The sequence below is a fragment of the Uloborus diversus genome, chromosome 1, assembly GCF_026930045.1.
Source record: "Uloborus diversus isolate 005 chromosome 1, Udiv.v.3.1, whole genome shotgun sequence".
In the NCBI taxonomy this organism is placed as follows: Eukaryota; Metazoa; Arthropoda; class Arachnida; order Araneae; family Uloboridae; genus Uloborus; species Uloborus diversus.
Window position 1 is genome coordinate 146032554 of NC_072731.1, and position 144179 is coordinate 146176732.

Here is a 144179-nt window from a genome sequence, read left to right on the forward strand (position 1 = left end):
TTTTTTAATTTCTTTTATTCGTACTATACATTCTTTTTTTTTTTAACGAGAGTTAATTTTTTCAGTCGGAAATATGAATGTGATGCTTCGAGCTCTTTTTATACAGTCAGACTTTTACTGTTGTCTTTAATGTTAACAGTCAGATAGTGAGAAAAATATACTAGAATGAGTCAGTGCTGGATTCTCTTTGTGTTTATTCAGAGTTGGGCTAAAATTTGGAAAATATTTTTGAAGCTTTCTTTTTTAAAGGTTGTTTAGAAATTATTTTCTGTATCTGGTAACTATTTTGGAGACTATAATTCATATTAAAGGCAACAAAAGCAACTAATATTAGTAGCGGAACTCAGGGATAGCACTGCCCCGCCCCTTCAGAAAATTTTGAAATTTTACAGTGGAAATGTTGGTTTTTAGTTGATTTCAGAGTGATTTTATTATACTGTTTACTGGAATGATGTGCAAGGACTTTACATCGTTTTGATGAAGTACATCACAATAGCCATATTTTTTGACTTTATTAGTCATGGTTGTTTCAAAGAAACAGAAAATTGTAATGCTATACCAATAAATACCTAATTGCAGAATATAAAATTATCATATAATACAGTACTGAAAAATAATTAAAGGAATGTTTTTTATTTGATTTATGCAATTATTTATCGTCTTTCTTTTTTTAATGGAGAAATACTTCTTTTTAAATCGTGTAGCACAATTTCTCTCGCACTGGCGATGTGTGGTGGACCAGGGTCACACAATAAGCTGCCTATTATTGTATTTTTGGGTTTGCTTTCAAGTAAATTAACTTGCATTTAGCTGTAGAAAAATATAAGTTGTTTTACAAAATTCCTGAAGAGAAATATATATTTTCTCCTGATAAATATATATTTCATTTAGATTTTCTTTGAAAATCCAACCAAAATTGTTGGGGGTGTGGCGCACCCCCTGGCACCTCCGTAAATTTGCCTATGACATTAAGGAATATTTTAGTTATTTAAAAAGAACATAAAACACACAAAGAATATTTGAATAAAATCAATTTTGGTTGTTAAAGAAGTTAAACTTAAGCCAAAGCCAGAACGGTAGAAAACATTATTTAACTCCCTGGTTTAGAAATCAAGAACGGAACGTAATATCACGATTCGCTTATTAATTTTTCTTTGATGGAATCAATAATTAGCATTTAAAAAAAATTGCATCCCCACCTAGATGTCATTTCGATCCAGAAAGCTAAATAATAGATTTCTTTTCCAGCTTATAAAAATTTCAAAGCGAAAGAGATTCACATGGAAGTTTCTCGGCAGTATCATTATATTAATGGCTTTCAGTATCTAAATGGTATCTCAACTCCATCATAGTTTTAAAAACGAACCAGCAACTGCTTTGAATTTCGCAAAGAAATAGTTTCTGAAGTCTTCAATCACGGGACGTGGGATTGTCCCCGCCCCGATCGTCCCCCGCTAAGAAAGACGAAAGAAATTAAACACGCGACTAAGGACAGTTGACACGACAGAACAAGTTGGGAATTTCACCCCTCTGTATCTTAGCCCCATGAAGACCCCAACCCCCCCCCACGGAGTTGACTTTTGGTATACTCCATCTCTTGTGACCCCTAACGAAGTATACCAAAATAAAATCCCCAGGGCCATCAGGGGGAGGAGGAATTTAAGTTAGAAAATCGCTATTCAAAAACCTTTTCGTGTTCTTAGTTATAGAGTGATGTTATATAGCCTATAGCCTTCCTCACTGAATGGACAGGAAAAAAAGAATACTTCAATTCGAACCAGTAGTTCCCAAGATTAGAGCGTTCAAACAAATACACTCTACTGCTTTATATTGTTAGTATAGATAGATTATGCTTAGTTATCTGAACGGAGACAAAACTTTAAAAAAAAAAGAAAGAACACCCTTCCATTAAGGTTTTGCAGCAGCAAGGGGAGTTTCCGAAAAATTAATTTTTAGACCGTAGGTCTGTTTTTCGTCATTAGTCGGCCCGGTAAGCTTTAATATGAGGGGGGAATTTCCTCAAGAAAGAAGAAAGATCTCGCATACCGACAGAAAAATAATCCACAGAAATAATATCTAAGGTAAGATATTGAAGAAAAGTGTTTTTATTTTTGAAAATGTATACTTTTTTTTTTTTTTGCTATCGCAGGCTGCTTGAACTGTTATGGCTTAAATGGCAGCACGTGTTTATTATTACATTTAACTGCACGGTTAAATACAAAATCGGATGAACTAAGTTCGCTTTTTAAACGTAGCTTTTCGAATGAAGTAAAAATGTGACTGGCCATTTGTTTTTTCTGAAAGAGAGAAAAAAATAATATTTTACCCATCGAGTTGTTTGTAATTTTAATGTTTTGCTTCGTATTCTAACAAATATTCATAGGTTAACTAAATGAAAAGCGTAATTTCAATTTGGGCTAGTAATTATTTTATTTGTACAAAGGGTCAAAAACTGTCATCAGAAGAATGTACATTTCAGTATACGATTTTTTTTCCTGAGCAAAAATTATTCTATTGTAGTCTGAAATCTTAAACCTGATACTTATATTTTCGATTATATTATGCTTTAGTTTTCTGATCGGAGCCCTAAGTTTCAGAAACAGAAGAGAAAAGAAAATCCTTACAATTAAGAAACAATTTAGCTACAGGTTGCATCAAGTTTTCGTAACAGCAAGGAGCATTCCCATCTCATTTACTTTATTGCCTGACTTGTGTTATTTATTGTATTTTAAGTTTTCATGTAATGCGTGATTAGTCTGATTTTTCGATGCAGGTAGTGAGGGCTGGGCCGGAACACTCATTCTTCTGGTTACCAGTCGAACGCTCTGCCGATCGAGCCATTGAGCTCTGTCAGTCACAGCACAAGTTAAACTTATAAAATTAACCGGAAACCTTAATCCGGTGCTTTAAAACAGGTTTTTTTTAACAAAAAAAAGCAGATTTTTTTTTTTTAAGAACGTGGGTGTATTTTTCGTCATTAACCTGCGCGATAAGCTTTAAAATGAGTGGTCAATCAACGAAATCGATCAAGAAATAAGGGAGATCTCGCGTTGGAACAAAAAACAAGCTTCAGAAATAATGTATAAGGATTATTGGTTAATTTGTAAGAAAAATATGACAATGATACGTATATATATATATATATATATATATATATATATATATATATATATATATATATATATATATATATATATATATATATATATATATATTGTTTTTTTACAAATCATTTTTAGCAACGTTTATGGTTTTCTCCGAAAAGTGCCCTCGAGATTTGCCTCATGGCTGACTCGAACCTACGCCAACTTGATCGCGATGCGGTACGCGATGCCCGCGTCTTCAGGTCGAGCCACCATGGCATCGGCATATTCTGCGTTCCTAGCATTCTATATTATAATTAAATTTACCCCGTTACGCGCGTTATCTCACAAATCGGTTTACCCTCCCACAAGAAATTAGCACTTCAAAAAAAAGGTGTGTGTATTCATGTGCTTAAAAATAACACCAGTGAGATCGTGATCGACGTATGTATAGCCACCCCTGTACTAGAGTCTCCCAGTCTCTTCGGAGAGATTAAAATTTTGTCGCCTAACATCACAGCTGTGAAAGTTGTTTCTTTGCAAGAACAGTGTCAATGCAAGAAAAACGCCATGCCTTTGCTTCGCTACTTCCCTTCCATATGTTGCAATATTTTGACTTAGACTATAACGCAAAGCTCAAAAAGTTAATGAACTTAATTTGGGATCACAAAGCTTTTGACAGTGGTGAACTATGACCTTTCTCAGCATCTAGATTACTTCACGTTCTTTACTTAAAAATATGATCTGGGATCCACACTACTTCCTTTTACGTCAGGGATTCTCAAACTTTTTCGATTCGCGGCACTCTTTGATGGTTCAGAATTTTCTCACGGCACCCTAGTCCATCTCTATTATATAAACAACTAACAAGAATAAGTCTTTATTTTCAGGGGGTTTTACGGACACCTGCGCACAGTTCATGCAGCATATGCAGCACAGAATCATATTCTCCTACCAAATACTCCGGTGTTCAGTTCATGCAGTATATGCAGCACAGAATCATATCCTCCTACCAAATATTCCAGTGTTCGGTGTTATATTATAAGGAACAGTGTTAATAAGGCGAACCTTGATCCTATAGTAGTACTACAATCTACTTTTCTAGGTTATCAAACCTCGGGGAAAAAAATGACGGCACACAACGACATTTTACTTTTTGAATTCGTCAACTACATAATTTAGGTTTCAAGAACAATATGCAACTTTTTTTTATTCTAGTTAAACTTCAGGGAACCGTGTAAAAACAAACCTTATCTCAAAATAAGATCAGTGGTTTTGACATCACTCTTCAACAATAACTTTTGATACACTGTTACATTGTTGCCTGGTAGTTAAAAATGACTTTTTGATAACGCTTTATCTTCAGTTAGACGTTTTAATGACGATGGAAGAGGAACCTAGTGAATTTTTGTTATATTGTGTTTAAAAAAAGAGGATTCCCTTACTGGTCAACCGGGCATTATTTCGCGCACTCACCTTACATATATATATATATATATATATATATATATATTGATACTATACCACGGAAAATTCGCGGCACCCCTCACTTTTTCCTACGGCACCTAGTTTCAGAACCCCTGTTTTACGTAATCGATATTTTTAATTACTGGAAATAATAGGTGTTCGTACTCACAGATGCTCATTGGAAGTAATACTTCTCAAATGCATATACGTATAGAGAACTAGCGGGGGGGGGGGGGGGGGAGCCTGCTAGCTATCGCTCCAAGAACTACGTCTTTTCCCGCATCGGAGCTCGCTTTGAGTGCAGGAGATCAGCTGAGCGCCGAAAAATTCTACACGCTAGAAATTTGATGACCGCACCAGTTTTTCAATTACCGAATAGAAAGGGTCACTTGGCCTGTTTTGGTTTACTAAGATCATCAATGTTTAGCTCCATTGGTGAAATACAGCCTTAAAACATCTTCAACCTTAAGTTTGTTTCTGTATAAGTTCTTCTGCTAAGTTAAACCCGAAAACCCTTTTTAGTATAAGTAAGTAAACCCCAGGAAGTACTTCACAGCAATGTTTGCGAATTCTTGACAAAAAGAACAGTCCAGAAGTTCCTCAAAAAAGTATGTTGCAATAGCTGTGTTAAGGATCAAACGATATTACTCAAACTTTTGTCACCATTAAATGGGTGGTGTGAAAAACGTTGTATGCTGAAAACAATAACTTTTCACTACAGCCAGAAACCCAATCCAATCTGCTTCCGTGCAAAAAACAAAACAGGTCACTGAGAGCAACATACAGTGAAACCTGTGTAAGTTGACCACTTGCGAGAGCATTTTTTAAGAAATTTTTACTAGGCGACACAAATTTTATCATGCGAGTAAAAATTATTTAGAAGGTTACAGCCTTTTTCTCCACAAACGTATGCATATATCGTCGCCTCAAAGTGGTATTTCTGTAAGTATTGTTTGTTCTGAGGCGGCTTAATAGGATTTCTGATTCAAGAGGAAGCCGATATGAACCAAACCTTAAGTATAGTATTAACTCCGAGGGAGGTCCGGGGGTTTCTCCCCCGGAAATTTTTCGAATTTGTACTCTTAAAAACGCATTTTAGACGATCTTTGGTAATGTTAGGATTAAAGAGGTTCGGTGTCGCTCACCTGTCTATTTTTCGAAATTGAAGCTCTAAGAATGCAGTTGCAGACGATCTGTTTGATGATGTCAGAGGGACGAGAGATTTGAGGGTCCATATCCCAGGAAATTTTTCTTGATTTGTAATCTTAGAAATGCATTCTAACTGTCTTTCGTAATATTATGCGCTCGGGTGCGACTCCTTCCCCACGCCCATTTTTCGAAATTGAAGCCTTCAAAACACAAACATTATGTCTAATAATGTTCAGAAGAGGGTGGTTCGGGAGTTCTCCGGTGGATTTTTTTTTCTGAATTGTCCTGCTAAAAACGGAGTTCAATACGTGGCTTTCGTGATGTGACGTTTGAGGAGTGATTCAAGGGCCCGCAAAAAGAATTTTTTCTAATATGCAGTCTTAAAGATGCATTCTAATTGTCTTAAATAATAGTTGGGGAGAAGATATTTAGATCGCTCCCTCGGAAATTGTAGTTGTAAAAAGAGATTTTTAGACGATTTTTGGTGATGTTAAGGGGAGGAGAGATTAAAAGGCCCATCCCAGGAAAATTTTCTAATTTATAGACTTAAAAACGCATTCCAGACTATCTTCGGTAATGTTAGCGGTTGAAGAAATTTTGAGGCCCACTTCCAAAATTTGTTTCAAATTGCATATGTAGGCAATCCATGATTCATGAGTAACTTTTAGAGGACCAGCAATCTTTCGAAATTGAGCTCCAAAAACGTAGTTAAAGAAGACTTTCAATAACGTTAGGGAGGGAGGAATTTTTCCCGGAAACATTTTGAAACTCAAGGGCTTAAAATTAAAATTTAGGCCGATCTTGAACGATGCTGGCGAAAAGGAGAGATGGGGGACCCTCCCCTGAAAACTTTTACAAGTTTTTTTTTTTTTTTTTTTTTTTAACGCAGTTTGCAGACGATATTTGGTAATATTAACAAGAGGAGTGGTTTTTAAGGTCCCATATTAAAAAGGGATTGAAGAATAATTTCATATACCAGCATATAAAGCCAGTTTTGTTACTAGTATTTCTAAAACACATATGATCAGGGCCGGATTTAGACTTAACGGGGCCTCAAGTAATTTCAGGTATGGGGTCCCTTTTATAATCCGGACCACTTTGTCGGCGGCGAAACAAGAAATGCTAAAGTGTTTTTTTTTATTAATGATTATTATTATTGTTATTATTTGCTCTATATTTGTCTTTTTCCCTGGGACACATAAGGTTATGCCAAGTAGCCTAGCGACCCTTTATACTAGAGTAGCCTAGTACGGTGATGCGTCAATTCGCGGGTATCCTAAATTTGCCGCAACGACTGCGCATATTGCGCGCGGACTAAGCGCATTAAAAGTCTTGCTTCAATTAATTGTAAAAATTTTGTCTGTTAACAAATTACTTCAAAACACGGATATCCACACCTAACCATTATGGTACTCCCGTTAGAGGAAGCCACATATCTCGTACATCCACGCAACCATTTTCTGCGCCAAAATAAAGCCATGCCCCCAACCGGGGAACTATCAACATACCACACGAACTTATATTTCCGTGGCATGGCAATTAATTGTAAAAATTTTGTCTGTTAACAAATTACTTCAAAACACGGAAATCCAATCCAATCCAATTCATAATGTATTATGTTTGTGAAAAATGAATTAATTTAGAAAATAAGCAAACCAATAAAGTGCTATTTTTCGCTTTCAATAGGGAAGTTGCAACCTATTAAATGTTCATATTTTGGCTATTGGATATTGTTAATTGACCCTCAAAACTAAAAAATTCACCATCGCCGAATTTTAAAACACCGTGGTTGATTTTTAATGAATTTTTAAAAATTCACGCGCAAAAGTGCGCGCTTCTGAAACGTCACGAGCCTACGTCACAGGGCGCGAATGGGCAGCCTTCCGCCGAAGATCCCTTGTTTTCGCTAGGGACATTTTGAGCGCGCTGATATTTATATTTTTTAGAAATTCAATAATCCTTTTGAACACACTATGGAGGCCGGATTCGTTAAAGCACAATCTAAATAATCTTCCTCAAGTAACACCAATGAGATATTCGAATATTTTCGAGAGGATGAGAGGTTTAATGTTCCAGAAACGCGAGGAGTTAAATGCGAGGAGAAAGCCTTTTACGTTTCGCCTTCGAAGTCGAATGCGTGACTTTCGCTTCTCCCCTATCAGAAGAGGGGATGACGTCACTTCCTATGCCATTTGACGTCACAAGAGCTTGAACTTTAAAAATTAATTTAAAAAAAACTACTTATCGTATCGCAAAAATTTTTTCACCTATGATGTTCATACATGTTACTCTATCATATAAAAATAAAATTGAAAAATCGAAAACTTCCCTATTATAAAGTTAGATGTATCATATTCATACGCGTATAGTTTCATATAATATGTCACGCACATTCAAATGGTTTAACACCAGTTTCGCGCCGACATTTAAAATTCCTTCCCCCCTTAAATATATCAAAACTGAAAAACAAGGGGAAGGAAATTTCGTATCGGCAAAACTTGGGGGGGGGGGGGGCAGCATTCTAATCTCATTCATTTATTTGTTTCTCTGCTTAAATATAAGTAAAACAACATGGAATCGTAAAACAGAAAGCCCACAGTTACTGTGGCAAATTTGAGATATTCGCGATTTAACGTCTAGTTGCAACTGTGGGATCTATTTTCGTCTTGATTGAATTTCATTTCCTAAGCAACTTTTGAATAACTGTTAGATCTGTTCTAACTTTGCAATTGCAGTCAGAGATTAACAAACCCTATAAGCTGAGAGTAAGTACATATAAATTTAGGGGATATTAGTGATTTTCAAACTTTAATTACTCTGGCCCATGATGTCCCTGGAGCTTGAATTTTTGTATACGTATTCAATGCCCCCAAGAATATGTATACAAAAAATCATTACCACAGACCCCCCCCCCCCGGCGGGCTGTGACAGAACCCCGGGAAAGTACAATTTGGGGGGCAAAAGCGAGAAGGTAGGGGTCAAATGGCACATCAGTATTCCACAAGGAATGTGTGTGCGAAATTTCAGCTTGATTCATCTTTTCGTCTGGGCTGTAGCCCTGTTTAAGAAAGCTAAAACTTTTTTGAGCAGCGATTTTCTAACTTAAATTCCTCCTCCCCCTGATGGTCCAGGGGATTGTATTTGGGTTTACGTCGTCAGGGGCCACTAGAGATTGAGTTCCAAATATCAATAATAATAATGCATACCAAATATATTAAAAATATACCAAATACTATATCAATACGTTAATATACCAAAAATCAACTCCGGGGGTCTTCATGGGGCTGAGATACAGAATGGTGAAAATCCCAGAAGAAACCCAACTTGTTTTGTCGTGTAAACTGTACTTAGTCGCGTTTATTTTCTTTCGTCTTTCTTGGCGGTGGATTTGCTTTTGTTGGCTGCTGACGTTTGGTTTCCTTGGAGGTAGGTATTTGGTTTTCTTGGGGCAGGAACGCTCCCGCGTCCCGTGATACTAGCAAAGACCGATACTAGCAAAGCTTCGCATAAGACTGAATACTTCAGTATGAATTATATGATGTATTATGAGTGCGACAGAGGGTGGTTTTTGTGATAATGAAGTCGAGTATTAAAATAAATATGAGCATTTATGTGATCGAGATGCCGCCATCTTTGATGACGTCATAGCAGGAGAAGTGGCCAGGTGGCGGATGTCCACCCGAGTCCAAAATACTTTCTAGGACACTTACTAAGCATTTTTGAAAAAAAAATTCTCCCTACTCAAACTTTCCTACCAGATCCAGGACTAATGTTCATGTTGGGAGAAACTATGTTCAGATTGCAGGTGAAATCTTTTTTTGGAAGAACGTTCCATTGAGTTCTACGCTACAGAGTTTGAAAATTTACAAAACATTCAGCAGAATATTTCTCTGGCATGGGAAAAAAATCGAATCATATAGATGTAGATGGTAATGTGGAAAAACTCTTCTCGGACTTTGAGAGGTTTGTCAGCGGAGGAAGGAAAATGTCAGAGCAATTTTTGTACTGGGACAATTTTTTGAAACTTGTCCAACTTCTCAGAAATTTGATTCGTTCAGACAGACAAGGTCTTTGGGAATTAAATTTAGATACAGTGCAGAAACTTCAACCAGTATTTGCCGTATTTGACTGTGTCAACTATCAGCGATGGTCATCTCTGTATTTAGAAGACATGATGAGACTAACCAAGACAGCCCCAGAGGGAAAATGTTGTGAAACGATATGATCATAAATTTTCAGCTGTTGCTGTGGATATGGCATTAGAACAAACCATTAATAGATCCCAAAAAAAGCTCATCTGACATCTTAGGGCGAACTAAACAGAAAGATTTTGTAGCAGAATGGGAAATAACGCATCATGAACGTTTGACGATATCAAATCTATTTCGAGAGGTAACAAACAGACTCTGGCTTTTGTCATTCACCATGAATTTTCAAAGAAGAAAACTCAGAACATAGATGCAAAGGTTGTCTCAATGTTTAAATATATATTACACAAAGGTAATCCATTTGATATGCATATGTTTCCTAATCCATTGCACAATTTGCTAACAAAAGCACTGGTTTCCCAGGATACAAAGGAAAAAATATTAAAATTATTTAAGACCGGCGAAGAGATGTATATGTGTATTGCGGAAAACACGATGCGAGGACAAAACAGTAAGAATATTAAGCACCATCCATAAAGCCATGTTGCCACTATTTCATTGCATCAAAGCGCAAAGTATAGGTGCTACAAGGAAAGTTACTGAAAGAAAAAGATATCGAACATGTCATCTCACCGAATGATACAAATAGCTCAGGCTCGTTCGTATGACATGCAAGAGCTCTTTCGTTATGAGCTATCTGAAAACTGTTCTTTGTTCAATGACCAAGGACTAATAGTAAAAATCACAAAAAAGTGCATTGTTAAAAGAGCTGGAAACATCTTATGGTAGCACCAGTGATGATACCTGGTTCAAGTCTGACGATAAAACCTGTTTTATAATCAACGTCGTGAATTCTGTACGAAGGGTTATGACAAATGAAAATAAAACCTTTGGTGGAGCTGTTTCAGCTTTTTCGTCATACATCGGGAGCATCAGCAAGAACTGTGAAAGAGTAGATTACATTTTTGACAGTAATCGCAAATTTTTTGCTAAAAAGTCTGAAAGGGTGCAAAGACAAGGTAGCAGCATCGTTATAGATGTGGTCAAAATCTCAGAAGATATTCCATTGCCTGTCCACCTCAGCAGCTTTTGGGGATCATCAAGAAACAAACTGATGTAGCAAAAGTTCATTGCTGATACAGTGACAGCTCACCACATAATACCAACCACACTTTTAGTGCCTTTCATGGAGATGAAGAGGATGATATAACTGTACATCTGTGAAAAGCGAAAAACAGATAAATCACCCAGAATTAAACTGTCTGACAGTAGAGGAAGCTGACTTCAGAATGTTGATTCATTCAAAACATGCATCCCTGTGTGGGTTCACTGAAATCATTATTGTTAGCGCTGACACTGATATAATGGTGTTAGCTTTGTTTCACTATCTTACTCTTCAACGATTTGGTGTTCAGGAACTTTGGGGTGCGTACTGGAGTTGGTGATAATACACGATTCTTATCTGTTAATGATATTCACCGAAAAATAGGTGAAAACTTATGGTCGTTGCTTCCTGCCATCCACGCACTATCTGGATCAGATTATACAAGTAAATTTGGTACCAAAAATCTGCTCTTCATTGTGCATCTGTACAGTATTTGGAGAGTTTTGGCGTATCGTCTGACTGGATTTATACAGAGGAAAGCCTTAAATCTGCAGAAGAATACCTAGTGCAAGTACTGCGAAAAGGGTCATTCTGTAAATCTTTCGATGAACTTAAGTTATGGCTGTATCATCGTGCGAAAAATATTGAAACTGATAACTTGCCGCCTACTAGCAGAAGTGCTAAGGGCCACTTATTAAGATCATATTTTTACACATACCTACAACGAGATTGTATTGACGATGTTGCTGTTGACTTAGATCCTTGTGAATTTGGTTTTGCAGTGGTAGATCATGATTTGATGCCAGAAAAGAACTTAGAGATTTCTAACTGATTTTATTGGAGCATTTAATTGCTTGAAATGTGCCAAATTGTGCCAAATGTACTGGTAGAGCAAATGAAGTAACCTGTTGCTCTTTCTGTAAGTGTAATAGTACGCGTTTGCAACCAACTTGTAACAACCCCTTTTAAACATTAAGTGCATCAAAAAAATAAAAAAAATAGTTATTAATAGCAGCGGGTAAAAATACATAGCTATTCGCCTTAAAAACACTAATTGTAACTTACTGGTCGAATTTTCATTTTTGTTGGTTAAGTATTAACATAAATTTGGGCTTATATGGGGACGAAAGCGTGGACCCGCCATCTTTGATGACGTCATAGCTGAAAAATGTACGAAATGTCAGATGTCCACATAAGCTCTGAATACTTTGTAGGACACCTACTAAGCATTTTTGAAGCAAAATTCTCCGTACTCAATCTTTCCATCGAAGTACTAAGCATTTATGAGAGCAAGCGGCCGCCATCTTTGATGACGTCATAGCAGGAGAAGTGACCAGGTGGCGGATGTCCACCCGAGTCCAACATACTTTCTAGGACACCTACTTAACATTTTTGAAAAGAAACTCTCCCTACTCGAACTTTCCTACAGAAGTGCTGTCAGATCCTGGACTACAATGCTTTTGCATTTTCTCCCACTTTAAGTAAAGTTAGTTATCAGATAAAACAACTTTACAGTCGAGTTGGCGATTCAATTTTGGCGGAAAAAATGTTTTATACTGTGTGCAGCGATTATTCGCCAAGTTCTGCTACTGTGCGTCGTGCTTCGTATGCCGTGATTAGGTAGGTCCCTCTCCTTTCCCTTGTGGCAAAGGGTGGTAATTACATGGGTATTTAAGCCTCAGAGAGGGTCATTAGGAAAAAATGAAAGCAAAAAAAAAAAAAAAAACGTAACACAGGGGAAGTTTGTTGTATCAATAACTGTTTACGAAGATACAAAGAGTAAAATAAAGATCTCTTTCATTTATTTCTTTGCAATTTAATTTATTTTTATTTTCCTTTTTTATTGCATATTTATTTTTATTAAATTCATTTACTTTGTATTCATTTATTTTTGAAGCGAGTGCCAAGATATATTTTCATTTTTGTTACAATTATTTAACTTATAAGTTTTATTTCTCTAACCACATTTTGTAATTTAATACATGACAAGTCATGCATTAAATTGCAATCAAGTTACAATTACGATAAAGATGATAAAGTAGCAGAATGTAAAATACGTAAACATAATGTATTTAAGATAAGGAAAAAGTGTTTGAGCAAAATGTGGGCTTATAATCTGTCGATGGTTTGGGAAGGGTCATGACCCCCTTGACCTTCCCCTTGTATACCCCTGTTCAATACCAAATATTAATCGTGTGAATAACAAAATAATTTAAAAATAGAATGGCTAAGTATTTTGTATTCAGTTCAGACAAAATTATCGACGAAACTAAAGTATTATTAATGCATATTTTTTATTTGTTCGCTAATTTTTTAGGTATTTTGATGCATATTTGTTAGAACATGTTAATGATTTTTTTAAATGCATACAACACGACTTACTTCATAAGCTTCTTGTGCTTACTGTTAAGAAATCGTGTTTTATCGCGTGCTTTATCATTCCAACTGGCTTCTAAGTATAGCTGGAAAACAATGTTTTAAATAATAACTAGCTTTAACCCGCGGCTTCGCTCACGTTGATGTAGTTTTTTTCAATCGATTGAAGTTAATAGTCAACAAAAGCAGAGGTCAAATAGTTACCAAACTAGTATGTTGTGGCCATCACGAAACTTTCTTCTATATCTTTCTTATAATTCTGGTCCCTCCCCATGCTTAACGAGGAAGCAATATTCCCAACAAACACAAAATTACATATGCCAAAACTTGACGACCATCGCAATCCCTGATTTATCTCAAAAGCAAAGCAAAGAATGAAAATTTAAAATTATTTTAAAAGCCTTGTTTGAAATAATTACAAACATTTATTTGTTAATAAACACAAGATGGCAACAGTTAACAATTTTAAATCATTGAGATAATATTTCCGATCACTTCCATACAATTAAAATCACGAGATAAACGCAGACGACAGTATATTACGATTTATCTTTCTCATTGTTACAATTTTAAAGCTATTTTTAGTCACACAAATAAAAAAAAACCCATGGAGCGATTGGCGCCAAAATTGAACCAACGCCTGTTTACATATGAATTCATATTTATTCAAAATTTCATATAGAACGTAACATTACTTCTTGAGATACGGCACTCACAATCAAAAAAAAAAAGAACAATAGATTACGCCACCCCTTTTTCAGCTATTGACACCAAAATAGAATCAGCACTTATACCCTCTAGGGGCTACTTGTCGATAAATTTTTCTTTGATTCCGTTCATTATTTCTTGAGATACAGCAGTTACAATTGACGACAAAAAATGTTCTATAGCTCAACACCCGTTTGAGTTATTAACACTAAAATTGATCCAGCACCTGCTCCTGTTAATGGCAACATATGGACCAAATTTTGTTTGATTCCGCCAGTTACTTCCGGAGGAATAGGAAGCACGCTTAACTCAAAAAACGTCCCATTGCTCCACCCCCCTTGGAGGAATTCGCATCAAAAACCAATGGGCACAAGTTCACATAGGGGCACATATGTGTACCAAATTTCGTTCGATTTCATGCGGTAGTTTTTGCTGTAGAACGGGCACAAAAAACTGGTCACACACAGACGTGACACACACACGGACACACACACACACATACATACACACACAGACAGACAGACATTTTCCAAAAATAGTCGAAATGGACTCAGCACACCTCAAAACGTTCGAATCCGTCAAAATTTGAAATTCGAAAATTTGCACGAATCCAATACTTTCTTCTATGTATTAGATATAAAAGAAAGTAAAAATGGTTTGTCCCCAGTTTCGCCGACATTTCAAATGGCCTCCGCACTTTAATATATCAAAAGGTATGATTAAAACTAAAAACCAGGGGGGGGGATGAAATGTCGGCGAAACTGGGAAGACACCCAAAAAAATCACACAACATAAATCAGGAAAACGTTCAGGAGTTGTAAAGAAGTTAGTTTGGGTAATTCTCAAAAATTCCAATTCGAGTGAGGTCAATAATTCTTAAATCAAGTCAAACATTTTCCTTGTAATCCCGATCCCCTTCAAATGATGTCCAGCGCTACACCGGCTATCTAAATTATTGTATAGCTTCTTACCGGACAAATCGTCCCAAAATAGGGTCAACGGTCACTACACATCCTAATTATAATAATGTCCATTTAAAATGATATCATCAAACCTTTAAAACCCCCATCAGAAGAAAATCAACTGCTTCTAAATAACTTAAACGGTCCTGATTAAAGTACCAAAATGTTCACAGTAAAAATACCGTTAAAATCAGAGTAAGCAACAGTTTTTTTAAAGTTCCCTTTTAAACGAGGACAATAGTACAGAAACTTCTCATTTCGGAAAGAGAGACATTCCCTAAAGTCTATGAGAATGGTGATATCAACGTTTTCAAATAACATCTCCCTGTAAAGATCTCCGTCATGATTAATTCCGAAAATCTTCATCAGTACAAGTCCGATAGCATAAAAAAAATAAAAAAAAATTTAAAGAGAAAAAAAGAAAGAAAGAGCAACGTTCTCCATTGTCGCCATTAAAGTAGGGACATAAACTCCACAAAATCCTAATTAGCATCCTTAATCCTTAAAAGCACACACAAAAAAGAAAAAAGGAAATTAAAAGTTTCATAAAAATTAAAAAATAACTTGCCAATGCGCTAACGTAGTCACCAGGTGAGACTGGAGATAAAAAAATGGATTTCGCGAATTAATTTACATCTTAATAGTAGTTTTAATGTTATTTGAGCTTGTTATTTCACGAATTTGGCGGATTAATTTTAACTTCGATACCTTATACATAGTATTTAATGATCTTTTTACCAAAATTAATTTGGTGAAATTTTTACATTTTAATGCAACTTTTGCAATGGCTATAGCGAAAGGATTTTTAAACACTCATTCCGACCGCGTTATAATAACTCTGCCTATCGAGTAAAATTTTAAAATGTCATTTTGTATAATTTCATTTTCCATTTTTGCAATTGAAAGCAGCGTAAAATGTAAAATAATAAATCCAAATCCATTATTTATCGCAAAGAACAACAGTACTATACATTTTCCAGAGACTTGCCAAGTTTATAAAACTGCGTAAAATGTTTGCTCAATCTAGTATATATTCATAGGATATGATTTTTAATTCCGAAAAGAAGATGCTATAAAGAAAATGCTTCGCATGCATTTGGCCGTTCCTGGCGAAAATTAAATCAACATAAATAATATCAACATAATTGTTCAACTGCTCTTGTGGGACAAATGCAACACTTATATTACTGAAAAGTATGAAACCAATCTCACGGGAACGCGTTTTTAACGAAATAATCTTGTTACATCGCGCGTTTCAGCATTTTAGTACTTGAATTAATTTCCAAGAAGAAAATTTAATTTACAGGATAAAACGATGAAAAAGAAAATAATCTTTACTAATAGTAAAGTCTCTCTGTCTATCTTGATGTCAGTGACGCGCATAGCGCCAAGACCGTTCGGCAGATTTTCATGAAATTTGGTACAAAGTTAGTAGTAGCATGGGGGTGTGCACCTCGAAGCGATTTTCCGAAAATTCAATTTTGTTCTGGTTTTATACCAATTTTAAGTAAATTTTACCAAGCAAATTATCACAACGTGGACGAATAAATTACGGAATTATCATAATATGGAACCATAACATGGACAAGCAAATGAATATAGCAAATTGGCGAGAAATTTACCTTCAATTATTTGTAAATATACAAGTGAATCGAATGACCTTTTAATTTTCTACTACGGGCAAAGCCGTGCGGGTACCACTAGTAAATAAATAAAGCATATGTTATAAGAATAAATGATTCAAAAGGAACGTGAGCGAGTACTTAAATGTTTCACTTTTTTATATATATATACAGTCTCAAAAGTGTTCGTACACTTTGGAATTTTTTAGTAAAACCAAAATAACGCGAAACTGAATTCGAATATGAAGTCCAATATTTTTTCACATCATTTCCTATGTCATTTTACAGTTAAAATATTTATGAAAAATATACATTTGAGTGCTGTAAAAGTTTTTGCAGAGTTAAATGAAAACATTTACATTTAATTTTCACCTAAAATTGTTCGCCAAGTTCTCCGATTAACTGGATTAAACGGGACCTCTTCCCGCAGAAATGTTCTTCGCCCTACGAAAAACAGAAAGCTTACGCTTTTCGTCGCAAAATCTTCACTAATATTATAAAGAGAGAGGGTGGATTTTTGTGTGTTTATATGTTCGAGGTAATCTCCGGAACCACTGCACCTATTTGAAAAATTCTTTCACTATATAAAAGGTGCTTTCTTACTGAGTAACATAGGCTATAATTCGAAAAAAAAAATCCGATAATTAGTTCTTTTTTTATTAAAATTAAGGCCCAAATTTCACGTAAATTGCCTATTATTGGCTATTAAAGGGGGGAAAAATTACTTGCACATATTAATATTATATATCGTTGAAAAGGGTAGAATTTTTCGCGTTTTAAGCAATTTGTTTCAATGCTCTAACGTCGTTACGACGGGAGCAATTTGCGTTTTTATCTCGATTTTTTTTTTTATGCTTAGCTGAAATTTTGGCAATACTTTCTACAATGAATCTATCAATAAAAAGTGAAGGAATCGTCCCACTGTTTTCTTTTTGACACCGTTGGAAAAAGCGACATTTTTTACTCTAGAAATATCTCGACCTATGGTCGAAAAAATAACCTTCTATCTCCAAAGGAAAAGAAATTACAAGCCGTTAAAAATAAAGTTCGAATAAATCTAATCTCCATTAAAATTACTGATGTTTTGTTTCGCATTGCCATGGTTACGTTTTTAGCTTCGCTTCATTTTAATTTCTTAAAGGTCCACAAACTTGGCGCCGCAGAATTATAAGCAATGGGGAAATGTTTTCGCCAATTCTGCATATTTTACGATCTACGTTATGATAATTCCCCCAAACAATGTAGAAATTGCGGGAAGAGTTTGAAAACTAGGTGTCTTAGCAACTTTCCCAATTGTCACCAAATTTGTGGACGCCAAAGACCAAGGGTTAATGTACTTCGGCCATGGCCTTGCTCATAGTGACAAAAGCAAACAATTATAGCCCATAATTGACGATAGCGCCAAACCCCCAGCTAATAACCATTGAAGGATTGAGGGCCATTGCCTCGAGATTTTGGACTTTTTTATTTATTCACACATAAGACAACATGAGAAAGATTTTCAGCGTAAAGAAAGGAAATACACCACTCAGAGCATCCGAGAATATCGAACCCACGTTTACCGGCATTTGAAGCGAAGTTTCTACCACAAAGCCACGAAGGCCCCCAACGCATAATGAATGAGGCATAATGAGTGACATAGTTTACATTTTTCTTTGCCAAAGAAAAAACATCCGCTTCACTTGCAAAAGGTTTGGGTTCCGGTAGCGAGGTCGCTTGGCGCGTTAGGCGCTGCGCAGTTCAGTCTAGGATTATTGCTTTAAAGCAACCGTAAATATAATTCATTGTTTTGGCGATTTGTTTTGGAACAAAATAAACTTTTGATTTGTTTTTATCAGAGTGAAATGTACTACATTTTCTTCTTTTTTTCTGACGATGATTTTTAAATGTTCCACTGGGTGTTTTTTTTTTTTCGTTAGACGGATGGATTATGAGAGCGTGGTTGCTGGGCGAGTTTGGCGATAAACAATAGAGTTGCGGAACTATTTTTACATTTGAAAAATATTATTTGATGTCTTTTTTTGTTTATTTGGCGAAATATTTTAAATTGCAGTAAAAACCGCTTCACTCGCTAGATAGAGTTTTAAAGTAACTGTAAATTTTACTTAATAGTCTGACGAAGTTTTAAATTTCAAAGAAACTTTAATAAGTTTTTTTCTTTGAAATGGTGTGCTCGCATTTTATACAAAGAAAAATTATCATTTGACATCAGAGGGGGAGGGGGCGTCATTTTTTTTTTATTCAACGTACTTCCATTAAATTTTTAGCACGGGCATCGCTGTGCGGGTACTGCTAGTGAATGATAAATAAGCTCAAAACGTTTTGGAATTTTGTCTTGCTTACAGATAAAAATGAATTCAACATTTTTGGTTAAATTGTTGTATAATTGTAAATAGAAGAAAAAATGATGAACTTAATCTTAGGAAATTAGTTGGACCAGTTAATCAGGATGGTGAAGGTGCTCTTTAGTGAAAGTGCATATCAGCATCAGGACTTGGTTATTTGGAATTCTTTGATGAAATAATGAATAATTCTGTCATTTAAATATTTTAAAAATCAATTTTAAACTCTTAGCCAAAAATTTGGTTATCGGAAAAAACTTTTTTTTTATCAAGATGCCTCAAAAATTGTCCTAAAATTTAGAAAATACCCCTTCAATTTCCAGTTTTGTACTTAATCTAACATATTCAGAGATATCTGGAGGCTAGATTACTAAAATACGGCTTTGAAACGAAAATAGAGCTAAAAAAATATAAACTCGAAGTGTGGTTGAACACTTCCATAAAAAATCCATGCTTAACACAGATTGCAAAAATTTTGACTTACACCACTATTATTCTAAAAAATATATACAGTGGCTCCCAAAAGTGTTCGTACACCTTGAGATTTTGTAGTAAAACCAAAATAACGCAAAACTAAATTCGAATATGAAATCCAATTTTTTTTCGCACCATTCCAATACCATTCTGAATAAAACCCAGTAATGTTTTTCAAAATAGTGCCAGATTTTATTTTTGAAATTTGTCGAAAAACGAAGAGACAGAGAAAAAATACGCCATATTTTCGAATAAATTCATGATTAAAATTATCATATGTCGTTTTTTTATTATTTTTGCATTGTATTGACCCTTAAAAGTCATTTGGCTTTAATTTTTTGTTTATTTATTCCTAATATTCTGCTTATTATTTTTAAATGGTTGGTATGCGTAGAAAACAACAAACACGATTCAAAATTTGTTTTTTTTTCCCTCACAGAAGCCACAAATTGGTTTGAAATGTTCCTAAATTAGTTAATTTATACAATTCTATAGTGAAGTGCTTGATAAAATGCTTTTAAGACAAGAATCAGATCGAAAATAAGGTAAGAAAAAGGCAACTGGCAAAGTTAATAAAGCGTGATCGGAGGTTTACAGTTAAAGAAATTATGAAAAATACGCATTTGAGTGCTGAAAAAGTTTCTGCATAGTTGAATGAAACATTTTACGTTCAATTTTCATCGAAAATTGTTCGCCAAGATCTCTGATTAGCTGGATTAAATGGGACCTCTTCCCGCAGAAATTTTCTTGTTCGTGCGAAAAACAGTAAGCTTACGCTTTCCGTCGTAATATCAATGATAAATAAGCTTAAAACGTTTTGGAACAACGTCTTACCTATAGATGAAAATAAATTCAACATTTTGGGTTGAATTGTTGTATAATTGTCAATAGAAGAAAAAATGAGGAATTTAATCTTAGGAACTTAGCTGGATCAGTTAATTCGCAACTCCAACGAACTATAGGGGGCACTGAAGTCACTGTCTAATGGCGGACTTGAAAACTAAAACAAACGCACATGGTAACGAAGAAAATGCTAAAAGTGTTGTGATTTTTGTTCGTACGTATGATTTTTTCGCTTTATTCTTTTTAAATTAATTTTCAAAGTCTTGTGGATATTCTGGCCCACGTAGAAAGAAATGAGAATTCAAGAAGCATTACTAAACGTCAAAGATTAATGCAAACTACGTAGTTCGTAGTTCTAAGCAGCTATTTCCACGATAAATAATAATTGTAGCCTGACAAGAACAACAATTAATGCTAGAAAATTCAATATGATATTACAAATTATTATCGAAAGAAGATGATACTTCTTTGTCTTGCTTGGCTAGCGCTTATTGTTTTCCATTTGTAGCTGAGTTATTTCTCTCGAATTCCCGAATCGGTTAATTTAAAAATTTTCTGTTTCGATTTTTCTAATTTCTGAGTTACGATTTAATTGTGTCATGTTATGCAAATCATCAACAAAATTCTCACGGATATATGGTGGTAGTTTTCACTTGACGTTAAATCCCGGTTATCACAAATTTGCCATTTCAACTGCGCTTGCGCACGGACTTAGCTTTTTGGCCTTTCTGTTTTGAGATTTCGTGTTGCTTGTTTATATTTCGGCTGAGCTAGAGGCCCAACAAATTAATGAATGCAATTAGAATATTTTCACAGCGATTTCGGGATACATTATATGAAACTACGGATATGAATAACTGATTATCTTTATAAAGAAAAGAGAAAAATGACATTTCAATACTTATTGGTTTGGAAATATTTATTTAATGTAAACGTAACACACGATATGTACTTCAAAAATGATTGGAATATGAGTACAGATATCCGTCTTTTGCGGATATTTTACGTTAGGCGTAACGCGTAAACAGCTCAGTTTTCTACATTTGTATTTAGGTTGAGGGTTCAGCTTTGTATTAGAGTAATTCGAGCTGTAATTCGAGTACGCTCTTCTGACGTTAAAAATTTGGCTCTGAAAAGGGCCTTTGTTTGATAGAAAAATCAGACTCCGAACCCAATAATAATTAAGACTCAAAACTCAATCTTTACCGAGGCGTAAAAATTAAATCAAAGAAAGCTTCGTAATTTCTAATTTTTATCTGTTGTCATCTCATATTTATTAACAAATTTAAAATGTTTTAAATTAGTTTGAGCAAGAGTTTTGAAATCAGCTAAGTCCGCGCGCAAGCGCAGTTGAAAATGGCAAATTTGTGATAACCGGGATTTAACGTCAAGTGTAGTTTTCTTTTCAGTTGATTGACCATTATTTCTTTTCACTTATCGAATTCTGTAATCTTACTACCATTTTATTCCACTCATGATAAAAATTAAAAATGGTTTAACTAAAAACGCGAAATCTCGCCAAGGCTACTTTGCTCGCACGCATATTGACCGTTCCCAAGCGGTAATTCTGTAATCCACGCTATGGCTTGGTTTCTTCCATGCTCGATAGATGGCGCCACTACTTTTTCATGATTTTTTTTTGCTTTCTTTTTAAAAATGTCTTGTGTCTTTTGAAGTTTTAACCATGGATAGCTTATCATCCGGCTTTACTTATTCAAATATTAATATTACAAACGATCAAAACGAAAATTTAACTTACAGAGTAAAAGAAATCACTGATAAAAATGCTGCAAATGTAAGTTTTAAAAATTTTTTTCTTAATTTAATTGCGGATAATCCCGAAAAAAAAAGATGTTATTAAAGGGACAGAACAGCCGATTTAAATTATTGGAATTTTTAAAAAAATGTGAAAATTCATGTGCCTAAAGGTTTAACGTTGTAATTAATAATTTAATCAACGGTCTAATTGATACAACTATATCAATTAGATAACATTATATGCAGTATTCGGGGGGGGGGAGGGAGTACATGTATATAGTGTGAAATGTAAGTCAGAACAGCTCTTTTACAAAAGTACTCCAATAGGCTTTCTAGTTTTTTATTTATTTATTTTATTATTATTTTTTTGAAAAACACAAAGACACACACATATATATATGCCAATGAATTTTTTTTTGGTGGTGGGGGGGGGGTGATCGCTTCCTTTTGGGGGGGGGGGGACACATTCACCCTTAGTTTTATTTACCCATGTTTTGTAGCATTTTTTAAAATTAATTTTCTGTTTAGTTTGTTCTTTAAGTTTTGTTGTTTTTTTCCACCAGTACTTACATGTTCTTTACTTAATTGCTATGTTGGGCCTTTTTTGGTTAAATATTTTTTAGATTGTATTTGTGTTTTAATAAAAATTGAATTAACTTCTCTTTTGATTGGCTTATACAGATTTAACTTAAATATGCTTGTTAATTTTATACACAGAACTGGTTACAGCAACACAGTGAAGATACAAAAAGTACTTGGCATGTTGCAACAACATATCCGAAATCAGGGAGATTTAATAAATACAAAATCAGCTATCGCTGTGTGCATGACAGACAGAATAGTTTCTGGGGATGGTCCTTCAAAGCATACAGGATGCACTGCCAAATTGACAATCACAATACAAAGGCAAGTTACTTTCAATTAAATGTATATATAACAGAGTTTGAAATAGGGTTCAATTTCTAGAAGGGGAATGTCCCCCGTTACTTCAGATTCCAGGGGGGATTTTTTGAATTTCGGGGAGAATTTTTATAAGTTCTGAAAATTTGTTTACAATTTTTTTTATAATTCATTTTTATTTCATTTTTCTATTTATTCATTTTTAAATTATAATTTTTTTGGTGTAATATCAGTCCCAAATTTTCAAATAATTATTCCTTAATTTTGCAACTTTACTTTATTGTTTTATTTTCAATAAAATATTTTACAACTAAGTAACATCACATACACTCAATTATTTTTTTAAATAGAACATTTTCTGGTTCTAATTATCCGAATGGGGTTCGGTCCCGATTGTTTAGAAAAATATTTCTACTGAACAAAGACTTTTTTTCTGGCGATCAAAAAGTTAAAGTAAAAAATTGCCTATAATTTTCCAAAGCGGACTGTCGTTTCCAACAGTTTTCGGATCGCATTTCGACCGGCGGATCGGAATTAGTTGATATTGGCGGATCGGAATCGGTTGATGTAACCAGTTCTGTGTATAAAATTAACAAGCATATTTAAGTTAAATCTGTATAAGCCATTCAAAAGAGAAATTAATTCAATTTTTATTGAAACACAAATACAATCTAAAAAATCTTTAACCAAAAATGGCCCAACATAGCAATTTAGTAAAGAACATGTAAGTACTGGTGGAAAAAACAACAAAAGTTAAAGAACAAACTAAACAGAAAATTAATTTTTAAAAATGCTACAAACAAGGGTGAATGTGTCCCCCCCCCCAAAAGGAAGCAATCACACCCCCACCACCAAAAAAAAAAAAACATTGGCATATATGTGTGTGTGTGTGTGGGTTTGCAAAAAATAAATAAATAAATAAACTAGAAAGCTTATTGGAGTACTTTTGCAAAAGAGCTGTTCTGACTTACATTTCACACTATATACATGTACTCCCCCCCCCCGAATACTGCATATAATGTTATCTAATTGATATAGTTGTATCAATTAGACCGTTGATTAAATTATTAATTACAACGTTAAACCTTTAGGCACATGACTTTTCACATTTTTTCTTAAATTCCAATAATTTAAATCGGCTGTTCTGTCCCTTTAATAACATCTTTTTTTTTCGGGATTATCCGCAATTAAATTAAGAAAAAAAAAATTTAAAACTTACATTTGCAGCATTTTCATCAGTGATTTCTTTTACTCTGTAAGTTAAATTTTCGTTTTGATCGTTTGTAATATTAATATTTGAATAAGTAAAGCCGGATGGTAAGCTATCCATGGTTAAAACTTCAAAAGACACAAGACATTTTTAAAAAGAAAGCAAAAAAAATCATGAAAAAGTAGTGGCGCCATCTATCGAGCATGGAAGAAACCAAGCCATAACGTGGATTACAGAATTACCACTTGGGATCGGTCGATATGCTGCTCGCATAATACTAAAACTGTAACCCTAAACAAATTTGGCGAAACCTTTCAGCTGAGAATAAAAGGAATAAAGTAAATTCTTTCTCGGTTATTCATTTTGTTCTACGATAATATATTCAAGAAAATATTTTGCATACTGTCCATTCCAACTAAATGCTGCTGTAAAATATGGTAAGTTTAATTAATTTAAAATAAAAAAAACCCCCATATTCTTACAAATGCATACAAAACAATAAAATTTTTTACCTTGTATAACGTTATCCAAGTTTGTTAATCCAGTATTTTCGCTTTCACCAATTATTAAGGAAATAATGAAAACTAACATTATTTTGAGAAGCTCGAGAATACTACTAAGGGACGAATTAATTTCTGTAGCAGGAAGCAAACTAAGACACATCGATTGCGTTAATAAATACTCAGAACAAACTGCCTGTGTTTACATCAACAGACACACATGAAACGCAACGTGGCAATGTTTTAGTTTCATTTGCAGTTTTGTAAATCACCGCAAGGTAGCGTATTCGAGCGCTGGAGTTCCGAATCAGGACGGTGAGGTGTTCTTGGGTGAGGGTGCATAACTGTAGCAAGACTTAGAAATTTTGAATTTTTTGATGAAATAATGAATCATGCTGTTCATTTAAATATTTTAAAAAACAATTTCAAATTATTAGCCCAAAATTTGGTAATCGGAAACAACTTTTTTTATCAAAATAACGATAAGAAGTACACGTTTGCGTTTGGAGCCTCAAAAGTTGTCCTTAAACGTAGAAATATCTCCTCAGTCACCAGATTTAAACTTAATGGAACATATTTGGAAACATCTGGTGGCTAGATTACGAAAATACACCATTGAAACGAAAAGTGAACTACACTGTTAAAAAAACCCTGAAAGTTCAGGTAGTTTTCTGACTGATTTTAACAGAATATTTCTGTAATGCTTCAAAACGTATTTTTTCCTTACAACAACGTAAACATCCCGACGAAAACGGAATTTTTCCATTTCTAAGGTTGCCGCTGTGCTGTACTTTGCTCTGATTAGTCTTCAAGTCATGATAAACATCCCTTATTGATAGTGCTTATTAATCGCACTGTTACATTTTGCTAATTAAAAGCATATTTAGAATAACAACTCGGGTGCTGTAGACAAAATAGATAGCTTGCTATTTCATGTCTGGAGAGTAATATACTCGTTATGTCGAAATTGTTTATACGCCTTTGAGCTTTGTAGGTTTGGAAAAATGTTCGTGTAGTTTTGTTGTAATTTGATCATAGATCTTATAATTAAATACCTATTCCGAAATATTAATTCTAACCAATGGCTAGGGTCCTATTTCATTGAAAGTCGTAGGTGTACGAACACTTTTGGGAGCCACTGTATATAAAGATAAATTATTCAAAACAGTGACTACTGCTTCTTCCAAAGGAACTATAAATTATATATTTACTTGATTATCAGTATTCAAATGTGCTCTTTCGAACTTAATGTATTTCGCTCACTCCTAAAAGAATTTGACTGTCAAATTAACTACTCGGAAGGTCACGGCCATATCCTGCGGGGGCGGGGGGGGGATGTCCCCGTCCCCCTCCGAAACCCAAAATGTTTTGTACCGTAAAACAGAAGTTTTTTTTTTTTTTTAATTTCTCATGTCAGAAAAGGAAAATAACAAAGTTTTTTATTCTTAATTTTGTAACTACCAAACGAGTGAAAATTTGAAGAAATACAGAAAAAATAATTCTAGTTCTCATTAGCTGCAAAGCATACTTGAAATTTAGACCCTTAATTAGGACTTCCTGCTCTCTTTCCAAATTCCATTCAAGACCGTCCAGGGCCAAGACAGGCCCCTTGTCAGTTTGGTAAATTTACCCTCCTCCAGGGGCGTGCACAGAAATTTTGGGGCCCGTCACAAATGACGTTTTCTGCCCCCCCCCCCCCTCCATATTGTTTACCCGTATTTTCACCCTTAGTTTTAAAAATTTTGGGCCCCCTTCAGGTTCGGCCAACAGGTGTCCCTTCTCCCCCCTGCCCTCCTCCCCCAAAAAATCTTATAAAATTTATACGGCACCGATTTCGAGCCGGGGACTCCCCAAAGACCGGTCCTCTTAGTTTCCTATTAGATGTGCCAAATTCAGCTCCTTTATACATTCTGGGTAAAAAATATAAAAATCATGATTCTCGCGTTTTGTAGCATATTTTCAAGATAAATCTTTGTGACTGATATGTTCCCATGTCTTGCTATTTATTTAATACCGAATTCAGTATTTTGGAAGTTGTTTTTTTATTGCTTGTTTTTATCTTACTTCTACTGCATACTGTTAATATCTTAAGCATGTGAGAGGGGAAAAAAATCACACTTACTGTGCTGTTTTTCATTTTCTGCACAACTTGTGATTGAAAAAGAAAATGTTTGCTTGGAGAGATATTTCGTTACTTTTATTTTTAACCTGTGTGTCTTACAAAGTTATAATCATTTTGTAGGACTGCAATCAACTTCTGAAAAGTGTAAGTAAAGTGCTTTAAATAATTTCAACTGTTCTAGAGTATGAAAAATATTTAAGTTTTTGAAATTCCTTGAAAAGTTCTTCAATTTTGTCTGTTATCAAGAAAAAGTATGAATTGTCCAAATGGTCAGAATTTACTCTTTCGTTCTTATTTTCTGAATCTCTACACCATTTCTTTTAAACCATTTTGTACAATTTTTATACCGTAGAGCATTTTATGAAGGGGGGGGGGGATGTTAGAGAAGTGATCAAAAACAAACTACACTAAAAGCCGATACGAGTAAATGACAAATGTGCTTCTCTTTTCTCCTCTCTGTCGATTAATGTCAATGATTTGTTGAGTAAGCAATTTTAATTTTGATTGATCTTGATTTGAAAAAGAATGCATAACTTTTAAACGACTTTGCTTATTTTTCTTCATATTTTTCTAGTCTCAATTGCCATATATAAGGCCTTAAAATACAGATTTTTATATCTATTTTTTCCCTGGACCCCCTGAAATTATGGATGTTCTACACCCGACTTAAAGGGACACTCTCCTGTTATCCTTACCACACCAAAGGTTAATTTAAAAAAATAATAAGAAATGAAAAGAAAAATAACAGCAGTCCAACAGTGAAATCATTAAAAATCGAGACAAAAAACATCCATGTTAAACATTTTTATGTGTGTGTGTGTGTTAGGGTAATGTGCGAAAAAAAAATTCTGGATACGGCCTTGCGGAAGGCGGCTGTTCGATCTGCACACACCTTATAAAGTGAGTCGCTTAAAGTGCCAACATTCTAAAACAAATATGAAAATTAAATTTTATTAGCAAACTTCCGCTTTGTGCTTGAGATAGTTATAAATAATGCAAAGTAATGTTTATTCGTTACGCATCGGCATCATATTTGAATATTTATCATTTGAAAATGCGTATACGTAACTACAAAATAAAGATTTCTATATAATTATGACACATTGTTTCCATGGTTATTTGCGTCTTCACTTCTTATGGTATTGTTTACCGAAATGTTTTTGTGTATTTTGCATTCAAATTTGTTTTCACTATCACTTTTTATAATTTTGTTTGGCAAAAAAAAAAAATGTTCCGAAAGTAAGATAGTTTTCTATTTTGTGCCTATTTTTATTTTTAAAACGGTCCCAAGTTTACACACGGAAATTTCTATTTCCTTTGTTATAAAGCGAAGTCACGATAGTTTGCGATGCTTTACACACTTTGCTATTTATTTCACATAGGAGTTTTTGGAGCTTTACTGCGAAATTATTTTACATTTGAAACAGAGCTGCTGTTGCTTCGACAGACGAACTTTGGTTGCGCATACAAACAATATGGAATACTCCTCCGCAGGCAGATATTCTAACTTTGTTTCACTCCATGCCGAGTCGTGTAGCAGCTCTTATTGCGGCGCGTGGTAGCCACACAAAATACTAATTTCTATCTCTTTTTATTGTTTGCTTGGTTTGAAAATGTAATCATTTATTTGTACCATTACCACTCAACTGTGTATTAAATTTCATTCAACTATGATGCTTCCTTCATGGTGTTGCAATTTTCACAAACATGAGTGTATATATGAAGATCAAGATACTACTACAGCAATGATACTAAATGAATTTCCCGTTTGCTTCAGATTGAGTCTTTATTCAACATTTGCGATATTACTACTACTGATTAATACAGGGGAAATATTTAGGAGGGTACTCCCCCAAAGCAAAAGCCCCTAAAAAGGAAAAATACCCCTCAACCCCCTTAAGGGGGCACCCCTGATTATTAATATTAATATGTTATGGTACAGGAAGTACCTTTGTTTTATGGGCACTTTCTTCAACAATAGATTTTATATTTAATCGTTTAATATTGAAATTAAATTTTTTTTTTCCCCACAACTTTTTTCAAAAGAACAAAAATGGTGAAACAAAGGTTTGGGACCTAAGTTAGCTCACTCCTATCCATTAAACAAAAAACACCATAAAATTTGTTTCACTAAGTGAGAAGCTATGAATTTACAAACAACAAAGCGCGAGTATGAAATTTGAAGAGTTTCCTCGATTTCTCCAGGACCCTTCATACCCGGACTTGAAGACCATTAGACGTCCGGGAGAAGTATACCGTTTCAAACGGAAAATTCTTTTTCTGTTTGAAATTTATACTTCTCCTGGTCGTATAATCGAGAAGCATAGTACATAAAAAAAAAAATCCAACAAAATCTGTTTATTGACATAACTAAATTCAATTGTCGGCGTCATGAAATATTAAATCTAGAATGCTTGTCAAAGTTCAGAAATAGGACACCAGTTATGATATATTTGTTAAGGAACATAAATTTAATCGTCGGAAGGAGCGGGGGGGGGATTTTTGTGTTTAATTCCCCTCTAATTGAACCCTAAATATATTTCAAAACTGAAATATTAAAAAAAAAAAACTTTAATGATTAAATGAAGTTATTTATTAGCAAAAAAATTTTTTTATTAAATTAATTGATTTAACTATTTTCGTAGCAAAATACGTTTAATTTACTGATTTGCTACACGAGTAATAAATACATTAGTAAGACCTTAATTAAAATCAACAGGAGGCACCATAAAAATCAAACATCCCGATGCGTGAGAATTAAATATTGTTCAAGACAAGATTCCTCCGTCGAAAATATACACCGTTCACGCCAAAACCTTGTGACATGTGACACATCGCGCAGCTGACGAAAGCTAGTCTACGTAGCCACAATGTATGAAATTTAAAGTTTCTTAGATTTCTCCGGGACCCCTCATCAGATCCAGTCAAAATTAACATGGGACCATTTGGAAAGTATACCCTTTCAAACAAAAAAAGAATTTTTCAAATCGGTCCAGGGTGCGAGTCTGGAATCAGCCCCTGCTTGGCGCTTACAAATTTTTGCGTTTCCCAAGGGGCACACGTACCACTGACAGAGAATCATTGTTTTGAATTACGCAAAGCTATTTATGTACTAAAAAAGCAAAATTAAAGTTTAAAAAGCCTACCTTTATTTTCTCCTCATCAACGTGTCCAAAGTTAAGAAAATGTTTTTCAATGTTCAAAAAAATAGTTTTTTCGTCACATTTAACCCACATTCTTTCAGATTTACTTGATAAAGTAACACTTTTTGATAGAATTTAAAGTTCATCAAAAAGAAAAAAATTATGACCAAATGCGACTGAACATGCACTGGAAGCAGTTTATATCGAGACTCATGCCTTTCAGGCTGTGTCGAGAACATTGATCCATCAACAATTTGAAAGCTTGCATTGCTTGATTGATTGCTTGAATTGCTATAATCGACTAGTGTGCCTTAGGCTAAGTAGGAAGTAGTAACATTGGATGCTCAAACTGAATTTATTGATTAGTTTTTTTTTTTTTTTTCGTTTACTATCTTACATAATTTAACCTAGTAACTTTTGATAAGAAAAGAGTATTTTCCAACGCAGCCATGTAGATTTGCGCATTTTTTTTTTATTACCATTCACATACAGGGCTACATTCGGACACAAGCACCGGTAGCACCGCAAGCGTTCGGAAACGATCGACTCCCAATACGTTTTCAATTAGGGATTCAACCGTTTTGACCGCACCGGTGCGACCGGGGCCTGTTTCCGAATGTAGCCCAGGCCTTATTTTTAACCAAAGGAAGTGCAGGAACGCCAATTGTTATTCCTATTAACTCTAAGTAAGAGGCGCTGCAGTGTTTCGCTAATGACGCTCTGAAAGAAGTAAAACAAACACATACCGTGTCCTCTTAACCAGTTTTGAGCTTAGTGAATGCAGTAGCGTTGCTACGGAAAGCAAAGGGAGGGGGCGAGGTAACCGCTTCGAGTGTCATCCGTTCCGTCAAGTTTTTGAAAAATTAGAATTCTTTAATTCAGAAATGTCCCCCCCCCCCAAATTATATATTTACTCTATGAAACGCAGTTACATCACCAATGGGGGGGGGGGGCTCGTGCGACGGACATCCTCTGGGGAGGGGGTATGATACCAAATTGGATTTGAGTTTATGAAAAAGATCGACACTTGACTGTTCTTAAGTTTTTCCACAACATTTTAAATTATATTTTATCTGTCAGAGAAGCATCACAAGAGGGGGGGGGGAGTTGCAGATCAGTCATGTCAAAATTTTCCAGCGGGGGGGGGGTGGTAAGGTTATGTATTCAATGCATTTTGTTGGAAAAAAATCGAAATCATGCAAAAATGCATAATTACGTTATGATTTTAAAATGAGCATGGGGTCAGTAGTTTGCCTTGGCCCGGAAACAGCCCCGATCTACGTAAACAATTATCGGATTCCTGCTGTTAAATGTTTATTTCATAAGCTTTGCAGAATTTCACATCCATTCATCGTTAATCGATCGACCAAAACTTCTCACATAATCCCATTGTTGTGAAAATGCGAGGGTGATGTATTTTTTTTTTACTAGCACTGTAATTAATATCGCCGCTAATTACAGCGGCAACGTTTTAAAGAAACGAAAACTGCCTAAACATAATGTCTGAAAAATTGCGAACCTATCAATACATGGTTCGGCGCTCAGTTTTCGGTCCTTCACCAGGAGTAGCGATGACATAGATACTAGAGAGATAGATAGATATCTCAATTTTCAATAATATTAAATGTGCTTGTATGATTTTTCTTTTAAAATGATGTCAGATTACAATAGGAGGATTCAGTGAATCGCATGCTGTTTGCGGGCCACAGTTCGATTTTTGTTGGTGTTCTTTGTTGCTGTATAATGTCCTTACAAATGAAGAGAAACATTTTAAAATATAGAAAGAGTTTTATTAAATGGGGAAAATGAGGTGGTGTAAATATAAAAATACTAAAAACGCGAACACAGGAATCTCTAGCGCAGCTAGAGTAATATACAATGATGAAGCACGGAATGGGACTGCTTGGGGTTCAAGACTGCTCGTACAGCTTCGATGAAAACCTGAAAATCAAGAAAAACTAAACTCACTACCGATTTTGTATTTTGTAAAGGTATAGATTTTATTTTAAAAAGATGCGAGTTCTCTTTGCTAATCAAAGGAAAAACCGATGTATTTCTGTGACCTAATGCGTAAAGCAGTTGCTGCATAACTTAATAAAGAAAAATTTGTGATTTTTGTTTGGGTCATTAAGCACACATTGAACATTTTGAACACCTTGGCTTCATTCAAAATGAAATAAATAACCTAACATGGAAAAAAAAAATTAATTACGCAGTATTTTGGTGAACATTGCAGAAATCCTGGGTTTTATAGAAAATTGAGGAACTAGCATTTTGCAAAAAAAAAAAAAAAGAAAAGAAAAGAAAAATGAAATTGTCTTTCATCTGAAAAAATACTTCTACAGACAAAAACTGAAAGCGAAAACAATAAAATTAAAGATACAGTGATGCAAAAGCCAATGTATTAAAATAATTTTATAAACAGACAGTATGGTCAGGGCTTCTCAGAGCTTAACAGAGAACGAGGGGTAAAATATTCAGGGGAAGGTCCTTCAACCAACCTATAAAAGACAGCCTCTCCCATTGGCTGTCATTTTCGTAGGGTCTACCGTGAAAAACACTAAAAGCATTGTATAGTTATCCAAAATTAATAAATAATAATTATAAAAAGTCTTTTAAAAGTTGAGCATACAGCGAGCTGATGTGTGCATCACATGACTTCCTTTTACTCAAATTTAATGTCATTTCCCCATTATTCGCAATTTTAATGTGATTCAATTGTTTGCTCTCTAAATATCACCAACAGTGGCTAAATTGAAACCAAATTTTTTTTTAAAAAATCGCCAAATTTGTCGCTAAAAGACTGGCGATATATCGCCAGGTGTCCAATAAATTATAACACCACTTGATTTTACATCGAAATTAACGATTTCCCCCCCCCAAAAAAAAAGTTGCAAAAGACCCCCTTAGGAACATCCGAGCAACCAAAAGGGAAGGTGCACAGCTAGGCCCCACTAAGAGTCTACGTATCAAATTTCAACTTTCTAGGACATACCGTTTTTGAGTTATGCGAGATAAATACACACATAGATACGTACAAACGGACGTCACGAGAAAATTTGTTGTAATTAACTCGGGGGTCGTCAAAATGGATATTTCGGGTGTCTGTTGGTTCCTAGGCATATATCCACATGTGGTCGGGTCGAAAAAAATACTCAACCTTCATTCGGGGGTGAGAAAAATGGAAATTAAGGCTGATTTTTGAGTGAAAATTTTTTCGTGCATACAATACTTCCTTTTTTGTAAAAGGAAGTAAAAAGCAATGTAAATGGAGCATTAGTGTTCAGTCTCTAAGTTAATATTTAATTAATCTCGATTCTGTATCGGAAAAAGAGTACAAGCGCAGCACAAACAAATATTTAAACAATATACGTATACAGTGAAGAGCAACCGAATGATGAATATCTGGTTGGGGCAAATGGAGTGCAGTAGGCAATTTTGTCAATAGTAAAGAATTGACTGAAGCAGCAATTAGACAATGTAAGGGAAGATAGAGCAGACTTATTAAAATCCTTAGCATAAGTATTTACCAAGAAGGTATTTCCGTCTTTCACACATTTTTAGCACTAAATATACCACTAACCTGTCAAAAGAACGGTTATGAACTTAGGCATTGAAAATGCGCATATCATCTTATTTGACTCCACGACTTTTCCATTAATTATAATGCAGTTGTATTTTATTGTTTTACATTTATACTTTGTCCATTTTGTGTTATACTTGTCGTGTGCTCTTAATCTATCACAACCGATCATTTGACCAGCTATGGTAGAAATACGTTCGCAGGGTCTTTTCCATAAAAAAACAATCGTTGGAACTAGATAAAACCTTTTATAGAGACAGGTACATGTAAGGGATTGATTAAAAAAAGCATTGGTCCAGTTTTTTTTTTTTTTTGAATAGTTAGCATGATGTCCTCCCTTAAGTGTCATTCATTCAATCACTATTGAGGAAATGAAAAATTCATTAAAACCGGATTCCAGAAATTACGCCTAACTGATATTTGAGTTCATTTTCATTCTAATATTCTCAAGCGAGAGAGTAACTTAAAATTATTCAGTTTTAATGCATTGTTTTTTGTTCCGACTTTTTGTTCCTTATGAAGAACGAAATAATTTTTTATGCTCTTTCTTTCCAGAAAAAAATGTACAAGTGAGTGAAAAAAGCAAAAAAGAATTATTTTGAAAATCTACTGTTTTAATGCAGTTACAAGTATTAACGTCAAAACAAGCAAAAAAATATGCAATAACATATGCGCATATGTATTTGTATATAACCAGGACTCTACTGATTACAGAGCTTCGTTTTCCAAAAAAAAGGTCAGCCTAATTTTCTGCAAATGGAAATAAAAACCAGTCGTATACATACGTTTAAATTATTGAAAGACATTCAATATTTCTCAATCAACGCAGCCTTAAAAATTTAAGATCAAACACGATAAAATCCTCCTTTGGTACTATTAACAGGGTTGCCTACCTAGGGGGTGGGGAGAGAGGGGTCATTGCGTAGACTGTGCTATTGAAATTTTAAAGGGGGGGGGGTTCGCGACATTTAGGGAAGTGCGCCCTTGCTTTTAGGAAGGTGGGCACACCTGCTACTAGCCACAATAAATACAAGTACAATTGAATCTCGATAACTCGAAGCGTCTTACTCTAATATTCCTTTATCACGAAGTTTTCATCGGGTTTCAACCTTTTGAAAGTGTTGTAGAAGACATCCCATAAGTCAAACTGCCAATAACTCGAACATTTTGGCCGCTCCCTTGGGATTTCGAGTTATCGAGAGTTGATTGTGTATAAGTTGTGCAATATATTCAATCATAGGCGTAAGGGAGAGGGGGGTCCCTGGTCCATATCCCTTCCTTGAAGCTCAAAACTAAATTTATACTTTGAAAATATAAGTTATTCTCTTCTTTTTAAAAAAGATGTTTTTCATCATATAATCAATTTCATGCAAAATTACAATCAAATTATGCTTATTTCTACTTTCATTTAAAATTAAGGAGTACATTATCTTTAGTCTGGACACCACCCTTCATTAATCTGGCTACTCTTCTGTGTTCAATAAGGATTTTTCAACATGACATTGCTTGTCACTGATGAGAAGAGAATAAAAATACAAAATCAATGAAAAACGAGCTGATGTGCGCATCACATGACTTCCTTTTACACCAATTTAACGTTATTTCCCCATTATTGGCAATTTTAATGTGAGTCAATATTTAGCTCTCTAAATATCACCAACAGTGGTCAAATGAAAACCAGATTTTAAAAAAAAAATCGCCAAATTTGTCACCAAGTTGGGGACAAAACTTGGAGACCAAAAGCCTGGTGATATATCGCCAGGTGTCCTCCAAATTATAACACCACTTGAGTTTGAATCGATAACTCAATGATCCCCCCCCCCCCACAGGTGCAAAAGATCCCCTTTAGAAACCCTTGAATGCAACCAAAAGTGGAGGTGCACAACTAGACCCCATTAAGAGTCTACGTACCAAATTTCAACTTTTTAGGACATACCGTTCTTGAGTTATGCGACATACATACGCACATACATACGTACATACAGACGTCACGAGAAAACTCGTTGTAATCAACTCGGGAATCGTCCAAAATGGATATTTCGGGCGTCAATACGTTCTTAGGTATACATGCACGTGTGGTCGGGTCGAAAAGAAAACTCAACATTCATTCGGGGGTGAGCAAAATGAAAATTAAGGCCGATTTTTGAGTGAAAATTTTTACAATATTTTGCGAATACAATACTTCCTTTTTTTTAAAGGAAGTAAAAAAGATTGAGAGGCAATTTTTGCTTTTATCGTACCATTGCAATTTTTTAATCTATTTTTCAATTGATGAATTTTTTCTCCAAGTTTAAAGATAGCTGTACCGCCGGCGCCAGGGGCGGCAAATAGGGGGGTCAAGAGGGGGCGGTCGCACCCCCAATTTTTTTGAGAAAATGGGTGAACTTAATTTATGTAAGTCGGAAATAAATGTTCATTAAAAAAAAAAAAAATCTCGCTGGTTTTAAGTAACTGTTTGATGAAACTCGATACTTTCCCAGACTAGAAAAAGTGTTTTTCGTATTTGTATGATGACTTAGAAATTCATGAAGTATTTTTCGGCTTTTTCGAACATATAATATTGATAGAGAACCATGGTTAATTTAACTAAAGAAGACATTTCCTCATATAATTCATACTTGTGTGCCCAGCGTAACGATGGCATGTTCAATATGAGAGGCTCGTGCAAAGTGGTGTGGATGCATGGTTTTCACAAGAAAATTCCTTGATATTTTACATTCACTTTTATGCTCACTTTTTAAGTGTATAATTATTTAATTAGTGTTCATCGCTTTCTTCTGCTAGAAACACGTTTCAGCTGCTCAATGCATTATATGCTTTCATAGCGGCTCTTAAAAATGCATGTGATTATTGAATAATAATAACAAAAAAAAAAAAAAAACATATCAACAAATACCTTTTATGGGGTCTTATAATTATGCAATCTCGGAGTGACACAAGATGGTCTTCAAGAGTTAAAACCATAAAAAGATTCCTCTATAACTTCAAAGCAGTGATTTGACGACTAGAAGAATTATTGCAAAACGATTCTTTCAATGGTGAAAAAGCTCATGCCCTTTAGCATGTATGTCTTCGTTTGAATTTTTATTCAATTTGTTTGTATTGGGGAAAGTTTTTGAAAAATGTTTTACTCTATCAAAACATCTTCAATCCGCTACCCTTAATTTTCGTACTATTCAAGCCACAGTTCAATCTACAATTGATCTGTGCGTTCGTACTACTATAGTTCAATCTACAATTGAAACTGAAAATAGATTTTACATAGATGTATTATTGTATCTCAATCAATCGTGAAACTTTTCAAAAAAATTCTTCCTCCGAGTCAATTTTAAAAAGGAGCAAAAAAAAAAAAAAAAAAAAATCCACATGATGATGTGAAGTCAAACATTGATTTTTTAATATTTTGTATGAAGTAATAGATTCAGTTTCGAATGAAATTAACACAAGATTTGATGATAATTAGTTTTCTATATGGTTGGCTCTATATATTATCTGGATTGGGTTTTGAAAACGAAAAATAAAATGATTCAGTTATAAGTAAAATTTTTAGCATGAGGTAGGAAAATTACAAGCCATCTACCGAAAGACCGTTATTACATCCAGAGTTCACTTTCGTCCTTGTTATGGACTCATCAGTCTGGAATAGCGACTAACAGAGCAGGAGGCATATGACATCTCATTGAAGCTGAGAGCGTCGACGAGACTGATGAGTAAAAACTAAGCCCCTCACAATTTTTTAATTTGCCTGGGTGATTTTGAAGAGCAAGATATAAAAAGTGTTTTCATACATAACTTTGTTACTTTAATTAATTTTTAACTATCCCAAGCAGCTCAGCTAGTAGAGAAAGTTTTTTTTTTTATGTTTTAGGAGGTTAGAGAATTATTTTCGAAGCACAATGGGCAAAAAAAAAAAAAAAAAAAAAAAAAAACATTTTTATTAGCTGTACTGGCAAAACAGCACGACACTGGGCACTGATAGATTAGTAACTCGATTCCCTGCTCTCCCGAATTCCAAAAGTCATGCATTAAAACTTTCCCAAAAGGTATAAAAACTTTAGTATCGAGATGTTTTATATGATAACATATTAGAAAGTGAATCAAAGTTTTAATTGTTTCCAAACACTAATTTTTATTCATATTAAACCGATTTTATGACCACTTTCTGTTAGCTAATGTGTGTTTGGGACCACACTGTGGTAAAACGTATTTAAGAAACTCGACCCCCCAAATGAAAAGCTGAAATGCCGCCCCTGGCCGGCGCCGTGCTAAGCACAAAAGGCGTATCTGCAGCTGGGCTCAAAATGACAAAATGCTGTTTAAAATTTTACTGCCGTGTGCAGGTAAAGGGCAGTCACTGCAATTTTTTTCTTTTTTTTTTCTTTTTTTCATTTTTGTCACCTATTGTACGTTATCTTTGTTGTACAAGCTCGCTTATTTGGTTTCCACTAAAAAAAAAGGCTAATTCCAACGTTTTCCTATTGTTAGTATTGAATCCAAAACACGTTTCCTCAAATATCTCGGAAACTCATTTCTGCAGATACTGCTATTTGCCCAGGGGTGCCCACCTAAGAGGGTCATGGCGCAGACTGCGCCATTGAAATTTTTAGGGGGCTGTTTTGAGGGGGTGTTTTTTCTCATTTGGGGGGCTCTTGCTTTTGGGGGGTGTCTACGGGATTAGGGGGGTGGGCACCCCTGTTTTACCTGCACACGGCAGTTTTCGCCTCCACATGTTTAATTCAGATTCCACCTTTTTAGAAAAAATTTCAAACATTTCCCATTCACAACACAAATGACCATAAAACATTGAATTTTGACAAAATATGTTGTAAAGAACCCTTCGTGACAATAATTCAATTTTGAGAAAAAGTGTAGATACGACTTTTGTGCTTAGCACGGCAGTGTAGCTCGCAATATCACACTGCACGATTTCTGCTACCGAGACTGGTTTGCACGATATTAGGAACGGACATTTAATTTAGTTGCTCTTTAATGCATCTCTACATAGTATAAAATGAAGTCCCCAAAAAGCGTCTGTGTGTTTGAACTCGCAAAACTCGAGAACTGTCTGGCCGATTGCGCTGAAAGTTTCACAGTTTGTTCCTTTAAGTCCTGAGAAGGTTTTCAAACCAGTTCGAATAAAATTTAATGAATAGTTCTTTTTTTATTCCAATTTACGTCCAATTTTCACATAAATTCTCAAATATGGGGGTGAAAAATGACTTGCACATATTAATATAACATATCGTTAGAAAGGGTAGAATTTTCCGCGTTCTATGCAATTTGTTTCAATGCTCTAACTTTATTGCGGCAGGAGTTATTTGCGATTTTAGCTGAAATTTTTTTAGGCTTAGCTGAAATTCAGTCACTACTTTCTTAATTAAATAAAACAATAAAAAGCAAAGGAATTGTCCCACACCTTTCTTTTTGACGCCATTGGAAAAAGCGACCTTTTTTACTCCAGATCTAACTCGACCTATGGTCGAAAAAATAAGCTTTTATCTCGAAAGGAAAAAAAGTTACAAGCCTTTTAAAATCAAGTTTCAGAAATCTCGATTCCATTCAAATTGTGAACCATTTTCTTTCGCATTTTAATTCCTTAAACTTATTTTATTTTGTGTTTCCATGGTTACGCATTTTAAATCCATCTTTCTGGACTTAATTTCTTAAAAGTATTTTAATATCTGTCGTCATTGTTTGGAAAGGAAAACATGAATTTTTTTAAATTTATTTTTTACCCCTGATTGTTGAATATACTTCACTTGACACAATTTTTATTTTCAAGATGGACCGGACAAAGCCGGGCAACGCAGCTAGTTTGAATATAAGAGAGAAATTTTTACATCTTTAACACCACTGACTTCCTTCGCTGAACATTCTACGTATTTGGTAGCTTTGATTTTCGCCGCCATTTTTTTGCCTTGATTCCGACTGATGAAATTTTCTTTGTTCGTAGAGCTCTCTCGTAAATCTGTTTTCGTCCCTAAAGAAAGAGAAACACTAATTTTATGAAACAGTTCCTAAATAGACAACTCATCATTAAAGAGAAGCTTTTCATTAAATATAAATGACAAATCATGTGAGTGTAGGGTAATGGCGCTAGTAACGGACAAGGGTTCAGTACAGACAGTCGTAAGTTTGAATTTAAAAAATAAGAACTTCAGGCGGGTAAAACTGATGTTGCTGCAATCCATGATTACGGTGCAACCATCTAGTATTATCAGAGTGAATTTTATGAGATAATGGGTATTACTTTGTATGCATGACTGTTTTGTTTTATTCTTTTTAAATCATTTTTTAAAGTATTGTGGATATTCTGGCCCACGTAGAAAGAAATGAGAATGGGGTGGTTTCTTTCAGTCAAAAGTACTACTTTTAGTCATTCAAATGGATAGATTGAGCAAAAAAAAAAAGAAAAAAATTAAAAATTAGTTTGAATTTTGACATCTTGAATTCAAATTATGTTTTTCGCAATCACAAGCGTGTGTGTTTGTGTAGGCGCATGTGTGTGGGTGCGTGGGTGCGTAAGTGTATGTATGCATGTGTGTGAGTGAGTGTTGTGTACGTGCGTGTGCGTGTAGGCGTTCGTGTGTGTGTCTGTGTAGGTGTTCGTGTGTGTGTGTAGGCGTTCGTGTGTGTGTGTGTGTAGGTGTTCGTGTGTGTGTCTGTGTAGGCGTTCGTGTGTGTGTGTAGGCGTTCGTGTGTGTGTGTAGGCGTTCGTGTGTGTGTGTAGGCGTTCGTGTGTGTGTGTGTGTGTGTAGGCGTTCGTGTGTGTGGGACATGGACGCCACCGCCCAGCAAAAGTGGATTTCGGGGGACAGTGCTCAGGACCAGCCGCGCCGCCGTCGGTGGACGGTGGTGCTGCAGGCCTGGTTCAAGCTGAAAAAGGCACGGACGCCAAAAACGGTCAAGTGAGAGCAATAAGCAATCGTGATTGCTCAAAAAAAAAAAAACATGGACCCAGAAAATATTTTTATTTTCCCAACAGTTTTTTTTAATTATTTTTTTTTAAAGTCTGATTTTTCAAACAAGACGTGGTCTTGATGACGTCACAAATGATGCACTCTGCCGCATCTTTCTACTACGTTTCCACGTTATGATAATCAAGCAGAAAATTAAAATTGTGCTCAACGCTTGCTATCAACCACATCGTTGCCAATACACGTGAGTAAAGATGCGAATTAAATATTTTTCGCCGTGAATGGCAACACTGAATGGCATTTCATCATTTGTGATGTCACACGACAGAAACGTAAACAATGAAAGCGCACCGATTTAAGTAACTTTTTAAAAATGTTAAACGTAAACAAATTTATTAAAAAATGATCAGATCCTGTTTTTAAGCATGCTCTTTCAGAAGAAAATACTTTTAAAATTTTGGAAACGACCCCATTGGTATTTACAAGGGAGTGAAGAGCCACCACGATGTCTGCCGGTGTTTCATGTTCATTTGAATTTAATAAGGTTTCAGTTCTAAGAACAAAGAACTTTTGCACATTTTGAAGAGAAAAGGGCGATTCTGTCCATTATTCATCCTTTCCTCATCCTATCTGTCGCTGGGTTTCATCAGAATTTTCGCTTTCTGTTACTGGGGGTTAGACCTTTTTTCGAAATTGAGAATATAAAAATAGAATTAACTAATTCAAAGGATCCAGAAGTAGCCAAACGTCTGAGATGTAGTTGCATGAGAGAAAAATAGTTTCAAAAGGCTAAATACAGTAAAAACTCATAAAATTGGGTTAACCTGAGATCGAAGTCTTAAGCATGTCTGTTACTGGCGCCATTACACTACTGGCTTTAAAATAAAAATAGCAAATTTTTGTAAGTTAAAATGATGAATTTAAAAAAAGAAACAAAGAAAAAGAAACAGTTCATATTTCTAGCTTCGTTTTAAGATTTAAGTGAGAACATTATTTCGTTAACAGAAATTCTCCTCATCAATTACAAATACTAAAAGAAAAACGATCACTTCTTTCCACCATTTCATTCAGTGCAGAAGCAGCTTCTTTTGATTCGCCTCGCTCAAAGAACATCGACATCACGGATATAATTTGCATATTTTCATGTTTTCAAACGAGTGAAAATTTTGATTTAAACACTATTTCATATTTTTAGTGAAATAAGTGCACCGTTTTTTAACTGAAATATTACATAAATAGTGTAATTGAACTTATTGACTACTTCTTTATGTAGTTTACAGGTTCCTTCAAGATTTAAAAAACAAACTACCATTCAGATGTAGAAGTTCGGATAAGGGTGAGTTGGGTAAAAGGGAACATGGAGTAAATGAAAACAAACTCTATTGCCATACTTGTGAAAATTTTTAAAACTAAACTATTGGTGAGTAAAAACTAGGTAAATCTTGACCACGAAAAGAAGGCGGATGACCTTGAAGCGAAACATCATTTGTATCATTTGTAATAGGTAGAATCTGCCAAAAAGCACCGAGGCATGGTCTCGCTAATCCTATCTAATACAAAATAATAACAAACAACCTAGTTTGAAATAATACAAATGTTTCCACATCAAGGTCATCCGCTATCTATCGGTGATCGTACTATATCTTCATTCCCCCCCCCCCCCCCCCCATGTACAGTTAACTCACTTTCTAGGTTTATCATGAGTGCAGTTATATGAAAAAGTCAACCGCTTGTCCCGCACATGACGGTTCATTTATTTAATGAAAAAGTAATAATTCTAAAGGGTAATGACTAATTATTTTTTGCTTAGATTAAGTTCGTAATTTGTTGAGCAGAAAAAATTTGCTCATCACTATTTTAAAGTATTATTTTTAAGAAGCAGTTTGAGCACTAAAATATAAAGGAAAACATTATACCCATTGCACATACAACGGGCAGTAGCAGAGCTAAAAAAAACCCAAAAAAGTCCATTTTCTCGAAATAAACAATTTAGAAGATGCTGCTTTCTTGATTTGGATGGCTGTATAGACGTCATCATTGTTTGAAGGTGACACCATAGACCAGCGGTTCAAAACCGATGGTTCGCGAACCTCTGGGGGTTCGCGAGTGGTTTTCAGGGGGTTCGCAGAAAAAATATTGTAATGGCGGAGTTTTAAAATGCCTGATGTTTCTGATGAAGTTTCATGTTCAAGCGGTTTCAAGCAAATTTTGCCCATTTTGTATTCATTTGTCTCTCGCACATTCTATACTTTAGCATGAAACATTTGCTTGATGAAAACATTACATGAAGCTTATGCGAGGGTCTCAAGTAGTTTGATGTTTAGTTCTTTTACCATTTGAGTCCGACGAATAGCTGTCGCTCTTCTCTTTTGTTAAGTCCAAAATGCATTGGAAGTGAGATCACGCTGTTGTTTGTTGCTATAATTTTCACTCTACATAGAATACAATTTCCTTTGAGCTTTATTGTCGAAAATTGGAAAGAATGGCTAGCAACCCAAAAGTACCGCACAAAGTATGAAAATTTAATTACTTTAGAAAATTTTCGTGAGTGAAAGCTTGGCATTGTGAGGTTTACGCAGTAAAAGAAAAAAAAAATCAACGGTATTAAACCATGCAACTTAATTTGCGCTATATGTAAGTAAGGAATTTATAAAATTTGTGTAGAAAATTTCTTTTGTAGTAAGTGAGCTTAAAAATATTTGTTTCGTTAAAAACTACCTTTCGTGTAAAAATTAGAGTAAATGCGTACATTGAAAAATAGTCGCTTCTATTATTTTTTAATGTATGCATTTTTCTCCTTAGTTATAGCATAATTACAAGAAAATTCTTCAGCAATCAAACGATTAATGTGCGCAGTATATACTTATCAAACAACTAGGCTCGTATTCTTTTTCAAGTAGACTTAAATTTAGAGATCTTTCTCATTTAACTGGAAGAAAAAATACCATTTAGTTTGTCTGAGATAGTTCCCTGAAAGGTATTATTTATGATCATTCTTTAATTGCTTTCTGATTTAGTGAAAGAGATGTATGTAACCAACCCTTGTGTTAGAAAAATTTCAGCCAAATTTTGAACCTCTTTGTTCCACAAATATCCCATTATCCTACTTTCAACATTTTTTCAAGTCGATTGAAACTCAACTCCGAATAATCAGTGTTTATTTTTCGGTGAATTTATTTTGCATTCGTTTTTTAGCGATAATTTTAGTTGGTAGCAATATTTATAATTATATGTTTTGCAATTATGTGTTCGTTCTTGTTATAAACTATGGAGCAGCATCGAACTAAAAAAAAATATCCCAAATTTTATTTTCTATGTGTGTGTGTGCGTGTTTAATTGGAGCAGTCAAATGTTTTGAAAATTGTTTATTGACGACCAAAACTTGCCGCAAGCTTAAAATCCGGAATCAAAGAAAATAAAAAAAAATGTTTTCTGAATGAATTGAAAAACATGGGACAGTCCAACTTCTATGAGGAACAGCTACGAAACTTGGTACCCGTTCAGATCTGAACTATTTTATCGGTGAAACCGTCTACCCAGGGCCTCATTTTGATCGAACTTTGCTCCTTTTCACATTTATGTTTTGTTGGGATTTTATTTTACAGCGATCCACAGCGTTCGGTAATGTCCACAGCCCTGCAATTTTAATTACAATAGAGAAAATAATGCATTTTAGTTCAAAGCAATTCCATGTGTAACAGAAAGACAGTTTTTTTTTTTTTTTTTTTTTTTTTAAATGTTTAAGCAATTAAATTGAAATAATTTTCATTTCAGCTGATTTTTTTTCTCTGCACTTTATTGTTAAAATATGTTAAACAAGACGGAGAAAAAAAAAAAGTTATATTCCTTTTTCCTCCATGTATGTGCTATTTTCTGCTCCGTGATCAAATGATACTTTTCTGAACCAAGTTTTTGGACTTCTTAGAACAAAACGATATTTTTGTGAAATTGTGTATTAATTCAATCTTTTAACTGATGAATACTTTCGTGATAGAGAAGTAACAATAAGAAACTGTTAATTTAAATAATTTTTAATGCACTAAGTTGGCAAATTCAAGTTTATACGTTCTGACGGAATAACTGCGGTGGAGTGGCTTTTAAAGTCCATTCATTGCTATAAAAAAGACCATATTTTTAATTAAGTTAAAAATGGTTGCCTTTAACTTATATGACACTACTGTTGTTGTTTACGTATCCATGATTAATGACCATAGAAGGATTAAGGGCCATTGCCTTGAGATTTTGGACTTTTTTATTTATTCACACGTAGACAACATGAGAAAGATGTTCAGCGTAAAGAAAAGAAATACACCATTCAGAGCATCCGGGGTTATCGTACCCACGTTTACCGACATTTGAAGCGAAGTTTCTACCACAAAGCCACGAAGGCCCCCAACGCATAATGATTGAGGCATAATGAGTGATATAGTTTGCAAAATTATTCCAATAAATTAATGGAAAAAAAATTCTTTCGAGAGAATTTTGACGGACAGGTGTAATCTTTAGATCAGGATATTTCTTAAAATTACTTTATGGACTATGTTTGGAACTTAGACAAAATTATATGTGCACATTTTAACTAACGACACAGAATCTTTCTTTTTATTTCGGAGTGGGAAGGGAAATTTACACTTGCTCTAAGAGTTTTTTATTTAATTTTATAGCACGAGCAGAGCCGTGCGGACACTCCTAGTTATTTAATAAAACAATATTTAACATCCACATTCGGGCGCTTTCGAAATTGATAGCATTTTAAAAACTAAAATTATTTAGTGTTCTAGAAATTTACTAGTGGTTTGAAAAAAAATAAAGAGGACGAAGTGAGAGAAATGAAGGGGATATTCAGTGTCTGAAGCCAAATGAACTTCAAGAAATTTCAAGTCCGGGGAAAGGAATACCCAAAGTGAGTCTCTAGTAGATCCAACCATCTATGCTTCCACCCATGCTCATTTTACTGGGAATAATGAAGAATTTCATGAAAGCTGTGAACAAAAATGGTTTTCCAATACCTTAGAGGGAAATTTGATTGAAGGTAAGGTTAAGGAGAAAATTTCAAACGGCCTTCAAACATGCGCAACTATGAAGATTACATTTGATAAAAATTTTGAAGGGGAAGCGAAAAACACCATAGAAGCTTTAAGGGTGTGTTGCAGGTATATTTCTAATCAGCAGAGAAGATGAGAACTAAAAACATTTGATCAAGTAACTCCCACAGAAACTATGTGATGATTAATGCAATATACTTCTCTAAAACCCCATTTCCTCCCTTCTTACGGGATATTTTGCCCTAAAGTTATGGAGCTGTGAGCAGTGAGCATGGGAAAAGGTTTCGCCAAGATACCTCTGCAACGGATCGCAGATATCAGAGTCATTGAACTGAAATAATTCTTACCAAATACTACTGAACAAGATATGATCCTTCTTCGATGTACAAGAAGCAATCGAAAACAGCAAAGCGTTTACAGCAATAAGCTTATAAGTAGCTGCTACTTACTTAAAAAAATAAACGTTATTTAAGAAAACAGGACCTATTTAATTACATTTATTGCATGGGATGTTTTCCTTTTTAAATTTACCTTCAAAGTAAGAGGGTGGTCGCTGTGCATCTTTCTCCTGTTGACTTTTCTGTACCTTAAAACTAGAGCTAATAAAAAAAAAGCATTTACATAATCGTTTTTTTTTTTTTTCAATCCAAAGTTAGTACGAATTGACTAATTAAAAACCAGGATGCAGACAAATAGTTTGCTTTTTTGTTGCGTAGTGTAATTGCTTAATTCATTTGTACGGGTGTGACATTTTTTACGCATAAATTTGCACTTGGTTCTTTGAATTTTATACTTTGGCTTTAAATTTTACACTAAGCATCAACTTTTTTTTTTTTTTTTTTTGTGTACTTGAAAATAATGGTCTGTACGTTCGTTTCGGGCGTGAGAACAGCGTCACACCCCGCAAAACGTCCAAATCATTATTTAGTTATTTTTCAAAAAGAAAGTTTTGTAGAAAGTTAATACTTCAGAGTATGAAACATAAGAGTTCCTCCCATTCGAATGTGAAATTTAAAGCCAAACTTTAAAATTCCGGGCATAAAGCGCAAATTAAGCGTCAAAATGTTTCGCCCGTACAAATGGATCGAGATAATAATAATAAAATAGTAATAAATTGAAGTAAAGCGGCGTCGGTTAACCGAGGTTCATGTGCAAAGAGCTTCGGATAATCGGGGTTCTACTGTTGCGTCAATAGTTTGATGTAAAGCTGATGTTTTAATACTGGATAGACGTATTTTGGTAAAATAGTGGTCTATCGTGGTTCAATGCCCATCATTCCGCTTACCAACTAAGATGAAAGGTGCTCTGGGACAGTGATGCCTCACTTCTGGGTGCCATTTAGTGGCGATGTTTTCGTAAGAACGGTGATTGTCCACGCTAAAACACAGGAGAAAGCCGTCTGTCTGCAAAAGAGAGAAATGGGATTAGAGTGGCTTGATATTATAGGCCTGACAGCAGTGGCGTACCTAGCAAGGGTGATACCCGGGAAAACAGTTTTTAGTGTGTCCCCACCCCCCCACCCCCCACAAACGCAAAAGAAATAATAATATAATAAAATTTTATTTGAAAACATGAAATTCGTGCAATTTTTAGGAAACAACTACATTTCTGTTAGAACCAGGGCCGGACTGGACCCCTCAGAGGGGCGCAAACCTTGGAACTTCAGAGGGGCGCAAGATATTTCTGTACTTGTTTACTCATTGTAGATGTATACAACGAGGAGGGTAAGGGGGTGGGTGAAAATATTTTCATGTGTCATTGCTCATTCCTAATTACAAAACTTCTTGCATAGGTGATCCCACAAGAGGGGCATTAAAATTGTTATTTGGGTTTTTTGGGGATATTTTCGGGGGGGGGGGAGTCCTCGTTCTTGGGGATTCTAATGTTTTGCCTGCGGTTTTTATTTTATTTTTTATTTATTTTTTTTAAATGTTTTATTGACCTTAAGAGGGGGAATGGTCTTTAGGAGGGTAGTGCAGGGTTTCCCTTTAAGTGAGATATGTAATACTCTAAAATTACGGTCCGAGGGTTTCTCCCCCGGAAAAATTTCGAAAAAATGATGCAAAATTCTGCATTTTGAAGCCTTTTAAGGGTAAATTGGAACTACAAAAGTATCAGAAAAAATAGACAAACAAAGCTTATAAAAGATAAATATTATAAAGATATATATAATCGTTAGAAAATTAAGATAATACACTGTAAAATATTGCTTTGGGGTCTACAAATCAATGATTGCAGTCGGCAGAGCGAGGGAGGAGAAAAAAAAAATGCTTATGTTTCTTGCTTACATCAACTTTCGGTGTGTGTAAGAAGGTGAGTGTGATTTTAAAGAACCTATTTTTTTTTTAATTTAGAGGAAGGCGGTTCGGAAACCCTTGCTCGTATATTTTCTTAAATTCAAGTCTTAAAAACACGATTGAAGAACCATATCTTGGTATACTAGGGCCAGAAATTTTTCGAAATTAAAGCTCACAAAACGCAACTTTTAGCGATTTTTGAACTTGACCAATAAGCTGCAACTATTAAATATTTTTAATTCAAAGATTTCTTTAAAAGAAATTAAGATTTTCCCCCGGACAGTATTATTTTTTTAATTAAAATTTACTCTTTGTTTTCCCATTATACGTGTTCTTTTTTCATCTTCAATAATAAAGAATACTTTTGAAAAAAAAAAACATTTAGCTCAGCATTCTGGGGGGGAGGGCTGTAGGTCCCTCTTTTGGTTGCGCCACTGCTCTCCAACCAAAAATCTTTTAATAATTTCATATAAATTTTGCAAAAGGATCCTGTAAAGCTTAACAATCACTCGTTTAACAGAATAGTCATTCGGGGGGGGGGGGAGGCTATACAGTGGCTTGTTAGGGGCCCTTAAGATTTTTTTCAAAGGGGGGGGGGCAGAATTTTTAGAGGCGAGGAGTGTTTTTTTTAAAGAAAAAAAGATTTTTTTGTCGCAATAACGTGAATGTCGTGTAAAGCGCGGAAATATTTATTGTTACAAGAGTTACGATAAGGCTGTAGGGCAGCTTAAAAAGACTGAAGGGCGCAACTAAAAACGCAACAGGGTGCTTTGCTTAAAAATTAACGAGCACAGGTACGGTGGGGCGGAATGTTGGTCGTTAAGTGAAGATTGAAAAAAAAAAAAAACCTCTCTTCTCTGAAAACATTTTTTTTTAATGTCTTAAAATGTCATTTTAAGTCTTTTTAAAATTCAAGATAGCAAAAACGGACCCTTCAAGAATCAAGAAACTTGTAGCGTACTACAGTATATAAAAAGTGGGATTAAAGACCTGAAAAACGGAGGTGGGGGGGGGGGAGTTTTTCAAGGAAAAAAGCGGGGCTGCGGCGTTGAATAAAAAAAATTGACTACGACTCTGATTCCGACTTCGACTTCTACTCCTTTACCACAAAAAGAGTTCGACAACGACTTTGACTCCGCAAGCTCTGGGAGAGTTGCGGACTTCAGGGGGAAAATGAACGACTATTTCTCCAACTCCAACTCTTGAAATTTTAAACCTTTGACTCCCGAATCCGACTCCTTCACCCCAAAATCAGTCCGACTCCGGTTCTTCGACTCTGACTCCGCAACCTGGAAAAAAGACATTTTTGTCGAGTTGTCGCGATAACGTGAATTGAAAAGACTGAGGGCGCATCTAAAAACGCAACAGGGCACTTAGACTGACTAACGATTGCAGGTATGGGATTTTTGTCTTGCTTCTAGATTTAAAGAGCTCTCTTCTCTGAAAATGTTTTTTTTTTCTTTTTTTTTCAGTGTCTCAAAGTGTCTTTTTCAGTGATTTTAAAATTCACGATCGCAGAAACGGGCCCTTCAAAAACTATTCTTTTAAAGACCTGAAAAAAAGAGGGGAGGGGGTCACAGTATGGCTGGTGGACGCTTTAGTATGACGACAGATGGGCGCACCCGGGCGTTAAAACAACAACTATTACAGATATGGGGTGTTTGTGTAAGAAAAAAAAATATGCAGGGCGCTTTAGAAGGCAAAAGGGCGCTACAGGATGTTGCCATTCTTTGATGTTGCTTTCTGCCAAATAGAGATGAGTCACCTCGAGATGCTCGTTAACTGTGTTAATGCCATCGGAGGTATGATAGCAAGAAAATTGATGATTAAAATTGCAGTAGAAAATATTGCGGTCCTGATACACTATTACAGAAACAAAACAAGCTATACAATTTTTATTTCAGAAAAAAAGGTATATAAATTACTATTAAAAATGGAAGCGTAATATACAACTGATAACTACTTTTCAGGAAGCACCCAAGAAAAAAGCTGAATAAACTTCTTTCATGTTTACCCGCTCTCCTCACTCCAAATCGCCTCTATTAAATTTCCGCCAGAATTTCGCAGGTGATTCTGGGTATCGAGTAAGCTATCAGCGGTTCCTAGAATTTATGATTTACTCGTCAAGACCCCTGTTCAAGGCAGTGGGGGACCAAGGATTTTGACCCCCAAATAACCTTTAAAGTCGCACCAGTGAGCAGTGACAATAATTGAAAAGAAAGGAACAAGTTTTGAAAAGAAAGGCAAAATAATTCCAGGTTCTTCAGTGATTAGCTAAAAGACTTATTACCGTAAAACTTTTGTACTTAATAATTTCGAGGTGTCAGGAAAAGAGAGAAGAAAAATCGTCAGTTAAAGGGGAAAAAATATTTTTTTAGTAACAAAAAGAAAGGGGGGGGGAATAATTTTTTTGTAAAGAATATATTTGAACAAAACAAAAAAAAAAAAAAAAAAAATTCTGGCGTAGGGGCGCATCGGCCATGTGGCCGGTTGCCCGGCGGGCCAGTCCGGGCCTGGTTAGAACGAAATTTTAAGTGGAATAATGTTCAAGAAACAAATAAAAATGGGGGTCCGAAGGGCTGGCCCCGGAAAATTTTCAAACCTGTAGTCTTAAAAATGCATTTTAGCTGAATACTTTCCAAAAACTTGCAATTCCACTTTGGGTACACCCGGTGCGAACCGCTCCCCATCCCGCAGTGACGCCACTGCTGACAGATATGGTTTTGATTTATTAAAACACGAACTTTTTTTTATCACTTCAACCAGCTTGTATTGTAAAACTGTCAAATATCTTGAGAGCTATTATATAAGAAAAAAAGTTTGTTTGTTCTACGAAGTTCAATTTTAGCTTAGTTAAGGAGTTATTGTTCATGGAAACAGGGAACATTAAAAAGTAATTAAATTATGTTAAAGAACGCGTTTCAAAATGGTGGTCCACTATTTGTTATTCATTTTAAAGTTAAAAAATTCGTGAAAGTTTAGTGCACTGGTGTTAGAATTGAAGTAACAAACTTATCCTTAAATGAATGAACATTGAACAAGCCCAATTGGAAACTACAGGCTTTAAAAAAAAAAAAAAAAAGATTAAAATTATGCATATTTTTAAAAAACGTAGTTGACAGGAAAACTTTGCTAGATAAGTTTTGAAGTGTTGAAGTGTTTCAATCATGTGTAAGAACAAACTTTTTTTTAAAAGTGTTTTCGGAAACTTTACACTTAAAAGCTCACCTTTTTTTTTTTTTTTTTAGCGTAGAAAAAGGGATTCCTTGAAATCTCGAAACACAAGTTTTTAATCAGTTGCTAATCTGTGCATTTTCGACGTCGTATTTTTCCTACTCTTAGCAAACGCCAAGGGCGGCTCTAGCGCCGTATAATCCGGATTCCTGTCGGGTTGGCATTTTGGCTCAGATATCAAAAATTAACTTTTCATTAGGAATTGAATACTTTTGTAACATAAACTAAAGTTAAAATTTAATTTAAAATGTTAAAAAAAAATCATTACAGTCTCTGTTAACTACTGCCAAGCGAAAACGTTTTCGTATACGCAGTTCTGGAGTTCGAGTACGCTCACGCAATCTTGCAGTAATTTTAGAAATTAGCCAAAGAATTAAAACATTTCAAATTTCTCGGAGAAGGCCGAAGCCACTTTTTTTCCTTCAGTACTGTTCTTAGTTTGGTAAAACTAGGCTTCCATTTGACATTATACTCGCTGTAGTAGAAATCACTATCGTGAAATATGAGACGAACTTCAAAAACTTCATTCGTGAACTGCGCCAATGGGTTCTCAGGACCTTCCTTCAAATTTTGACCAAAAATAAATAAATAAATAAATAAACATTTAAAAAAATTCTACTTCCCCAGGGATGGCACGGCGTGTCACATTTCTTGCTCAACTGACTCGAGTTAGAATCGGGGAAAAGGATATCTAACGAATGTGATTTGGAGGTGGACGGACTCAATATTTGGGGAATACGATTTTTACTTGACATAACTGGTCAGCTAGCCCTACTGCTGATGCCAGCGATGTCGACCCGTGAGGTTAACCGACCCCCACTTCGACAATCCTGATCAGAAACATTTTTTTCTTTTCTCCCTTTTTCTCTTCTTTCTTCTTCTTTTTATAATTTTTTTTATTGCGCTGCCCAAGAAACGACCATCAAGTGCTGATCGGGAATCCAGTATTGGGTCTATCCGCTGCTTTCTAATGCACCAGAAAGCACTTACAAACATTTGCCATTGGACATAAGATATCCGTTGTCGGGATTCGAACCAGGCGCTTGTTGAGAGACCTCTACTCTACCGACCATACCGTGGGTGGCACAGCTAAAAACCTCTTAATACGTTTATAAACTTAAAAATCGAACGAATGAACAGTGTAAGCAGCTGAATTAACAACATGTCAACAATTTTTCATTGTTGTAATTGACGAACGGTCAGCCGAAAACTTGATTGTTCCTCATGTTGCCATCTAGCGGTTAGATATAACCCCCCCCCCCAAAAAAAAGCTAATTAGACAGATATTGCACGCAAAAATTAAAATATATAAATTTCCGTAACGAAAAAAAAAATCTCGCCGAATAGAGGCAATTTAGTTATCAATTAGGGGAAGTTTATGATTCGTTTCTCAGCATTTATAATAATTCCGAAATTGACAACTCAATAAGAAATGAGGCTTCTGGAATCTAAACCCTCTTATAGAATTGAAAATTGTATTATCCTCTTCCTCTATTATAATAAGGTTCAAATTTTTGAATTACTTGAATCCAGAAAGTTATAGTAGACCGAGAAATGCAATCTACCACCTGCAATAGAGCTATCTGCAACATATTTCTTTTAGAGGATCTTCGATTGGGTATATCTTTTAATGAAAATGTGTTTTAATGTGATGCTATTCGATGATGCTATTCGCTACTATGATGATTATTCGACGAAATTGACATCCTGGATAAGTTGGAACGAACGCAGCCGCATCGCAGAGTTCCCCGAAAAATATTCATTTTGTTTTTGACCTTAAACTTTTTTTTTTTTTTTTTGCCAATGGTTTCAGCGAGAAATACCTTAGAAGGAAGATTTGACTTAAAGAGTACCCACGTCGAATATTCTTAATTTTTATACAATGAATATGATTTAAAAGATACCCCTAATGATCTACAACTTCGTCACTGACAATTTTTATGAATACTGATCCTAGAAGGCACTAGGAGCAAATGCCTGACAAAAAGAGAGAATTTTTCCGACAATCATCGATTTTTCATAACATATACAGGGAAAATTATTGGAAATACGACAAATATGTGTAGAAACAGTTTTATAGGAACTTTACTTAGCTTTAATTCTTATTTTAAGCACATTTTCCTCACCGTTTCCGACATGTACTCGAAAAAACGCAAAATTTGCTTTCCCCTCGCTCCCACCTTTAGCTCACCTCTTAGGGGCGGAGACTTTTAGTATGTTTACTTACTAACTACCTCTAACAACATTCTGAAGTCAAAAATTATCGCATATTCCATGTACGCTACACCCCTCTTGTGAGCACTCATTGACTGGACTACAAAGTGTGTCAAAATACTGCAACAGTAGTGTAGCAAAGACACGCTGTTTTCTTTGCATTAAAACTATGCTTGCAAAGAAACAACTTTTACAGAATTCATTTGTTTTTATCGAAAACAGCGCGGTGAAAAAAAAAAAAAACTTTAAAATGCTTTTGACACCATTCTTGCTGATTCATATATAAAATAACCCACTGAATCCAAATATGACTACTGTTTACTCCCGTCACTCCCCACTTTTTGGGACTGGCACCTTCCTTTTTTTTTTTTTTTTTTTTCAGTTTTTGAGTTTTATAGACATTTTTCTTATTTGGAAGGAGTAAGGAACTTGAGATTAACTTAAAACACTCTTCTGAAGGGCTGGAGAAGGAGAAATTTCAAAAGCATTAAAATTTGTAGGAAGTTAAGAGATTCAGGGTGGTTATTTTACTTATTTATTCATTCAAAGAATAGTTTTTAAGCATTAAATAAAAAATATTTTATTTGAAAAAAATTTCGATTATTACTTTTCTCTATGTGATAATTTTCCATTCATTTCAAGATACAAGTTTACTGCCAAAAATGAAAAATAACGTTTCAATGCAAATTCTATTACAGAATATGCTGTTTTCGTTTTATTTACGGAAATTTCCAAAATAAATTACTGATTTGTTTCAGTTAAAAATTGAGATTTATCTTAACAACTTCACTTTGCTCCACCCTCCCCTGTACTGACTACAAGGTTTAAGAAAAATCGCACATTAGATTGTTAAAATATTTCTATAATATACCAAAGTATTTCATATATTTGGAAAAATCTAAAAACAGAATTGTATTTATTTTCTTTAATGAAGAAGGAACTCAACAGAGTTAGGATATTTTCTGAATTAGAAATTATCTTTTTGAGAAATGATTGATGAATAAAAAGTGTTGCCAAAAGCCTTTCTGCAATTTTGCAAGCAAGGTGCCTAATATTTATTTTGTCCCTAATGCTTAATAATAAGCATTAAATGCTTCGATTTTTTTTTTTTTTTTTTTTTTGTAGAACTGACATGCCATCTTCAGCAGCACGTTATGTTGTTTTGAAACTACTCAGTACGAAAAGGATTGTATCGTCTAGTAATTTCAATGCCTAAAAAGACTGTTGAAGTACGTAATATCGTTATCCTCTGAAGTTTACTTCACAGAATAATTTTCCAGCAGAAAGAGGTAAAAGTTAAAAAAATACGTTTGTATTCCAAAAACGATTTTTCTTCTTTTTTGTAAGACTCATGTTTTCTGCACCTAACTTCCACAAAAGAATATCTTTAAACGTACTGTACTAACATAAGTCAAAGATTTATTTTATCGCTGTTTCATTAAGCACTATGTAAGGTACTACTGATAATTTCCATAAAATAGCATTTTTTGGGCATTAAAATTTTAATAACTGTTGTTTTTAATATCGTCTGACATATTTGTAAAAGGTCGAGTCTGCAAGAGCGGCTCGGATATCGGGGCTGCTTAATTTCATTAGCACTATCAAGGCATAGAGACTTGATTTTATCTAGCTCTAGTGGAGGGAGATGCTTCCCAGAAAAGTTGATGGCTGCTTCAATGAAAGTTATCAAGCAGATGTGTGCTAGCAGCGCCGGATCTAGTAGTTCTGCCACCCTGTGCGATATTGACAAGTGCCGCCCTCCCAACCCCCCTGAATAATAATAACATAAAATAATAATATATTAATAAAATAAAAATAATAGTAAAGTGCTAAAAATTGAAGTAAGTTTCTAGTTAAATTCCAAACTGGGTTTTGCATGTCCAAGGACTGGTGCAGACTTTACATTATCTTTTTTAACACTGAAATATTGCATCATATGACACTTAAACAAATATTAATATTTTGAGAAGACTTTTAAATCACGCAATTTATCGCCTCTAAAATTAAATTGGACTTCTAGTTAAATTCCGAACTATATTTTGCAAATCCAAGTACTGGCCATATTCTTAAGTTATTATTTTTAGCATTGAAGCAGTGAATCTTATGGCACTGAAAACAGATATTCATATTTAAAAAAAAATGTTTCAATTTCGAAATTTGGCGCCCTAGGCGACCGCCTAGGTCGCCTACCCCAGGAGGCGGACCTGTGTACTAGACATTTGAGGCAGTGAGAAGCAAAGGGATGTAAGTGGCAAAATTTAAAATTTTGAGACAAACAGTAAAAATGGTAGGTGACCCTCTCCTCTGTCTTGGGGCAAGAGATAGTACTAGTAGCCCTGGTAAGTGCTTCTGTAAAAAATCACTTCTGTCTAACTGTGCTGTCTATTTACATTTTTGCTTGGACATTAAATGGAAGAAATTCAAGACAACTGATAAGAAGCCCCCCACGCTTTTTTTGTATTCCATTAAAATTAAGTGATTGGTCAACTACTATCATCCAAAGATTATTTTTCGCTTTTTAGTTCATTTTGCTACGAAAGCGTGTTTTTTTAGTTTTTTAAACTATTATTTTATTTTTCTGTTTTTTAGTCTTTTGTTGGAGAAATATCAGGCAAAGTTTTTTTTTTTTTTTTTGTGCGGTATATGAAAATTTGAATCAGATTGGGACTTAATTGACGAAATTATTTATGAAACGAGTGAGAGGTAATATCTCAAAGTTAAGACAAGGGCACCCCGATGGGAAGCTACTGTGAGTCATGGATGTATGTTTGCGGAAATCATATTTACATTACTTTGAAAATTTGAGATGCATTTGAATAAAAGTTTTGTTCAACAATGGTCTCATCAGCAATAAATTTCCAATTGAAGGCTCACCTCAATTTTGGCATGAAATTAGTTAAAAACAGTTATATTTCATGTTCTAATTACCTTGGAACATTGGAACAAATTTTGTCTGATGCAGAAAAATTAAAGGTTTTTGTAGATATTTTTAAATAATTTTTGCGAGTATTTTTTAATGTATTTTTTTTAATTTTTTCTTTTTCACATTGTTGGATTTATGCCAAAATATTGATTAAAATTGGAGGAAACTCACAATTAAAAGAGTTAATTAATTAATTTGATTATAGAATATTGCATTGTCATCGGGTCTGAGATCGCGTGCCAAATTTCAAAAGAATCCGATCGCAGGAAGTGGGCGAAATTTGAGCTGCAAGATTCCATTACAAGATACATACATACATACATACAGGTGAAGCTAATAAAAGCGTGTTAAAAATGGTATAACATTGTTATCGCAGATCGATGTGTTTTTAAAAGAAATTTCAGAGTGTTGATTGTCTCACTTTAAGAGCAGACAACACAATTTTACTCCGCAAATATTTTAAGTTCTGCTTTTTTTAAATTTTACTTCTCCGCATACTTGATTGATTTAGAATTTTTATAATATATTTCCCATTCACAATTTTAAAAGAACACTCCTCAACTCTCCTGATTGCATCTGTGGAGAAATTGGAGACTACAAACATTTTCTTTTCTATTGTAGGTTTACTCAAATCTTCTATCTTAAATTTTCCCCTTCTATTACCGACTCAAACGGGAAAACCTACTGTTTTATTGATAAAAATGCTTTTAAAAATGTTCAAATTCTTCTCAATTTTATTTACAAGCACAAACCTTTTTTACCCCCTCACTGAAATAAAGAAGAAAAAAAATTAATTTGAATTTTGAGATCTTGAATTCCAATTATGTTTTTCGCAATCACGAAGGTGTGTGTGTATGTAGGCATGTGTGTTTATGTGTGTGGGGGGTGTTTGTGTGTGAGGGGGGGGGTTGTGTGTAGGGGTATGTGTATGTGTCTGTGTGCAGGTAGGAATGTGTGGGTAGTTGTGTGTATGAGTGTTTGTGTGTGGTGGGGAATGTGTATGTGTGTGTGTAGGCATATGTGTTTGTGTCTGTGTCTGTGAGTAGGCATGAGTGTGATGAGTGTGTGGGTAGTTGTGTGTAGACATGAGTGTGATGAGTGTGTAGGTAGTTGTGTGCATGTGTGTGTGTATGTGTAGGTGTCTGTATGTATGCGTGTGTGTATGTATGTGTTTGAGTGTGTGTTTGTGTGTGTATATGCTTTTGTGTATGTATGTGTTTGAGTGTGTTTGTGTGTGTATATGCTTTTGTGTATGTGTGTGTAGGTGTTTATTTGTACGTGCGTGTATGTATGCGCGTGTGTGTAGCATATGAATGCAACCTGGAGACGGTTTTCGCTGTAGGGGCAGCATCGTGAGGAGCCGATGGACGGTGATGCTGCAGAGGGTGCTGGCGGGAAAATAAAATGATAGCACATCAAAACAGTCAAGTGAGAACAATAAGCAATCGTGATTGCTCAATAAATCTTTTGGGTTTGAGAATTTTAAAATTTTTGTGAACAGGAAATGGTATTTTTGATTTCTCTTTAAACTCTTTCTTTAATGAAATTCAAAAAAAAAAAAAAAAAAGTTTTCCACCAATTTACTAAAGCCAACAATTTACTGATTATGACATTACCAATTGGGACATTCTGCTGATCATGACTTTGTTGCTGCACCAGTATATTTTTAATCAATCTTATCTTTAATCAAGACTGTTTTTCAAAAATATGTTGTTTCTCAAATGTTAGATAACTTTTAATCATTTTGTACTTAATTCTCCTTTTCATTCATGTTTTTGAACCTAACATTTTATCTTCAAAATTGTACTTAAAAAAATCATTTGTATATTTTTCTTCGAATTGCAATCAACCTCAATTGTGTACACAAAATGTTGATTTTGATGGCGTCACTGTATTTTGTCAAAATTTTAATCAAGTCAGCTGTAGTTCCGGGTTTCTTAGTTGGTTGGCGTTGGAAAGTCACTCCACATCTCCTACCAAAACCGAGAAGGTTTTGTTACCATTCGGGGGGGGGGGGGAGTGGAGGAGTTGTCTTCAGTTGTCCCATTCACAAATGACCATGAAAATATAACTCTGAAATAAACAGTGAGGATACGATTTCCGTTAAGGCTCGTCATTTCGGGAGGCAAGGAAGGGGCAATTGCCCTCCTTTTGCATTTGAGAAATTGAAGTATTTTCAGAAAGAGAGCGTGGCTTTTACTGTTCTTCGGTGCAACTCGCATTGAATTTATAACCTTATCCCCCCCCCCCAAATTAAAATAACGGAACTGCTACCGAGCTTAAAACATGGCAGAAAGTTTCAAATCAGGAGCACAGCAAATAGTGGAGAAGCCCATATGGAGGAAGGAACAGCACGCAAATGAAATTCGGCATGAAATTGTTTAAAAAATACCAAAACTAAGAAATGAAACAGATAGGCGGAGAAACACCTAAGTGTCTTCTTAGGCTTGTAGTCGATTACAATGAAATGTAATTAAATATGATTGTAAAAGCAGGAATGAGGGATTATGGATAGGATTTTTGATTATGAAGTCAGAGAAAATTAGATTATGATTGAGAGTAGGATAACAAAGATAAGATAAACGTAATAGATTTCTCACAACTACAGAGTAGCAATTACGATTCTGATGACGATTGAAATGTGTAAAAAAAAAAAAAAAATGTCAAATCGATATAGTCACCATTGGTTTAAATTTCTTAACTATATGGAGAATTAAAAATGATTGAAAAAAATGTGTACCTTGACAAAGTTTAAAAAATCATTATTAAAAAATCGAACCTGAAGAAGAAACTAGTTGAAAGCCTTTTTTCTTTTTCTTTTATGAAATTCTTATTTTTAACCGACTACAAAAAAGGAGTTTATGATTTCGTATTGCGGCTTTTTATGTGTGTTTTCGAATTATTACACTTACATAGTATTATAAAATATTTATTTTATGGGATGACTTCACTGGTCAGACCGGAATGCAATCCTGCATTCCACTGTAAATATTGTCATGTCACACTCCCCTCATCCCCCTCCCCGTGTTCCCCACCGGTTTTGGCGAAAAAAAAATTTGCCTGACAATTTGTATTCCCTTTCATGTGACGAAGAAACAAAATTTCAGTATTGTTCTACGTATGCATATTAGCAAAAGAAAACAACTTACACCAGGGTACGACAGAGGCCGTAACCGCTCGTAATCTTCTTGACCTGCTGTGTCCCACAGCGTTAGACTGACTCGAACGCCGTCACATTCCATTACATCTGCGTAGTTGTCGAATCTGAAATGGAAATTATCAACTTTTGCTTTAGGTTTTTACCACAGAGCAATTCCACAAGAACAAAAAACCAACGCACGGGGTAACTTAGCACTTTGATGATTCGTTTGTCTTTGTTTACGACATTCCGAGATTTTCAATAAACCTTCATCGTCTTATTTTTAGCGTTAAAATTATGTTAGAAGAAAAAATTATTATGGTTCGGCTTGGGGAAGGTTTGTAATCTATTATTTATCAATTTTTACTTTTTAAGTTATTATTTTTAATGCAATTCTTGAAGCCTCACAAAAATGCCATCCATTTTTTTTAATTTTTTTTATGTAAATGAATGGTTTTAAACACTATTTGTACTACTTCTAAGTTATACCCTATATTACTTTAGAATGTCTACTTCGATATTCTGCAGCGAAGCACAACAGCACCACCGGAGTCTGCGCCCCTGAATGCCATTCATCTAATAATAACTCGTAACAAAGATACAGCATGTACAGTGCGGCGCATAAGTTTAAGCACAACCGAAATCCTTTGATAAAAAGAAAAGTGTACACCGAATAGCTTTTAAATTTTTACTGTACTTAAACAACCAGCTTACAAATTCCTGTTTCGAATTTGGAAACAATTCATAAAAATTAAAATAATGTATCATTAAAAAATAAAAATTTTGCTGTGGCAAAAGTTTAGGCACAAACACGAAATATCTACATTAAAGAAAGCTTATAAGTCTTTTAGCAGTCTATGGTGTTACCATTGCATCTAATGAACTCATCGATTTTTCATCATTAACACGAGAGTATAGAAGGTTTCTTGAGTGAGTCTGTACCAGGCTTCCTCGACTACTGATTTGAGCTTTGTACACAGCAATACTGCTTCCCATTCTGGTACACGTCACGTGAGAGAACTCCCCAGATGTGCTCTATAGGATTGAGATCTGCGCTGAATGTTGTCCAGTTCATTACACAGATATTTCGAGACAGAGGCTATTCTTTTGTAGTGTATTTTAGGGTTGTCTTGCTGAAAAGTTCAATTAGAACCACCTAAGACTTCCTCGAACGGTAACAAATGTTCGCTTAAAATATTTTGATACACTTCTGAATTTTGTCTGGCATTCAGAAAGCTAAGAGAAGTTTGTCTGTTGAAGTAAAAGACGCTCCATACTGTGAGCGAGTCACCACCTTGTTGCCTACTGAATATGCTCTTTTGATTTTTCCTCAAGTCACGCTAATAGTATGAGAAACCATCTGGACCGTATAAATTCAAAATTTTTTTTTCATCTGAGAATATAACACTAAACCATGCGTCACTATTATGCATGTGATGTTTTGCCCACTGCAGTCCTGCTTGTATGTGACTCTGTTTCAGATTTTCAGAAAAGGTTTACGAGCTGACTTTTGTTTCTTGATAAATCCCGATTCGGTTATTTGTCTGCGTATGGTGCTACATGATATTTGTGATCCAAGTCGAGTTTTTATCTGACTAAGAGACAAATTTCCAGTTAAAGCCATTCTTTCAATGCTTCTATTCTCACGAAAAGTAGTTCTTCTCGGCCTTCCTGGGCGATAAGTATGTTTGAATTGTTTTCCACGTTTCAGAACATTATAAATACCATGTTTAGACCAATTTTAAATCACTAAAATTTCTATAATGGATTTACCTAGCTCTCAGCTTCCAGAGTTTCGCAACTTCTTCAGGTGAGAACTGCAGAGACTTCAGCATCTTGATAACACGTTTAAGTCTACACTTTATAATTCATTGAAAAGAACCGCACTGGTCCTTCACGCGTCACGTTTCAAGAATTATTAGCATAAAATCTGATTTGTGCATAAATTTTTGCGACAGCCAAAATAATGTCTTTTGTATTTTCTGATTTTCGTTACGGTTATATTTTTCAAAATTTCATACACATATTTAGGATCATAGTAGCCACCTACTGTAGAAATTTGAAAGCATTCTGTTGAATAGTTTTCTTTTTATTCACAAATTCGCATTGTGTTTAAACTTTTGCGCCGCACTGTAAATTTATACATCCTACTACTTAACGAGCTATAAAATAGTTACTTTATTTTTACCTCACACTCAGCCACACCATATCAGTTAAGGTCATATGAGGCATTGAGAAGCACACGGATGTAAGTGTAAAAATTAGGAGGCATGTAGTACAGATGGTTGGAAGACCTATCCTCTGTTTAGATCATAGACATGGGAACCGGTTCGCTAGCGCTCACTTAACTATATAGATAGGTAAAGTGACATCCTTCGGCAGTGCGAAGGGGAAAATGATTCCTTTTGAAGAAGTCTCGGCCACCATTTGTTGGGCAAAGAAATCGGTGTTGGAACTACATTTGGTTCGTTTCTTACGGTTTTTTTTTCTTTCTTTTTCGGATAAAGCTCAAACATATCTTTAGGCGTCGAAAAAATTAACTCTTGGAAAAAGAACTTATTATCTAATTTTGTATAACACACAGACAGCCAGGCGTCACTCGAAAAATTCTATTTGATTTGCATTTTTGAGAACATAAGACTTGAAGATCAATCAAAAATTAGCGTTGGGGCCTGGTGATGTTTTGCGGGGGTGGGGGACAGAGTTTGCAGATCCGGGCCTAGCTATACCTTTCCATGGCAGTACAGGTAAGCACCATGATGACAGTTTACTACTCCGTAAGTTTATCCTGCTCGACTAATTACAAAACAATGACCAAAAAATGTAGTTCAATCATGTTGACTTTGAACTTCATACATTTTATGTTTCGGACTTCGTATGGTTTGCTTTCATTATTTAGTAATTTACTTACTGTGTATGTAAGATTTTTTTTTTAATCATTTTTTTTTAGATTACCTAAAAATTACTTTTTATTTCACATATTGTACATATCTTTGTTACGTTCCCTCTTTAGTAAAATCTTGAAAAAATTAATGGTGCTCTTAGGTACAAAAATGTTGGGGAGCGCTGTAATAGGGAATTCACCAACAATTTCTTTGCAAGTTGTTCATATTTGTGATTTATGATCGTTTATTGTTTAACATTTGTTATCGATTCTGTTTAGAAAGTGACTATGGGATTTACAAACCTAATGCACCTTAGGTCATTTTTTTTTCATTAAAACTATTTTGTAAATTTAACTGCTGTGATCAGGGGCGGATTTACAGTCTGTTCAAGGGGTCAAGCGGTTGAAAACCGTAAAAGTCATTCTTCCCCCCAAACCCGTCATGTAGGGGGCAGGGAGTCAATTGAACCCCCCTTCTTTACCCTGTATTTTAAATACTAATCGCCCCCTATCGCCCCTCACGAACTTATCGCTCCTTTGAAGTTTCAAAAGCCCCCTTTAGGTGCTATTTCCCCCTCCCCCACCCACTATTCTAAGTCATAGCAATGTATTATCATACCATTGTAGTGCAGTCCGTGGAAGAAAAAGGTTGAAAGACACTTAAAGAAACATAAAAATTATTAAAGTTGAAAAAAAAAGGAGAGGGGCGAGCTTAGGTTCAGATTACAAAGTGGATAACTCTATCCATCCTCGACTACATTAACTGTCTAAACTTAATTTAAAGTAAATTTGTGGAATGTACTTGATTGAAATTAGTAGCGATTCCTAGTAATTCCTTCACTTCTATATTATTGGTTTTATAAAGTGACGGTCACGGAGGGGGCAGTCGCCCCCCCCCCAGTAAATCCGCCACTGATTCTACTGATTGCGAGTAATTAATCATAGCTATCATGATTTCAAAACCCATGAAATATCAATTTTATATTTTATAATTTATTACCAACCAAGAGTACATATAAATTTACAGACGAATTGAAAATTTCATACGGTAAATTTCACAGATATGTCCATGTTAATTTAAAAGCCCTTCATTTAAAAAGATTCGAGAATTCATATACGATGCGAGATGCAGCCTAAAAAATCCTCGTAAGAAGCCATTCATTAAGTAAGGGTCCCAATGGGAAGGGGGTTGAAAAAAATCTCTACATACCCTTACTTGGGGGGGGGGGGGTCAGACCCTTTCTTACGTAATATTTTTCAAGTCGATGTTCTATATTAGAAATTGCGCGGTCAAGTGGTTTAGCAGGGATCATATTTTATTTGCTTCGGGAAGGTAAAAACGTATAAACATGAGCTGTTTTTACTTGTTTCTCATAGAATGAATAGTGTAAAATATAATAAAAGAATCGCACTGTGTATGGCATGTGTTATTTTTAATTAGTATCGCATTATATACAAAAAATATTTGTCGAAAAAACATTCCGTCTAGATTCCTTTTAGTAAATATTTTTTTACACCAAAAGGTTAAGAAAAAAAAAATTAATAACGATTCCAGCGATGTAAGATTTGTTATTTTATTATTTTGAAAATCGAAATGGAATCTTACGCAAGAAAGGGGGGGGTTGAAAAATCTTATTTACCCTTACATGGGGGGAGGGGGGTCGAAAGTTGCCAAAATCATCCTTACGTAATTAATGAATGGTATCTAGCGATTCAAACTGACTTACCCGGAATCCATAAAACCATAAATTAGTTTTGCATCGACGAGAAAGGGATATACTCTAATGTTTCACATAATGCCGAATTACAAATGAGTTAAAAATTAGGAAGATGCGAAGTCTATTTTCTGTTCTGGAATTACCTCCAAATAGTGAATTTCCAAGAGAAAATTATTTTGAGATAATTTTTTTTCAAAAAATAAGATATTCCATTGAAAGTGGTACTTCAAAACTGAAAAAACCCCGCAAAAATTGCGGAAAACGAACCGATAATAAGCTTATAGGATGTGCGGTGGGAAGTTCTTGCCCTCAAAATGGCGGACGATCGTTTGTTGAAAAGGAATCACTTTTCTACCACAGGATGCTCCATCTAGTTAAGTGAGCGAGAGCGAACCAGTTCCCATGTCTATGGTTTAGATGGTACTTGAAGCCTTAGTGGGTGCTGTTATACAGACTGATTCTTAAAACCGTTTTGATAAGAGCCTATCTATGGTCTTAATTTAAACGTGTTTAACTCGAAACTATAAAATATCCACTAACGTACCTTGCTTCTTATAGCCTTATATTGTTTTACTTCAGTCCGAACTTTAGACCACCACATTCGTTTTAATAATAATGAACCGTTAATATGCAATAAGAGTGCGCTTTGAAAGATGATGTTAATGCTCAAAGACTTGAAAAAAATACAGACATTATGTAGAAAATACTTTCATAGTAAGAAGGCTATAATCAGGATAAGGAAATCAATATTGAACAACATTTTTTATCAGAGATATAAAATATCTCTCATGACAATGAGAGGTGACCAATCAGTTTCACCTCTTGGTCTGCATTCACTTACACTGTTGGTGCATATTCGCCCTCAGGAAAAGTTCCAGTTGAATAAGCTATGAGCATGCAAGTCTTGCCCACTGTGCCATCGCCCACCACCACCAGCTTGATGGGCCTATTCGGCTGGGACATTTCACTAAAAAAGAAGAAACTCATTAGTAGGAAGCCAATAAATGAATTAAAAAATTAAATTCATTTTACTTAAGCCGTAAAATGTCCTCAATGGTGGTATACTTAATGCGTATCATCTTGATTTCAGTTACAAATCATCCCCTGCTAATATTAAGCCTTCGGATACATTTAACGACTTTTTTTTGCGTCAAGCACTTGCATTACCTGAATAACGGATGACGAGGATGTTTCGTTATTGTAAATGGAACAAAAAAAAATACAGTCAAACTCGCTTATAACAAGTCCTGATTTAACGAGAATTCGGATTTAGCGAGGAAATGAAACAGATTTGGTTGGTACTATGTTAAGTCTGTGGAAACATAACCCGCTTTTAAAGAGCAAACCCCGTTTAAAGCGAGCAAAATTTGTGCAATTCATAAAATTTCTGCTGATTTCCACCTCAGAAAAAAAATATATAATTAATTTGAGTTTTGACATATTGAGTTCAAATTATGTTTTTCGCAATCACGAGTGTGTGTATGTAGGTGTGTGTGTTTGTGTGTGGGGGTATGTGTGTTTGTGTGTAGGGGGTATGTGTATGTGTGTGTAGGCATGTGTGTTTGTGTATGTGTGTGTAGGCATGCGTGTTTGTGTCTGTGTGCTGGCATAAGTGTGTGGGTAGTTGTGTGTATGAACGTGTGCGTGGGGGCGAGGTATGTGCATGCAGCATCGTGAGGACCCGGTCGACGGTGATGGTGCGGAGGGTGGCGGTGGGAAAATAAAATGATAGGACATCAAAGCAGTCAAGTGTGAACAATAAGCAATCGTGATTGCTCAAAAAAAAAAAAAAAAGATTGTCCTATTTTTAGAAAGTTCCATAAACATTTTGAATTTAGACGACGGTTAAAAAAAAAGAAATAAATCCAGAGAACAACAGCCCTCGCTATACTCAATGACTTCTAAAGTCCAAAGAAATTTTAAACTATTTTATAGCCACGGACGCAACTGACGATGATTTTTGAGCTACACGTTCATCGAAAACAACAAAAAAGAGATAGTTTGCAAATAACCAACTTCTTTGGTACTGTACTGAAATATAAAAATAACAATGATTTTTTTTCACGAATCCGTTTTTTTTACGAGCACTCGTTTAAAACGAGCAAATGCTGTGGTCCCTTCGCACTGGTTATATATAAGACAGTTCGACTGTATCAGTAAATTAAATCCGTTCCAGAAGCAAGAATTTCTTCAATCTGCATCCAAGGGGTGAAAAATGCGAACATGATAACATTAGGCACAAAAACTTCTTAAACTCATTTGAGGGATTATAAAAATAATTACATGATAAAAAAAAAAGCTTCTATAAATTAAGAAAGTTTTTGGAACTAATTTTGAACTATTATTAATATCGAAAAACTCCGCAAATTATATTAAAAAGTAAGCTCAAAGTTAAACGTGAGCTGCGGCTTGTTAAATTTCAGCAAATTAACAATTACTGAAAACACCGAAATTACATTCAATCAGCCAATAGTTTGCCCGGAAAACTAAATCAACTTGCACCTCAGACACCTTATTGTATTTGAAAGGGGTCATATAACCTTGCTAGTGCTTGGTCCAAACAATTACTGCTTTTAATAAATAGGTTCGAGACCGTTTCGCAATTTATACAAGTTCTTATTCGCTCCTATAATAATGACATTCAACTCCACCCTTGTAATTACGGATAATAGTTTCAGAACACAAAAGCACGAAAGATGATCTATCCTCTCAGGAAGGAAACACTCGATCGCGTGATCTAGAAGAGCCTGGGGCAAGCGACTGTCAAGCCGACCAGTGATCTTCAGTGCTTGAAATTGACATTTATCTAGCAAAAAATAAAAGGATGAAATGTACTTTTAATAGATATTACATAATTTACTGAGGGAATACATGTACCAATCCTTCCCCCAGCTTTCATTTTCCATGGTATTTCTTATTATTTATATTATTTCTCAAAGTTGTTGGAGCTTTCATGTCTAAGAGATAGAAACTTCGTTTTGAATGCCTGAGATCCTGGAATCGGTTCTCACTGGAGTCCTCGATGTTATTTCCTCTCTTTGTGCTGTAAATCTTTGTGTTGTCTTACATGCTAATAAAGAAATCCAACGTTTCAAGGGAATGGCACCCCATATCTTTATAGTGATAATATTTTACTACGACATGACAACAACTCAAAAGGTGTTTTTTGTCAGAATGCCATAACTTTTTTAATGCATAATCATATTTCATAAATAAGGCATCATTAAAAAGGTTTTTTCACCACTTTCGGCGAAAAACAAATATTTCATATTTCAGCTGTTTTGCCAAAAAAAAAAAAAAACGGTTATTATTATTATTTTAAAGTTAGGAGTTGCTTTAATGTATAGCATCCCAAATTAGATGCCCATTGGATCAGTTGGTTAGAGCGTCGTGCTAATAATGGGAGGGTCGTGAGTTCGAATCTCCATAAATCAAAAACATGTCGTTTTAATGACCTCTTTTCTTCAGCAGAATTCTGGGACCGGTTTACCCCCAGAAAATGAGCTATAAAATGTGGTTTTTTAATGAATAATTTTTTCGGCAAAGTTCTGATCCAAAGTTGCATGAATATAAAATTTTAACTCATTTGAGGAAGGATTCTAAACTACAGTTGTGTTGTTACATTAAAATCAGAAAAGAAAATATTAATTTTATCATGGTAAATTGTAATATCGTGTATATTATTTCTCAAGGGTGTTTTTTGTAGGTACACCATAAAATCCATAATACTACATAAAACTTCATAAGTAAGACATCATTTCAAAGGTTTTTTTCTCCGCTATCAGCAAAAATAAACAAACAAGTTATATTTTGACTATTATTTGAAACGTTACACGTATAAGAGAACCGGATTTTCGAATTCCTGCTGTCGAGTGCGAATGATTCGCCCAGATCAGCTAACCCTAAAAGTAAACAGTTAATCAGAAATTCGTTTTCTCTAAAAGTGCTTTTGTAACTTGGTAAGAAAAAGTTACATATGATTGTGAGCGACTCTGACGAATTGGATCCGATAACCAAACTGGACTTTTAGCAATTCTTATGCTTGTAAATGTATGACCCTTTGGTTTAATTTGATTTTAAAATTCTGAAATTCAAAACAAATATGAAATCAAATTTTTTAAACTTTGTTCGCATCATCTATATATATATAAAGGTGACGATGTTTCTTTGTATCTTTGTTTGTACCCGATGGACAGAAGACCCCATAGCACATACAGCCCTGAAACTTGGCACAAAATATCGAACATACCCCGGGCCCGTGCACCTCGAAGCCGAAATTCTAAATTTCGAAGTAGTTTTTTCTAATTAACTAATTAAGCTAAATTTCGGCTAATTAGGGGTAAAAAATCTCCCCACCCCCCAAAAATTATATATCGTTGGAAAGGGTTTTCTTTCCCAAACAAGATGATGTTCGTTCCATTTTTCTCAATTTATTAGAACAGGAGATATAAGCGATTCTAATTGAGCTAATTTTCAAGGCTTCTCTACGAGAAATTGTTATAACACTAGGTCCATTTTCCAGACAATCTTTCAATTACTTTCTTCTTAAATATTTTGGAGGAAGTTGCCTTTGTTGCTTATGAATATTTTACTGTTATTACTTTATTTTAAATTCACTGTGCGTATGTTAATTGATTTTTCTTTTTAATTAGAAAGTCGCTTGGCGAACTTAGTTGGCGAAGTATTTAGTTTTTTACATTTGAAAGCTACTGCATATGTAATTTTGATGTAATTTGTTTTTCTTTAATTCAACGGATTTTCTTTAAATTTTTAGCACAGGCATCGCTGTGCGGGTACTGTTAATATATATGGCTATATATACTGCTAATATATATATATATATATATATATATATATATATATATATATATATATATATATATATATATATATATATATATATATATATATATATATATGTGTGTGTGTGTGTGTGTGTGTTATATATATATATATATATATATATATATATATATATATATATATAAATTTAATGATAAATTTTAACTCAGGTCCCGCTCCCTGTTCCCCCATCCTTGCCACAGTACTTAAATTACACACACACACACACATATATATATATATATATATATATATGTATAAAAAAAAGCTTCCACTATACCTGTATGTTAATTTTCTGTCCGGAAATAAAATCGATTATTTTTCGCCAGTTTTTCTGAAAAAAACCTCCCCTGTACTTTAAGGGATTAATTAAACATGTTAGTTTACTGAACCATTAAAACAAGCATCAAGTTGTTAAAAAGAAAAGAGATGGGAAGGTATTATTCGTCATAACAGCAGGAGATGGGTTTTTCTTAATTTAACTCTAAAGCAACGGCTGAACCAAAAAACACGAAAATTGACACACAAGATTAAATTGTAGGTAACGGCACCAGTAGCAGGCATACTTAAGGCATCGCTCTCAGGTGAACTTAATTTTCGGAGCCTTTTAACATATTTAGCCTTTTAAAACTTTTTCTCTCATGCAACTACATCTCATCTAACGTTTAGCTGCTTCTGGATCCTCTGGATTTGTTAATTCTATTTTTGTTTCCCCAATGTCGAAAAGAAGTCCGACCTCCACTAACAGACACCGGCAATTCTGATGATACCCAGTAACAGATAGGAGGAGGAAAGGATGAGTAATGGACAGAATGGGGTGGTTTCCTTCAGACAAAAGTAATACTTTTAGTCATTGAAATGGATAGAATGAGCAAAAAAAAAAAAAAAAAAACTTGGACCCAGCAAATACTTTTAGTTTCCCAACAGTTTTTTTTTTTTTAGTTAATTTTTTTATATGTCCGATTTTTCAAACAAGGCGTGGTCTTGATGACGTCCCAAATGATGCTCTTTGGAGCATCTTTCTCCTGCGTTTCCACGTTTTGATAATAAAGAAGCGAATTAAAATTGCGCTCTACGCTTACTACCAACCATATCGTTGCCAATACACATGAGTAAAGATGCGAATTAAATATTTTGCACTGTGAATGGCAACACTGAATGGCATTTCATCATTTGTGATGTCATCGGCAGAAGCCGGAAATAATGAAAGCGCTCCGTTTTAAGTAATTTTTTAAAAATATTAAATGTAAAAATATTTATCAAAAAATGGTCAGATCCTATGTTTTTAAGCATGTTCTTTCAGAAAAAAGTACTTTTAAAATTTTAGAAACGACCCCATTCCCTTTTTCTCTTCAAAATGTGCAAAAGTTCTTTATTTTTAGATCTAAAACCTTATTAAATTCAAACGAACACGAAACACCGGCAGATCTCGTGATTTGTCCGCATTCATTTTGCTTTCAAAGGCCCAAGTCAAGCAGAATTTATTGAGCAAAATCACGTTTTTTCAGGAAAAACACTTATAAAGGTACACGCCGGCATACACACACGCACATCTACATACACACGACTACATAAACACAGGACTCAACGAGTAGGGTCCTATTGCACCTTGTGATTGCGAAAAAAAATTTCAATTCAAAATGTTAAAATTCACTTTTTTTTTTCTTCATTTACATTTTTAAAATCCTAACTGATGTCTGTCCTTTGTTCTATATCCTAGCTGCTTATGGAAAAGGCAAACAAAATCAAAGCACCGTGTTCCATATTGAGCGTCATGTTTAAAATAAATAAATAAATAAATAAACATTTAACAAGAAAACGATAGCTGTGCGATGTGTGTGCCGCAATAGCAATAATAAACAAATCAAAAATATTGCAGCCGGTGTAAAGTTTTCCTTTTCTCCGCACGTACTCCAATATAACACAGACGAAGGTCTTATTACCTAATTCTGCGTTCAAAGCTTCAACAATTGCTAACAGGCACTTACAAAACTACAGTGGTAGAACCTCTTAACACAGTAATTAACCCTCGTGTCGAGCAAAATTTTCGAGGGGGAATGGGTAGAGAGAGAAAGAAGAAAAAAAGAAAAGAGAAAAGAAAAAGAGAGCAACTTTTTCAAACATGGCCATTGCAGATAACTAGCGATGAGGAGAGCAGATGTGGAGAAGAATAATTCTGGTTTCGAGGCAACTAGTTGTAAGAAGGAAGTGAGAGTTCTTTAGAATTTGATTCGTTGACTCTTTCTGCGCGTTCTATTGTGTCTGATTCGAAAAAGAAAGAGGAATAAAATGTTTTAAAATAAGCATCGACAATTCAAAGCAAGGACGAGTTCTGCTGAAATTTGTCGCAAATGCGGTTAATGTCATCGGTTAGCCAGCAGTCGGAAAATGTCGATCCGCAGTCCGAATTTGAACCGCGAGTCGTCAAAAATTAGACCACCAAAACTCTTTTGGAAGTATGTGACGAACTCAAACAAATTATTTTAAAAATATTAGTCTGCAGAAAACAATACCCTTAATCGACACCCTTATTTTTTGCCCAATTTTTTTAAAGTTATTAATTACGGGACTGATTTGAACTTTTTATTTATCTGTCTATTACGTTAGGTTTCCACACAGGGTTCGCGCTGAGGTGCGGGATTGCTCGATTCCCTGCAACTTTTTCTAAAATCCCACTCTATAAAAATCCTTTGTACCCTCTGTTTCCGCTATTCACCATTAGCGGATATACATTGAAAAAGATCGCAAAATTTCTCACCTTGGATTTTTTCTCTTATTTATACTAGTCTTTTTTTTTTTTTTTTGTGGCAATGATACATTTTTTAGAACAATTGAGAGCAGAGAACAATTTAAAACATTAGCACCATTGAGTCAGTTATTGATTTAAAAAAATAATCTTGCCTACGTAATAGACCATTGCAAGATATTTTTAACCGACTTCAAAAAGGAAGCGGTTATCAGTTCATACCGTATGTACGTATGTATGTTTTTTTTTTTTTTTGTCCATTCACAGCGTCGCACCAAGTGAACCGGTTTTGATGATTCTTTTTTTAACGGATACGGGATGGCTCAACTTAGGTCCCAAACTTAGGTCCCATTACTTTGTTTGACCATATTTGTTCATTAAAAAAAAAAGTTACGGGCAAAAAACGGTAAATTTCATGCAATTTCCCTATTAAATGATTAAATATAAAACCCATTGTTACAAAGTTTGGTGCCATACAACACTAAGATTAATACTAATTGTAATGATAATTTTGAACGAAAACTTCTCTGAAGCAAGCATGAAGTTTCTTCTAGGTAAACCTAACCTGGAAATGAGTAATATAGTGATTCGCAACTCCAGAGCTCGAATACGCTACCTTGCGGTGATAACAATATTACAGAAAAAGGTAAAACATTCCATTCCACGTGTTTTCTTTGGGGTAAATTACAGGCTTCAGACAGTTTATGGTATAATGTAATTTCAGAAGAATAGAAAAGAAAGCTTCCCACAAACACGATGAAAAATTACTGTCATTCACTAAACGTCAAAGCAAGTTATAAGTTACGGCATTTGTTTTTTTACCTTTTTCATCTGCCATTAGACAGTTTCTGCAGTGTCCCCTATAGTTCATTGGAGTTGCGAATTAGGATCTGCTTAGCCGTCACAATGCTACCAGATTAGGTTTGCCTCAACTATAGTAGTATTTTTATCGTTATCATCTATGCCAATAACAGATGATCGAGGCTAGAGCCGCTGCATCAGATTAAGTTTAGCCGTTTTCGATGGGATTTTCCCATTGTTGCGGAGCTAATTTTATCACAGCAAAGTTTCGTGTTTCGCCAAATTTGCCGTAAATAATATTTTATTCAATAAACTATTGGCGTGCAGCTAATAATCGCTCGCAGTGAACAATCACCAAAAAAGACAACCTCTCAAACACGAGCTCCGCTCCAAAATGGCTGATCTTTAGCTGATGCGCCCACCGAGCTATGGCAACCCTCTTTTGCTGCTCACAAACCAAACCATGTGACTGGTGTGTATCCGCAACGGCGGGCGTTTATCGTAGCAGACGACGCCTTCAATATCATTGATTTGCCAAGCGTTGAGTTTAATTTCTTATTCATGAGACCCCAAGTGCAAGAAAAATGGCTCACTATTGCTGTGCATTTCCTTGCAAAGAAAAATATGCAAAAGGATTAGCTGTAACATTTCACAAGTATGCAGCATTATTAATATTATTTTATTTAATTTCTTGAATTTTTTCTTTTTCGAGCCGTGTTTTGTTGTGAAGTTTATAACTATTTCTATTAAATATTAAGTTATATCAGTGAATCAGATAGGAATACATTTTATACACTATTTTGCTACTTTCTGGAAGCATTTTTATCCTCAGAGAAGTGAAATGCATTTTGAAAAGGTTTTTAAGTGTTAGCAAGTTAGTCTTAATGTTGGCGACAAATTTTCCCCGCCAATATGAAAGATCCCCTTTTTAAACTGAAAACAATTTTAATTTTTAGTTTTCTCTTTTATGTACACATACTGTCTTTAAATAATTCGTATTTCTATGGTAAAATTTTAAAATTTCCGAGATTGTCAATTTGATCCCTATTAATTTGCGGTGACACCCAATTATAAATGCTTTAAAGTTATTTAGACAGTTTGAAATACCAAACTCGTTTTGAGAAGACAACTTATTTCTATCATATTGATTCAAGAAAGTAAAGAGGGAAAATAATTCAGTGTTTAGTTGACTACAGTGGCGAATTTCTAAATTAGCTACTATCTAGTTTAGCTTACGGCGGACAACTTCCGTAGACAGCAAATTTTTGAAATTCTATATTCCTTCAGCATCCATTGAAACGTAGTATCCACTAATTTCTTTCACTATTGCAAGCAATGTAGTATAGGCAGTATGTTTCAGCATAATATAGATAGCAATTTGTTTCATCTTGTTTGCGGAGAACACTTTTAGTCAACACGTAACATTCCACTTAAAATGATCAGTTCCAAATGAAATAAAAGTTACTGAAAACTGTTATCTAAAACTAATTACTAAAGTAAAAATAATTCATGAGTAAAATAAAAACAGTTCAGTTTCTGCACCTTGGGAAAGGCAAACAAATAAATAAATAAAATATAATATAATAATAATAATGAAAATCGATTCCGTCTGAAAATAAATGTCGAGTGCCAAACTATAGATAATGCCGCCATCCAGCAACCATGCTGCCAAAGTTTTCGCTAAGCCTCCACACCAGTCACTATGTGTGAACCAATTTTCTTCATCAGCGAAAATGGGAAAACTCTGTCTACTCTTATTATTAGTATATGGATGCGTCGGCTCGTACATATATAGGGGCTAATCGTAGCTCAGTAAGGAGGTACAGTATTGCATCACAAGTAACTTGTGTGCAGTGAAATGTAAATTAGTTTGGGGAACGCCCAAACTATTAGAAAAATCACGAAAAAACGATCTTTTTATTCTGCTTTTTGAAAAAAGATGTTTATAAAAAAAATTTCGGTGCAGAATCAGAGTATAAGACTTGCTTCTATCACTCAGACGCCCAAAAAAATTTTCGCAATGTAAAAAAAATAATATATATATATATATATATCATGTAAATGTCGCACGTTGCATACGAGTTGAATCGCAGGTCTTCATTCAAAAAGACATTCTTCTGGCTGATTCTTATGTGAAATGACCCCTTGTTTCCAAATACGACCACCTTTCTCCCCATCACGCCCCCTTTATAGAACCTCCCCCCCCCTCCTCTGATTGAGAGCCACTTTTTTTAAAATTTGGCGGGGGAAAAGAGCATTTCAATAACTGTAAACATTAATCTGAATGACTAGAGATGTGCAAAGCTCAAAATCTTGTAGCAAAAAGGAAAACATAGGGGGCAATCCCCCCTCCTCCCCAAACACATTGTGCAGCAAAATAACTCTCAAATGCTTCTGAGGCTATTCCGGTTGAGTCTTCTGCAAATTGACTCCCCGAATCCGAATATGATCTCCGTTTTCCTCCTACACATACCAATTTGTGTAGAAAAGCACCCCACCTCCCTTTTTTTAATTTGAGGGGGGGGGCAAGTTCTCTTTTTTGCTACGCATGCAAAAGACTTGTCTAGTCATTCAGAATAATGTTCACGGTTATTGTAATGCTCTTTTCCCCTTCCAAATAAAAAAAAATGGCTCTGAATCAAAGGAGGTCATTTTACATGAGAATCAGCCAGAAGAATGTCTTCTTGAATGACCTGTGATTCAACTCGTATGCAACGTGCGACATTCACACAATTTTTCTTTTTAAATTTTGTTTACATCGCGAAAATTTTTTTGGACATAGGAGTCATAGAAGCGAGTGTTATACTCTCATTCTGCACCGATTTTTTTTATACACATAACGGAAATAGTAAAAAGATCGTTTTTTTGTGATTTTTCTAATATTTGGGAGGGGGGTATACCCTCCAAGTCCCCCCTTTTGTTGCGATCGGTGTCCATGATCTTGAACTTTGAACTTCTTTTGCCCGCCAAAACTATATTAGCAGTTAATATAAAGCTACTTTAACCTCCAAAATAATAATAATAATAATAATTGCTCTTAAACTAAGGAAAATTGAAAAAAATTTGGCGGGGGTCTTTAAAAAAATGGTACGGATAGGGGGAAAACGGAGGTCATATTAGGATTCAGGGGGTCATTTTACATAAGAATCAGCCGAAGAAATCTCGGGATCATTTTGAAAGTTTTTTTTTTTTTTTTTGAGCAATCACGATTGCTTATTGCTTCTATTTGACCGTCCTTGATGTCCGGTTCCTTTTTCAGAATGGACCAGGGCCTCTGCAGCACCGCCGTCCACCGGAGGACGGAGCTGCTCCTCTAGTCCTAGCCTCCACTAGCAGCACTGTCCACCGGAATCCCCTCCTCCTAGGCGGTTTCATCCATATCCTGATGCATACACACACTTCTACATACACACACGTTTACACAAACAAGTCCTTAGACACATACACACACGTAACCGCCCAGGAGGAGGGCAGGGTTGGGAGCTCCCTGCCGTAACTAGAAACATGAGTCGTTTCTAGAAACAATAGTCTCCAATGAGTAGCGTCCTGTCGCAACTCGTGATTGCGAAAAACATAATTCGAATTCAAAGTGTCGGAATTCAAATTAGATATATATAATCTTTTTTTATTTATTTTTTTTTAAATGTCCGATTTTTCAAACAAGGCGTGGTCTTGATGACGTCACAAATAATGTACTTTGCGGCATCTAAGGCCCCTATATATACGAGCCGACGTATCAGCTTAAGATTGGCCATTTTGGATCGGAGCGCGTGTTTGAGTGGTTGTCTTTCTGGTGAGTTATCGCGTTTGGTGATTGTTCACTGTGAGCAATTATTAGCGGCACGTGAGATGTTTATTAAATAAAATATTATTTTTGGCAAATTTATCGAAATCTGAAACTTTGCTGTGGTAATCCTAGCAGCGCAACAATGAAAAATCCGATCCAAAATGGCTAAACTTAAGCTGATGCGTTGGCCTATCTATATAGCGGCTCTAGCCGCATTTTTCTACTACGTTTCCACGTTATGATAATCAAGCAGCGAATTAAATATTGCGCTCTGCGCTTGCTATCAATCATATCGTTGCCAATACACGTGAGTAAAGATGCGAATTAAATATATTTTGCATTGTGAATGGCAGCACTGAATAGCATTTCATCATTTGTGATGTCATCGGCAGAAGCCGTAAACAATGAAAGCGCTCCGACTTAAGTAATTTTTTAAAAATATTAAACATAAACAAATTTAACAGAAAATGGTCAGATCCTATGTTTTTAAACATGCTTTTAAACACACAATTTTGAAAGTATTTTTTTCCTTTCAGAAAAGTATACTTTCAAAATTTTGGAAACGTCCCTATTACTTCGTTCAAATGCAGAAGAAATTTTCACGCGTCATACCTTGACGGGTGATTTTATAGTTATTGTATAAGGATAATTCTCCAGAAAACGTAACTTTTGAAAGAAAATATTTTACAATTTTGAAACCTTTTGTTTTCTTTTTTTTTTTTTTTCATTCTTACATGAAAAAGTAACCTATTAGAAGTAACCACAAACAATGGCCCAGCTAAGTTCCAGTTATTTCACTCATAAATATTAAAAAAAAATTAAAAAATGCCTTGTTTACAGAAAAAAAACAAAAATAAATAAATAAACTTTTTAATATTTAAAAATCGAGGCAAATTGTATTACAAATTAGTAATTTTGTTAATTGTGCAAACAATCAGCTATTTCAATGATTAGTGGGAACATAATATTAAGCTCTCTTAATTAAAGTACGGCTTAATTGGTAGTTTCAAATGTATGTTAAAAATAGTATTTAGTAAATTTGAGGATATACTGGCAATTTATAATTTTGCTAGAATGCCTATAATTGATGTATTTCCCCTCCATCATTTATTTTCACCTCAGAAATATTGACATTGATAAGGTTTGTCACGGAGGTAAGGAATTTTCCATTAATATAGGCCTAATAGATACATTTTTCAGGAAATTTTTTTATTTTTCTTCGTTGCTACAATCTGCACATGTTAAGCATTAGAAAACATGTACACTTCTTTTTTTACATTAATATACATCCCTGAATTTCAAGTTCACGGAGGTGAGAAGTCAGAATAACCACACTAAGTTTTTGAAGAAAAATCTATCTTCCTGTTTTTCGACAAAAATCTCACAACTTCAACTATGGCTGAAAATACTAGGGGGCTGCCTTGTATCATGGAAAATAAAATTCGGTGTCATTACTGCCATGTGTTAATGAGGAATGGCATTTTTTGTTTAGGCAACGGAGGTGAGAATTTATTGTGTGACATGACTCCTTATCCTACTAAAACGAACTAAAACACAAAATTGAAAAAATAAATATACTCAAAACAATAAGTGTTTGAGACACTTGTGAAAGACATAATCTTCACTAATATTATAAAGAGAGAGGGCGGATTTTTTGTGTTTGTTTGTTCGAGGTAATCTTCCGAACCACTGCACCTATTTGAAAAATTCTTTCACTATATGAAAGGTGCTTTCTTACTGAGTAACCATAGGCGTCGGAAGCGGGGGAGCTGGGGGAGCTTAAGCTCCCTCTATAATATTTCAGACCGGCTCAGCTCCCCCGGAAAAATTCTAACTGTATAGCTTTTTTCAGACATTGTCTACCTCAAACCTGATTTCAAAAATGAGTTCTACCTTTTTTTAGGAATTTCCACATAATAACCAACAAAGAAAAGCGAGAGATGGAGTGGTCAGTACGGTCAGTACATTTGGGTTTCCCTCTTTCCAAACCTCTCGATTCCCGAAAGAAAAAGAAAAGTATTAAAGACAAGTTATCTACATAGGGGTGTTTTCCGCCCTCTCCACTTGGAGCTCGTCTTTCGCAAGTGTATTACACATTACACTGTAGCTCAGTTTATGTTCTTAGTTTTGCATGCCATTTGTATCTCACACTTTCACTAAAAAGAGATAATCGTGAGCCAGTTTTGTATTTAAAGATGAAGGTGCTCCAGACACGTAACAAAAAGGAGGTTTCTAAGGTAAACAACTTACTCAGTTTTAGCTTTACAGAGACTTATCTCATTTTAAATAATCTGACCTTCCGGACGCTATCTAAAGAATCTCCGGCGAATCCTTTTAAATTCGTTGATTAAAACAAACTTGCAAAATATGAAACGAAAGTTAAATTAAAATACTGAGTGGTCATATAATATTTTTGTTTATTGCAATTATCAAAAAAAAAAAAAAAAGAAAAGAAAGAAAGAAAGAAAAAAACCAATGCTGAGGAAGAAAAGTCTTTTATTTTTTTCATTTCTTCGTAAAAAGTTCAGCCCCGACCAAAGAAAAATCTTTGGTCGGGGGGGGGGGGGGGATTATGATCTTATGTTTCGGGTGTTAAATTACACGTTTCGATCAAAAGATACGATCAGATTGCGAAAATATCATTATTCGATGGTCTATCGAAACCAAAAGTGATCTTCTGTCAAGGGACATAGACTAAAAGCCTGATATACATATTCTTCGAACAAATTTTTAAAATTCTATAAAAATTATATTTATTATTTTTGATTGAAAATATTGTCAGAAGAAACAACCTAAATCAGCAACATACCCAGAAATTACTCTTGCGGAAACATATCATTGCTGTGATAAAAAAAAAAAAAAAAAAAAAAAAAACACACACACACACACACACACACACACACACACACACAATTTCCAGAAATATCCCACGGTAGAAACTAAAAAAAAAACCTTTTATCCATTATTTTGTTATATTTAAACCGTGAGGGATTGATTTTTTCATGAAGTCAAAATTTGCAAAGATAAATATAATTTAAAGAATTCTAAGGTACTACGACACAGAAACAAAAATTCTCACTGATCAAAATCGGTGAAATCTCCATTAGAATATTTATGAAAAAAAAAAAAAACTTTAATAATTGTAAACACTGTTAGATGCGGTGCGAGTATATTGAAAACAATTTTTTTTTTAATTTAGACTTTATGAAGTTACATTTCTTCTTCTTTTTTTGTGTTCTCAAAATTAAGCGGTTTTTTTTTTTTTTTTTTGTCACAGATTTGTTTTCATGCTAAAAAATGCATGTGGAAGAGAGCACTCGAGCACCCCTCAAACTGTTTGAGGTTCTGGGAAACTTTTTCATATCCATTTTCACGATTAAAAATGTTCCTTTTCACTTATTATTCTTAGAAAAAAGCACCAACAATATTTCATAGTTTCTCTGAAGCACTTTTACTAACATTTATCTGAACTATACAACGAACGTTTTGTTTAAACACATTTCAGGCGCACTGTTTCTCTTCGCCTCTGTTTCTAGTTCTCATAAAAGAAAGTCTTCTAAATGCCACGCTGCAAAAGCCCTCCCCTACCTCCTAAATTATTAAAAAGCGTTGCAATGTTCGTTTTTAGAGAGCGATTTCCTGAAAATTCCCGGAAGAGAACCCATGACTGAACACCTTGCCCTCCACAATATGGTGGATTATATAATATTCCGTTCAATTTCAAATCATTGCTATGCCTCTAACATTAACAAATATGATCTATCTCGAATAATTTTCGGAGAGTGACACCCGAAACTCCTCTCTGATATCAAAAACGAAGAATGAAAATTCAGTTTTTAAAACTACAATTTCTAAAACTTCAAGGGAAAGGAATCTTTTCCAATAACCTCATTGAGAAACGCTCTCTAAGACTTCAATTTCTAAAAAAATCCAGAGAGCCATAGAACCTCCCCCTTTCCCTGATATTATTGAAGACTGTCTTCAATTGCGTTTTTGGAACTTCAATTTTTAAATATTGGAAAAGAGATGTAAATCGATCGAGGACAATCCTTGAGTCATATCATTTTCCCTAACGTCATAAATATGGTCTGAATTCGCGCTTTAAAGACATAAATTCCGAAAAATATCCAGGGAGAGCATTCGAACATTTTCTCTCCTTAACATTACCAAAGACCGTCTAAACTACGTTTTTAGAAGTAAGATTTCGGAAATTTTCCGGGGCTGAAGCCCCAGGACCCCCCTACTGATATGTACTCATCTTCGAGAATTGACCGACCGCCTTCCAAAAAAACCAGAAGTTTTATCACCTCATTCTCTCCATATACTATATTGAGGCGGTGAGAAGCAAGAGGATGTAAGTAGCAAAATTAAAAATTTGGAGATAACCAGTATAAATAGTAGAGGAACCTTTCCTCTGTCTTGGGGTGAGAGATAGTACTAGTAGCGCTGGTTGGTGCTGCTGTACAGCATGATTTAGAAAAAATATTAATGAAGGCTTACCTGAGACGTTATCTTTAAACGCGTTTTACTCAAAACTTGAAGATGTCCACTTACATCCCTTTGTTTCTCACTGCCTCAATTTATATATTAGATATGATTGAAAACATAACTGGGAAAAAGGGAGGAAGACGAAAGGATCGACAATCATTTCAAATAAGAAAATTTTTTCAAGTGCTCCCCCCCCCCTTTCCCGCCAAAAAAAAAAAAAATCTGGTGGCGCTACTGCTACTCTCCCTTGAATCCCTATCATGAGCCCCAGCTCCCCCTACGTTTATATACTTCCTACGCCTCTGTGAGTAACATAGGCTATAATTCGAAAAAATCCGATAAATTGTTCTTTTTTTATTCAAATTTAGGCCCAAATTTCACGTAAATTACCTATCATTGGATATTAAAGGGGTGAAAAATTACTTGCACATATTAATATTATATAACGTTAAAAAGGGTAGAATTTTCTGCGTTCTAAACAATTAATTTCAATGCTCTAACTTAATTACGGCGGGAGTAATTTGCGTTTTTAGCTCGAACTTTTTTAGGCTTAGCTGAAATTTAAGCACTACTTTCTTCATTAAATCTATCAATAAAAAGTGAAGAAATTGCCCCACAGTTTTCTTTTTGTCAGCATTGGAAAAAGCGAGATTTTTTACTCCAGATCTCTCTCGACCTTTGGTCGAAAAAATTAACTTCTATCTTCAAAGGAAAAAAGCTACAAGCGTTTTTAAATCAATTTCGAAATATGTCATTTTGATTCAGGTTGTCAACCATTTCATTTTTGCGTTTCCATGGTTACGCTTTTTGAATCCACTGTTTATTTTGCATCTGATTTCTTAAACCTTTTTTATTTCATGTTTCCGTGGTAACGCTTTTAAAATCCATCTTTCGCATTTTAATTTCGTAAAAGTATTTTAATATCTGTCGTCATTGTTTGGAAGGGTAATTTTGCATGGTGTTTTTTTTTTCTTTTATTTAAGTTATTCTTTAAGTTATTAAGTTATTCTTTTAATAAATTGTTGAATATATGCCCCTTAACACAATTTTTGTTCTCAAGGTAGGCCGGGCAAAGCCGGGCAACGCAGCTCTTAATATATAAAGATTTCAAAGCAACTGGTAATGTGATTTTATACCTTTTTGTTTGTTTTGCGAAACATTTATTATTGCTAAAGAAAAAACATCCGCTTCACTCGCAAAAGGGATGGGTTCCGGTAGCATGGTCGCTTGGCACGTTAGGCGCTGAGCAGGTTCAATCTAGGATTATTGTTTTAAGGCAACCGTTAATGTAATTCATTGTTTTGGGCTTTTTTTTTATTTGTTTTTATCCGAGTGAAATGTACGACATTTTCCTTTTTTTTTCTGACGATAATTTTTGAATGTTCCACGGGATGGTTTTTTTTTTTTTTTCGTTAGACGGATGGATTATGATAGCGTGGTTGCTGGGCAAGTTTGGCGATAAACAATAGAGCTGCGGAATTATTTTTACATTTGAAGATATTATTTGATGACTTTTTTTATTATTTGGCGAAATATTTCAAATTGCAGTAAAAACCTCTTCACTCGCTAAATAGAGTTTTAAAGCAACTGTAAATTTAATTTAATAATTTGACGAAAAGTTTTAAATTCCAAAGAAACTTAAATAGTTTTTTTTTTGTTTTTTTGAAAAAATCGTGTGTACGCATTTTCTACAAAGAAAAACGATCATTTCACATCAGAGAGGGAGGGGGCGTCAATTTTTTTTTATACAACTAACTTCCATTACATTTTTAGCCCGGCCATCGCTGTGCGGGTACTGCTAGTAAATAAATAAGTATATACTTTTAATTATACAAGTTATTAAGCAACATAAACAATCACACAGGGTGTGTGACATGCTACGGAGGTGAGAATTCACATGCTATGAACCAAAAATATACTAAAATAATTTTTTTTTTAAAAATATGTCGGCAGGTTTAAATAGATATATTTTTGATGAAAATAAAAATCGTTGTGAAATGAATTGTTCCTTAAAATTTTTACTGTAAAAGGCGTGTGACAGAAAAGTCACACTTTTTGAAGAATGACCCATAAACATATGAGGTTTACTTTTTCTTCGGATTACAGTAACCAGAAATAATAAATCCAGACTTTGCAGAACTGTTCAATACCTGTAGAAAAAACAAGCTGCTAGCTATTAGTACCGCTCAATTGCTTTGACTACCCCCATTTTCCCTTGTTTTGCCTCCACCATAAATACTGCTCCAAAAAATATTTACATTAAACAATTAATCAAGAAACAGCACTGACCTATATTCGACAGCACATGTACGCCCTGCTTCCGTAAAGACCAAAAATCGTGTCTTCCCACAATCAGCTGTTGAAGGATTAACAGTCCGATATCTGGTCGCTGACAGACGGCCTTGTGAAGATCAAGTCGTTTTATCGCGTCACGGCGTGACGCAAGAAAAAAAGAGTTTTAAGAAAACAAACTTATCTCCAGGTCCATCTATTGTGTTGTTCGGTACATAGAACGCCGCTAGTCATAAATTGGGAAAGATTTTAATGTGCAGTATATCATTTCATATCAGTTCATCTCGTTCGTTCATGACCGATTGCAGTGGAAATCGGGAAAATGTGCAACATGATATTGAATGGATTTATTGAAGAAACTACTAAAGATTCCGATAGCATTTTTAAATAATGACCGATAATAAATGGGGACAGATAAAGCGCACCAAGATGCGAAGAGGTGTATGTGCCCAAATTTAAAATTTGGTGATAACTAGTACAGGACGGTCATTCCAAGCTCGTCAGCTTGCGAGATCGAGATTCTCGCTCATGTGATCGGTTGTGACGTAGAAATGTCGCAAAGTAGTATTCTAATCTACTGGAACCTAGCCGCAAGCTAAGTTCGATTAGATTAAAATGCTACTTTGCAACAGTTATATGTCGCAACCGATCACGTGAGCGAGAATCTCGATCTCGCAAGCTGACGAGCTTGGAATGACCGCCCTGGTTGTGAGAAGAAACACGTGTTTTGGAGCAAGATATAGGGTAACGGCACCAGTAACAGACATGCTTAAGACATCGCTCTCAAGTTAACTCAATTTTCTGAGCCTTTTAATGTATTTAGACTTGGCAAACTATTTTTCCCTCATGCAACTACATCTCATCTGACATTTGGCTGCTTTTGTATGCTCTGAATTAGTTAATTCTATTCTTTTTTTGCTCAATTTCGAAAAAAAGGTCCTACCCCCAGTAACAGACACCGAAAATTTTGATGATACTCAGTAACATATAGGATGAGGAAAGGATGAGTAATGGACAAAATTCCCCTTTTCTCTTCAAATTTGCAAAAGTTCTTTATTTTAAGAGAAAAAACCTTCTGAAATTCAAATAAACATGAAACACCAGCTGACCTCGTGGTAGGTGCTCATAATCTTCCACCACAGTCTTGTTAATACCAACTGACTCATAAAATTCCCTCTGAAAGCAATAATGGTTGCACTGTAACAATGGGTCACAGCAACATCAGTTTTATCCCCCTAAAAGTTTTATTATTTAAATCCAAACTTATGACTGTCAGTACTAGTAATTCTGGTAGGTGCTGCTATACGACATGGTTTAAAAAAATTTCAATGAAAATCGATCTGGGATTTGAATTTACCACGTTTAACTCGAACTCAGCGCACGGCCCAATTTCCCAATAGGCAGAGTAGGCAGCTGCCTAGGGCGGCAAATGTCAGGGGTGGCAAATTTTGCTTTAACAGCGCATTTTTTATTCTTGAAAGTAAAATAATAGCATTCTTTCATTTTTCACAGAGACAATTTTTTCTTGTAAATAAATAATGATTACTGTTTTTCAATCATGGTAATTGATCAGCTTAAAATAGTAAATAAAGACGAAAAGCAGGTGTCATTTTCAGAAAGTGTCGTTGCATTTATCCAGGAATCGCATTAAGATTGCAGTTTGACTAAGATTAGTGCTATACTATAAGTCTACTCAGTGCTGGTTTTTTGAGTGATTGACGTTTTTCTTTTTTACATTATTAATATTTAAAACTTGTTTTCTGTAAATAGTAAATCTCGGAGGCAAATGAAAATGAGTAAAGAGTGGAAAAAACTGAATGATTTTAAGTAAAGGAAACGTGCTAAATTAAAAATCGAAGAACAAAAGAGAATCTTCAAAAAGTTTTTAATGTGATAGACATTTTTTTTTCAAATGGTCAGTTTTCAAAAGCGGAAACTTTGGACTCTTTGCAAAGTAATACAGTTACAATTTACTAATGAAATACCATCGAACAGTGAGGCGTGGTAAGAACACAAGTGAGTGACGTAATAACAGAGGAAATTATTCAAATCGTTGATTCGTATGAGAAAACAAAATACAGGATAAAGATACTGCTATAAATAAAGATGACATCTGATAAAATGGTTAACGCATAAGACCTTAAAGTTCAATGCTCATCAAAGATTCAGCTATATGGTTATTAAGTAACTAAACTTTCGATTTAAACTTTCGAACGCGGTTCTGATCAAAAGAGCACTAATACGTAAGGTTAAAAAAAAGTAACAGAATTTAATCGAAATGTAATCGTTTTTTAAATTTCTTTAGTTTTAAATCAAAATTTCTTTTCGAGCAAATGATAACAAATAATGAAACAACAAAGAAGTTAATTTTTTTTTTCTTCTGAAAATAAAGAAGCTGTCCCATGTGACACATACAGTACTAACATGCCTGGCATTCGAGACAAATATCGGTTACTCTTCGTCTCCCCTCTATCATTATATTTTCTCTTACAGATCTAACTCAAGTCTATATCATTTTTCAGTAATTTATCTTCATTGCCATTATGAGGAAATGTTTTAAAACTTCAAAGAACGAAAGAGAACATGTTTTATAAAACTAAAGGGCCATGAAAAAATAATAACCCTGCTCTATTAATTGATAATTGTAAATAAATATACATATTGTAAATATTATTTAAATTGGGCTTAGGTGAATAGCTTGATAACCTGCTCAAGAGCAGTACTTGAACCATGAACGATGTACAAAATAAAAAATATAAACAGAGGTGCATCGAACTAAAAAAATTTTTTTTGGGGGGGGGAGGAAAATTCTAATTTTACATTATGATAAGACACGAGCTTACACGCGTGTCATACATGCGTACTTAACTCTAATGAGAAGGAACGTTAGGTATGATTAAAAAAAAAAACAATTTTAAAAAAGAAAAGAGAATGTGCTGCAATATTATCTCCAAATTTTCCGAATCGTCAGCAAAATTTGTCGAATAATCATTTTTTTTTTGGGGGGGGGGGGGGAGAGCGCTGTTACTTCACAACCCATCTCCCTCCTCTCTTCCCATCTGCCTTTGAATGTGAAACGTCATCATTTCTTCATAAGCTTGACAGTTTAAATTTCGGGAACATTTTTTGCTTCTTTTAGGGGGCAGGGGCCGGCAGATTTCAAACCTGCTTAGGGGCGGCATGGAGCTAAATTCGCCGCAAACTCATATTCAGATGAACTCGGGTGCCAGACAAATTACACACATACATATATAATTCCTACTAGGTAACATCGAAAAATACGGAAAAATAAAGAAAATTACAAACTAAAAACTATTGTACTCACTGTTTGATTCTTATTTTCTCAAAGCGAAGTTTGGAACTACTTTACAGAAACCGGTTTCTGAATATATGGCTCCAAATTTGTTACATAGTTACTATTTGCCTAAATCTAGGAAATTCAAATAAACGGAAAGGGAAAAAAAGGAACAAAGGTTCTAGAACGTACAATCCGTAGCATTTATGAGGGGCCACACAGGGCACCTTCGTGGGCCACATGTATCCCGCGGGCCGTAGGTTGGATACCACTACACTAAACTGAAATAAGATCTGAAGCTTCCGATAGCGTTTTGAAAATAATCCTCAGATATATAGTAGCCAATTCACTGAACGAGTAACGCTCTGTGACGTCGACGTCACCAACAATGAAACTCGCGCCACAGCATGATAATTTGAAAAAAAAAAAAATAATGGTAATGCTTGATATGCAGGGAAATGCTTAATTTTGACAAGGCGGACCTGGAACCGGTAACTTAACTGTTTTACTAGTAGGACTGTAATTTTAGAACAATGATGAAACGAAAAACTGGTCAACAATGAACGCTATCTACTGGAGTTAAGGGTTAATCCACTGGAGTTAGGGTTATAATTTCAACTATCAAAATATCACCAAACAGGCAATTGTTTCGTTCAAATGTAGAAGCAATTTTCCCCTGTCATATCTTGACGGGCAATTTTCTAGTTACTATTAATAAACATGGACAGATGAATCACCTATAGTTGGGGCAAATATAACCTGGCAGCATTGTGAAGGCTGCGAAGATCCTGATCATAGCATTACGACTTTGCCAGGTTAAGTTTGCGCCAACTATATAGAAGAAAAATCGTGTAATTGCCAAAATAAAAATTTGAGGATAACTAGTACCCGTAGGCACTGCTATACAGTTTGATTTAGAAGAACCTTTCAATGAGAGCCTACCTAGGGTTTGAACTTCACACACATTTTCAACACAACTTTAAAAAGTTCACACATACATTTGCTTCTCCAGGCCTCATACTGAATCGGAAAAAGTGTAGTCTGATAAATTAGAAATATATTATTTTTTCAATTTCAGTAGAGAACAAAACTATTGGAATTTCAGGCAGTACCTTTAAGTAGTTAACACGGAAAAACGCGAAAAGATCGCGATATATTAAATTGGAAATTTTTCTGATTTTAATAACAGACTGGAACTTGAAGTAAAAATCCTTAAATAATCACCATGAAAAAACTGCTACATCAAAACATTTCACAGTATTTATAACTAGTGGTACCCGCACGGCTTTGCCCGTAGTTGAAAATGAAAAGGTCATTCGGTTCGCCTGTATAGTTTCAAATAATGGATGACGAATTTCTCGCCAATTGGCTATGTTCATTCACTCTGCCATTCCACGTCATGCTAATTTCGTAATTTACTCGTCCATCTTATGATAATTTTGCTCCGGAAAGTTTCTTAAAATTGAAATAGAAAAAGAACAAAATCGAATTTTCAAAAAACCGCTTCGAGGTGCACACCTACGTGCTACAAACTAACTCTGTGCCAAATTTCATGACAGACATCCAGACAGAGAGACTTTGAGCTTTATTATTATGATAATATAAAGATAAAGAAGTTCAAAATCAAACGAGAAATTGACATTTTTAACCCTTTGAGGACTAGAAGCTTTGAAGTAGAAACTGAAGCTTTCGATGTTTTCGAAATAAATAAAGAAATAAATATGATTAATGTATAAATAAATAAATAAATGCAATGTTCTTTAAAGTAATATTTTTCTAAACTAATATAAAGATTTGTACATCTCAATAACATGAAAAAAATGTTATTCACAAATTATTTGCATTCGATGATTAACAAAATAAACGTTAACTCAGGCGAATGCATGTCTCATGATGGTCTTCAGAAGGTTAAATCGTTATGATCCAGTTAAATTCAAGTCAGTCGAAAGAGTCCGCGCGCGAAAAACAGACAATCGTGGATGCCGCCAAGATAAGTGAATATTTCAAGAGAGTCGCTAAAGCAGAAAACAAGAGCCCTGGAATTTTTGAAAGGATGTGTTGGACGCAACTAACTTTGTTTCAAGCACATGGTGTTACAGTTAGAACATGACTGTATAATGCATGGCCTTCATTTCAGAATGAACAATATATATTTCATCATAAAAATATCTGGAAAAACTTACTTTTGACTGGTGGATTTCCTTTTTCAATAATACTTCAATCAGATTAGCTTTCAACAAAACAGAAAGGTATGCATTGAGACCTTTAGTGGCAAATAACTTTTAACTACTCATGTTACTATTCAACTATTTTAATAAGCAGAGCTATAATCAGCCTAGGTCCAAGGTACACATATGTCCGAGGTATACCATTTACCCCTACTGCGAAGGAACATTGGGCATAATTAAAAACAATTTTTAAAAAGAAAATAAGAATATCAAAGTTGCAATACTATCTCCAAATTTGTTGAATCAATTAATCAAATGCCCCCCCCCAAAGGGAGGTCACAGTGACCTCCAGTGACTTCCCATATAGGAGACCCTGGGGGGGGGGAGGTGCAATTTCTTAAGTTCGCCAGGGGTGCCAGACCCCATAGGTACACTACTGTATACAGTCAGTCAAAAAGTATTGCGACACACTAAAAGTAAAGCCTGATTAACCTTAAAAATTAGAAAAAGCTCAGTCTCCTTTCGCCCCCCCCCCCCACCTTTTGTTTGCAGTATAATTTTTCTAAAAATTCTGCGCACAGTAAAACGAAACTTACTGTTAAAAGTATTGCCCTGCAGAATTCAGATTCAAATCCCCCACCCAAACTCATAGAAATTTAGAAATTTTGTTAACATTTATGTTTGCACTGCAATTTGCTGCAAATAAGAGTTGTTAGTTGCTGTTTCAGTTTTATCGCCTCATAAAATTATTTAAATGGTATAAAAATACATCCCATACAAATTCCACATTTGAAAATTGTTTATTACCACATTTTATGTGTCCTTATAAATAATGTGTATAGTGACAGACGAGGCTCATTAGATTACGAAACACGTTGTCGGAGCACATCTCGATAATGTTAATACTACTAATGCATTTTATTTTAATGTATGACCAACAAATAGCACCTATAGTCCTACAAAACCTTTAACAAAATCCCAGGACACAGTTATTTTGAACAAATTTCATTTTAGAAACAAATTTTATAGTTGTTTTGGCAGTGCTGAGTAACTTTCCTAAATCCGCAGCCAATTTTTTTAATTGTTTTTAGGAAAAACGTATCAATAAATTGAATTGCTCTCAAAATATAGTAAACTCTAAAAGATATAGTTATTTGTAGTTTCCTTATATTTTTCGTAAAGAAAAAAGATATGACAGCATTTTTTCAGGCCAAGAACATAAAGTTATTCCACTTTCAGAAAACCCACAAAATAAATAAAAAAATAAAATATATATATATTTTTTAAAGATTAGAAAAGTAACATTGTAGCAATTGTAACAGGGGAAGGTATGAGGTTTAGAGACTTAGTAACCAAACTAACAGTGTAACCCAGGGCCGTAACCAGAAAATAATTTCGGGGAGGGCTTAAAAATTTTCATGCGGAGCTTTGCGCTATTTCTGCTAATGTTCAAGACGTCTGGTTATCTATTATGAAAGCGTTTTATGCGATTAATATAGGGGAAGCTGCTGTACCCACGTACGGTTGTACCTACGGACGTTGGTCGGGAAATTCTGGGTATCGTCGAGAGAGATCCTAATTGGGGTTCAACGTGTGTGTCACAGTCCTTTCCAGTACCCCAGGAAGTTTCAATGCCATCAAACGAACATTTAAAATTCTATCACATATTTTTGGTTTTAGTAGGATCTAAGTAAAAAAAAACCATGAGCAATTTTTTTTCGTTCGTTGTTAATTGCATTATTCATTTTTGTTGTAGGTATCATGATTCCCTATATTTTGAAAGTTTTGTTTCTGATTTTTAATGTTGTAAAACTGTGGTCTTGTCGATGTGACTGGCTTGCAAAACCAAAATGGCGTACCTTTGTACCCAATTATTGCCGTTCCATGTGTACCCACGGACGGCAATTTTTAGTCTCCTTGGGTCACACCTGAGTCTTCCTACAATGTGAAGTACCTCAAAATGGTGCCTTTTCATCAACGTCCGAAATTTGATTTTAACAATGATGATGAATTTGAAGTAGGGCTTGAAGATTTAGTGTTGAAGTAACCCCCACCTCTTGTAGAATCTACAGACCGTCAATCCCACCTGTTTTCATTTGAAGTCGACTTTTCTAGATTTTTGTTGGTTTAATCTAAGCTGATTTTTTTTTTTTTTTTTGTAATGGGTTAATTTTGGTAAAAGATTTCAATTTACATATAAATTGAAGTTATTACGTAGGTACATAGAGAGCCATACTATCATGAATCTAGTTATTTTTTTGTTTAAAGACATATTAATTATTCATAACATCATTAACTCTTTTAAGAGTAATAACTTTTTTAAAGAGTTCACTGATGCTAAAAATTAAGGAAAGTTTTAAAAAAAAGGAAAAAAACCTTTGATTAATTTTCAAAGTTTAATTTCTGTTGGATATTTTATTTAATGTTATTTTCAATGGATGTTTGAAGAATGTCAATATAAAATGGCTTATGAAAATGTATTGAGTATAATTGAGTTCCTCAGACCTATTTATATGTATATATATTTTTATATGTCTATGGGTATAAAGGCATCTACCTGTCCGCGGGGTGAACGAGGTGTTGTACCCACGGACAAAAAAAAGTGGTTTTGAATAAAAAAAATTTTTGAAGTTGAAAGCTTTGAGATTTTCACCTGACAAAAATTGCGAAATTAGATGATAAGCTGTAGATTCTGCCAGAAAATTTTTCCGATCGATTATCCATTCCCAGAGACCAGCAAAAATTGAAAAATAAATTTTATCCGTATGTACAGCAGTTTTCCCTACATATGAAAGACATTTGAGTTTTAGAACAATATTTTTTGGAAATTTTTAAATATAAACGATCATTTAAATGTCAAACCGAACTGAATCCTAAGAATCCCCTCCCCCTTGTATACGGCCCTGATGTAACCAAAAACTATACCAGCTGTGATACATTTTTAGATGAAAATATGGCCACCAAATGTAAGAGTTAAATGCGAGTAATGAATGAAAAAGTTTTCTCTAAAATATGTATATGCTATGGTAAATGTGATAAAGCCGATTATTTTACATAATTCCCGGTGGTTATTTATGACACAATGAGTGCGGTGTTGATGAAAAATGTTCTGATTAAAATTAGGAAAACCAAGGTATAGTAGATGCTTATGGCGTTCACTGAAATCAACGTTTTGAAAAATAAGGGATACAACATCAATGTTTTGCCCCTTTGTTTACTAAATAATATTTCATATTATTTGCCCTTGTTCGTGTTAAAATGAAGTTAGATCTCGGGAAGCCCATGCAGTGTCATTCCAATAACATTCTTTGTATTAAACGCTCATTATTTCTTCTTTTCTATTAGGAAAAACGATTTCCTCGGAAGCGTTCTCATCACAGGTGTAATCACTCGAATCAAATTAACCGCAAAACGTTCTCTGTAATCTTGATGTTCCCTAACGACATCATTTCTCTGCCGCATCGCAGTGTTTCGAGATAAATTGAAATTGCAAATCGAATTCGCTCTGATAATAAGCAGCTCACGTTTCGAACCTCTACAGAAATTGTTATTCAACTGCTATAAATCCAAAAAAGAAATGACTTGGGAATATTAATCAAATAAAGTTACGTCACAAAAAAAATTTCTAGGAAATTTCGGCCGAAATTTTCGTTTTACTCACCCCTGAATGAACATGGAGTGGTTTTCTGGGTTCGTCTGCGGGTGCAAGCGTGCTTGTGTACGCACGGATAACGAATTACAGTAGGCGACGCTTAATGTGGTCACTTTGAGACAAACACAGTTTGATAACAATAACCGATTGATAACAATAACCGAAAATAATCCAGGACACACAAAATGATGATTTTTTCAATCAAGAAGCATTTATTTTCACAACTGCAAATTGAAATTACAATAACTCAACTAAATGCAGATTTAAATTATAAATTACTAAATCGGCAGAATGGAATAGCTCTTTTTTTCCATCGATTTAACCGTCCTTTCGATACTACATAGTCTCTTTTGCCCTTTTAAAAGTAAAATCTGCTGCCAACTTCTTTCCGTAAAATGGTTAGGAATCCTCATATATATAATAGCCGATGATCGAATAACCCGCGTGTTTCAACAATGAAACTCGCGCCACGGCATGATAATTTGATAATATGTTTTGGTAATGTTTAAACTGCAGGGAAAGGCTTTATTGTGACAAGACTGAATTCGCGATCCGGTTACTCAACTGTTTTACTGGTAAGATTGTGTCATTTCAGGGGAATGAATAAACGACAAAATGGTCAACAACGAGCGCTACCTACTGGAGTTTAGGGTTAATCCACTGGAGTTAGGGGTTATAATTTCAATCATCAAAATATCACCAAACAGGCAATGGCTTCGTTCAAATGTAGAAGAGATGAAATTTTCACCCGTCATACTTTGACGGACGACTTTCTAGTTTTATTAAACAATCTTGCTGGGTGATTGAAGCCCTCGGTCTTCTAGATTATTAATTTATATTATTTTTTAATCAAATGCACCAAAAAATGTGAAGAACAGCAAATTTAATCGACACGGCTAGTCTGAATGACTGTAGGGGAGAGTGTTGTACCTTGGATGACTTTTCATATTTTTAATTTTCAACGTGAACTATTTAAATCAAATTAAAAATCTAAAAGGCACATTAAAATACCCCAACATATTTCTATGCAATATATTTTTTAAAATTTAGATCGTTTGAAAATAAAATATTGCCAGACATTTAAAGTGAGAGTTCCAAGCTGTCCCAAGGTACAACCTATTGGTACCTATGTACCTATTGTACCAAGGGTACCTACTTGGTACAAGGTACCTATTGTACCTTGGGACACATCCTGTTGTACTATGGGAAAGTCTTTACGATTCAGGAAACAGCCATATACTTGAACCATTTTTGCACCAAAAAAACAATTTCGTGGTAATGAAATAAATCGTCAATACTGAATAATGAAGTATGAATAATGAGTTATGAATCTAACATTAAATGTGTTTGAAAGACTACATAAGATTAGAATATTGTTCCATGTTCCTAAACATACCTTAATTATTAAGAACCATGCATATGTCGTACATTGGAACGTGTACTAAGGTACAATATGTTTAGCTGTCCTAAGGTATACAATCACCACATGGTTTAACCCTTTCACGGGCACGTATTAAAAGTACTCTTTTCTGTGATAAAATATGTTATAAACAGAATGATATGATCCCATATAACAAGTTTTTAACTGTTAAAAAAATTAACGATCAGGGGGTTTTTCTGTAGGTGGTGGCTAGACGTAGTAGCCACTGCCCGCTTAGCACATTTATTTTCCTATTGGGGCAAATAAATAAATCCTACTAGAATTATAAATATTACTGTTTTGAAAATAATATTAATATTTTTAATGATGATTGACTACAAAATAAGACACAATAAAATAATAACTGTGATTAAAATAATTATATATAAAATAATACTGCTACATATGTTACTTACTGTAATATATATTTTTTATATATTTTTAAAAAGCGTGCGAAAGGATCGTGTATTCCTACAGTAAAGTTTTCACCGTAATCTTCATCTGTTTCACTATTATCAGATGCTGCTGAATCCTCAACCTGATGGCAATTGCTCAAATAATGTAAAAGCCTCTTTTACAGATAAACTCTTTCTAGACATTGTTAACTTTATAAATATGAAATCAATTTATATTTTTAGTTGAAAATAAAAACATCACAATAAAATTACTATTAACTGATTAAGTATAAAGCAAATAAAAAATAGAAAAATCTGATCGACTTGCAGAAAGTATTCAAAATATCAAATGTAACTCAATAAAATAGAAGCGCTCTGACCGAACAGAAAAGCTGAACTGAAAAAAGGATCTCAAACCAAAGCTATATCATACCACATGTTGTAAACAAAACTTTGTTTTTATTCCCCACCCCCAACTACCCTCATCCAGGCCCCAGAAGCTTCTGTAAGCTTTCTCTCTGGAGAGGAATTGGAGAAAGTTCAAGGTCATATTTATCTGCTCTAACCAGGCAGTGGCTAGAGCCTCTAGCCACATTTAAAAACTTTCATATTTTTCGCTAAAATCAATATTTTTTCTCAAGTCATTGTTTGATATATTTAGGCGACAGGTAAATATACATTAATTTGTAAAAATGTATTTAACATGCCAAAAATTTTCCCCATAATAAAATTCACTAGTGTGAATTTACATTTCTGCCGAAAAGAACGAAGTTCAACTCTCAATCAGCTAACATGATAGGTTAAATGCTTGTGGTGCTGCCATCTGTATTGATTTTTATATATTTCTGCTTCAATTAAAACATGTGGCTTGAACCTCTAGCCACTGCCCGCTTGGGAAAAAAATTTTGTTTTTGTGGCTAGACTTGCTAGCCACTGCGCGCGAAAGGGTTAAGAAAAACCAAAATGGTGGCCAATCTAGATGCACTATCATTATTTTCTCATAACCAAAATATTTAAAGTACTTCTCTTTTATAACAAAATAAAACTTAGTTGATTAGTTTTACAAATGCAAAGACAGAAAATGAAATAAATTAATAAAATATGTACTTTGAAGTCATGGAATTTTCTTGGGACACAACATGGATCACAAAATCGCCAATTTTACTCATTTGATGCCGATTTTGTACTATAGCATCATTTGGTGGGGAAGGTGAAAAAAAAAAGTCTTTACATTTGGTTAGCAGTTAAAAACTTTACACGCAAACTTCAAGTCATGATTTTAGTAGGCGCACTATAATTCAGTCGCCTGCGGGTAGTGGCGCAGCGAGGGGAGGGGGGTTGGGGGGTGAACACACCCCACAGAACGATTGGTTTTAACATAAAGGCAAATTCAAATACAGTAGTTTTTGCATATGAAAGAGCTGTTATGATTTCTTAAAAAAAAAACCTTCAGAAGGTATTTTTGATCAAAAAAACCCCTCCCTTCAGAAGGTATTTTTCATTAAAAAAAACCCCTCAAAAGGTATTTCTGGCTGCGCTAGTGCCTGCGGGCATGCATTGAGACAGGAGATGGATTTTCGTGACGTGTGATTTTTTATTGTGTCATCGCGCCAACATGGAACGCTGTGAAGTTTTGCTTTAAACCCGAGAAATCTGCTTCCGAGAATCTTGAGTTACAAATATTACTATTTAGCGATTACAAAAACATGGCTGCTAAAAATAGATTCTTAGAAATTATCAGTGTCCCAAAGTACAAAACTCTCCCCTAATCATGTTTAAAAAAATGTTTTCGAAAAATATTCTTAAGAAAACATCAAACGAAATATGGGAGATGATGACTAGAAACCACACACACGGAATCAAAGTTTTTCAACCGATTACGTCTCACATCCCCGCACGAAAAAAAAAGTGTTTACTTTCACAAGAGGAAAAAACACAGACCCTTTCACTCTTTCTTTCATTTTTAACACAGTTCCGTATTTCTAAATTTAGAAAAAGTTGGGCATGGATTGTTTATCTCTTTTTATCGATCCTGGAAAAAGAGAAATTGATTCCCGATTCAGCTGCATCTGATTTTGAGCGACGGGAAAATGCCACAGAGCTTAAATTACCCCAATAGTAAATAATTTCCTTTACTTAACCCTTGACTGAAGAAGGTGGGGTGACTTAAATCCCAGAAAAAATTTTAATTCTTAAAATGCTGTTGATTTACTTTACTAAATTGCGCAACTTTTCTTTCTTTCTTTTTTTTTTAAGCTCAACGGCAAGTGATTGAGCATTGCAGAGTAAATTAGCGTTTTATGCAGTCGATCATAGTTTTCGTATTGAGATGAATAAATCACCCCACCTCACCAAAAGTGAAAAAGAAAAATCCCATTATAATTTAATTTCTACTCTTTTTACTTTCTTCTGTCTCTAATGTATGGAAAGAAGAAATGAATGAAACTTTTTCTAAATTTCGACGAATTTGTACGTTTTGAGGTGTGCCGAGTCCATTTTGACCGCTTTTGGAAAATGCCTGTCTGTCCGTGTGTCTTTTTTTTTTTTTTTTTTTGTGGCGCTCTAGAGCAAAAAACTATTGCATGGAATCGAGAGAAACTTGGTACACATTTGAATTGGTGTGAATTGGCGCCAATGTCTGCACGGGAGGTGAAGTAATCGAATATTTTTCCTGCATCTCAAATAGTAACGGGCGGAACACACTCAGGGTCTGTTCAATAAGTATCGAGATTGGCTTCAAAAATCAAAATTTATTGCACGTATCGTTACAGTTACTTAATTTCTTCAAAATACATTCCTACTACATCAATACTTTTAGTTTGGCGCATGTGGCACTCATCGAAAGTCCGCTGGAAGTCGGTTTCCTCAATACTGTTGAGAACCATCGTCGTCACCTCTTGAACTGCATCGGTTCGAGTCGAACCGATGCTCTCCGAGCTCTCTTTTCTTTCGCGGAAACAAGAAAAAGTCTGATGGAGCCAGATCTGGGCTGTGTGCGGGGTGGGAGGGGGAGCGTGAGACGAAATTTCCACCCGCGTCAGTTTTTGTTCCTTGCTCAAGACTTTCGCCACCAGCTTCCCGCACACTTTCCTCATCGCAAGATCCTTTGTTACCATGGTATGGACGATTCCGACTGAAGGGCCGATCTCCTCACAAACAAGGGCGATAGTTAAGCGCCAGAGTTCAAAACTGTTTTCATTTTGGCCACCTGAGCATCGGTTCGAGTGGTCGTCGGGCACAGTAAAAGAAAGTAAAACACAGAAAGTAAAACAATTTTTTACTTTCTTTGATATTAGACTTAAAACTTGGCAAGTTTGAAAAAAAAAAAAAATAGTGATGACTAAAACTTGCCGCAAGTTTAAAATCCATTATCAAAGCAAGTAAAAAATTGTTTTCTTAATGAATTGAAGAACATGAGAAAATCCAACTTCTATGAGGAACTGCTATGGAACTTGGTAACTGTTTAGATCTAAACTTTTTTTGTCGGTGACACCGTCTTTCCCGCACCTCATTTAAACCGAACTTGGCTTCTTTTTCACATTTATGTTTTGTTGGGATTTATTTATAACACAAACTATAAAATCGCCCGTCAAGGTATGACGGGTGAAAATTGCTTCTACATTTGAACGAAGCCATTGCCTGTTTGGAGATATTTTGATAATTGAAATTGTAACCTAACTCAGATAACCCTAAACTTCAGTATGTAGCGTTTATTGTTGACCCCTTTTTCGTTTCTCCATTCCCCTGAAATGACAGTCTTACCAGTAAAACAGTTAAGTTACCGCATCCTGTTCAGCCTTGTCACAATAAATCATTTCCCTGAAATTTAAACATTACCAAAACACATTTTCAAATTATCATGCCGTGGCGCGAGTTTCATTGTTGATGACGTCAGGAGCGTTATTCGATAATTTTCTATTATATACATGAAGACATACATTATATATCTGGGGCAAACCTAACCTGATAGCATCGTAATGCTGTGATTAGGATCTACGTCGCCTTCACAATTCTGCCATGTTACAGGTTTGCCCCAACTATAGAGCTACAAAATCAACTTTTGTTTACTCAAAAATACACACCCTCTTTTATCTATAACAGCTATACATGTTGAAACGACCAGTTTTTAGCACAACAGCAATGACTAATTCACAAAAGGTTTCTATACATTCCAAATTCCGTTTGGGCAATTTTGTTTGAAGAGCTTTCTATTTAATGAAACCTTGCAAACGAATTACGGGAAATCATTTCTATTTGCTTTTTTTCCGGCTTAGTATCGTATTCCCGGGTGTTTTGAGGGCTGAAAAGAAGTTTTATTTACTTATTACGTATTTACATATGAGCAGCAAGTGATGAATTTTACGTTCAAAACACTTTATATGACAGGATAAAAAGAACATCACTCACGCAATATAACTGGAGAAGTAACAAATTTAGAAATAATTGAATGAAATTCATAGTCCAGGATCTGAAGGGGGTTGAGCATACATGGAAAGGCTGACGCAATATTATTTCTGATTATTGTTACAGGCACGATGGTGATTATGAAACCATATGTCGTCGCCCCCCTGGGTGGTCGACAACCCCGGGGGAGGGGGAAAGCAGTGGGGGAGCCGTTTACTAAAATACTCATAACTCGCGAGCTATTTGAGATAAAACACTGAAAAAAGTGGCAATCGACGCAACAAAACAAGGGCTTCATAAAAGCTAAATATGATTATGGACCTATCTTTGTTGGTTTCTGAGTAAAATTCCATTTTTTGCAAACAAGCAAAATTTTGAATAAAATCCGCAAAACAAACTTTTTTGACCAAAATAAATTCCAAATAAAAATTTTTTGATTTTTTTTTCAAATAAAGTCCTAAATATCATTATTCAGTTTGTTAAAACTATTTAAGTACTGTTAACGCGTTGAAAAACAAAATGACAGTAGCAAGCTCGAACACTATTCGTAGTATAGTTCAGGATCTGAAGGGGATTTTGAGCATGCATGGAAGACCTGATGCAAAATTATTTCTGATTATTGTTACAGGCACTATAGTGATTATGAAAACACATTCGTCTCCCCCCCCCCCCTCGGCGGTCGACATCCCCGGGGGAGGGGGAAAGCAGTAGGGGGACGCCGTTTACTAAAACACTCATAACTCGCGAACTGTAGGAGGTAAAGCATTAAAAATGTGGCAAAGGATGCAACAGAACAAGGGTTTGAAAAACCTAAATATGTTTATAGTTCTATCTTTGTTGGTTTAGAAGTAAAATTCTTTTTTTAGCAGCCATGCAAAAATTTTGAATAAAATACAAAAAGCTTTTTTTCCAAAAATAAGTTTTTTTAAAAAAAATTATTTAACCGTTTAGGGAATCAATAAAATCTGAAACTTCATCATTCAGTTTGTTTAAAAAACTACTTAAATATTACCAACGTAAGCGTTAAAAAGCGAAATAGAAAATGCAAGCTCTGCCTAAGTTAGCGCATTGAACAAAACGGCAGTATGCTAAGGCGAAAAAAAAAATAGTCTTATTATCCTTATGAAGAACTATTCATTCTTCAGTTTACAAACTTATTCTAATTGCAAAGTATACAATTATGGCTTTAATTTTGTTATATACTGCTTTAAATTTGAGAGGAACTAGGAAACCAGGCCCACAGTAGTATCATATCAAATATAATTTTAATTTATTTCTATTAATTTATATTTTCAATTTGCAGAAAAGAATATTGCGGGTATTGTTTTGCGGATATTATTTTTTATAATTTACCCGACAAAGAACAATGATACAAGAAATAATATGTTCAAAATAAATACAAAAAATTGGAAGAATCTTTCAGCTTTTATGAAAATTAATATAAATATAAAATTATACACTAAAGTTCTAAAAAAACTAATTAAATAAAATTAGTAAAATAATGCGTATTAAAAAATAATTGCAGAATATCACTGGTTTGGTACAAAGTGATTTTTTCATAAGGGAAGTAGACTTTTCTGAACTTCTGGTTTTTAAGTTATGAAAACGACAGTGAGATGTACCGATCGTATTTAAGGTCCACTCGTGTAATTTGACTATTGGAGAGAAAATTTTATTATTTTTTATTTGGTGACCTGCAAAAACTTTGCTGCATTTGAAAGTAGTGTTTGGGACATTATGGACCAGAGTCATTCCATTGATAACTTGAACTTTGTTCTTAAAATAGAGTGCTTTTTCTAGAGTTTTGCTGCAAGAAGTATCATTTTCAATTACATTCACGAAATCGGACCTCTCGCTTTTCTTCAGTGAACCATTCTGATGAACCTAACCTAGCACTGGGCTCATTGTATGGGAATGATTTTTAGCTGTACTAATATCACTTTTGAGCTAACGTTTCCCAGGTTAAATGTTTTTTTTTTGGTTTTCTTTTGCTGTTTTGGAGTCGCTATTGAAGATATTGCCATTGCAGGACTTCTCTGGATAAGAGACTATTCACATTTTCTTTAACGTTCCACTGAAATTTTGATGCTGCTTATGTGGAAATAGCCTCGCTCACTATGTGTCATAACTCAGATGTAAAATCTGCAAAAGTGTTATCCTGATAGTTTATCCTTTCCGTAATTACTTCGTACTTGCAAACTTGCATGTTTTAATTTTTTAAAAAGTGCCATTGTGACCCATACTAAGCAGCTATGATGCGTTAAAGGTTAAATAATTAAGTAATTACTTAACTGGGACATTGTTTTGATAATATTACGAAATAAAACCGCCAAAACAGGAGAGCCACAAAGTTTACTTTGGTTTATGTCGAGTCTTCAAGGTACATTCCGCAAACTTTTTTTTTTTTTCTTTTTGTGAATTACTTCAAATGCTTTTTGAGCTTGCTTTTATTTCACTTTTCAACGCTTTGATAGTAATTAAGTAATTTTAAACAAACTGGATAATGATGTTTCAGATTTTATTGGTTCCCTAAACAGTTAAATATTTTTTATAATTTGAAAAAAAAATGCGTATTTTATTCAAAATTTTTGCTTGTTTGCAAAAATAAAATTTTACTCAGAAACTAACAAAGATATCATCATAGTTATAAATAGCTTTTATAAAGCCCTTGTTTTGTTGCATCCATTGCCACTTTTTTCAGTGTTTTATTTCAAATAGTTCGCGAGTTATGAGTGTTTAAGCAAACGGTTCCCCCCACTGCTTTCCCCCCTCCCCCGGGGTTGTCGACTACCCAGGGGGGCGACGATATGTGGTTTTATAATCACTATAGTGCCTGTGACGTTAATCAGAAATCATTTTGCGTCAGGTCTTCCATGCATGCTCAAAACCCCCCTCCGATCCTGAACTATACTGCAAATCGTGTTCGAGCATGCTACTGTCATTTTGTTTTTCAACGCGTTAACAGTACTTAAATAGTTTTAACAAACTGAATAATGATATTTAGGACTTTATTTGAAAAAAAAATCAAAAAATTTTGATTTGGAATTTATTTTGGTTAAAAAAAGTTTGTTTTGCGCATTTTATTCAAAAATTTTGCTTGTTTGCAAAAAATGGAATTTTACTCATAAACCAACAAAGATAGGTCCATAATTATATTTAGCTTTTATGAAGCCCTTGTTTTGTTGCGTCGATTGCCACTTTTTTCAGTGTTTTATCTCAAATAGTTCGCGAGATATGAGTATTTTAGTAAACGGCTCCCCCCACTGCTTTCCCCCCACCCCCGGGGTTGTCGACCACCCAGGGGGGCGACGACATGTGGTTTCATAATAACCATCGTGCCTGTAACAATAATCAGAAATAATATTGCGTCAGCCTTTCCATGCATGCTCAACCCCCTTCAGATCCCGGTCTATCAGGGGAAATAAGATGAAAGCTGCATATATAATGCTAAAATCATCTACAATTTTAGAAAACCGCTTAAACTATACAGCGGAGAGTAAAGAGTGAAGTGTAAATAACTTTAGAAAATAAATACAGTCAGACCTCGATATAAGGTCACTCGCTTAAAAGGTCACTCCGTATATAAGGTCACTTTTCTAAAGTCCCGGCTCACTGAATAGAAATACTATGTTATGTCTTATCGGATATGTGGTCAGGTCATAATACATTAATCGCTTATAAGGTCACTTTCTGTCTGATTTCTTTAAATAATTTTAGTGCTTAATAGATTCACTTCAAGAATTTTTCGCGATATACAATCCTTAAAAAGTGAAAAGTCGTATTCCTATTACGTAGCATGTAGTGCACCAAATGCAGTAGAAAGTGAGTATTACGACAGTGACGCTAAAATATGAAGCAGTAGTAATGAAGGCACTCAGTGTGTACATAGCGTTTTTTACCAGTCATGAGAAGACAAAGAAAATTTTCAGAAAACAATTAGAAACCACTGTGCTTAAACTAAAGAAAAAAACCTATCAGTCCTGTATTTATGATAATTTTTCGTTAGGTAAGTTGCACATCAGTTCTCTGCTTGGGCATATTTGTATGCAGCTTTACTCTAAATGAAAGTTCTAAAAATTATTTCAAAATGTCATATTGCTTCTAAAAGTTTTAATTGGTTCCAATCTATTAAACTATTATAACCTAATTACTGATATTTTTGAATGTATTAAATTTTAAAAAGGATGAATGTATATACATGTTTATTTATCAATTAATATACATGGATCGGTTATAAGGTCACCCTGCTTATAAGGTCATTTTCGTGAAGTCCCAAGGAGTGACTTTATATCGAGGTCCGACTGTATAGGTTTAAAATTGTGCGCTGATGCAAAAAAAAATTTCTTATGAATTGACAAAGTATTGTTTGATAATTAAAATACATATAAACTTCTGTCTAAGTTTTCGAACTTGGTTTTAGTAATGAAAGTATACATAAGAATCTTTAGAAATTTGGAAGTATACGTATAAGCAGGCAACTAATATCATACTGTTACAAATTCTGTAAATAGTAATTATTTTTGTGATTAATTTGTTTAATCTAGCTAAATTTGGCGTTTATTCCACTATCTTTCATCTAAAATTATCTTAGTAAGGTAAACTGTAAATAGTTTCTCGTAATTAATATACAACCCCCTTATATTCGAATGAAGTATATGGTCCCTTCATTTAATAATTTAGCAGGTGCTAGGATATTTCTTGCACACAGCTGTAAATAAATCTCTTGTGATTTTCTCAAGAACTGTGTCGTCATTCAAAGAAAGTTTGAAGTTGTATCAAGAATTCTTAACAATACTTTTATCGAATTTTTCCCCATCAATAATAAACATTCAGCACATTATATCATAGTTTTAAAAAAAATATCGTTCTTTCTTCGCATAATTCTATTTCCACGTAAAAGGACCTTGTACCCTGCAACATATGCCTGTATTTTTAACGTCTTTAGCTATTGCTTACGGAACTGAAAGAAATGGTTTTACGATGAGATAAATTGGTAACTATTGGTATGCAACGAAAAATATTGAAATGGAAAAAAAGTTAACCTTTCAAAAAAGTAATTATCGATGAAGGCATTAAACCCAAATGGAAACTTAAGTGTTTTGAGGTAGGGTTTGCAACCTCAACATTGTATTTTTGGTGCACACCAGAAAATTTAGCACATTAAAGCAGGAACATTTCCAATGCTTTTATTTATTAGTTTATTCATATAAATAATACGGAAACATTTCCTCGTAAGTGCTATACATATAAAGTCATGCATGTAAACATGGGCCAGAAGGGGGTTGGGAGGGGCAACCGAAGTAAAGTATTTTCATAATTAGTTTTCTTTCTCTCATTTTTTCTGAAACTCTAATTCTTATTTTTCATAGAAATGCAAACTGAAACCCTCCCTCCATCCCCAAAAATTATACTATATCTTTAATGGCATTTTACCACTTTTTTTCATGCTTTTAAAAGTTAGTTGTTGACACTTAAATATTTAAAGTTCGAATTGAAGCTGTTCTTATTTTGCAATTATGCTATGAAAAATTATGATTTCTGATTATTTGAGGCAAAATTTTAATTGTTCTAGTATTGGTAACCACTAACTCCCTCCCCCCCTGCCACCGCTGTAGCACCTGGCTTCCCCTCCCTAACGTAAATCTTGGCTCTACATCCATGCATGTAAACGTTACAAAAATGTGAATGCCAAAATCCAGTTCTTCTGGGGTGTTTGCCAGTTCATCCCTCCTCAACAATTAACCCTCCAGAACAGGGGCGTGCACAGGAGGGGGGGGGGAGACTGGACACCTGTTGGCCCGGGCCCGAGCCTGAAGGGGGCCCAATATTTTTAAAACTAGGGGTGAAATACAGTGATGTTCCCATCAATTTTTCTGAGGGTATACTCCCAGTAATTCATTATGCACAATATGTGTATGCGATCATATAAATAATATGTCCAGAAATTCTTGAGGTTATAATCCAAGGGTGATAGACTTCAGGGTTTTCCAGGGAAAAGAAAAAAGCTGGTAAAATTAAAGTTTCATATTTTCGTTATGTTTTGCAAGTTAACTTTAATTAACTACTATTGTGTAACGATTAATAACTGCTCTGCATGGGTACCGTGGTTAAAATTGTAAAATTGTATCCGTTAGCTAAAACATTTCATTACTTTAGGAAAATTTTAAAATGCGATGATAGAATCTGAATTATACACTGGTGGACAATTGCTGAGGACGGATGGCAAAAGCAACGTCAGCGACTACAAAATGGAAGGCAAGGAAATATGGAAATTAGCAAAAGTTCGGGACACAGTAAGATGTGTTATGAGTACGCAAATTTTAAACTTACGACGTTGATGGTCACGTGATAGCGCTGATAAGCGATATAAAGGATTGGGCGCGAGATGACCATTATTGTTCAAAAGCAAAGTTTCACGGGAAGGAGTCAATTGACGAACTTACACTTTTCGGTATGTCTTTCTGACATCTCTTAGTTGATTTTATTTGTGACCAGGAGTTGGCAACATTGAAGAAGGGCAGAAAAATTTAGATGTTGAAAGAGAATTCGACGTCAGCCACAGGGTTGTTTCTTGAGTTTGGAAATCATTTCAAACAAATGGTCGTGTGCGCAATACGACGTCAGCAGAAGATTGGTACTAAGTGCTAGAAACGAAAAGGAAGCAGCGCAACACAGCTACTGATGTAGCAAAGCAGTTTCTCGCTGCTACTAACAAGCAAATATCCCAAAAAACTGTAGCCAGACGTTTGAAGTGCAGTAAGACTATATGCCCGTCAGCTTGTTTTGTACATCCCATTGTCTACAAGTCAGTGTTTTGCTCGTTTGTAATGATGTCTTCAGCATCGCATTTGGAGAGAAGTCGACTGGGCTTGTGTACTATTCTCAGATGAACGCAGGTTCAGTCTGTCGTCTAATTGTGGACGACAACTAACCTGGCATGAGAGTGGTACAGCATGCAAGCTAGCAAACATAAAAGAAATGTACTAGTATCTTACAAGTTGTGTCGTGGTATGGGTAGGATTGTGATCAATGGCCATACGTCGCTCGTGTGCTTCCAAACAAGACTATGACGGCTAGTGATCCATTAATGTTGTTCTAGTGCCTCATGTTCACGTGTTCTGCGGAGCTATGAGCGATAAATTCGTTTTCATGGATGGCAACGTAACATGTCATTAAAAACCGCGGTCCAGGAGTGCCTTGCTCGCTCAAAATATTCAACACATCGGATGGCCAGCAAGTTCTATAGATCTGAATCATATTGGATATGTTAGGGATGCTTTGGGGAGCAGTGTTGCTATTCGACAACGTCCTCCAATAAGCCAGGACACCCTTATCCGTGATTGACAGAAGAATGGGATAAATTACCCCAACAGCTGCTGGATAATGTTGTTTAAAGCACCACATGACGTGGAAGCTTGCATCGCTCTCCATGGTAGCCATATCCCATACTGACATCTTACGCCGGAACGCCTGGGGGCGGTAATTACATTTATTCACTTTTAAGTATTCAGGCCAAAATGATCGTTTCATCCTTTGAACACTTTACAACGCCTGCTGGATTGTCAGAGCACAATAAATTATCGTCATTGCATTGTTCTAGAGTTCTGGCATTAGTTTATTTCACTTGGCATCGAGTTACACATACTTTTTTAAGCGCTACATAGCACATCGGAACCCGTCTTTAGCAATTGTCTACCAGTGTAAATGAACATTTTTGAAACTTGAGGGTATACGCTATGTGTCTAAAAAATGCTTAAGAGTATACGGCGTATATGGAGTATACCTTATGGGAACACCACTGGTGAAATATAGGGCTAAACAACATGGAGGGAGGCCCGGAAAAGTCATTTGTGACGAACTCCAAAATTTCTGTGCACGCCCCTGCTCTAGAACCACTGCCTTCTAGAGTAGATAGGCAGTGTCAGAAAACGCGCCGCGAGCAAAATACTCGCACCGAGAAGGAAAAAATCATTACAAACTTCTCTCTCTTACAGAGATGGTTCGCAAGGATTTGCCTGTGTCTGGCTGTTGCGGGGGGAGGGGGCTTGTCGGAGTTGGTAAAGTGTGAGTGTTTTTCTCATAGCGAGAGTTTGGGTGGAACTTTTTCTGGGGGGAGGGCGGAGGGGGGCATTAAGGTTTTTGTTTTGAAACAAGTGCAAAAAAAAACTTGTTTTTATTTTGTTTCATCAAATATTAAACCAGGCATGTGCTAAATGGACTAAAATTAATGAATAAATCAATTACATATTATAGTTTTTGAATAGGAGGTAAATCGGTAGAGTGAGAAAAATTCTCGTCATTTCTCAGGTTATTCATTTTGAAGCGAGTTCTTAAGGGTCTGAAAAAAGAAAACAAAACTGACATTTTTCTATGTTCTTTGAGAGCTATGACATGTAATGTCACTAATTTCTCTTTATATCGAATTTTATCAAAAATCATCTTTACTTTACAATGAGGGTGCTCATCTCCTCATCCCCTAAAAAAATTGACATGTAACAAGTATTGTATCCTTCAAATTCTAATCGGTTCGTTTTGGAAAAGAGAAAAAAAAAAACGTTAAAGAAGAACTTTTTTTAAAAAAGTTTTAAGTGTGAGTAGATAAAGTTACTTTACTTCAAATTAAAATAGGGAATTTATGTTTTTCTCATTTCTCATATGTTCACTAGCGCCGACTCCCCTCCCCCGCTCAAGAAAAAAAGATGGGTGGGGGCGAGATAGGCGTCAATCAACCTCTAGAAGAGGGCGATGGACCCAAAAAAGGTTGGGAACCACTTCATTAGAAAACAAGAATGGTACATAACTAAACAAACGATGTAATTTCGAAGAAACTTCAACTCGAACATTGAGAAAAATCAGCAGTAAATTTTAAAATTTTTATCTTTTGCTTTATAAAAAGCAGTACTGGAAGCATTTTTCCATGATAAAGCGGTCTCAAAAGAAGCAGCGGCACTGAATAAAAGTATCAAATTAATTTACTTGTGAAAAATACGTACTTCATTTTTAAGACTGATAACTGAAATCTGCAAGTACATTTCAAATGAGTCATCAACTTTTAAATTCCATCAAGTTTTAACTGTTTCTCTCCCCCTATTAATTACTTAATTTTTTTTTTTTTTTGTACATTTGTTCTTTTTTTATATAAGTTATTTGTTTTCCGTTTTTGTATTTTGCATTTGTAATTTAGCTTTTAGCTATCAATGCTTTTTTCGCCTATAAATCTCTTTGTTAGCATTTCGCTGCTCAAAATGTACTTTGTACTGTTCTCCAAGATTAATCGCTAAATAGGCATAAGGTAATGCAATGCTCTTCCCATCAATATTATTAGTTGAAAATTGTTTTGGGGATTACAAAACTTTACTCATTGTTTTGCAACTAAAAGAGGATTTTTATTATCATGGAAAACGTTGAGCAATTCTTATTAATCAGCGAAATAAAGGATATTAAAAACAGCTATGATTTCCAATTTGAAAGTAGAACAAAACAAAAACGAAAGAAAATCTCTATTTTCCTACCTTTGCCTCTTGTTAAACTAGGCACAAATGGGTTTCCATAACCGATAGCGTGTATCTCAACCTTGCCTACATTTCATCATTTCAGGCGGAAATGACAAAAAATGTTTTTTGTTGTTGGACACAATTCACTATTTTCCTTCTTCCTCGTGGAACATTATTTTGTTTAGGAAAAACAACGAAGGCAGAAAAAAAAAATGCTTTTGACTTTTTTTTTTTTTTTTTTTTCAAGTTTTGCAACAACGTATCGAAGTGATGAAACCAGAAATCCCAGACTAAATTCAATCACTGGAGCTCGAATCCCAGTGATGAAAATTGACATTGAAAAATATCTTCTGAGCAAAGCGAGGTAGGAAAAAAACACATAATATTTTTTTCATCTGGATTGTAAATGGCTGTATTCAAAAAGACACCCGCTGTACCTAATTGGAGGACAGAGCAAATTCGTTTTGACATGCTGGCGGCGTCACCTTCCTTATTAGTGAGTCAAGATTAACGGTTAACTTTATATGACCCAAGACACGTGTGGGCGTAGTCGGGAGGCTGCTCTGAGCGGTTCATTAATGGCAAATGTGCTTAAATGCTTGAACGCTTGCTATACAAATCTTGCTATGAACTGCGCATTGTACACTGCGTTTTATCGAGATTTTTCTATGCAGTTTTGGAGACCTATCTTTTTCAACCAACTGCGTTCACGATAACTATTTTATTGGCTTGCAGAATATACTCGGGGTGATGTATGGAGTTTGACAGAGTTTTCGTGAACTTTTCGTCAAAAGGGTTCTGTCGCCTCGAAATCACGGGTGGACAGGCCGGCTCTTGTGGTAGGTGACCTAGGCGGCAGATTATAGGGGCGGCAATTTTCGAATTTAAAAATACTTTTAAAAAAATGAATATCTGTTTCGGCGTCATAAAATTCAATGTTTAGAAGAGAAAAAAAATCTTACTACTATTATATATGCGGAAGTTTGTATGGATGTATGTTACTCTTTCACGCAAAAACTACTGAATGGATTTTGATGAAACTTTACAATAGTATAGTTTATGCATCAGAATAACACATAGGGTAGTTTTCACTCCGTTATGGGGGGCAAAAACCCCCTAGGGGGCGATAAAACCCGATTTTCGTATAAATTCGTATATATGCAGATGAAAAAATGCTTGCACATATTAACATTATATGTCCATCGAAAGCTCTGATTTTTCTGCTGAAGATGGCACCTGTTCCAAATTTCTAAATAGAATAAAAAACGAGTTATGAGCTTTTTAGTTCCATGTTCGAAGGCTTTCCTCAACACAATATAGTATTTAGGTTAGGTTTTATAGTTATTTATTTTCCTCAACTCCCTTTCCATAGCGACAATTGTTGTATTGTTGACTGTTTTTGCATTTCGTCTGACTATTCAAGGCTTTCTCAAGTCAAATTTTAAAGTAAGATTTTTTACACAAGATAGGCAAATAATACATGGATTTGGCTTATTATTTTCAAATTTTACGCAACTTTGAGGCAATTAATTTTTTTTTTTTTATTTGTGTTTGACTGGGTGCTTGATCGACCATCAGGAATCTCGCCAAACTTTTTTTGCGGAATCATTTCAATAGCTAAGGCATGTGCCAATTTTTTCAATTTTTTCAATTGTCGCTGTTTTTGAAGCAAAAAACCACGCGAATACTGTTTTCGGTTTTCCCCCATGTAACCAAAATATCGCCATTTCTTTAATATTTCTTTCTTTATATCATTTGTTAACATGTAAAATGATCCACCAACTAAATTAATAAAATCCACAAACAGCACAAGTTTTGCGCACTATTTCAAACACAATTGCCAAACTTTACTACTTATTTTGGAAACATTTCGGATAGCATCATTTCATGGTCACCAGAAGTATCTCAGTATTTGGCGACACTATCTCTTCGATAAAATTAGTAACACACAGTTTTACAAAGTAGGGAGGGGGAGACTTATCCAAGGTATCCCAAAACGATTACCACAAATTTCGTAACACTTTAAATCGCAGTAAGGGATTACGGGCGGCTATATTTTTTTAAAGTTTGTACTTCAATAGCAATATAGAGACGATTTTAGAATACGTTCAAAAAAAAAAAGAAGTAAATTGGTTTAAACAAGTGAAGTTTAAATTCATATTTTGGAAATTCCTCAAGTTTGTATATGCTTAAATGTCTTTTTTTCGTTTCTAAAAAGAGTACAAATTGTTATTCATACTTATTGCCGTTTTACTTTTATGAGTAAGGAAGAAGCTCGATTTTTAATCACGTCAAAGCGGTGTGTTTTGAGTTATTTCAATTACAGAAGAAAAGGAATAAAAGTAACTATATTGTTTCTCACAATTATTACACACCCAGGCAACGCCGGGTATTTTTGCTATGTACAACAATCTGATAACTAAATAAAGAAAGTTATTAAATAGAGTCTGGCCCCCTACCCCCAGTTACCGTCGAAAAAATATTTATTTTTTACCAGGAAAGGCCAAATACATTCAAAACTTTTTCTTTGTAGCATCTTCTGTTCGGAGTTAAAATTCATATCTTATGAATGTAGATGTAGATTAAGCAAACATTTTAGAAAGTTTTATCAACTTGGCAAGTCTCTGGCGAATGTATGGCACTGTGGTCCTTTTTCCGATAAATAATGGATTTGGATTATTTTACATTTTTACGCTGCTTCTAATTGCAAAAATAGATAATGAATTAGATTGCATTCGTTGAATACGACCAGAATACGAACAGAAATACGACCAACAAGACACCGCCCCCCCCCTCCATAAAAGAAAAAAAAATCAATGGCACAGTCTGCGCCGTGCGCCCCCACCTAGGCAGGCACGTAGGCAAGGTGCCTAGGTGGGCACCCTGCAGCCCACAATGGGTTGTTGCCCATCACTGAGTTTAGTTTTGTTCCAATCTTCACATCTTACAAAGAGACAAAGAATAAACTATTTCTATCCTCATATAAATAATAGCCGATGATCGAGTAACCCGCGTGTTTCAACAATGAAATTCGCGCCACGGCATGATAATTTGATAATGTGTTTTGGTAATGTTTAGTATGCAGGGAAAGTTTTTATTGTGACAAGGCTGAACTAGATCCGGTAAATTAACTGTTTTACTGTGTCATTTTGGAGAATGAAGAAACGAAAAAGTCGTCAATAATGAACGCTATCTACTGGAGTTAAGGGTTAATCCACTGGAGTTAGGATTACAATTTCAACTATCAAAATATCACCAAACAGGCAATGGCTTCGTTCAAATGTAGAAGAGATGCAATTTTCACCCGTCATACTTTGACGGACGACTTTCTACTTTTGATGTAATAACCAAACGATTACTTAATTAAACTCTCGACTACTGAAAGATTTCCCTACTAAGCTTACTTAAAACTAGTGATGTGCCGGATCGTTAAAAAAGTAGATCCGCGGATACGGATCTCAAAAAAATTTTTTTTTACCCAATTCAACTATTCAAGCGTAAAATTTGTTACGGAAGCTTATTCCCGTCAGAATAATGGCAGTTTCTTCAAAAAATGTCAACTGCGGCAAAAATATAATCAAGACTATGATTTACTGTTTAAAAAAACCTCCGTTAAAATTAAGGGAAAGTTCGTAGCATAAATGCAGCGCTGATTCATTTCACCGAACGTCTCCGACCAACGAAATACAGAGCCGGGAACACCTTTACAAACAGTAAATAGAGAATTTAGTCTCACTTTTTTTAAAGGATGCCGAGAAAAACAAAAATAAAGAATAACAGAAACCACAAATCAATAACAAAAACTAATATTAAATTAAAAATTTAAAAAAAAAAACACGTTCCAGTGAGCCGACCTTATATTAAGATGAATTTCGTGGGTCAGAACACACATTTGTTAACAAATATGAACTGACAGCAGGTAAAAATTTTAAATCATTGAGCTTTTTCTCCTTATCTTCCGACTATGAAATCGCTACCAATCACGCGTATAAAGGCTTAGAATTGCATTAAAAATTTACTTAACAAGATTATAGTTCCTACTGTAATAAGTTGAAAGTTTCAAATAAATATCAAACGCAGAAAACTTCGTTCTTTCAATTAGGGACAACATTTTTAACGTACGGTTAAATCTTTACTACCATAATTGTGAAAAATGTTAAATCGGTTTTTAATTAATATCTCCAGTAATTAAAGTTCTACAAAAGCGAGGCCAAGCTAAGAACACTTTCGATCAAGTAACTTTTGAACGAAAAATGAACTATCAAAATCGGTTCATCTGCTTAGGAGCTACGGTGCCACAAAAAGACGCACTGATACACACTTTTAAAACCTCCTTTTTAATTTCCCCTTCTTTTTTGCAACGGGAGGGGGGGGAGGGTACAAATTGGCTTCTGAAATGATACCTTATAATTTAAATAGGGAATAAAACCTAATTTAAACGGAATTTAAGAGTCTTTTATCCAAATATTTAAAAATTTTTAGAATAGAAATGATCCGTTTAAGATCCGTCAAAAAGTAACGGATTATTTTCCCTCGGATATCCGCGGATACGGATATCCGGAACATCACTACTTAAAACCTATTATTTTTTTAAAACTAGGAAATAAAAAGGTTTTCGAAGGGAGATGTTGGTTTTACGGATTAGAGTTCCATTAAGGAGCATACGTTTTCCGAAAACGCATTCGAGAGTACGAAAAATGAATAAATGAATATAAATCCGAATATATAGTAAAAATCTGAGTCTGAAAAATTGTATTTCTGAATTTGCAAAAGTGTTTCCAAATCTGGTGAAGTTTTAGCAATAAAGTGACTACGAAATTTTCAATGATTCATGCATATTTGGCAGCCGTCCAAGTCCTTTTTTTCTGATACAATACGATTTTGGGAAAAAAAATTCTCGAAACATTACTTTTTTTTCCATTTCAGAGGTTCTTTAATATTTGAATTATGCACGCTGTCATTTATACATGTTAGTATTATATTTATCACATCACGAAATAAAAAGACATGTGTCTTCTTCATAAAATGTGTCGGAAATACCACAATTTCATTTTTCAAAATTTTCCAGTGAAATTTCGCATATTGGAGACATAAATCATGATCGACGAGGGAAATTCATCGTGAAAGGATGTAGAAAAGATTTCAGAAATAGCTATATTTTCATTTGACTCTAAACAAGTTATGAATAAAATTCTTTCAATGAAATACCCTCTTCGTACTGCCATCAACTAAATAGAACATTAACTAATACTGGGCAGCATTGATACATTTTATTTGCCTTTTTTGCAAGTGTTGTTTAAAGCTTGACAGTTTAAATTTCGGGAACACTTTTTTTTGCGTCTTTTTAAGTAAAGCAATTTTTTCTTCTTTTAGGGGGAGGGGGCGGCAAATTTTACCTCTGCCTAGGGGCGGCATGGAGCTAAATTCGACCCTGCCAACAGTGGCGGATAAAGGGGGGGGGGGGTCATAGGGTTTATGCACCGTCAACAACTGCCATCAATATAATCTGTCGAATTGTGTTCAATCACATTCTGAATAAAATAAACAATTTCAGTAATCTTTCCAATTCTTTTTTTTTTTTTTTTTTTTTTTTTGAAGTATTACTTCTTTTTATTGCTTCTCAAAATTAATTAGCAACGTTTAAGCCCTTTTCGGTGCCTTATTCCTGGCCAGGGCAGATATAAAAATAGTTTTTGGAGGGACCACCGTAAAGTAAAAGTAAAAATCGCCACCTCATACAATGTTTCCTAAGTTTTCACGAAGTTTTTTACAAATGTTTTCTAGACACTGTTAATTACCGATTCCATAAAAGAAGAATTATTGCATAAATTGTGATTTTGTGTACTACCTTTGAGTTCTAAACCAGTGAATTACGCCTGTTAAATATGTTATTTCACACTGATCTCTGACTCGAATGTTACTACTTCTAAGGTAGGCTTGGCTTGCCAGATTTCTGAAATGTTCAACCTTGACACCCCCCCCCAAATACCCCTCCCCCCCCCTCACCCAGCGTCGCGGGTGTTCAAAAGGGTTCCCACCCTTGACTGGTTTTTAGAGTGTTCTAGAGAGAAGTTCGTTCACAATGCTATGAATAAATGGTTACTAATTACGATTAATAAATGACAAAAACAGATAAATTTAAAAATTTTATTTCTTACATGTTTCTTTATAAGTTACTTAAGTAAGAAGAAACACTTTGAACAAGGAATAAAAAATTTAACAATATTTATTTGTACTTTCATTGGCTAGGTTTTTTTTTAAATCTTGCAAACATCTCCACAAGCTAGTCCGATATTAATTTTGCGTATCACTGTCTCAAATGACTAACTATCCTAAATAACCCTTTAAAGTTAATTATTTTAAAACTTTGTTGATCATCCATTATCAAATTATCTTTTACCGGGGACGTGAAGTAAACGGAACCAGGACTTTGATAACCGGGACGTCTGGCAAGCGTAGTGATTTTACTCAAATTTGCTGTTTTTTTTTTTTTTTTTTTTGAAATAATAATTCAAAGCATTTGATCTGTGCTACTTAGGAAAAAAAGAATATTTAAAGGGATTGTTAAATTAATTTTATTTATTTGGGAGGGGCAGGATCCCCCTGTGCGCCCCCCCCCCCCCTTCCCACGCTCCTCCTAAAATTCGCTACTGTTCCTAGCCGATTTGTTGTTCTCTTTGACTCCCAAACAGTTTCAGAACATTTTCGTACCCAAAACCTTACGTTCGTTCATAGGGGGGGGGGGATTTTTCAGAAAGACCCCCTATAAAGTATGTAACCGCCCCAAAATTTTTGGGAAGGGGAGGGGAATTCTCAACTTACCGAATACAACTCCAAATTTTACTGAATGATAAAAATGAACATGGACAAACAATTTAATATATCTATTGAGAAGATACATTAGGAGGTCATATTTTATTTTATTTTATTTTTATAAATGTGTGAATTTTCAATCTTCTATCATCTCATTAAACAGATAGATCAATTCAAAGTTTTTCGGAGAGGGGGTAGGCAAAGGACGTACACACAATACATAAATTGGGTTCACAAAACCTGCCATTAAACAACAAATCATAAACTGAAAATTTTCATGCATTTAGATTCAAATTATATTATATGTAATTAATTATATTCTTATTTAATAATTCTTTTTATTCCTAATTACCCTCAATACCAAATATCTCCTTCTTAAAAATTCTTCCTGTCACCTAATACAATCATAAAAAATAGGAAGTGGAATTTGCAACATTAAGGGCTTGAGTTTTTTTAGCAGAAAATTACATGCTAGACACTAGCTCAAGAATAAGAAAAGGGCCCAGAGGACTCCTGCTACATTTCTGATCAATAATGAACAATTTTATGAATGAAATTGGCCAGTGGCGTAGCTAGACCCGACTTTCGGGGGGGGGGGTTACTTCTTATATATATATATATATATATATATATATATGTATAATCGCTTGGAATTTTTTCCTTTTCTTCTTTTTTTTCTTTCTCTTCTCTCTTCTTTTTCTCTTTTTTTTTTTTTTGAGACTAACTTTTCGGGGGGGGGGGGGTTTTGTCCCCAAAACCCCCCCCTTAGCTACGCCCCTGAAATTGGCGCCCATGTTCAAATGTAAACGAAAGTAGTAACTGTAGTTTCGATCCGTTACAGCGAGCAATTTGAATTGAAACATTGCACGTTTTGAATTTTTCAATTTAATTAATAAAATGCTTGAAATCAAACGTATTCGTGATATTTTTACCATCCCAACAAGAGACCTGACAGACTTCAAAACAAACTCGTTTCAAAACATTGGCCAAAGCCATTAAATCTCTCTTCCCAGGTTGTCAAACTACTTCTTCCCGGCCACCACTTCAGAATTTTAATCAGATTACCACCGAACTCGGGCGGAGAACTCAAAATGAAGAGAACTGATACACACCTGGCAAAAATCGAAATCCAAAAGCGTAACTTCGAGGGGGCACAGATGAAGAGGCATAAAAACACACACACACAACCGAGGCCCTTTAACTCTCCGGGTACTGATGATAATCTGAAGAGTGAAAGTGAAGATCTACTTCCGTCCGAGACACGTGACGTGCACTTCCGCAACAACACACGAGGAACTATAAGCCGAAACACTCTACGTCTGCCTGAAGATTTCCCGAAACTAGGGATTTCTCTTCCGTTCCGAAGATCCGCAGGGAAAAGTAGTGACGTCAAGATCCAAGCAGTGGTTTTTTTGACTTCGAGCAGGGACCGTTCTCAATTTGCGACTGGTATTTTGAGTTCAGGAGTTTATTATTTAAGTGAGGTGATGAGATATTTTTAGCGCCCCTGCCATCATGCAAACGTATTTCCCGTATTGAATACCAAAAATACGCATCAAAAATTTCGTCAAGAGTATTTTCGCGCTTAGTATTTCGAATAAAAATTATTTTGATGAAAATGGGCGGGGAGTAATAGGAATGTTTAAATATTATATTCGAATAATTTTTTATTTTTTAAACTTCATATTGTCGAACATTCTTAACAGTGGCGGCTCCTGCCTTTGAAAAGTGAGGGGGCCAGATCATGGGTGTACTCGCAGCCCCTCCACCCCCCTCAGTTTTTGAAAATAAATAAATAAATAAATATTTTTTTAATATTTAAACTTTCTTAAAACAATTATTTGTGTTAAATAAATAAATTAGACTTTATTTTAAACGCAAGACTAGCTACAAAAACTTAAACTACTAAGTAAATCACGAAATATATTAATATCACGTTCATGTCAATGATTGCCAGCAGGGTGGTGCACTTTCACTACCTGACTTTCAAAAGTAAAATTTAATTAATCAGCCCCTTAGAGGCATTTTCACCCCCTGACTTTTCAAAATATAAATAAATAAATTTTAAAAATATTCAAAATAATATTACTATTAAAAATATTACTCGAATATTTTAATAGTAATATTATTTTAAATATTTTAATAACTAATTATTCTGAATGAGTAAAGTTAAATTTATTTTAAGCAAGGCCAAATTACAAAAGTGCAACAACATTGTGATCGGAGAAATATGTAAAAATTATGAAAGAATTAATTATAACAAAAATGAAAATACATCTCAGTATTCTTTAAAATAAATATAATTAAAATAGATAAACTAAATTAAAAAAACTAAAAATAAATACATGAAAAAACTAGTAAAAAAATTCTTAGCCATTTACATGCGGGTGTATTCTTTCGCAAATGAATCTGCCAGCGCCCGTGGGCCAGATATAGAATTTTTATGCGACAAAGGAAAAAAAATATCAAACTCTTTTTATTTTCTTCAAATTATTGATAACTTGTCACATTTTCTTTTAAACTACATAAGCAGTAATTTAAAACAAGTAATAATTTTTGTGTAACAATGGGAAGACATTTTTTGAATTAAAAAAATAATCTTGAACGATATATATGAACACACATACATACAACACAACAGTGGCTCAATTAGAAAATATTTTTAAGGGGAGGGATGGGGGTTGGGGGCATAGTTGGAAAAAGATGTCAGCAATTTCATTAATTTGATTTGTTCATCAAATCTCTCAATTTTGAAAGTTGTAGTTTTAAAAACGTAATTTTAGAAGGTCTTTGATGAAATTCGGAGAAAGAACGGTACAGGGGACTCCGCAGAAATTTAAGCTTTAAATCGCAAATTATAGGCCATATTTATTGACGTTAGGGAAAGGGATGGAGCTCCGGGACTTTCTTCGATCGTTTCTTCTTTTTTTTTTCTTCTTTTTTTAAAAAATGAATAAAAATCAATTCCCCTCCTCCCCTCTCCGATTTTTCGAATTTGCCACTCAAAATCGCAATTGCAAACAAATTTTGAAGATATTTACGGGAAGGGGCTCTGGAACTCTCCCCTGGAATGTTTTTCAAAATCGAAGTCTTAAAATCGGCCTGAAGAAAAAAAAAATCTTCTTATAATCCACGGATAATACGATGCAAAAACATGAAGTTTTGATTTAACGCACAATTTTAGCAACTATATTGAAAACGAGAAGAAGTAATAACTCTTAAGATGTATTCAAAACTAATGTAGAAAATAATGATTTTCTTCCTATTACGTTAATTATTTGAAGATAATGAGGCAAAAAAGGAGCAAACGGTCTAATATTGTGCAAATAAAAACTTGTTCCTTCACTATTACACTCACTATATTGTGCAAATAAAGACTTTTTCCTTCACTATCTGTTGCTTATTTTACATAGCCTGAATCGCGTAAGGAAGAACATTCAAGCTATGTAAAATAAACAACATACAGGCTGGGAAAACAAATAAAAAGGTAAAAATTATTATCAGAAAAAAGTGAGGGGGCCCAGACCTCCTCTGGCCCCTCCCATGAGCCGCCACAGATTCTTACTGTTAAAGAAAATAGACTCATATCTTCTTTCGCTGACTGTAATCGATTACCGTTACAGCCTTCTCTAATTTCGTGAATTTCACTACTTTAAAACTATCAAAGAGTAATTTTACTCCTTGAAAAAGTCCTTAGCGATGTCTCTGAATGTGATAGCTCCCAGATCGAATGCCTCATAAAATTACAGTCCAATTGTCCCTCTTTTAAGAAATACATAAATAGAAAATAAAATGACAGAAATCCCCTGTTTGTATGTAGTAAAATTTTCTTGTGAAGTGAAAAAATTAATTTGATAGTTATTTGACCAAAGGAGTTCAGAAAAAATTTTCAGGACTGAGAGGATCTAAAAGGGAAATTGCCTCCCTTGCAATTGAAATCTTCAAAAACATGAAATTTTATATATTTAAAAGGATTCTGTCTAAATTTCGCTCCATGATTATTTTCACTATGGAGTAGGCGCCACTTAAATGTGATTTTTTTGGGGCAAATACAAATTGATAACAATAACCGACTGATAACAATAACCAAAAAGAATCCAGGATATACAAAATAATATTTTTTTTTCTTTTTTTTTTCTTTTTTTTTTTTCTTTTTTTTTTTTTTTTTTTTTTTTTTTGCAACCGCGAATTTAAATTACAACGACTCAACGAAACGCAGCTTTAAATTATAAATTACTAAATTAGCAGAATGGAAATAGCCGAGTCCTAAAAAGGAAAATTAAAATATGCAATTTTTAAAAACATAGTAATAGGCGAAAGAAAAAATGTCCGTTTACTCCTGAATCTTTTTTCCCGTAAACCACAGTTTCAAAGCAGATTCAACTTCATAATCTTTTCCATCACGGTTTTGCTTGCTTTAAATTTTCATTTAGCTTCGCTTTGTTTTCAATATCATCACGATTCTTTATAACTTACAAAGTAATGGCTGAGAATTTTTTTTAGCTGTGCTGCAGCATTTCTTTGACTCAGCTGGGTAAATTGTCAAAGTGTTTTAAAATGATAATGTCTTCCTTGACGACAGTTAAATCATTGCGCTTTTCCTCTATGGATAAAATGTTTAACCGTTTAGAGTGAAGTTTTTAAGGTAACTGGACAGCAAAAAAACTTCTGCTTTACTATTAGAAGGGAACTTGTTTTCCAGGGAGCTATCATTAATCGTCTCAAAGTGAGAGAAGATCACCACCTGCAACCACGGTTATGTGCAGTGACAGATTTGCACGTGCAAACGAAAGGCATCTTAGGGGAGTCTGTGGTCACTGAGAACGAACTTCCCGTTGTTTCTTCGTGGAAAAAGTTTGCATTGCTATTGAGTATCACAAAATGCCACACAGAAAGCAAGTCTTGTCAGGGTTTGCCTTTGTATTTCTGTTGATTAAGGAACAAACACAGGGAAAAAATTGGAAGTTTATGAAAAATTGATAACAATAAACGAAGACACTGATTACAATGTCAGACTTTTTTAACACGTGTTAATATACAAGTGTTCTGGGACTTCATGATTCTGATATAACATTAAGCGAATGATAACACTAACCGTGATCACATTAAGTGGCGCCTACGTATATTAAAAAAAAGTTACGTCAAAAGGAAATTGTAAAATTCTGTCTGTGGCGGGTGAGCGTCCAGGAGACAACATAGTACCTACTGCCTTGAAATTTTGTACGAAATTCTTTCAAACCCCGGAGGTTTTGCACCTTTGGTTTTTTTTTTTTTAAATTTTGAGTTAGTTTTCTGTAATTAATTTTTAAGCTAAAATTTCACATAAATACCTCTTTGATGAAAAATTTCCCACACCCCTTAACATCCTATGTCGTTCGAAAGAGCTTTTTCTTTCGGCATCAGATTGAGCTTGTTCCAATTTGCTCAAATAATTAGAACAGCAGTTTTAAGGGTTTCTAATTTAGCGAAAGTCCTTGGCTCAATTCAAACCAAGTCCGCAGCTAAAGAGCAAAATATTAGTAGAAACCACGAATTTGTGTGTATGTACGCGTGTGTGTTTATGTGTGTGGGGGGTGATGTGTGTTTGTGCGTAGGGGGTATGTGTATGTGTATAGGCATGTGTGTTTGTGTCTGTGCGCAGGTATGAGTGTGTGGGTAGTTGTGTGTATGAGTGTTTGTGTGTGGGGGGATGTGTATGTGTGTGTAGGCATATGTGTTTGTGTCTGTGTGCAGGCATGAGTGTGTGGGTAGTTGTGTGTGTATGTGTAGGTCTCTGTGTGTATGCGTGTGTGTGTGTATGTGTTTGTGTGTGTATGTGTTTGTGTATGTGTGTAGGTGTATGTATGTGTGTGTATGTGTTTGTGTGTGTGTGTACGTGCGTGTATGTATGTGTTTGTGTGTACGTGCGTGTATATATGCGTGTAAGTGTAGGATATTGACGCAACCTGGAGACGATTTTCGCTAGAGGAGCAACATCGTGAGGCGGCCGGTCGACGGTGATGCTGCAGAGGTTGCTAGTGGGAAAATAAAATGATAGCACATCAAAACAGTCAAATGAAAGCAATAAGCAATCGTGATTGTTCAAAAAAAAAAAAAAAAAAATCAATACACGTTTTTATCAAGCTATTTTTATCTTCAAGTTGGAGTGCGATTTTTTAGTAGTTTTCTAAATTTAATAAGCTCTTTACTTTAACTCTATTTTTCAGGGAAGGTTTTTTTTTAAAATTGTTCTAATTGCAACGTGTATTTTAATCTGATTCTTCTTATTAGACACTTTAAATCTCTGCGAACCAAACAAGATTGCGAAGCTCTCTTCGGGGGTTGGTGAGCAGCAGCGAGTTGAGTATGGAGCCCCTAACATACACTAAAATAAGTATATTATTACTCCATTACAATAAATTTAAATCAAAGTAATAGATTTTGTTTATTGTATATTAAAATTAAGAGAAAATAGCTTTTTCTGTCAAAAATTCTATTTCCACCACTAAAGAAGGGATTCCATATAACTGTGAAACCTACGTGCCTAATTTTCGTTGAAAATGTATGCCTCACTACGTTTCCATCGGTCTGGATGTAATCGTTTGGAAATTCATCATTCAATTAAAGTAACATAAATAACACTGAACAATTTCCTATTTAAAGCTTGATTTGAATATTCATAACTGGAAATGTTTCGAATAAAAGTAAAAATGTAATCAAAATTTTCAATTTCGTGTTTAAAAAAAAAAAAAAAAGATGAAAATCGCCTTACAGGAAGATTTGAAATATTTAGCTTTAACCTATAAATAAATATTCATTCTTTTTTTCTTTGATCGAGAAAGTTGATTCAGCAACGAATCAATAGTAATTTATTCTTAACGCAAAAGAAGATGCATAAATTTTAAAGTAAGAAAAAAAGTTGGAACATTCAGTAAGATCTTCGTATAAAATTTTAATGCCTTTCTCCCGGAAATTATTTATATAAATCAACAGAAGCTCATCTGTTCTGAAAAATGTTCTTGAAATATGTTTGAATATTTTATACGTGTGCAGGTAATCTAGGAGATTAGAGCGTACGTGGTTCTAGTGGTAAACCCAATAACATGTACGTGGAATGAAATTTATGAACACAAACATAGCATTTCTTTTTTAGAGTTTGTTCAAAAAATATTTTTTAATCGTGACACGTCATAATTTCTTTGAAGAAATACATATTTGGGGGGGGGGGGCACAATAATATTTTTTTCAAAAGATAGTTAAGACCTAAGTAATGATTAAAACTCAAATTCGTTTCTGACAAATTAAAGTTTTCGCAATCAAGTTTTGCAGCCAGGTGATTACTCCATATTCCCCAAACAGATTTTTTAAGTGAAACATCTTGTGCGAATGGTTTGAAATTCTTGTGGGACAGAAGTGACTTAGTTGTACAATAATTTTTGCCAAAAACAATAAAAAAAATAAAAGTAATTACAAAGTTAGTTTTATGTAAAAAAAAAAAAGTTAATTTCAAGGCTGAAACTAAGCAAACATGGTCATCAGTTTAAAGCGTAATCCACATTGCTTAAGAAGCGCTGCAGCCACTGTCTAATGGCGGATGAAAAAGGTAAAACAAACGCATGCCGTAACTTATAACTTGCTTTGACGCTTAGTGAATGACAGTAATTTTTCATCATGTTTGCGGGAAGCTTTCTATTCTATTTTTCTGAAATTGCATTACACCACAAACTGTCTGAAGCCTGTAATTTACCCCAAAGAAAACACGTGGAATGGAATGTTTTACCTTTTTCACCGCAAGGTAGCGTATTCGAGCTCTGGAGTTGCGAATTACTAATATTATTCATTGTTTTTAGCAACTATTAAATGCTGATTTGGAGTATTGTTTAGTTTTTCTGTTTATAATTTTTTTTCTTCATTAAAAAATAAAATTTTGCTGTGAATGTGCTTAAGTCAGGCGCAGAGAGAACAAGAACGTGGCGTTAGAGAAAACGTGCTAGTAAAGTGGCAGTTCAGAATGTTAAAAAAAAAGAAAGAAAAGAGAAAAGTTTCATTTCAATCGTGTGTTTTTATGACGCACTTTTTTTTTTTTTAATTCTCAGATAAGACAATGTTTCGCAGCAGTTTATTACGTTACCATGACGCGAATTTTCTACTCTCATGAATCATATTTTTGAAAATTGAAAGAAACGATATAATATTATTTCTGAATAAATGGCACTTTAGTTATAAATGTAAGATTTCATTTTAAAAACTTTCATAACAAATTAAAGAGTTTTCTTCAAGCTTGGATACAGTTATAAATCGGAAATTTTCACATTTTTTGAGTTATCATATACTTTTGCAATGTTTTATGGTGAAAAGATATTGCAGATAAAAGTTTACTTTTGCTACAATGGCGTGGATGAAACAGACATTTTCTTGTGTTTAAAGATTGAAAAGTAATTCATTTTTTTAATTATTGAAATTCTTGACATAATTTTAATTTTTTTTGTCTCAAAAGGGGACTAAATTACTGATGAATTTTTACATAAAAATCGAGGCTATGTGATTATTTTTGGGGTAGAGACTCAAGGAAAAGACTTATGTAACTGGTCGAACCAATCCCAAACATAATAGAAATCACTTATACCAGGAAAAGGTTAAAGTGAGGTCAAAAATCAATCTTAATAGCAATAGCTCAATAAAAACTGATATTCAAATGTAATTTGGATATATATAACGGTGTATCTACATTATATATGGTACACCTAGTGGCGCAGCCACCGGAGAGGTTTTGGTGTTAAAACCCCGCCCAGAACTCGAGCACATTAATTTCCCCCGTACAAATCAAGGAATAGGTTTCAACAAAGTATCTTACGACTTTTAATGCTCGAAAAGTAGCCACAAATTACTTTTTAATTCTTAAATGTACAAATAATATTTCTCACCTACGGGTATAAGAGAGCTAAAATGATCTTAATAAATCACAACAGGGTATCATGATCAGACGGCGCTGCAATTATTGCACAAATCCATTTCAAAGAAACCCTACCACACCAGATTGTCTGAGGCTCCTTCCCAACTCTCTTTGAAAGACCGAAAGAAACATTGAAAAAATACTTCAATGTACAAAAAAAAAAAAAAAAAAAAAAAAAACCGCTAAAAAAAGAGACAAATTTTAGTTAATTTCGCAAAACTTCTGCAAATTCGCAACTCCAGCGGACGAATACGCTACCATGCGGTGATTTACAAAACTGCCAAAAAAAAAAAACTAAAACATTGCCACATTGCGTTCCACGTGTGTCTATTGACGTAAACACAGGCAGTTTAAGATAAATAAATACCTTTGTGCTGAACAGTAAAGTAAGACAAAACAACGTTACATGAAGCACAAATTTGCCAATTACAGCAGACACCTGTTTCGGCGTTACAGGGAACGCCTTTTTCAATGTAAAAAGTTATGAGCTTATGGATGAAAAGACATCCGACAAAAGGTGTCTGCTGTAATTGGCAAATTTGTGCTTCATCTAACGTTGTTTTCTCTTACTTTACAGGCAGTTTGTTCTGAGTATTTATTAACGCAATCGATGTGTCATAGATTGCTTTCAGCTACAGAAATTGTTTCGTCCCTTAATTGTATTCTCGAGCTTCTCAAAATAATGCTAGTTTTCCTTATTTCCTCCTAAAAAGTGAGTTGATTGAGAAATGGTGAAAGCATTGAACACAAGAAAACTCTGGATTAACGAACTTGGATAACGTTATATCAGGTAAAAATTTTATTGTTTTGTGTGAATTTGTAAGAATATGGGTTTTTTTTAATATTAAATTAATTTAACTAACCATATTTTATAGCAGCATTTAGTTGGAATAAACAGTATGCAAAATATTTTCTTGAATATATTATCGTAGAACAAAATGAAAAATTTTTAACCGAGAAAGAATTTACTTTATTGCTTTTATTCTCAGCTGAAAGGTTTCGCCATATTTGTTTAGGGTTATAGTTTTAGTATTATGTGAGCGAAATATCCTTGGCGAGATTCCGCATGTTAGTTAAACCATTGTTAATTTTTATCATGAGTGGAATAAAATGGTAGAAAGATTAACAGAATTCGATAAGTAAAAAGAAATAATGGTAGATCAACTGAAAAGAAAACTACCACCATATGTCTCTGAGAATTTTGTTGATGATTTGCATAGCATGACATAATTAAATCATAACTCAGAAATTAGAAACATCGAAACAGAAAAATTTTAAAGTAACCGATTCGGGAATTTGAGAGAAATAACTCAGCTACAAATGCAAAACAATAAGCGCTAGTCAAGCAAGGCAAAGAAGTCGTATCAACTTCTTTTGATAATAATTCGTAATGTCATATTAAATTTTCTAGCATTAATTGTTATTCTTGTCAGGTCACAATTATTATTTAGTTTTATCAAGAACTAGCTGTAGCGTTGCTACGCCAACAAAAAAATACATCATTGTCCTGATTTTCATGACAATCGGTTGAACGGGGCAGAAGTTGCTACTCTGCAGTGCCACCTGGTAGCGAGTGGCGTCAATGAGCATATTATGCACCTTCTCCGTGAAAAAATACATATATATAGCAATTTTCATAATAATCGGTCCAGGTATCAAGTGAAGCCGTGACTATACTCAAATTTTGTTCTCACGCAGTTTGCAGGATCAATCAATCGCTAAAAATATCGAATAGAAAAAGTTTTAAATCCCCCCGTTGCATGAAAAGCCATAAAACAATAAAGAAAGAATTTATTTGTTCAAACTCAAGAAAAATGGCAACAGCTAACTTCTTATCAATTCGGAACTCCAGCGCTCGAATACGCTACCTTGCGGTGATTTATAAAACTGCGAATGCAACTAAAACTTTGCCACGTTGCGTTCCATGTGTGTCTGTTGACGTAAACACAGGCAGTTCGTTCTGAGTATTTATTAACGCAATCGATGTGTCTTAGTTTGCTTTCAGCTACAGAAATTAATTCTTCCCTTAGTAGTATTCTCGAGCTTTTCAAAATAATGTTAGTTTTCATTATTTCCTTAATAATAGGTGAAAGCGAAAATTCTGGATTAACAAACTTGGATAACGTTCTACAAGGTAAACATTTTTATTGTTTTGTATGAATTTGTAAGAATATGGGAGTTTTTTTCAATCTTAAATTAATTAAACTTACCATATTTTACAGCAGCATTTAGTTGGAATGGACAGTATGCAAAATATTTTCTTGAATATATTATCGTAGAACAAAATGAATAACCGAGAAATAATTTACTTTATTCCTTTTATTCTCAGCTGAAAGGTATCGCCAAATTTGTTTAGGGTTATAATTTTGGCATTGTGCGAGCAAAGTAGCCTTGGCGAGATTTCGCGTTTTTAGTTAAACCATTTTCAATTTTTATCATGAGTGGAATAAAATGGTAGTAAGATTACAGAATTCAATAAGTAAAAAGAAATAATTGTCAATCAACTGAAAAGAAAACTACCACCATATATCGGTGAGAATTTTGTTGATGATTTGCATAACATGACACAATTAAATCGTAACTCAGAAATTAGAAAAATCGAAACAGAAAATTTTTAAATTAACCGATTCGGGAATTCAAGAGAAATAACTCAGCTACAAATGGAAAACAAGCGCCAGCCAAAGCAAAAGCAAAGAAGTATCATCTTCTTTTGGTAATAATTTGTAATGTCATATTAAATTTTCTAGCATTAATTGTTATTCTTGTCAGGCCACAATTATTATTTAGTTTTATCAAGAATTGATAAATATCGAATTCAACATCGTGAAAATGGCTGCTTAGAACTACGAACTACGTACTTTGCATTAATGTTTGACGTTTAGTAATGCTTCTTGAATTCTCATTTCTTTCTACGTGGGTCAGAATATCAACAAGACTTTGAAAATTAATTTAAAAAGAATAAAGCGAAACAATCATACGTACGAACAAAAATCCCAACACTTTTAGCATTTTCTTCGTTACCATGTGCGTTTGTTTTAGTTTTTGCGAGTTGCGATCGCAACTCCAACGAACTATAGGGGGCACTGAAGTCACTGTCTAATGGCGGAATTGAAAACTAAAACAAACGCACATGGTAACGAAGAAAATGCTAAAAGTGTTGTGATTTTTGTTCGTACGTATGATTGTTTCGCTTTATTCTTTTTAAATTAATTTTCAAAGTCTTGTTGATATTCTGACCCACGTAGAAAGAAATGAGAATTCAAGAAGCATTACTAAACGTCAAACATTAATGCAAAGTACGTAGTTCGTAGTTCTAAGCAGCCATTTTCACGATGTTGAATTCGATATTTATCAATTCTTGATAAAACTAAATAATAATTGTGGCCTGACAAGAATAACAATTAATGCTAGAAAATTTAATATGACATTACAAATTATTACCAAAAGAAGATGATACTTCTTTGCTTTTGCTTTGGCTAGCGCTTGTTTTCCATTTGTAGCTGAGTTATTTCTCTTGAATTCCCGAATCGGTTAATTTAAAAATTTTCTGTTTCGATTTTTCTAATTTCTGAGTTACGATTTAATTGTGTCATGTTATGCAAATCATCAACAAAATTCTCACGGATATATGGTGGTAGTTTTCTTTTCAGTTGATTGACAATTATTTCTTTTTACTTATTGAATTCTGTAATCTTACTACCATTTTATTCCACTCATGATAAAAATTGAAAATGGTTTAACTAAAAACGCGAAATCTCGCCAAGGCTACTTTGCTCGCACAATGCCAAAATTATAACCCTAAACAAATTTGGCGATACCTTTCAGCTGAGAATAAAAGGAATAAAGTAAATTCTTTCTCGGTTATTCATTTTGTTCTACGATAATATATTCAAGAAAATATTTTGCATACTGTCCATTCCAACTAAATGCTGCTGTAAAATATGGTAAGTTCAATTAATTTAAGATTAAAAAAAACTCCCATATTCTTACAAATTCATACAAAACAATAAAATTTTTTACCTTGTAGAACGTTATCCAAGTTTGTTAATCCAGAATTTTCGCTTTCACCTATTATTAAGGAAATAATGAAAACTAACATTATTTTGAAAAGCTCGAGAATACTACTAAGGGAAGAATTAATTTCTGTAGCTGAAAGCAAACTAAGACACATCGATTGCGTTAATAAATACTCAGAACAAACTGCCTGTGTTTACGTCAACAGACACACATGGAACGCAACGTGGCAAAGTTTTAGTTGCATTCGCAGTTTTATAAATCACTGCAAGGTAGCGTATTCGAGCGCTGGAGTTCCGAATGAGTTCGATTATCAATCGCGTGAATAAAGGTTTAGCCGTTAATAAAATCTGTTTAAAAAAAAAGAAGAAAAATTAATTTGAATTTTGACTTTTTGAAATCAAATTATGTTTTTCTCAATCGCGAGTGAGTGTATGTAGGCGTGTGTGTTTGTGTGTGGGAGGTATGTGTGTTTGTGTGTAGGGGTATGTGTATGTGTGTAGGGGTATGTGTATGTGTGTGTAGGGGTATGTGTATGTGTGTGTAGGCATGTGTGTTTGTGTCTGTGTGCTGGCATAAGTGTGTGGGTAGTTGTGTGTATGAATGTGTGTATGGGGGGGGGTATGTGTATGTGTATAGGCATATGTTTTTGTGTCTGTGTGCAGGCATGAATGTGTGGGTAGTTGTGTGTATGTGTGTGTGTATGTGTATGTGTGTGTGTATGTGTATGTGTGTGTGTATGTGTAGGTGTCTGTATGTATGTATGTCTGTATGTATGTGTTTGTGTGTAGGTGTATGTGTGTGTATGTATGCGTGTATGTGCAGTTGTGTGCGTAGGACATGGATGCAACCTGTAGACGGCTTTCGCTATAGGAGCAGCATCGTGAGGAGCCAGTCCACGGTGATGGTGCGGAGGGTGGCGGTGGGAAAATAAAATGATAGGACGCCAAAAACAGTCAAATGAAAGCAATAAGCAATCGTGATTGCTCAAAAAAAAAACGTTATAATTCGAATTCTATGAAACATGGATGTTCAAACGCATTCTATCAGACGCGGAAAAAAAAATCTCTTTATTTTGGTTTTAAATTTAAAACTTTTTAACTCTGTTTTCACTGTAAAAATCGCGAAAAACCGATTAGAGGTTTTGAATTAATATCTTCGTTAATTAATGTCATCTAAAGTTGCAATCTAGCAAAGAACATTCTCGATCAACTCTCCTTTTGAACATTTTTAAGCAATCACGATTGCTTAGTGTTCTCACTTCACCGTTCTTGGCGTTTGGTTCCTTTTTCAGCTTGAACCAGGGCCATCTGCAGCACCACCGCCTACCGTCCTCTGCAGCCGCGGCTCCTCCCGTCCTGAGCACTGTGCCTCAGAACCCGCTTCTCCTGGTCGGTTGCGTCCATGTCCTGCACAGACGCACGCTCGCACACTCCCTCACACACATACACACATGCCTACAAGCGTACACACAGGTCTACACACACACACAACTATACACACGTAATCGCCCAGGAGGAGGGACAGACTTGGGGGGACGGAGCCGTTTCTAGAAACAATAACTCCAATAAGTAGGGTCCTGTGGCAACTTGTGACTGCGAAACACATAATATAAATTCAAAATTTCAGAATTAAAATTATTTTTTTTCTTTTTTCTTTTTTTTTTTTTTTTTTTCAAAATCGGTCTATCCGTTTAGGCGCTAGAGTGCCACACACAGACACACAGATGCGTCAAACTTATAACCCCCTTCCTTTGTGTGTCGGGGGTTAAAAAGGAAGCATTTCAATGATATTGGAACAAAAATGTTAAATTTTTCAATTGGAATGAAAAAAAATATATATATACATCACAGTTTCTTACCTTTTTTCTAAACTTTGAAGCTCGCGCAATCTACTGAAATAAATATTTATTTTTTAATTATTTTCTCCACATTTAGGATGCCAATACACAAATTGTTTTTGCTATTGGAGGTCCGCTTTTTGAAAATATCCATTTCTCTCTCCATCCTACTGTGCAATGTACATCCCTCTGGTTGCGACAGTACATCCTGTAGATTTATACTAATGGCGCGATTATAATAAAATGCTTTCAAAACAAAAGAAGAAAAACACAATACTTTTTTTCCGCGTAAAATAAGTCAACTAAACGTGGTTATTGACGAATGTATGAGCACAAACATAAATTATTCCACATTCAGTTTCCACGCCATATTATGTTCTTTCTACCCATGATTGGGGAATTTTCTGCTACATAGAGGAATATATCCGGTGGCTGGAGTATTATAATAAATATCTTAATTTCATTTTCTTCTAGTGTTTGTTTTGATTATAAAATGTAAACATCTGCTCCACTGATCTATGGGGAAAAATAAATAAGCAAACATAAATACGAGATTCAATCAACGTAGCGTAGGATGAGGAAATATAAGGCAGTGAGAAGCAAAGGGATGCAAGTGCGGACTATTTTAAGTTTCAAGTAAAAGCGTTTAAGTTCCGATCCTAGGTCGACTTTCATTATTTTTTTTTCTAAATCATACTTTATAGAAGCACCTACCAGGCTACTAGCACCATCGTTTGCCCCAAAATTAAAGGAGAGGTTCTCCTGCTACTTGTACTGTTTATCTCCATTTCTTTCGTTTTGGCACTATATCCCTTTGCTTCTCACTGCCTCATATGAGGTAGTGAGAAGTAAAGGGATGCAAGTGGCAAAATCAAAAATTTGGAGATAACAAGTACAAATGGTAGATGAACCTCTCCTCTGTCTTGGGGCAAGAGATTGTACTAGTAGCACTGTTAGCTGCTGCTGTATAGCATGATTTAGAAAAAAAATTTCAATGAAAGCCTACCTAGGATCTGATCTTTAAAAGCGTTTTGCTCGAAACTTAAAATAGTCCACTTGCATCCCTTTGCTTCTCACTGCCTCATATATATGTGAACTTTCTTTTACCAATTCTCACGTTCTCGCGTTTGACCTTCAGTAAACAAGCTTATCTTTTAATAATTTTATCGACACGAGATCAGGGCTGTGAAAAACCCGTTTGGCATTGGAAAATGTTGCATTTGATGCTGGGAATTTGCTGAGAGCTTAGGCTATTAGGGATTACGGGAACGAGAAAGTTAGAGGTATTAGAGGAATTCTTTTTAAGAATCCGTTTGAGTTAATTTACAATGGAGGCAGTGAGAAGCAAAGGGATGTAAGTGGCAAAATTAAAAATTCGGAGATAATCAGTACACATGGTAGGTGAACCTCTCCTCTGTCTTGGGGCAAGAAATTGTACTAGTAGCCCTGGTAGTTGCTGCTATACAGCATGATTTAGAAAAAAATTTCAATGAAAACCTACCTAGGTACCTAGGATATTACCTTTAAACACGTTTTACTCAAAACTTTAAAATGTCCTCTTACACCCCTTTGCTTCTCACAGCCTCAATTTAAAAAAAGGGGGGGGGATTGTAGTTCTAAACTTCTAAGGAATAACTGAAATGACCTGGAATTTTTTAAAAATGCACTATTGTTTCAAAAGTTTTTGTTGTTCTAATTTTAAACATTCTGTCATTCAAATCAAAGCAGTATCGCAGGTACACAGGCAAAATCAAAACTATGTAAAATTCCTACAGTTTTCGCACTTTTCAAAATAAAGTTTTATTGTTCCAAAAAACGTCATATGTATTAAAACCTCTATACTGCCGTGCTAAGCACAAAAGTCGTATCTGCACTTGTGATTAGAACTGAGTTATTGTCACGTAGTGGTTCTTTATAACATGTTTTAACCATGTGCAATGATTTATAATCATTTGTGAACGGGAAATAATTTTCTTCAATTCTGAAATAGTCGAATCTGAATCAAATACAGTATAACCTCGATTGTCAAGGCTCAAGGGACTGGAAAAATGTATCTTTGAATCAAGGACATCGTTTAATAGAAGAGCATTTAATGCAGCTTAACCCGGACCAGTAAAATGTATCATTAAATTGAGTAAATGGTTAAATCGGGTATCGTTAAATCGAAGTTATATATGGAGGCGTAAAACTTGAAAAAGAGAGAGAGAGAGAGCAGTTTCTCCTTTTGTGCTAGGCTGCCGATATTGTGCTCAGCACGGCAGTATAATTAAGCATTGCATTTGATTTAGTGACATTTGGTCATCCAAAATCTTTTTCTACATTTCACATTAAAAAAGAAAACTTTCATTTTCGTTTGAATTAATCGTTGGGTTAATTTGCACGGCGACTCGACTCCTGCTCCTAATTTTCAATTTTACATAAATTTTCATATTGAGTGGCATTCAGAACATTTACGCATTGAAATAAATTCGAAACACTCTAGCTCTCCCGCACTACTTTTGTTGGAAAATAAGGCTTAGTTTGGGGCAAAGTGTTCTATATTTACATTCATTCTAATATCGAATTCGATCCTCATTCTCGACGAAGTAGCTTTTATCTTGCAGCCATTTTGTGGCTCTCTCTTCGAAAGTGCCAAATGCGTAAAGCGCATGATAGCCTTTAAATAAATGTAATATCAACGTAATTGTGGTCTTTGAGTATAACATATACGAGCTATGCTCTAGTACAGAGGTTCCCAACCGGTGGTTCGCGAACCCCCAGGGGTTCGCGAGGTGCAGGAAGGGGGTTCGCGAAAATTTCGGTGCAATGGCGGATTTTCCCTAGTTTGGTAAAAAATTATAAAATATTCAATTTGCACACATAGTTACTAATTTTTTTTTAAATTTGAAAACGCGCCAGACTCTTGTATTAAGCTCAAAAAAAAAAAAAAAAAATCTTTCAGCGGTTTTATAATCTTGGTTAAAAAGAAATTTTCTCATTTTTTTTTTCGATAGACAACAAAAAGAGATATCCTTCCTTCTTTATTGCGAGGCGCCATGCAGAAACGTTGTATTAAGCTGTGGCGGGTATCACGATGACCTTAAAAAGGCGCCATCGCGTGGAGTCAATCAAACAATATACATAATAAAGTCAGACAAGACAACGTAAGTAGAAGCACAAATTTGTAAATTACAGCAGACACGTGTTTCGGCGTTACAGGGAACGCCTTTTTCAATGCAAAAAATAATGAGCTTATGGATGAAAAGACATCCGACAAAAGCCAAGAGCAGATAAGCATGCAGCTTAAAAGATAAAAACAGCGGATTAGCCAAACACCAATGACAAAGTTATAAACCGATCAGGAACCAATAGGAATGCAAGCAAAGGCCAAGAGCTTTTTCTTAGGTACGAACCCAGAAAGAAAGAATTCAATTGGACAAAGATTAAGCCGAAGCTTAAACAAAAAGTTGAATTCTTTCTTTCTGGGTTCGTACCTAAGAGAAAGTTCTTGGCCTTTGCTTGCATTCCTATTGGTTCCTGATCGGTTTATAACTTTGTCATTGGTGTTTGGCTAATCCGCTGTTTTTACCTTTTAAGCTGCATGCTTATCTGCTCTTGGCTTTTGTCGGATGTCTTTTCATCCATAAGCTCATTATTTTTTGCATTGAAAAAGGCGTTCCCTGTAACGCCGAAACACGTGTCTGCTGTAATTTACAAATTTGTGCTTCTACTTACGTTGTTTTGTCTGACTTTACTATTCAGCACAAAGGTATTTATTTATCTTAATATACATAATATACATATGTCGAAAAAAATAAAGAATTCTCAAACAATGCATCATAGGGGTATTATTTCTAATCTGGTATAACTCGGGAATTTCCGTCGAATTCAGTCATCGAATAGCAGACATGACAGCAAAAGGCTCCAAACTTAAAATTTATTACTGGATTTTACCCATCTGTTCGTTTTCAAAAATATATGACATCAGCATGCTCATAGTTCTGGGGAAATAGTTGTTAACAGATGTATTTAGAGATACTTTAGAGATGCTTGAAAACAAGTGATTTTGTTTGCAATTGGCTTTGCTACGTGAACTTGCTACTCTGTTTGTGAAGTTATAATCGTGTTGGTAATTTTTATGATTTAATAACTTTCTGCTGTTATGGATCGATGGTTGAAAACTGGTAGTTTGGTTGAGCGACAAATGGACAAGCAGTCAATCGATCAACCCTCAACATCAGCAGTAACTTTCGAATCAACACAGGATATTGAAATAGATAGCTGTAATGAACTGCCGCCTCCCCCGACTAAACAGAAAAGTGAACTAGGGGAGAAAAAAGGAAAAAAGCGAAAATATGACAGTGACTATTTACAAATGGGCTTTTATTTTACTGGAGAAGAGTCTGAACCTAGACCGCTTTGTCTTCTCTGCAACGAAGTTCTAGCGAACAGCAGTTTGAAACCGTCACTTCTGAGAAGACACCTCGAAATAAAGCATCCGACACACAAGGACAAACCTATCGAATATTTTAAAAGAAAATTGGAATATAATAAAAAGTGTAGCGTCTCTACGTTCCTGTTAGAATCCAACGAAGATAGTAAAATGGCCCTTGAAGCTTCATATCGAGTCAGTTATAGAATTGCAAGATCTGGACAGCCACATACAATTGCAGAAAATTTAATTGGACCGTGTGCTAAAGATATTGCTAAGTGTATGCTGGGAGAAAAGTCAGCAAAAAAAAATTGACCTGGTTCCGCTATCAAACAACACAGTATCACGCAGAATTACTGATTTGGCAAGTAATGTGGAGAAAGAACTTGTGAATAGAATAAAAGAGAATAATTTTGCGATCCAGCTTGATGAGTCGACTGATGTAGCAAACGCTGCAATATTACTTGTCTATGTTAGGTATATTTTTAACGATACAATTAAAGAAGATGTACTATTTGCAAAACCTTTGAAAACCAACACAACTGGAGAAGCAATTTTCGAACTGGTCAACAGTTACTTTGAAGAAAATGGAATAGATTGGTCTTTGTGAGTTGGTGTGTGCACGGATGGTGCAAAATCAATGACAGGAAAATTTGTTGGCTTTGTGGTGCGAGTAAAGAAGATTAACGAGAAAATTGAATGGACTCATTGCTGCATTCATAGACAAGCATTAGCATGTAAGCGTATTCCCGCAGAATTATCCGCTACTTTGAATGATGCGGTAAAAATTGTAAATTTCATAAAATCACGTGCCACAAACTGCCGTCTATTTCACGCGCTTTGTGAGGAATTGAGAAGCCTTCATGTTACTTTACTTCTTCACACAGAAGTTAGATGGCTTTCCCGTGGCAAAATTTTGACACGCTTATTTGAATTGAAGTCAGAAGTCCAAGCATTTTTTGTTGATCATCCATTTCACTTGTCCACTTGCATATTCGATCCTCTTTGGATGCAAAGGCTTGCATATTTAGCTGACATCTTTTCAAAATTAAATGAATTAAATCTATCCTTGCAAGGTGCAGTTGTTAATATTTTCGTTGTATATGATAAAATTGAAGCTATGGTAAAAAAATTGAATTTCTGGATCCAATACCTGGAAATGGGTGAGTTTTCTTGTTTCACTTCTCTTAGTAGTTTTTTATCAGAAAACTCAATGAAACTTGATGAAAGCGTTAAAAGAAATGTATGTGAACATCTGCAACATCTTGAACTAACTTTTGACGAGTATTTTCCTAATAGGCGTAACGTCCCTCTCTCAAACAACTGGATACGCAATCCTTTTGAAGGAAATCCATGCTTAGAGAACACCCTGACATTACCTGAAAAGGAAATGCTCATCGAGTTATCCTGTGATAATTCATTGAAAACTACCTTTAAAGAGCTCTCGTTAATTGACTTCTGGCTCAGTGTAAGAAATGACTAGACCGTTTTGTCCAAAAAAGCAATTCGAATTTTATTACCATTTTGTACAACATATCTGTGCGAGAAAGGATTTTCCTTCATACTTATCTCAAAGATAAATACCGAAGCAGATTGAATGCAGAGCCTGATTTAAGACTCAAACTGTCAGACATTGAACCAAACTTTCAGGTTTCTTTGTTCCGTCAAACAGCCACAAATATCGCATTAAGGATTTTTTCCCCAATTTAAAGTATGCTTAAAAAAAATAGTTGGTTTATAAAATTTCTTGTTTATAATTTTTCTTGTGTAGTTTTAACTTTTTATTAATGTTTGCACTTAATGATATTTTACAACTATATATTTGTTTATTGCAATCAAATGCTGCAAAAAATGGAAAGCAAACACGCTGTTTTTTTATTGTTTCTTACATGTTACTAATTTCAACATCAGGGGGTTCGCGAACTTTTTTGCCTGTTCCAAGGGGTTCGCAAAGAGAAAAAGGTTGGGAACCGCTGCTCTAGTAAAATATATTGGAAAAGTTAAACGAAAATGATGTTTATAACAAAGGAAAATTCAAGCATAAAAATGAAAAAAAAAAAATCAGATGTCATAAAAATCTATATACATTAATTCGCAAATTGCGCTAATTTTGTAATTTTGTCACAGTGGCATAGGGCCGTCTCGAACTAAATTTTTGGAAAGGGGAAATTTACGTTCTCAATTTACCGATTAAAATTCTGAATTTGTACCCAATTGTAAAATATGAGCAAGCACACATATCCATACATCATAAAATCCAATAAGATGAATCATTAGGTGTAATTAGAAAATAATTTTATTTCTTTATACAGAAGCTAAACAGCTTCACATATGTAAATGACTGCGTACAATGTGCCTTGCCTCCGGACAGACACAGGTAAGATTTACAACGCTAGAGAAGGCAATTAAACCCAGAGCACCGGTGGGAATCAAGCCCACGACCTCCAACCTAGAAAACGAAGCTTCTACCACAGAGCCACTGAGACTCAAAAAAAATAATTTGAAAAAAAAAATAATAATAATAATAATATGGAGAAAGAATTTCAATATTGCAATATTGTCCCCAAATTTGTCAAATCCTTAGCAAAATTTTCCATGTAAGGGCTTTTCGGGAGGTCACAGCGACCTTCAGTGGCCTCACATTTTTTCATCCCTAAGTTTTAGGGGTCATTCATTAATAACGTCGTAAGGGTCTCGAGGGGGAGGGTTGGAAAAATCTCTACATACCCTTGCTTAGGGGGAAGGCGGTTTAAACCCATTCTTACGCAATATGTTCCTAGTCGATATCTTATTTCAGAAATCGCGCAGTCAAGTGGTTTGACGGGGATCATATTTCATTTGCGACTGGAAGATAAAAAAAAGTATTAGGATAAGCTGTTTTTTACTTGTTTTACAAAGAATGAATAGTGTAAAATATAATAAAAGAATCGCACTATGTAAGGCATGTTTTATTTTTAATTATTATCGCATCATACAGGAGCGGCAAATAGGGGGAGCAAGAGGGGGCGTTTGCACCCCCAAATATTTTGCGCAGAATATTAAGAAATCAGGAAATTCAATTTACCTAACGCGCAAATCAGTGATCATATGCAATAGGAAGTTAAAAAAAAAAAAAAATCTGCAGATGATCTTTAGTAAAAGTTGATAAAACTCGAGACCTGTCCAGCCATGAGCAAGTGTTTTTCGCTATTTGGATAAAAGCTTTGAAATTCATGAATCATTTCCAGAACTTTCATAATAAAAAAATAGATGGAGAATAAATTTGTTTCAACTAAAGAAGAAATTTCCTCATATGGTTTATATGCCTCATACTTGTAAGTGCAGTGTTAAGATGATGCTTCTGCTTCCAATGTGAAAGGGCAGTGCAGTGTGACTGGCCCGATTTTTACGAGAAGTTTCTTGGTATTTTGAGTTCATTGTTGCGCTCATATTTTAAATATACGTTCAATTAGTGAGTGAACATTGATTCCTCCTGTTAAGAGGCATATTTAGCAGTTCAATACATCGTATACTTTCATGGAAACTTCTTACAAAAGACACGCTATTTTTGAAAAATATTCGTGCATCAACAGATACTTTTGCTGGATGAGGTACAAAATGGTCTTCAAAAGTTAAAGCTAGAACTCTTGATCGAGCTCCTATTAAGAGCTTCTAGTTAATTTGGATTTATTGGACATATTAAAAAATAAATAAATAAAAAAGTGACAAAAATCCACATGATGATGCAAAGTCAAATGATTGACTCAATATTTTGTATCAAATAATAGATTCATTCAGTTTCTAATGAAATTAACACAAGATTTAGTGATAAATCTTTCAATATTATATGTGCAGGTTATTGAACAAGATAAATAAAATATTTCAGTTACAAGTAAAAGTTGTTGAACGAAGCAAAAAGAATTGTTTTGCGAAGAGCCAGTGTACTTCAGTGATGAAAAATGAAGACTGGAGCACAAATTTCAAACTTGCATGGTTTTTTTTTTAAAGAGAAAAATTTTAAAGATGCGTTTTCTAACATGACTTTGTAGCTTCAATTATTTTTTCACCGATTCCAATCAACTCAGCTAACTGTGAAAGATCATTTTCGTGTCTCAGAAGGTTAGAGATTTTTTTTTTTTTTTGGTGCATGATGGGACAAGCGAGATTTTCATCTTCAGCTATACTGCCAAGAGCATGCCGCTGGATATTGACGGAACATAGTACCAAGATTTCCTCTTCTTCTGGATTCCAAAAATCGTGCATTAAAAATTTACTTTAGAAACGGTAGTATCAAGATCTTTTCTGTTATAGCTGACTATAAAATAAATTAAAAGTGTGGATATTAAAATTTGAATTTCTTTAATGACCTTACTTAAAAAAAATGTACTCGCATTTTATTCCACACTGAGAAAATTCATGTTTAAAAAACTCGACCCCCCAAATGAAATGTTGAAATGCCGCCCCTGGCATCATATAATATATTTGAAAAATAAAAAGCTTTGATTTAAGTCAAACTGGGAGTTTTAGTGTAACTAATCCCTTTTTTTTTCTAACAATATTTTATTATTTTGAAAAACGAAATGCAGTCTTACTTAAGAATAGGGGGAGGGGGTTTGAAAAATCTTATTTAACTTACAGGGGAATAGGAAGAGGGGGGGGGGGCAAAAATTGCCAAAATCATCCTTTCGTAATAAATGAATAGCCCCTTACCACTCTCAATATGTGCTTAGAAAAATAGTTTATTCACAGTGAACAACAATCCGAGCAATGGGGTTGTTTCCTTCAATCAAAAGTAGTACTTTTAATCACTAAAATAGATAGAGTAAGCAAAAAAATAATTTGAATTTTGACCTCTTGAATTCAAATTATGTTTTTCGCAATCACAAGTGTGTGTGTATGTAGGCGTGTGTGTGTGTTTATGTGTGTGTGGGGGGGGTATGTGTGTTTGTGTGTAGGGGGTATGTGCATGTGTATAGGCATGTGTGTTGTGCAGGTATGAGTGTGTGGGTAGTTGTGTGTATGAATGTTTGTGTGTGTGGGGGGGAATGTGTATGCGTGTAGGCATATGTGTTTGTGTATGTGTTTGAGTGTGTGTATGTGTTGGTGAATGTGTGTAGGCGTATGTATGTTTTGGTGAATGTGTGTAGGCGTATGTATGTGTGTGTATGTGTTTGTGCGTGTGTAGGTGTCTGTATGTATGCGTGTGTGTATGTATTTGAGTGTGTATGTGTTTGTGTGTATGCGTTTGTGAGTGTATGTGTTTCTGTGTGTGTATGTGTGTGTAGGCGTATGTGTGAGTGTGTATGTGTTTGTATGTGTGTGTAGGTGCGTGTATGTATGCGTGTAAGTGTAGGATATTGACGCAACCTGGAGACGGTTTTCGGTAGAGGAGCAGCATCGTGAGGCAGCCGGTCGACGGTGATGCTGCAGAGGGTGCTGGCCGGAAAATAAAATGAAAGGACCTGAAAACAGTCAAATGAAAGCAATAAGCAGTGTGATTGCTCAAAAATAAATAATTAAATAAGTAAATAAATAAATAACATGGACCCAGAAAATTTTTTCATTTTCCCAACAGTTATATTTTAATTACTTGTTTTAAGATGTTCGATTTTTCAAACAAGGCGTGATCTAGATGACGTCACAAATGATCTTTTTGGTGCATCTTTGTACCGCGTTTCCACGTTATGATAATCAAGAAGCGAATTAAAATTGCGCTCTACGCTTGCTATCAACCATATCGTTGCCAATACACGTGAGTAAAGATGCGAATTAAATAGTTTGCTCTGAGAATGGCAACACAGAATGGCATTTCATCATTTGTGATGTCATCGGCAAGAAATGTAAACAATGAAAGATTACCGATTTAAGTAATTTTTTAAAAATATTAAACTTAAACAAATTATTTAAAAAATGGTTAGATCCTATGTTTTTAAGCATGTTCTTTCAGAAAAAAAAATACTTTTAAAACATTGGAAACGACCCCGTTGCAATGAGGGACAGTTCAGTACAACCTTACATGCTGGGAATAATATTGTTGAAAAGCTAAATCATTCCATTGGGTTGTAAAAGATATTAATTAGCCAACAAAATTAGAAGATTTTTAAATATTCAGGAAGAGCCTTAAAAAATCCTTCAAATAGCAGTGCTTTTTGAGTACTTAAACTTTCAGTTGTCCTCAAAGCTGCTATGTCATAAGTTGTCAACCGTTGTGTCATTACTGAAGGAAAAGTCAAGTGTGACTATTTTTCGCACTAAACAGTAAGGAAGGTTTAATGACCTTTTGTTGATTGAGCACTTCTTTAAGGACTTCAAGGAAGCCTTTTCTAATTTGCGCTGAAAAAACATTTAAAGAAGGAAATGAAGGACTCGGAAGAAAACAAAAACATCAAATTGAGGTTTATTTTTTTTAATGTAAGAAAAGGAAACTCGACGTCTGAGCCCTTTTTACGTTGGAAAAGTTTAGCGCGAATAATGTTTGTTTTCTCTCACAAATAGACCTAATCACATTAACTAAAGTGCTTCGGTAGGTCTTGCACCTTGGTGTCATTGGAGTTCAGCGAAAAAGGCGCATCCGAATATTGTCATTGTAAAGAAATCAATTCAAAACCCGCCATTCTATATTTGGGGGGGGGGGGGGGGAGGAAAGATTAACAAATGCTTTAAAAAAGATACATGCATGTTTGTATAAGACACTGCTTTTGTACATTAGGTGATTAGCATAGCTCTAGACTTGTTCGGCTGGAATATGCATTCTTCAAAAATCGTTTCCGTTTCAAAAACATGTAGAACAAACATAGAGTAACAATAAAGAACAGAGCATGCTCTGTTTTTTTTTTTTTTTTTTTGAGCAATCACGATTGATTATTGTTCTCACTTGACAGTTTTGAATTCCTATGATTTAATTTTCCCCCACGCCTCCCTCTGCAGCACCACCGTCGACCGGGCGCCTCACGATGCTGCTCCTCTAGTGAAAACCGTCTCCAGGTTGCGTCACATGCTAGCCTGCACTTATACATACACCTACCCACACAAACACATAAACACACGCACACATACAGACACCTACACATACACACACACCTACACATACACACAACTACCCACACATACACATACCCCCCCACACACACAAACAAACATGCCTACACACATATACATACCCTCCACACACAAACAAATATCCCCCCACACACAAACACACACTCTTACATATACACACTCGTGATTGCGAAAAACATAATTTGAATTCAAGATATCAAAGTTCAAATTATTTATTTATTTATTTATTTATTTATTTTTTTTTTTTGTCTGTTCACAGGAAAGCGCTTTTGACTGCTACCGTTTAGGAAAAGAGAGAAAAACCTTAAAGCAAAATAGGAATTATAAATGGAGGGAGCCAGTTCATTTACAGTTGCTGGGACATTAGATTAACGAATGCTGAGGCCCAAGACCCCAAGACACGTGACTCAACAACGACGGATGATTGACACGTTTTGCTAGCAAGGGGGTTTCCTTTGCTAGCACGTGAGATTGGCAAAGGAAACCCGATTTCTTCCAATGCTTCGCATTAAAATCTATCACATGACTTGGGATCTTTCATTCACGAATGAAAATCTTCACTCCCTCCATTTTATCTCTTCTCAACGAGAAAAACGGTTTAACTTTCAGCTAAGTGCTCAAAATCACTCGAACGTGTTATTTAATTTCACCATATCAGACGATGCGGAAACCAAAGCTATATTTACCAAAAATGAGCTGCCTAGAACAGAGATTCCCAACCGGTGGTTCGCGAACCCCCAGGGGTTCGCGAGGTGCAGGAAGGGGGTTCGCGAAAATTTCGGTGCAATGGCGGATTTTTCCTAGTTTGGTAAAAAAATTATAAAATATTCAATTTGCACACATAGTTACTATTTTATTTTTTTTTAATTTGAAAACGCGCCAGACTCTTGTATTAAGCTCCAAAAAAAAAAAAAAAAAAAATCTTTCAGCGGTTTTATAATCTTGGTTAAAAAGAAATTTTCTCATTTTTTTTTCGATAGACAACAAAAAGAGATATCCTTCCTTCTTTATTGCTAGGCGCCATGCAGAAACGTTGTATTAAGCTGTGGCGGGGATCACGATGACCTTAAAAAGGCGCATCGCGTGGAGTCAATCAAACAATATACATAATATACATATGTCGAAAAAAATAAAGAATTCTCAAACAATGCATCATAGGGGTATTATTTCTAATCTGGTGGAAATATAACTCGGGAATTTCCGTCGAATTCGGTCATCGAATAGCAGACATGACAGCAAAAGGCTCCAAACTTAAAATTTATTACTGGATTTTACCCATCTGTTCGTTTTCAAAAATATATAACATCAGCATGCTCATAGTTCTGGGGAAATAGTTGTTAACAGACGTATTTAGAGATACTTTAGAGATGCTTGAAAACAAGTGATTTTATTTGCAATTGGTTTTGCTACGCGAACTTGCTTCTCTGTTTGTGAAGTTATAACCGTGTTGGTAATTTTTATGATTTAATAACTTTCTGCTGTTATGGATCGATGGTTGAAAACTGGTGGTTTGGTTGAGCGACAAATGGACAAGCAGTCAATCGATCAACCCTCAACATCAGCAGTAACTTTCGAATCAACACAGGATATTGAAATACCGGGTGATTATAAAAAAACTTTGCCAACATCTGCACTTCTAGCGTCCGTTCTATTTAACCGATCAAGATGATATTTCAAATATAGTTCTTTTGAGATATGCGCTCGAGATTCTGTGAATGGCAACACAGTGGCCCTCGCGATTACAGTTACAGTGACAGAAACTCGAAGTTTTCGAATGGCAACGCCTACTTTTTACCATCGCAAAATGTTCAGCGCATGCGAAAACCCTAAATAGCGTTGAAACGGTACCGATATGTCTAAAAACGGACGTGTTCTGCAAACACAAAAAAGAGTTCTGAAAACCGGCCAATAAAACACGATCTGGGCGCACGCAATAAATTTGCATGTGACAGAGTCCCCAGATCTGACACCTATGGATTTCTGGTTTTGGGGCTATCTCAAATCCAGAGTTTATCTGTGCAATCCTCAAACATTGTCGGACTTAAAGGATTCTATACGGCGTGAGATTGGAAATATCCCTCGTACCATGTTGCGTGCAGCGACATTGTCCACCGTCTCCCGCATCAATACGTAATTGGCTGTGATGGCACTCATGTGGAAAATGTTTAAAATTAATAAAGATTTTTTTTCTCTATGTGTTCTCATCATTGAGCAGTGTCTTGTCTCTGTCGTATGCATTATTCCTCCGTGCGCCTTGAAGAACTGTTTGTATGTGTATAACACGTCGGTTTTTGGACATATCGGTACCGTTTCAACGCTATTTAGGGTTTTCGCATGTGCTGAACATTTTGCGATGGTAAAAAGTAGGCGTTGCCATTCGAAAACTTCGAGTTTCTGTCACTGTAACTGTAACCGCGAGGGCCACTGTGTTGCCATTCACAGAATCTCGAGCGCATATCTCAAAAGAACTATATTTGAGATATCATCTTGATCGGTTAAATAGAACGGACGCTAGAAGTGCAGACGTTGGCAAAGTTTTTTTATAATCACCCGGTAGATAGCTGTAATGAACTGCTGCCTCCCCCGACTAAACAGAAAAGTGAACTAGGGGAGAAAAAAGCGAAAATATGACAGTGACTATTTACAAATGGGCTTTTATTTTACTGGAGAAGAGTCTGAACCTAGACCGCTTTGTCTAATCTGCAACGAAGTTCTAGCGAACAGCAGTTTGAAACCGTCACTTCTGAGAAGAAACCTCGAAACAAAGCATCCGACACACAAGGACAAACCTATCGAATATTTTAAAAGAAAATTGAAATATAATAAAAAGTGTAGCGTCTCTACGTTCCTGTTAGAATCCAACGAAGATAGTAAAATGGCCCTTGAAGCTTCATATCGAGTCAGTTATAGAATTGCAAGATCTGGACAGCCACATACAATTGCAGAAAATTTAATTGGACCGTGTGCTAAAGATATTGCTAAGTGTATGCTGGGAGAAAAGTCAGCAAAAAAAATTGACCTGGTTCCGCTATCAAACAACACAGTATCACGCAGAATTACTGATTTGGCAAGTAATGTGGAGAAAGAAATTGTGAATAGAATAAAAGAGAATAATTTTGCGATCCAGCTTGATGAGTCGACTGATGTAGCAAACGCTGCAATATTACTTGTTTATGTTAGGTATATTTTTAACGATACAATTAAATAAGATGTACTATTTGCAAAACCTTTGAAAACCAACACAACTGGAGAAGCAATTTTGAACTGGTCAACAGTTACTTTGAAGAAAATGGAATAGATTGGTCTTTGTGTGTGGGTGTGTGCACGGATGGTGCAAAATCAATGACAGGAAAATTTGTTGGCTTTGTGGTGCGAGTAAAGAAGATCAACGAGAAAATTGAATGGACTCATTGTTGCATTCATAGACAAGCATTAGCATGTAAGCGTATTCCCGCAGAATTATCCGCTACTTTGAATGATG

General features: G+C 34.8%; 1 protein-coding gene across 4 annotated transcripts; it reads right to left on the minus strand.

The window, feature by feature from the left end:
• Nucleotides 1–31680: 31680 nt before the first annotated feature.
• LOC129232744 (ras-related protein ced-10-like) lies at nucleotides 31681–115764 on the minus strand. 4 transcript variants are annotated; one of them, XM_054866864.1, is made up of 6 exons: nucleotides 115576–115764; nucleotides 64708–64833; nucleotides 59275–59389; nucleotides 46743–46860; nucleotides 39336–39475; nucleotides 31681–31853 (listed from the first exon to the last, which is right to left on the minus strand). In XM_054866864.1, the coding sequence occupies exons 2-6, from the start codon at nucleotides 64827–64829 to the stop codon at nucleotides 31776–31778; spliced, it is 573 nt and encodes a 190-aa protein (XP_054722839.1). In that variant the 5' UTR covers nucleotides 64830–64833; nucleotides 115576–115764; the 3' UTR covers nucleotides 31681–31775. The 4 variants fall into 4 exon arrangements, with proteins under 4 accessions (XP_054722839.1, XP_054722847.1, XP_054722834.1 ...); XM_054866872.1 differs by lacking the exon at nucleotides 115576–115764 and adding an exon at nucleotides 82820–82938; XM_054866859.1 differs by lacking the exon at nucleotides 115576–115764 and having other exon boundaries at nucleotides 39354–39475; nucleotides 64708–64853.
• Nucleotides 115765–144179: the final 28415 nt, after the last annotated feature.

Coding starts and splice junctions, on each gene's coding strand:
- LOC129232744 (XM_054866852.1), bottom strand. CDS start 64,853: ATGAGTTTCTTCTTTTTTAGTGAAATGTCCCAGCCGAATAGGCCCATC. Junction 39,476..46,742: donor AGCACCTTTCATCTTAGTTG/GTAAGCGGAATG, acceptor CTCTTTCTTTAG/GGACGAAAACAGATTTACGA. Junction 31,854..39,335: donor AAGTCAGTGGTGTTAAAGAT/GTAAAAATTTCT, acceptor CTTGATTTTCAG/GTTTTCATCGAAGCTGTACG.